Consider the following 121,384-nt stretch of genomic DNA (forward strand, 5'->3'; position numbering starts at 1 on the left):
TTTAAAATCTTTAATTGTATTAGGTATGTACATTGTATTTATTAGGATGATTCAAATAATGAGGTAATAATAAGTGTTTTCTGGTCTTTGAGGTAAGAGTGGTTGTGCGTTTTATTTTCAAATGGAGGGAGTATATATTTTCACTTTCTTTTTCTTTGTTTCTCTTCAGGGTTCTTCTGTTTTGATCTTTCGTATAGAGACTATATAGAGATGTGGACGATCGATGTTTGATGGAGAAATGGGCACTTTTTTCTTTTGCTTTTCAAGTTAGGATTTTCGTTTCAACGTTTATCTTTTTTTCATTCAATTTTTATCACCAGTAGAGAGAGCTGACAATTAAAAAAAAGCAATATGAGAAGGAAATACTCCTATTCTCATATCCCACCATGTTGGAAAACTCTGGACATTGTGTTCACCTTTTTACACTATAGAAGCTCTGGTATGATCCATTCCGACGCTACACTATATTTTGAGGCCTATGCAGTATTTTCATTAAAAATAATCAGATGAAATATACGAATACTCCCACCGTTCTTAAATAGGTCATGTTGTTAATTTTTTTGACATGATGTTTAACGATTCATTTTATTAAAAGAAAATAGGTCATGTTGTTAAATAGGCCTATGCAGTATTAGTTATATTGTTATGACTTGTTTTGTTATTAAAGTATCGTAAACCTAACCTTTTTTCATAACGCACCACTTTTACAATAATAAAAATGATAAAACGTTATATTCAAAAGTTAACGGTGTCACTATTTTCTTTAAAGAACAGAGGGAGTATGTGCTATGGATTTAATGCATGCGTCTGACTTGTCGGTGAGGAGCTGAAGTGCTGAATCTAGCGAAAATGTGATAGTTGCATTGCCTTTTGGGCTAGAGTGAGAGGGATGCATGGTTGCTCCAGAGCTTTTATATAACAGGAAAAATCTTGGTATTTGTAAGAAGCTAGAGCCAAATTATTATTGGCAAAATTTACTACAAGACACTTAAATTTTATGGCTTTTGCTATGAGACATATAAAGAACATGTATCTTCTCGTGGACACTGCAAAAATTTGATACTTAGCTGCTGGACACCGAACCTATTATTATATTATATTTGGTGCAAATGAAGAGAGAGAAACCATGAAAAGTACGAATGTGACCCTGGTCATTGTTCTTCTTCCTGCTCCAGTACGATACCGAGTAGTGAAGGGGATGGGTTTGGGGACCGGCGCTCCGGAAAAACAGCGACATCAGCGGCGGCAATAAAAGAGACAGTGGGCGAGAGAGAGGGTGCCAATAGCGGAGAGGCCGGTGAGCAGAAGAAGAAGTCCCCCTCACCCCTCCTACGATGGCTGCTGCTTGGTGCAACTACAGGCGATCACGAAAGAGGAGCATGATGACAACTAGGACGCCCCTTCCCCATGCACCTGCGGTACTTGGCGACGAAGCCGGCAAGCGGGTGCGGGATCCGATGACGCGAAAGAAGATGAGTGGAGGGCGTTGTGACAGAGGAGGTGAGGACAGGGTTGCCAGCTCCCTTCGCTCCCTCAACCATCGCCGCTCGTCGCCGCAATCCCCTCCGCCCCCATCGCTGCCCAAGGAAGAATAGGAGGAGAGAAAGAGAGGATATGTGAGATTGACAAGTAAGCCCATGGGCAAACTTGTCTTTAATCAATATTTCTTTCTCACTTTCCTCCGAAAATAATAAAATAATATGGCGGGTGTCTAGCAGCTAATTACCATATTTTTACAGTGTCCATGGGAAGATACATGTTTTTTGAGTGTCTCACAGCAAAGATCATAAAATTTAAGTGTTCTGTAGTACATTTTACCATTATTATATAGTTCGTAGGATATATCCATCTCTCCATCCCAAAGTTTTACAGAATGCCAACATAATTCGGATGATAAGACAATTATTAAGAGCAAATCGTATTGCTAAATCACCATCAATGATTGGCAAAGAGTTGTATAGATAACAACATGTGTACTACTTCCTCTGTTTCATAATGTAAGTCTTTCTAGCATTGCTCATATTCATATAGATGTTAATGAATCTATGTGTGTCTAGATTCATTAGCATCTATATGAATATGGGTAATGCTAGAAAGTCTTATATTATGAAACGGAGGGAGTACATCATTTATTTCTCTTCTTGACACTTTTGCAACAGGAGCTATAATTGAAGCCAATTTGTTCCCCGTAAAGTACCTGCATATAAGATTTAATTTATTAACATTAGAGTTATCGAAAACCATTTCATTACGACTTAACCATATAACCCATCACATTGTAGATGTCCTAACTAACAATTGTTTTTAAACTTAAAGTGATTCCAAATGAGACGACGGAGATAGGTTTCTCGATGGAAGATTCTCTATCTATAGACAATGAGTGCTAAAGTGACGGAAATTGAGAGAACTAATAGTGCTATTAAAGTGAACAGGTAACTTACAACAAAAAGATCAACATTTGATGCTATATAATCAATTTTGCTAAAAAGAATTGTTTAACACTTTTGATGCCTTGGATAAGAAAGCAGAAAGAGAGTTTGTTGTTCAGACGAAGAAACCTTAGGCAATGTTTAGATAATAGATTGATACAAATATCGAGAGAGGAAGAAATAAAAACGGTATCAAAAGACGAAGGTAAAAGAGTTATTCATGAGAGATGTCAATACTAAATATTTTCATCTAGTTGTGGAAGGAAACGTAGAGAAACCGAGATCTTTTGGTTCCAAGATGAGGACAGAATAGTAAACGGGGAAGAAACCCTAAAAAGCTCATATCACTTTGCATGTAAAGGCTGGGTTTATCTATTCCATTATTAAAATAACGTTTATCACATCTTATTAAAAAGGTCATTTTGGTTCACCCGACGGTAATCAATTCTCTTTGCTTGAATCTCAAAGAGAGCTATTATTCCTCAAGTTAGGCAACTACAAAACGTGGTATTAACTAAAATGTTTGAAAAAAAAAAGAGGCAATTTTCCAAATGCAATATACTAAAGCACCATGATCGAAAATAGGTTCCAGCTGAATTTTACTAGGCCTTCTCAGAAGTAATTTAGCCGAACTTGATGGTGTTATCTACTCTCTCCGTTTCAGGGCATAAGACGTTTTGACTTTGGTCAAAGTCATCAAGTTTGACTAATTCTGTAGAAAAATATAGAAATATTTACAACTCCAGCATAGTTTCATTAAATTTGTAATTGAATAAATTTTTATAATATATTTGTCTTGGGTTAAAAATATTACTATTTTTTCTATAAAATTAGTTAAACTTAGAGTAGTTTAACTTTGACTAAAGTCAAAACATCTTACGATCTGAAACAGTGGGAGTATTAACTATTTAATTTTCACAAAGGTACATTACCTCCTTTTAGGCTTAATTTTGGGACTATCATTTTGAGACCGAAATGCAGAGAGGCAATTAAAATCCAACAATATAGACCGATCTACCCGTTAACCATGAGTTTTAAAACTTTTACTAAAGTCGAACGAGCTGAACTCCAGCCGCCTACAGGAGTGACCCGAAAAAGTTATAAGCCCAACCTAGCCAGCTTTCTTTACCAGGATATGAATGGAGTTCTCTTGAATATATTGTGGTTGATATGCTAGCGATTCTAATCAGCCGGGCAAAGAAAAAAGACAGACAAATAATAACAGAAGTGGTTCCACATTTAGTCGACGAATGAATTGTTTGTCTTGGCTAATGGCTATATCATTACCAGCCGGTGTCGGCGCCGGTGCAGGTGTGCTCGCCGGGGAGAGTCCCAGAGCGGCGCAGTCCTTGCCGAATGCACCTAAGTAATAACACCATCAGCAGCAGGCAGCAAGGTTCAGGCATCGAAAAGAAAAAAGAAAATTCAATGCTTGCTTTCTTCGATCTGGCTAAGCTTACAATTCTTGATGCAGGGGAGCTCGGTGAGGTTGAGCATGTTGACGAATCCCGGCGAGCAGGCGCAGTGGTAGCTGAACCCTTCCTCCTTCACGCACTGCCCTCCCGGCCCGCAGTTGACCGCAACGCAAGCTGCAATATAAAAAAAAATGTTTATGCAAAACACTGCTATGTAATGGCAGTAGAAGCAATCCAGATTGTTTGTTTTTTTCTGATCCGATAAATCGTATTATTTATACTAACACATCAATTGCTGATAGTGGAATTTTTTTCTCGAGATTTGCTCTGGTCCAACAAAAAGTAACTCGAAATATCAGTACCTCACGATACCAAATCGTGAAATATCAGTACCTCACGGTACCAAATCGTTTTCGATTAATCCAACGATCGAAAACGATTTGGTACCGTGAGGTACTGATATTTCGAGGTACTTTTTGTTGGACCGGAGCGAATATCTTTTTTTTAACTGGTAGTGGAACTCATAAATCAATATTTGAGATAACAACAATAATACTTGTAGTAAAATACTTTCGGCAGAAATGGTATAGAAAAACTGAAACAATCCGTCATGTGATCATGGATCAGCTTACTTACTGTTAGTGAGCGGGATGCCGCCCTTGGGCATAGGGGCGGAGCTAGAGCGAAACAGAGGGTGGTGCCACTTGCTTAATTTACTCTACTTTAGATCGAGTTTAAGCTGATACGGATGCCTAAGTTTGTATTGAGGGGGTGCATACATGGTGAAAATAGATGAGGTATAGCTAAAAATTTTCTTGACCGGGTTCCTGGGCACCCCCCTAACATATACTACCTCCGCCCCTGCTTGGGCAGAGAGATGCTGGTGTTGAAGCACGCGCTGTCAACGGTGCCTGCAAGGTTTGTTAAATCCATCGCTCCTAAATTAAGCTTGATTAAACTTAATAAAGTTTGGATACTAAAAAAAAAGTGAAATCTAGCATTATAACTTATTAAGTTTTATTTCCACACAAGAAAACTTTATTAAGTTTTACAACATCTAAAACACTAGATTAATTTTATTAAATCTCGCATTAAATATAATTTAACAATATGTTTGTTTTTCCTATAAGTTTAAATAAACTTAAAACAAATTTATTAAAAAGAAAGTTAAAACAGCTTATAATAGTACTATGAAATTGCGGGAGTATATATATGAACTGCTGTGAAGTGAGAAGGCATATATATGGTGTAGAGTTTGGGATGGTGCACGGCGAGGCCGGGATGAGCTTCAACATGTTGGACCAGCCGGCGTCGCAGTCGCAGCGGTAGGCGTCCAGCCCCAACGGCCCCGGCTCCTCCACGCAGTGCCCCTTGCCGCACCTCGCCGTCTCGCACGCCGGACCTGCACCTGCACGTTCACGATCATCATATATGTCTCTGCAGCGACATGTGTACTTACGCCGGCGTGCAAGTTCTTCGTCGTCGTTGCACTCACCGGCGGCGACGGTGGCGACCACACCGAGCAGCAGAAGCAAGCAACCGCCGGCGGCGGCCATGGTTGGTTGGATGGATCGATCAGGGAAAGATGGGATGCGTGTAGGTGTTATTATGTACTACCCCGTTTCAGATTACTAGTTATTTTTGATTTTGGTCAAAGTCTAACTGCATCAAGTTGAACCAAATTTATAGAAAAATATAGTAATATATTTAACATAAGACAGATATATTATAAAAATATATTAAATCTATAATTTAATAAAACTAATTTGGTGTTGTAGATATTAGTATATTTATTTATAAATTTGGTTAAATTTATAGTAGTTTAACTTTAATCAAAATCAAAATGATCTATAATCTGAAACAGAGGGAGCAAGTGGCTTTGATCGGTTCAAACGAGGTTAGGGGTCTTGGGTTTCTTCACCTCAAACTGGTGATCTCCTTTGGATCTTTCAGAACCTTCTCTTTTGGACGCACTACAGGGAGAAATGGTCCAATTCAATTAGGTTCTCAAGTGATTTCAAACACATACCGCGAGAATTTGTCTGGTTACTGAAGAAATTAAACTGATTTTGTCAAAATTCTGTACGATCCCAACAGCATAATATAGGATGAGCAGTTAAAACTGAAAGTGTGGGCTCCTTCCGAATATAGGATGAGCAGTTAAAACTGAAAAAACACAATAGTACAATGCCATATGCCATTGAATTCCTACGGGCATTAAAAGCACAGTAATGTCTCAAAACTAAACACTATTGAGGAGTCAGGGCCCTCTTCCATGCAGCAGCATATTGCCCATTAGTCCAAACAACTACAGTTTTTTCTTTCTTTCAGAATTTAGACAAATCATGCTGTTCCAGCTTGCAGATCAAGGCCTTGTACACCAGTCAGTAGTCTTCGGTACCAGCATAATGTCACAGGTTACTCTTAGAATATACTCTACACTGTTTCTTGTTAACCCAACCAACAGGAATAGACTACATTTTGAACAGCTTCTTGTGAACTTTCAACACCAGCCGACACGTTAGTGAGACTCTCGTCGCAGTCCTACGGTAGACGCCACTTTGCTCAAGGCTGCAAGACTCATCTGTGTTCCCCTGCCCATCACCAGAATTTAGATGCTTGAATTCTGGGCACTGTAACATATTGGCGACCTGCCAATGAGACAAAAGTATTAGGTTTTCTATGTACGAGATTTGCTCAAATGTTTGTCAAATAAATGTACAAGTGATTTACAGAGTTTGAAACTGTGGCACCTTGTCTAGGTTTTGTAGCTCATTATCTCGTATTCCATGCAGGTAGTCTGCAAAACTCATCAAATATCAAAAAAAAAAAAGTTTTCAAATGTGCCTAGATGAGCAGAAAAGAAATGTACTCATCTAACCTGTATAAGCCTGATCTTTGAATATCAGCAGGCTGCACGGCATCAGAAGAAGTGATGAAGAAGCAGGGTCAGTTTCATTTGCACCTTCAAGATTATGGGAACCATTGCTCTCTGTTGTAGTTGCCTGCGACTCTCCAGAGTGTGCATTTTGGGGATCTGTAAAGTCCTCCCCTTTAAGCCTTTGATGAGGGGTAAAGTCAATCACAACCGGTGAAGCAAGAGAAATTATAGCAACAACAGGGAAGTAGGCAGGACCATCTTGGTGTGGCTGAAATGTGCAATGTTACTTGTAGTTCAGTGTACGGCAAAAAATAATATGATGCCAGGGGAAAAAACAATAAGGAGCTGGAAACTACAAACCATGATCCCTTGATTTGGATGATACTCATTAATTAAAACATGATTGATTGCTGAAGGAAATAAACCAGTCCATTGGCAGATTCGGTCGGTTATCTTTGTTAGCCATGAAGGTACTGCAGTATGAGATGCACATTCAGTTTAATTTCACTGATATATAGATTGATACTTCAATAATAAAATGTTGCATATTTCAAAAAGTAAAATGTGAGCATACTTGTAATCATCCAAGTATCACTGTTTTTCAAATAAGCATGGAATACCAGAAAATAATTGCAGTCCACAAAATAAGAAATATAGTCATTTAGGGAACCTTTTTGGACTAGCTTGAACTACTGCTTCAGTTTATGCATTTTTTAAAGATAAGCTAGGCCAAAGGTGAAGGTTTCTAAGGCCTTACATTTAAGCCTAAATCCTCATTGCACTAGAAGCCTCAAATAAGTTGGATCCAGTCAGAGGGGCTGTAAATTGAAGCCCTTAAGTAAGGTAATTTGGGAAATCTTGAGTTGTGCCAAACTAGCCAATAGATGTTCATGACATTGTTACTGTAAACTACTCTGCTGGCCAAGAAAGAGCTTGATGCTGTTTGAAACGGTTTTACACGGCAACCCCGGTGATTGTTAAGCTTTATTCTAGGAGTTAATTCTCAATCACCTAAGGAACTTCATTTGAGCAGATTACAGAGGGAGACCCAAATTTTAGTTCTGTTTATGCAGTGTTCAGACAAGAAACCTTGTGGCATCCAAGCCCTTAATATAGACAAGCTGTTAATGCTTACAGTTTGAACAAGAAGATCTTTTTAGATAATGAATCAAAAGGTCAATAACTTAAAAGGGGATCACTTTAAGTTATGCAATATCTTCTTGTCTAATCACATAAAACAACACCACGAAATTCATATCACTTCAATCATGCAATATCCTGTCTAATCACACTAGATAAACCACAAAGTTGAGCTAAAATTTGCAAGCTTTGATTGCTATATACTCACATGCCTGCGGCAGGAGCCCCTTCTCATGCACCACTCCTCCTGCAGAAACCAACAAATCGAATTCAGTCAAAAACTCAAAACCTTGCTCATTGCAAAGCAAAAGGAAAGGGGAAAAAAAGGGGCTCTTCCAAGCGAGGGATCAGACTTCAGAGAAGAGAGTAACACGCACCCCAGTTCTGCAGCCTCCGGTTCTTGAGCGACTTCCACTTGGGCGCTGGCGCCTGGTAAATCTGCATCCCCCCGCGAGCACCAGACGCATCAAAACCACAAGATCACAGAGACACACAAAAAAAAAAAAGCAAGCAATCCGGGGAGGAATACATGGTGGAGAAGCTGGGACTGCTCGGCGTCGGAGATGAAGCCGGGGACGTAGAGGAGGGTCGGGATGGGGCCGACGGCGTAGTCCGCGAGGCTCATCAGCGGCGGCGCCGCCGCCGCCGATGATTCTTGGGTCGTCTTGTCGTCCTCCATTGCTGCTGCTGCTGCTTGGAGAGTTTGGACTTTGGAGTCGAGGAGAGGAGACGAGAGAAGAGGAGGCAGGTTGCCGTGCTCGGATCGGATCCGTGGGCCGTGCGGTTATTACGTGGGCTGTTTAGCGTGGGCCTTCTCATTATACTTCTGTGGGCTGTATAGCGTGGGCCTTTTAATTAGGAATAAGTTCACTTTAAGTTTCTCATATTGGCGTCCAGTTTGGATTACGGCCATGTTTCTTTCAGCTTGGGATTATTATAATCCAGATTATTTGAAGTAAACTGAAAGAAACAGACAATTTATTGAAGTAGCTTATTATAATCCGGGGTCCAGCTTATTATAATCTGATAAGCTCATTTAGGTGAGCTTTTTCTAGATTATTGGGTGAAAAATTACCCACCATGCCACCCCACTCTCTCTTTAGACTTACAAACCCAATAATCTAGGCTCTGATAATCTAGGAAAGAAACAACTAACCACTTATTCTACTACAGATTATAACAATCTAGCTTATAGTAATCTGACTCAATAATCTAGATTATAATAATCCCAAGCTGAAAGAAACAGGGCCTACGTACTTGAAAACCGCAATACCAAATATTTTATTTCCTTTTTGACTTTCAGTGCCACGCCACTCAAAACCGGTCTCAATACTATCTCAAGACCTTGTGTATTTTGGTTCTGTAAGTTAATGGATAGTACATTATATCTGGTATTATGGTTTAAGGATGTGATCTAAACTTGACAAGATGAGGGAACTCAAAGTGAACTTGTTCCTTTTCATTACATTTCTGTGGGCTTTGTGCCGCTGGCAGCCAGCCCGCTCTCCCCATCGGCATGTCGCCACCGGTTCGCCACTGAGTTATTTCACATATAAAACATTTATGTGTTTTTAGCGACTTGTAAAGATAATGTTGAAAAAGAAATCATGTTGAAAGTACCATAAAATCAACTTCGAAACAAAGTATTAGAATTTAAGTTTTGGCAGTGGCCGATTTGTTGTAGAGCAACTGTAAGTGTTCCGTTTTGTTTTAGAGCGGGCGAAAATATTTTTCTTTGCACAAATATCTCTTTTTCCCACCTTGGACATTTCCCTATCTTCTTTGAGATGACTTTATAAGTAGCCTAGTGGTATAACATTTTCCGTCAAGTTTCAATCAAACTCCGGTCAAATTTTACTATTCCAAATATGAATTCTCGAAAACAATTGAAAATCTCACATTGAATCTACTTTCTCCCCACATCAAAACGAAAACATCAAGAGCATATACACATACTTGCCGATTGAAGTTACAAAAATGATTTCCCAATAGAACAATCATGCATCTGCCTGGCATTCAGGCATGGCAGCTGCATGCCCTGCCGCAGATCAGATCAGATCGACCTGTGCTGCTGTCATGCTGTGCAATGCAACAGTGTGCCGCCGGCCAATTCATAGGATCTTGTTTGGGAGCTTAAATTCTGAGAAACAGCCAACGAGAAACTAGTTAGTAAGAATTTGGAGAATCTTGAAACCCAGCTTTTAACTTTTAGTTTATCTTTTGATTCTATAATTACAGTTTCTTATAATTTGAGTAAAAATTTAGATTGTTTGGGGGCAGTTTCTAGAAAATCTTCAGGTGCCAGAATCTCCTCCAAATAGACCCATAGTCTTTTCCTGGAACCATCGTCTGCACACGTACATGTACACCATTATACCTTACCTCTGCAATAATCTGTAGCTGCTCTGCAACAGCCCAAGCTTAATTATCCTTCCTCTTCTCTCCTTATTATGCGCAAGCGCAATGCATGCACATGACACAGTGGCGCCACATGCCAGCAACAAAACCACCGGCTACTTGGCTCTGATCAGTTGGGGTAGGGCAGGTAAGCCATAGAAATTCAAAACAAAATAACCAAAATTGATCCATGAATGGAAGTGTTAATGTCTGTATTACTTTTAGGAATGTTAGAGCTGAAAATAAAAACCTGTAAATGAACTCAAGTCTTAAAGGTTCTTTTTGGAACACAGGATTTTGAAAACGCGGGAACATGAAAAACGTAAAAAATAGGATGTCATACACAGTAGAATCCTACAGAACTTCAGAACAAAAGATATCAGAAGCAATGCTTTGGTTCACAGGAAATAAAACACAAGATTTTTGAAGGAATTAGAGAGAGTGTGTATAGACATAAATGGTCTGTTTGGGGAGCTTATGCCGCTGCAGCTTCTCCCAAAATTAGAAGTCCCCACAAACAATACAGCTATTGGTCCAGATTCTGAGAAGCTGTAGTTGTAGAATCTAGAAAATGAACTAGAAGTCAAAAGCTGGGAAACCCAGTTTTTCCAGATTTTCAGAAGCAGGCTACCAACCAGCTGCTTATCAGAATCTTAAGCTCCCCAAACAGACCCAAAGAGAGTAAGTGCATTGGAGTTCTCAAAGGAAATGAAAAGACGATATTAGACCTCATGTTTGTTTTCCTATGAAATGAGGGCATAAGAAACCATACCATAGGACTTTGCTACCCTTATTTCTTTGATTCCAAGGAGCTCATAGAAAGTATTTTCCAAGGAATAAAATCCTTCATTTTTTGAAAAAAATTCCTTCAATCCAAAAAAAGCCCTCAAACTGAAGTTTCAATTGTAACTGATAAGCTAACAAATAGACCATTTAGCAGTTTGAAAAACATGCATGGGAAAAACGAGGAAGATGAGTTGGGTAAGTTGGGAAAAGAAATTTTCGCACGAAACGTACTATTTATTAGTTTAAAAAGCATGCCACAAAAATCTTAATCTTAATACAACTTTTGTTGGAGAAAAGAACGGGGCCAATTTGTGGCCAGCAGCATGGGCAGGGCGGTTCCTGCAGTTCCCTGCAGCTTTCTACACACAGCTGCCTGAATGTATGGCTGTGTTTAGATCTAAACTTTCAACTTTTTCCATCACATCAATCTGTCATACACACACAATTTTTCAGTCACATCATATCAATGTTAACCCAAACTTCCAGCTTTGGAAGGAACTAAACACACCCTATACTTAGCATGCACACGTTGAACACAACCAACTCTGCTGTGCGACCGATCGACGACGACAGTGACAAACTTATTATGCAGCTGTAGCAGCACACTGTTCATCCCTGAATTCTGCATTTCTGCTCTTTTATTAGTTAGCCTGGGGCACGTACATGATGATGGTTCATCTTCAGTTGCCGACACTCCTTGCACGTACGACTGACAGTGCCACTGGTTTCGTCCATGTCCATTGCAAAACCTGCCTACAACGACGGCACTTCAATTAATTACCACATCAATCATATCCTTTGTGGATTAATTAGCTACATTGGGTGAAATGATCATTCTATATGTCTTGCCTCTTGAACAGCAATTAGGATGTGGAATTTTAGCAATTTGGTGCTTTTTAAAAACATATTTTATAAATAGATCTTCTATCAAACTCATTCCAAACCTGGCATCTTGGATGTTGTTGGCGCCGAAACATAGCGCGGGTGGCATACAGTCCACCATGGCTAATGATATAGAGATTGTTATCACCAATATCGTTAGCGTTGACCCTCAACGCCGATGTTATCTGTGCCGACCTTCACACCCCGTATAGGCTAGATTGTATCCCCCATCTCAACCATCATCCAATAGAAATAGAAAAAGTCACATGGAAATGAAAAAAAAAGGAGGTGTATTACTTGGTCAATTTCATTTTGAAAAAAAAAAGTTTATGCCAAAATTAACTGGATTCGAAAAGAGTGGTGCAGGAGGTACGTTTGAACTGAGCTCAAACATCATGTAGTACAATGAAAAAAAATATAGGGGATGAGAAAAAGGTATATATTAATTACTTGGTCTATTTCATGCCAAATCAAATGGAGGTGGTGAGAGAGGGATGGAGGTGGAGACTTTTGTTCCTTATTGGTTATCGGAGGTCGACGCCAATAACCACGGGGTTTTAAGAGTATCGGTGTCAATTACTTTGCATTAGGCTAGAGGTTTATTTTTTGCAATAAGTTATATGAGAAATCTATATGGAAAGTAAGTCTTAAAAGACTAAGTAGATTGTAATTTGTAAGAAATCCAAAATAAGAGGTAATATTTACTAAGTATATCTTGTAACTATCTAGGGTATACGATTTTGTTTGTTATTATTCTCTCCTGTTAGTAATTGGGTTTAGTACCTGCACTAGTGTTGTTTGTCTCTGATGACCCGACACACAAGTTACACAAGGGTCACAGGAGAATAGAAACCATTATAGGAGACCAACCATGTGGTTGCCAACCAGTAATCTCAACTCCCCTGGTTACAGATCATGCATCCATACAAAAACATGCAGATATCCACAACGATTCACTTGCGAAAATAATAACATTTTTCTTCATACAAAAATGCAGTAAGGACAGGGCAATCATCTTATTATTTAACTCACGCAGACACGGTCACATGTCTCGGTTTTCGCCAGCAGATATGTTTAATTGGGAAATGTGAGGATAAAATGGTCGCCAACATGACAGGTACAAACTATGAGACAAATTTATTTCATGTTCAGGATTTTATGAGACAAATTTATTTCATGTTCAGGAAATTTCACGAGATTTACGGTTTTATTCATGGTCTCTGTCCGTCAAATACTCCTTCTATTTTATATTATAAGATGTTCTAGGTTTGATCTTTCGGTTTGACTAAATCTGTCTGTCAAATACTCCTTTTACCAGTACCTCGAGGTTTTTTTTTTTGGACCAGAGCAAATCTTATCTTTTCTATCTTTGAGGAGGTGCCATGAGATACCATGAGGTACGAGGTACCAATCTAATCTAACCGTTGGTTTAGCAGGGGTATGATCGGGCAAACAGAAAAGATGTCTCCTCTCTTGCTGGTCGTCTGTGCTGGCCAGGGACGTTTCGCATCTAGGCCGCCGCGTCGTCGTGCATCGAGCCCGCCGCCGCCGTGATGCATCCAGTCGCCGCCGTCACGCATCCCGCCGCCGCCGTTGCGCATCGACCGCCGCCGCCATCGCGCATCTAGCCCGCCACGTAGCCGTCGCGCATCTGGCTGCCCCTGCCTCTCGCGGTCTCGCTGCCCTCCCGACGATTTTTTTCCTCTCGTGAAACAGGAAATGACAGAAATACCCTCCCACCCATGGTACCGCTTCGATGAGGAGGTGCAATACCATGAGGTACGGACGATTTCTAACCGTTGGATGATGCTAGATCAACGGTCGGGATTTGGTACTGCACAACCTCAAGGACAATAAAAAACCTCTATAAGAAAACATATTAAGAATACCAAATTTTTATTTAAAACCTCCATTAAATCTCTATTTGTAATATATTTTTTCTATGTTAAAAATGTGGCTAAATTTTTGTACAAATTTAATCAGGTTTGTAGAAGTTTAACTTATGAAAAAACCCAAAACATCTTATAATATGGAATGGAGAGGTTTGTTGAAGAAAGATCAACAGCAGACAGATATATCATAGTACTATGTATGTATCTGGTTAGTGACTGATCCAAGAAAAATTCAGACCATTGCTGCCTTTTACGCTGCTACAGGCTGCACCTCACACAGATCACAATCCACAAGGACAGACAGACAGCCAATCCATCGTCTTCCTCGCGAGCATGGCCATGATTGGAAGCGAGCATGGCCCCAAGCTCAGCTGAGCACACACAGTGTCAGTACACACACTAGCTTCTCTCACCGGCTCTCCGCCATCTTCTCGTCCTGTATGTGTAGTTTAATGGCGAAAGATTCTGACAGCCAAGCTTTTAGCTCGTACTCGTAGCTCGTAGCTCGGGAATTTAGGATCCCCACCTCCACGTTCCTTCCTCCCGATCCTCCTCTCCTCGCTCACATCACATCACATGCCGGCCCGGCTCGCCATTGATCACCTCTCGTGTTGACTGAGAAGCGTTTGTACTGTGTGGTGGTTGGTGATTGGGTGTTGTGCCGGTCATCTTCTCCCTCGCCGGCGAGCGCTTATATAGTCGTCCCTGCTTCTGCTGCTGTCGTGTGAGCGAGCGATCTTGGTGAGGTTTTCTCTTGGCGATGGGGAAGGCGGGGAGGTGGCTGAGGAGCTTCTTGGCGGGGAAGAAGGATGGGGGTGGGAGGAGATCAGGGGAGAGGCAGCAGCACGGCGGCGGCGACGCGACGCCGGCGGTGGAGGTGGTGGCGGCGAGTACCAGGGAGAAGAAGCGGTGGAGCTTCCGGCGGTCGTCTGCGTCGGCGTCGGCGGCGGCGATGGGGAAGCCGGCCGCGGTCACGGCGCCGTCGACGCCGGAGCCGAGCGTGTCCGGGCTCGCGTCGGTGTCGGAGCGGGCGCGCGACGTCGCTGATCTCGAGGGGCAGAGCAAGCACGCCATGGCGGTCGCCGCCGTGGCGACCGCGGCGGAGGGTGACGACGTGTCGGCGAGCGCCGTCGAGGTGGTCGCCGCCGTCATGATCCAGGCCACCTACAGAGGCTACCTGGTGAGCTCAAAAAGCACTAATTCATTCCGCACCCATTCGATCGAAATTTGGGCGAAATTTGAGAGAATTTGTGGAATGTGCTAGGCGAGGAAGGCGCTGTGCGCGCTGAGGGGGCTCGTGAAGCTGCAAGCGCTGATCAGAGGCAACCTCGTGAGGAAGCAGGCCACCGCCACGCTCCGCCGCATGCAGGCGCTGCTCGTTGCGCAGGCCCGCCTCCGCGCACAGCGCATGCGCATGCTCGAGGAGGAAGAAGACGACGACGTCCATGGCCACGGCCACCACCACCACCGCCGGTCATCGCCGCACCACCCCCGGCACCGCCGCTCCTACGTAAGCCGCGCGCGCCTCCCCTCGCGCCGCCGTGGAAACTTTCTTATGTACGCGCTTTGCAGGAGATGGACAGGTCGGGCGAGGAGCAGGCCAAGATCGTGGAGGTGGACGTGGGTGAGCCGGCGCCGCGGCGGCGGGGGCGGAGCAGCTGCTCGGTGGCGGCGAGCGAGTCGAGGGAGCGGCGGATGGCGGAGTACGGCTACTACGCGCAGTGCTCCCCCGCGCCGTCGTCGTCGGCGTTCACGGCGGCGGCCGCGGCGAGCCCGCCGCGCGACGCGTCGTACAGCGGCCACTTCGACGACTTCTCGCCGTTCGAGCCGGCCACCGCGCGGAGCAGCCCGTACATTCCGCCATCCCCCGCCGCCGCAGGCGGCGGCGGCGGCGGCGGCGGCGAGTTCTTCCCCAACTACATGGCCAACACGCAGTCCTCCCGCGCCAAGGCGCGTTCCCAGAGCGCGCCGAGGCAGCGCACCGAGCCTCACCTCCCGCAGCCGCCGCCGCCGCCGCCGCACCTCGAGCGGCAGCCCAGCCGCCGCCGCGGCGGCGGCGTGCCGAGGAGCGTCAAGATGCAGCGTTCGTCGTCGCACGTCGGCGTTCCGGCGGCGCACGGCTACCACCACCACCACCTCTACAGCTACGGGCAGTATCCATGGTCGGTGAAGCAGCTGGACAGATCGAGCGCGTCGCTCAAGGACAGCGAGTGCGGGTCGACGACGAGCTCCGTCCTCACCGCCGCCACCACCGTCGGCTACTGCCGCTCCCTCGTCGGCTTCGACCTCCACAGGGGCCACTACTGATCGACCAAACACTTGCTCGCTCGCCGATTTCCGTCAAAGTTTGTATAAATTTCAATCAATTTCGAGTTGTTTTTTGAGCAAATTCTTGTCAAACGATTCCGTGTTCCAACTGTTGATAGAGATGTGAGCAACACAACGTGTGATCTCGATCGATGTAATGCGTGGATGATTTGTACGATAATGGGCAGTGCATGTGAGAGATTCGAACTGAATCTGTACATGATTTTTTTTTCTCTGATGAATGATGGAAGAAGGACAAATGAAAATTAACGAGATCGATAGTGCGGAATTTTGCCATCAATTGAATCGAGTAGTGGTACGGGCTACGGAGTGCTACAATTCATCGTTGATGCGCAATTAACCAGCGAACACGATCCAGTTCTTGAATGAACCACAGAATCTTCATCGATGATTTCATCTTCTGTACTCTAGGACTCTAGGTACGTACAATCTGTAGTTGCGATGAAACGCAGTGTTATATCGCTTTGGGCTTGATTAGGGCCGGCAAAATTGGGCCTCGAATGGGCCTCCCTTTAAAGCCCTTGGGTGGAGCTCTCTAAATTTTGGTGGGCCTAAACGACCCAAACACTAATTGACCATTTGACCTCGTCGTAGTGGGCCCACCACGCTCGTCGTTTTCTCCCTATGGAGAGAGGGGATCTACCAAAATTTTCACAATTAACCCTTTTAGAACAAACTTATTTTAAAAATAAACAGTGGTGCCAAATTCCCCTTACCTTGGCATCAGGCTTATTTGCGTTGAGGTTAGGAGGACAATTGGCACTGACCTCCTACCACATCGGCCCCGAATTGAGATCTAATACAGTTGTAATAACAACTGCAACTTTAGCAGTGATAGCATATTATTACCGTTGGATCGATGCAGCCAATAGCTTGGATTTGCTCTGCCACAGTGATTCGTGAACAGTGATAGTAACAGTATACGCTACAGTGATTCGTGAATAGTATTTTCTGATGATCTGAGCCGCTGGTTTTTGATCCATCAGCTACCTTGCAACTGCTAAAGTTGCAGTGATAGTAACAACTGCACTGGATCTCAATCCATCGGCCCCATAAGCTCACCCTATGAGACAAGCTGCATCGGGACAAAGCATCAGCTGCTCCATTCTTTGCAAAGTGTTAGCGCCAACGCATCTGACGTTAAGATGTTAGATCTCAATGTCATCGGGTTTGGTGTAGATCGAGTTCGCAGTTCATTTATAAAATTAATTTTTTTTATAACAATATGTTTTAAACAAGTATTTTTAGAAGATTGCAATATCCAAATTAGAGATGGTAACGGGGAATTCCCTGTCAAGGAATGCATCCCCATCCACACCCCCACGATACAAAACTTTCCTTGTCCCCGTCTTCGCGAATACAATAGGGAAAAACTTTGTCCCCATCCCCATCCCCCAAATGGGGAATAAATCCTCGAGGGGTCTTCGTCCGCACTTAAAACAATATGTATATGTCAAATTATATATACAATTAAACATATATTCCTACTTTATATTAATATATCAATATATATATCTAGTAATATTATCTACTAATTCACATGATAAAAACACAATATTATCGTTTATCAAAGATTACCAGTAATAAAATCAGGTAAAATAAGTAAAAAAAACATTAAACTTGGATCCCTGTGCAGGTCTCCACCAGTGGCGGGCATATGCATAAGCTATGAGGTTGGCTGACCCCATAGATTTTTGAAAAACACCCCTATAGACCTTGATTTTCATGTATAAATCCAGAAAAATTAGAGAAATGACTCCACTTAAATATAAACTAGTAGTAATTGACCACACAGGGTTAAATTCCTGGCTTCGCCACTGGTCTCCACTAGGAGCGAGGAATGGGAATGAAGGACCATCCCCGCCCCCGCGAAAACCGATAGGGACATGTCTACTCTTGTTTATATTCTCATGAAAAACCAACTCTAACCATTCCCACCTTCTAATGGGTGAATTCACCTCGGTGAAACGGGAAACGGGGCCATTGCCATCTATTGTCCAAATCTTGAAGAAATTAAGGGGTTGTTTAGATTGTAGTCGAAATAAATCTTATCAAATTTTGGCATTTTGGTATTATTACCAAATTTTAGCTGAATTTCTTATATATTTACTAAAGTTTGATAAAAACTAAATGAATGCACATTTATGACAACTTTACTAAAAAATCGGTATCGTTTAAAATAACATCAATCTTAACAACCATAAACTCCTAGCCCACCACACGGGGATCACGTGGGCCGGGCCGGGCTACGACGACAACGGATGCATGGCCGGCGTCCAGCTAGCTAAGCTATCCATCCCAACGGCCGCCGCTCGTTGCTTTGGGACTACGTTCAAGAGATGCTCACGCACGTCGGCGCGTGGCACCCACGAAAAAAAGCCTATGACGACGATCGCTGCTGCTACTGAAAAAAGACAGTAAACTACAGACAAGCTGCTCTATCTCGATGGCTGTCAGATCTGCTCCATGTCAAGCAGCATGGTCAAACAATATGCGGTCATATTCGATTTGAACGCAACCAACAATCACCAAACTGACGGTCGATACTCCTCGTCAAAGTTGACATGTTTTGGTCGTGCGTGCATGCGTGACAGCGTATGTATGAGCGTCCGTCCAAACTCCCCAACAGCTTCTCTCTATCTTTCTATTTATTTATTTCCTTTTCTCAAGACTCGCCCAAGCTAAGCTTACCTATGGATAGCTAAGCTAAGGCTAGTCAAGAGTGAAGATGTCGACGTACTGTGCATTGCCAACATCACCCTCATTAAGGAGCAAGCTGCTGGTTTCATCTGGGGTAGGTTGTCTACCTAGTTTTGCGCGTGTGCGCGGCGAACCTAGGCCGCGCACGCGGCGCGCCTAGCCGATTCAGGGCCAGGCGCGCACGCACGAGAAAAAAAGTCCTAGCCTCCATGTTTGTGTTGAGGATTCGTACTCCGTTTTTCTTTTCTTAAAAAAAGAAATGCTCCATGTATTTAAAACATTAACTTAACATGTGCAATGAACTTTCAATTTTGAAATCTCAAACATTCAATTCGAAAATGCCAGCACAAATTAAGCACAAGACTTTTAATCATCTTGATTTAACGAAGCTTCCGATTGAAGATAGGCAAAATTTACTACGGGTCATTCAAAAAAGTGTAATTGGTTAGTGGACAATGCAAAAATGCGTATCTACTGTAGGGCACCGTAAAAAAATCGGTAATTAGCGGTATTATTTTATTATTTACGAAGTAATTGGAGAGAGAAACAACCATTAAAGACAAGTTTGCCCTTGGTCGAACTTATTTCTACCTGATTGGGTCCGGTTCAAACCAGCCTCGAGGACTCTTGTAGTTAATTGATCCCCATCGTAAACCCTAGATTTTGGGCGGAGACGATGACTAATGGCGGCTGTGGCAGCGATCGGCGCCGACATGTCCTGGTGGCAAGTGTGGCGCGGTGGTTTCAACCTGGTAGCGACGGACTTCTTCCTCAGTGACATCATGAAGCATCTAGGCCCCCGTTGTTAATTTTGGTAATTAATGACAAGCGCTTATTGTGGACTAACCGCTCTTTTGAGTTATATATTTTGAGATAGGATCACATTATATGTGTGCATGGATAATTATCGTGGACTAAAATTGATGGCGCAAAGCAAAAGGAAAAGAAGACGTTAAACTAATGTTTTAATTTTAAATTGATCAAGGAGTTGGGCGATCAAAATTGTGCTAGTTTATTTATAGCTTTGCTGTACTATTAAGAGGGGTAATGACCTAGACAAAGAGATGATCAAATTGCCACATTAGGTCATTTGCATTTAGACTCTTTCAATTTATATACATTTGAGATTGTCTGACCAGGGCAGGTCTGATCGAGGCATATATGCCGGTTTGACCGGCGGGTAGCGGCCGGTACGACCGCCGGGTTAACCCTGGTCTGACCGTGTGGAGATTATGGGTACCCCATATCCACACGGCATGGTTATCCGACTAGTTATAGGGGATAACTTATATATATGGAATATGTAACAGATTATGACTTGGGTATTACGTTTCCTTGTATATTACGGAACGGCCTAAAGTCCTGGTTTGATAAGATTGTAAAGTAGATTTAGGAAACCGATACCGTATTGGATAAGGTTTCTATCTTGTAATCCTGCCCTCCATCCTATATAAGGTGGGCAGGAGGCCCTTTAGGGGGCATGAGACAACTAGATCGTCAGATCTATAATTCACCCGGCGGATTCAAATCCCCAAACAGGAGTAGGGTATTACCTCTCATTGAGAGGGCCTGAACCTGTCTAAATCCTTTGTCTCCGCATCCATCCACTTTTAGGTCTCGTGCGCTACCCCCTTTTATTATTGCCGAATTCATGTTTCGACAGTTGGCGTGCCAGGTAGGGGTGCGCTGAGTTTTCTATCGACAAGTGTGATGGAATATATCATCGCCACTGTTGGCGCCGTCTTCTGATCAAATCAATCTTCGACCCCACGAGTTTGTCGCTCCAATCTGCTTTTATTATTTGGTTGATTCCTAATTGCTGATTGATGTACATGTTGTTATTTCTGATTTTCATGTTCCAACGATATGGCTGGATCTCGCAATGCGAATTCGTCGAGATGCTACGGCGCGGCTGCGCATTGTGCATGCAGAGCCGCATGTTGGGACACCGTGCTACAGATCGCGTCGTGCACTCTCCCGGCAGCCCTTAAACCACGTCTGCAAATCACCTGATCTGGATCATTGGTGTTAACCATGATTTTGTTTGCATACGTACTACTCCCGGAGCTGCACAGTCCAAACATGGGACCGATCTTCATGCATACATACGTGCATCAATTAATATCCATAATCATCTACACTTTTTTATTTGTTTCTGCTACTAATCTCTATTCGATCTGTGGTTTCTTATTTTGCATGTACCTGGCTGCCCCGAGTCTGATTCTCTCCGACTTGGATTCGACCCGGACTCGGAGCTGCGATCTATGTGCAGGACCACGGATCAGTCTAACGATGTGCATGTGTGAATGCATCTAAGTGTTCATACCACAGGAGATTAATTGGCTAATTAACAATATATGCATGCGTCAATTAACAATATATGCATGCGTCATATATGCATTGGTATATGCAGACATATATCCGCAAGATTAGTTTTCTTGATTCTAATTAGAGATTTCTTCTGTCTCTTTACATGTACCGCCGGCCGCCTTCGTCGCTGCCGACTGGTTTCTTCGCCTCCACGGTCGGTGTGTTCCGCTACCATTGCTGATGGAGATAACATCTTCACCGACTGGCCTGCCTCCGTTGCTGCCGACTGGTGTCTCCGCCTATACGGTTGGTTGGTCACACCACTGTTCATGGGAGTCCACGTTTTCACCGACCGGCTGGCCTTCGCCGCTGCCGACTGGTGGTTCCGTCTGCACGGCTGGCCTATTATGCCGCCGCTGTTGGGAGTCTACGACTTCACCGCCAGCCTGCCTCCGTCGCCGCCGACTGGTGTCCTCGCCTATACGGTTGGTTGGTCACACCACCGTTCATGGGCGTCCATGGGCGTCCACGTCTTCACCGACCGGCTGGCCTTCGCCGCCGCCGACTGGTGTTTTCGCCTGCACGGCTAGCCTATTATGCTGCCGTTGTTGGGCATCTACGACTTCACCATTGGCCTGCCTTCGCCGCCGCCGACTGGTGTCTCCGCCTACACGGCTGGCCTATTATGCCGCCATTGTTGGGCATCCACGTCTTCACCGACCGGCTTGCCTTCGTCGCCGCTGACTGGTGTCTCCGCCTGTACGGCTGGCCTATTATGCCGCCGCTGTTGGGCATCTACGACTTCACCACCGGCCTGCCTTCGCCGCCACCGACTGGTGTCTCCACCTACACGGCTGGCCTATTATGCCGCCGTTGTTGGGCATCCACGTCTTCACCGACCGGCTTGCCTTCGTCGCCGCCGATTGGTGTCTCCGCCTGCACGGCTGGCCTATTATGCCGCCGCTGTTGGGAGTCTACGACTTCACCGCCGGCCTGCTTCCGTCGCCGCCGACTGGTGTCCTCGCCTATACGGTTGGTTGGTCACACCACCGTTCATGAGCGTCCACGTCTTCACCGACCGGCTGGCCTTCGCCGCCGCCGACTGGTGTTTTCGCCTGCACGGCTGGCCTATTATGCTGCCGTTGTTGGGCATCTACGACTTCACTGCCGGCCTGCCTTCGCCGCCGCCGACTGGTGTCTCCGCCTACACGGCTGGCCTATTATGCCGCCGTTGTTGGTCATCCACGTCTTCACCCACCGGCCTGCCTTCGTCGCCGCCGACTGGTGTCTCCACCTGCACGGCTGGCCTATTATGCCGCCGCTGTTGGACATCTACGACTTCACCGCCGGCCTGCCTTCGCCGCCGCCGACTGGTGTCTCCGCCTACACGGCTGGCCTATTATGCCGCCGTTGTTGGGCATCCACGTCTTCACCGACCGGCTTGCCTTCGTCGCCGCCGACTGGTGTTTCCACCTGCACGGCTGGCCTATTATGCCGCCGTTGTTGGGCGTCTACGTCTTCACCGACCGGCCGCTTCACCGACCGGCCGCCTCATCCGCCGCCGACTGGTGTCACCGCCTACACGGCTGGCCTGTTATGACGCCAACTGATGCTATCTTCTTCACGGCTGGCTACATCGCCGTCACCGCTAATAGGCGTCAGCATCTTCAACACAAGTTGCCTACGTCTGCTGCCGACTGGTTTCTTCACTTCCATGGCTGCATGATTCTGCTAGTGTTGATTGGCCTTATCGTCTTCATCGCCGGTCGTCTCGTCTGCTGCTGACTAGTGCCCTCGCCTCTACGTCTGGTTTATACAGCTACCACTACTGATGGACATCATCATCTTCCGTCGCCGACTGGTTATGCTGCGCCGACTGGTGCTTTTATCTTCACAACTGCGCGTTATCACTACCGGTTTGCTTCTGTTGCCGCCGACTCGTGTTCACTTCATCACGGCTATACAATTTTGTCACCATGGTGGAGCAACTTCATTTTTATTATCTTCGGCATCGGCAAACTCTATTGCCTCTACTTCACCAACCATGACGACTACAAGAGTTTCGACACCTCGGCATACGTCACCAAATATGATGCCGTGCTATTTTATTACAACAAGTGGTGTTCTAATCTTCAATATTTATCTTCACTCAAGCAATGACTACTTGACGATAAGAAGTTACAGTTCTCGACTCTATGTTCAGTTGTTTCCCAACTAACCAAAGAGTCGGGGGCTACACAAATACAAGACTCTCAAAATTCGACAAGCTGAAGCAATCAATTAATCAGCCAACGAGTCAATTCCAGGAGTCATTATCTTCGTCTTTGCTTTAGAGCAGAGTTATCAACCAATCAGCTCAGTTTCGACGAGTTGGACAACATCATCTACTTTCCTCCAAGTGAAGCATCTGCAACAGCTATAACACCAATTTGATGGATTATTGTCACTGACATCATCACCAGCACATCTGCTTCATCGGTCCTGACATCAACTCTGTTGCTAATGGATGACTATGTCTTCGCCGATTTATTATTTCACTTTCACGGTTGCTATCGACTGGATCACCGACATCGTTATCTTCATCAACATCCTGTCAAGCCTCTTCAACATAGCCCACTCTACTGTTATTGATGGGCAACTTCGTCATTATATTTGATCATCTATGATTGCTGCTTATCATCATTACTGTCGGTTGCGTTTGTCGTCGCCGACTATTTTCTTCATCTTCATGATTGGTGGATTTCGTCATCACCTTTGATGCGTGTCTACATCTTCACTGTCGGCTTGCTTTCGTCACCACCGACCGGTATCCTCGCCTTCATGGATGGCTTATTATGTCGCCACTAATGGGCATCTTCATCTTCTTCACCAGCTGCATCGTCTGTCACCGACTGATTATTTCGCTGCTATGGCGACACAACTTTATCGCTGGGCGCCTTCATATTCATTGCTGGCTGACCTGACTGTTGCCGACTGGTTTCTTCGCCTCCACGGCTATGCAACTTCATCACTTTTGATTGGTATCACTATCTTCACTACTACCAATATTTTTTCCACCTCTGGTGGGCAATATTATCTCTATATTGGTCGTCTTGTCTCTATGCCAACTGCGTCAGCTACCATCAATGGACAATTGTGACTACGATAGAAGGACAAGCTATATACTCAGGGGCTTACTACCTCAAACACCAGTATCATACCTTCAATTTGGATTTGTTCCGGATACGTGCAACATGAATTTGATGATCATGGGTCTATTTTCTATGCTCAAAGACTGGACTATTTATTATTCCCCGTATGGGTTATCAACCGAATACTTGTGCCAGTCGGAATTCAATTGTTATATCTATTTTGGAGTATCCCATAAAGGATAATCACTCAGATCAGAAGCTATTCATATGAGCTACACTTGGTCTATATCACCCGAAAGATTTACTACTCGGGAGCATGTTACATGCGTCATCCTTTAAAGGGTGTCGAAGGCATATTTTTTGGCCTAGGCCTAATATGTCTGCAGCCCATATTTTCAGGTGTGGCCTGTCACGTTCTTTTAGGGACTTACGCATCTTTTTGCTTAGGCAAAAGTGCACGTGATTATGTGCCCAATACCTTAAAATCCTTTTATACCGCAGTTACTCAACTTTTTAGGAGTTGGTACAATACATTTTAAAAGGTGCCAAACAGTAATGCTTTATATAGCTCCCCGCCGACTTTTTTATATAAGTCAAGGCGCTGTTTGGGTTCATAAAGCAATTGATTGGATACAATATCATTGCTTTTTGCCACATAAGTGTGCACTTTTATTGACCAATATTATGGCTTAGGCTAATTATATATTTTGGTCATTTTCCAGGCGGTTGGTAAATCCTTTATGAGTTTATTTACTCGGATTTTATACCACATATGCCATATATTTCAAGGTGTGGTGGAACCATGTGTCTTCTAGGGACTTAAGCACATCTGTTAAAACAGTGTGCGCATGGCGTATGCCCAATACTTTGGAAATTTCTTTATTCACAACATACAAGCTTCTTTATAGCTGTTTTGCTATGTGAATTTTCAATGATGTAGCCAACTTTAGGTTACATCATATTTTACAAAGCAGTCGGTATATCACTCGGATCATGTTATTCAGGGATTCACATCGCATATGCTACATATTAATATCAAGTCGCTTGGTTGACTATAATTATCGAAGCCACTCGGTTGGTTGGATTATTTATTCCTTGACTATATGCTTGGTTTGTTCAATTAACCACATAGTCGATGGCTACACCTATTAGGTGCATCTAGTCGATGCACCTGACTTTATTTTTCAGCCCTCCACAGTCTTCAGATTTGGTAAAAGTACTCGGGAGACCATGGCAAAGATGATTGAAGCACTCGGCTTTGGAGTAATCTAGTTCGAGAGAAGATTATTTTTTCGACTGTGAAGGTCTCAGGGGCTACTGTGGAGAATATGGGTACCCCATACCCACACGGCATGGTTATCCGACTAGTTATAGGGGATAACTTATATATATGGAATATGTAACAGATTATGACTTGGGTATTACGTTTCCTTGTATATTACGGAACGGCCTAAAGTCCTGGTTTGATAAGATTGTAAAGTAGATTTAGGAAACCGATACCGTATTGGATAAGGTTTCTATCTTGTAATCCTGCCCCCCATCCTATATAAGGTGGGCAGGAGGCCCTCTAGGGGGCATGAGACAACTAGATCGTCAGATCTATAATTCACCCGACGGATTCAAATCCCCAAACAGGAGTAGGGTATTACCTCTCATTGAGAGGGCCTGAACCTGTCTAAATCCTTTGTCTCCGCATCCATCCACTTTTAGGTCTCGTGCGCTACCCCCTTTTATTATTGCCGAATTCTTGTTTCGACAGACCGGCCCCCTAGTGGCTGGCGGTTGTGCTCTGGGATGGCGATCCAGAGCTGCCAGAGCCGTAGCCGGTCAAATCGAGCTGACGGTGTTCTGACCGAGTTTTGGCCGGTCGGACCGGCCGCACACCTGCGATCTGACTGGCCCCCTATGTGTCAGTGCATCTAATGCACTGCAACGGCTAGGAAATTTTCTAACCGTTGCATAGTAGTCCAGTCTGACCGGTAGTGCACTGAGTTGGGGGATTTCGACCCCCAACAGCATGTTTTGGTTGGTGGGAGTATAAATACTCCCCCACTAGCAGCAAGGGAGCTCTCTTGGCACTTGCTTCACTTGCGTACACCCCTTGCACACTCTCTCACACTCTCTAGTGTTTGTGTTCATCCATTAGGTGTGATTGAGGGTTGATTAGCCAATAGTCAAGTGCTTTTGCTTCATTGTAGAGCTAGTGTGTCACTTGATCATCTCAGAGCCGGGTCATCGCTTATTACTCTTGGAGGTTGCCGCCTCCTAAACGGCTTGTGGAGGTGTTGCCCGGTGACCTCTCCGAGAAGATAGTGGAGGAGGCTCGGCGCCGGTTGTGAGTGGTTTGGAGTTCACCACCTTCGGAGTGAAGGAAGAACTACCAAAGTGATCGAGGCTTGGGTAGTCCTCTCCGTGGGCCGGCTCCCACCTTGCCCACCCCTTAACGAAGGGGGCGTGCGGTGGCTTCGTGGTTGATCGGTGGATTTGGGCTCTCCTCAACTGGGATTAGGAAACCGGCGAGTTCCCGAACCTCGGTGAAAAATGCCCTGTATCTTGTCTCATTTTATTTGTTGCATTTACATTTGTGCAATTTACATTGTTAGAGACATATTTGAGCTCATATCACCCTAGGATTGCAAAACTTAACTTAGGTGTGTGATTTACTTTCCTAGAGATATATTTGAGCTCATATCACCCTAGGTTTGCAAAACTTAACTTAGTTGCTTAGTTAACTTTGCACCTCTCCTTGCCTAGCAACTTAGGTTAGTTTTGATAAAGTGCCATTTAGTTTTAAATTGCCTATTCACCCCCTCTAGTCGACATCTCGATCCTACACATCACCCAAGGGCCAATGTTCCAAGCATCGACTACACCACACCAGGTTCACAGCTCCATCGGTGCAACCACTGCGCAACTTCAATCTGTCATCACCCTCAACGGAACTCGCTGCTAGTCGTGGACCATGCTGTTGCAACTACTTCACGCCCTCAATTTCTAGGGTTTGAGGAGAGAGACGGGGATTTGGGAGAGTGAGAGGCCTGGGTTTGAATAAAACCAGTTAGCTGTAAACCGACTGAAGGCAGAGGCATAATCTTATTCTCACATCAATATCTCTATCCAATTCCTCTAGAAATAGTAAAATAATACCGCAAGTGTCCAACAGCTAATTACCTTTTCTTCACAATGCCCGGCATATACGCGTTCTTGCAGTGTCCACCAAGTAATTACATGTTTTTAGATGCCATATAACAAATTTGCCGATATGAGCTTTCATCTCAAAATCACTTCATCATATATAATTTTTCTCATTTCAAAAATCTGAAACTTTCATGTAATTAAATTTCTCCCTGGCAAATCAGATTACATGTTCTGTCAAATTTGATGGTATGTTCTGTCTGTGTATCTCTCGAAACAAGTAAACCATCAGCTATCAGTTTGGTCTTATGAGATAAATAGTTTGGTTTTATGAGATAAATCAAGGCTAAAAAGAGCATAAGCTAGCAAGAGGAAGATCAATTATTACTCATGTAAAATTTACTTTCAATTACATTAACAATAGCTGTGTATTGTAAACCTCATTTGTTTCATAATTTCTTTTAAAAAATTGTTTGTTTCAAAACTAATTGTGAAACGAAAACAACTACTCTAATTATTACTCATGTAAAGTTTACTTTCAATTATTGTGTAATGTAAACCTAATTGTGAAACGAAAACAGCTCCTCTAATTATTACTCATGTAAAGTTTACTTACAATTATTGTGTAATGTAAACCTCATCGTTTGTTTCAAAATTTCTTTTCAAAAATTATTTGTTTCAAAATCAATTGTGAAACGCAAACAACTCCTCTACGCAAGCAAGCATAAGCGTATGGGTCTTCTTGTTTTTCTCTTTTTATCTTTAATGAACCATTTGTACATATTCATCTCCATCTCAATGGATTTTTTATTAGTATTTGATGTATCTTAACATTTATACTTAATTTAGTTTACATCGGCTAAATACATAATCAAATCTAACAAATTATAGATAAGGTTATACACATAATTAATCGACACATAGGTATCGGAGTTATAATCTTAATCTGTCTTGATTTCTGTACATATAAAAAGAAATACAAGTATATTTAACAGATTAAATATGCGTGCTGAGCTTGTAATAGGGGTAATCACGATGATGATATGTGTTAAAGCTTTGAATATGTTGAAGATCTATTTTGAAGAATTGAGCTAAATATGTTAAATCTGTGCTTAGTTCAGGTGGATTTTTGTCACTTTCAACTAGATAGTCTTAGATTAATTCCTATATTTTCACAATACAAGTTATTTTAGATTTTAAATAGATTCGTATGGATTCATGCATGTGTTTTATATGTCTATTCAAATTGTTTTAATTAGATTCATATAGATTCATGCATGTATTTTACATGTCTATTCAAGGATGTCAAAACATCTTATAATATAAAACAAAGAGAATACTTTATAGTATTTTGCTAATTGATTTTTCTTTGATCGCATACTCATCACGTACTAGAAAAAGCTAACATATGATTGTTAGTGACATCACACTTGCTAACATGCGTATTTTGTCTAATAATAATAATTTTATTCATATAAAACTACATGTTATCGATTGAAAACATCGTTTCTCGAAAGACATGCTTCACTCGAAGATATGAAAAAGTAAATGATATTTGTGTCAATATTTTTCTTGGGGGTCCTCCATTACATACCCCTTGGGGTTTATTTATAGGCCTAACACCAGTCCAAGCAACCCTAGGATTTATATGTACAGAGAAATTTACATGATTATCCTTACGATAGAAATACTTATAGGGTAATTACAAATAATTGATCTATTTAACTAGCCTTTGGGCCCTAGGGCCCATTCCTAGGCCACCAACAGTGGCCTCCCGAGGGGCCGGCCCAATTGAGGCTTGGTTTCCTTCGCCTACTAGCAAAGGTTCTTTGCTTCGTCTCCCCTTGGCTTGGTATTTCGCCTCACGATACTATTCCAAGGCTCCCGTCTTCGCTCTAGCATGTGTTTCGCCTCTTCGATGTTTCACCCATGAGCTTCATAATATGTTTTGACATTCTCGGCTGAAGGTCCTCGTGATATGCCACCAACACTATGATTGCAAATTTGCACTTCTATACCAACTTAAAAATATCCTCACCACACAAAAAAAAAGTTGTATTACGCGACACAACCTCACCTAGAATCCCCTTATTTACCAGATTATTGTCGCATGTTATTTTCCTCAATGCTTTTAAAAAATACGTAAAATTCTTTACTGTATCGTTGGGAACGCACATGTGCGCTAAATAGCAGTACATGTATTTTGTGCTAAAATTCTTTACTGTATCGTTGCGAACGCACATGTGCGCCAAATAGCAGTACATGTATTTTGTGCTGTTAGGAATAGAGAAGTACTTGAAACTCCACAAAAAGTAAATCCATTTTTAACTTACTTGTGTATTTGTAAATGAGACATATTCATAACCGTTTCCTTAAATATTTTTATCCTGCCACCTAAAAGCTTTCCATGTACACTATTGTATAATTTGATCCGGATACCTCAGAGTACTACTAACTTCGTATAAACAGTTTGATTATGTCCGATTCACTGGCTAGGGACCTCACGAAAATTCCCGGTCAACTGACCACCGTTTCTGTATAAAGTATAACGTTTCCGACTGTATCGCTTTTGTTATTTATAAATTTTATTGTTTTCTAATTTCTTTCTGCAATCGTATTAATATCAGAATTGGGTATTTTAAATGATAATTACCATCCGATCAAACGTCATTTCTAAAAGAGATGCTACCGGTTCCGATCGTTTTCACCCGTACACCAGCCCCCAAACTACCAAAAAGTATAAATTAATAGCCACAATGGCAACAAGGATTAATTATGGTTAATCCGGTAATTAATTCTCACACACTGAATAATTTACCCATCACGCCTGATCATTCAACCACGTCACACGAATCGATCGATCGACAATCGTGCCATTGACACGCACACAAACTGTTATGGAAGTTAGTCGATATAACGGAATAACGACTAACCTTCTCTGATCGATTCAGCCATTGTTTACGTAAGACTAGGGATGGCAATCGGGCGCGATGGGCACGGGTAGTGCCTACCCATACCCATGCCCATGAGATTATTTGTGCCCGTGGGTATACCCATTACTACATGACGGGTAAGGATGGTTGCCCATGCCCATTGCCCGTGGGCGCCTTATACCTGCGGGCGTGCCCGTTTACCCGCCACAACAAAAGAAGTGGAACAAAAAGTCAACAAGCTACTAAGTTCGAATCGAACTTAAAATATCAAATATTCTCCGCGTCGGTGTCGTGTCTCTTCTCTGGCGGCGATAGAGTAAGAGGAGAGAAATAATAAGGGAAATAAAAGGGAAACCGTAGAAAACAAAGAACGTGGCTTATGTATTCTAGTGGATTTTGCTCCTAGCCTACATGTAAGTTAGATTTCGCGGGTAAACGGACAAAGCGGGCATGTGTAGTGATTACCTATACCCATGCCCATTTACCCATCGGGCATAGCTTTTGACTCAATAAGATACCCACGGGTATAAAATGGAGAACAAACCCAACCCTAATAGGGTTTTTACCTGCGGGTAAATGGGCAAACGGGCACAATTGCCATCTCTACCTAAGACACGTTAAATGACGACATAGGAACATACGATATTTATTAATGAAATTCAGCCGAAGTCTACATCTCCGGGGCTTTGATTATGAACGCTCCTCTCCAATCAATATAGCTCTTAGCCATTACGAGTCCATGGTCGCACCGCCATCATCTCCCTGCGTGTTTAGTCGCCATGGTTATATGGTGGTGCCCCCTCTATATTTAAGAGAATACTCTAACTCGACCCCTTACCACCTATTACAACTAGTTGTCGGGTTATAGAGGCCGAATCTAACTCGACCGCTTACCACCTATTACAACTCTAAATCCAACTGTAGCGCCCGTTCTGTCATGGCGCCTAGCGGGAAAACTATCTCTTAAAAGCCCTAATTGCGAAATCTGTTTCTTTGCTTGTTGTCTAGCGTCCGTGCCATCTCAGATCTCAAATCCCCGATCTATCGTCAAGTTCAATCCCGAATCCAAATCCTTCCCAAATCAATCCCTCCGCAAAAGTCTATTTCGCCTCCCTCAGGTTCGATGGGCCGAATTCCTCTCGGCCCATCTCCCCCTCCCTCCCCATCTCTCTCTCTCCCCGCTCTGCCCATGAGCCGCGCCGAGCCCTCCCTCTCCACTTTCGCTGCCGTTCCCGCCGACGCTGCCAAATCGTCGCCGCGGGCTGTTGCTTCCCGCGCGCGCGCGCCATGGTGGCCGACCGGCCAGTCGCCGCCGCCGTCAGCGCCTGCCGCGCTTGCCGTCATCGCCGTCGTCATCGCCGTCGTCATCGACCCGGCCCCGCCACCACCGCGCGCTGGCTTCCAAGGAACGGAGGCTGAGCTCCTCCTCCCTCTGCCGCGTCGCCCTCTGTCACACCCTAAAAATTTCAAATATATAAATTGTTGTTTAATTGGAATTATTAGAATTGATTTTAAAAGCCCAGAAGAGAAGATCTAATTTTAAATAATAAATTCCAATATAAAATGGGGCTAGATAAAATTTTATTAAATACTTTGCTTAATTCTATAATTCCTAGATTTTTCTGGGATTTATTTGAGCTAAGGAAGTATTTTTAATAAATGGAATTGCATTTCATGAATAATTTAAATGGAAAAAGGTTTTTAAAAGTCTCTTTTGGCTTTGGGCCGAAAGTCGGCCCAAAACCTTCTCTCTCTCCTCCTCGGCCCAAGTCAGCCCAGTCCGCAGCCGCCGTTCGCGCGCGTCCGCCCGCTGACAGGTGGGGCCCGCCTGTCAGGGTCGTCGTCTTCCTCGCGCCGCCGCCGCCCGAAACCCTAGCGCCGCGCCGCCGCCGTCTCTTTCCAAATCCGGCCGATCCTTTCCATTTCCGGTGAAATCAATAGAGGGGAAATGATCTTCTCGATCTCCTCTACCTTTTCCCTTTTGGAACTTCGGCTAAAATCGTTTGGAAAGCGGAGGATTCGATCTCGAATCGGATTCGTCTCTCTCTCCCGAACCCTAATCTTTCCTTCGCGTCGCCGGTCGCCGTGGGCCTTCGCCGCCGCCTCCTTGCCCCTTTAAAAGGATCCCCGGTGTCTCCGCTACCCGTCGCCACCCTCGCCTTCGCCTCTCGTCGCCGGTAGAGCTCTAGCACCGTGTAGCTTAGCGCCGCCGTCGCCGCCGCCGCTCCAGCCGTGCGCCGCCGTCACTCCAGTCGTCGCCGTCGCTCGGGAAGGCCGCCGTCGTGGTCGCCGTCGCGTCGCCGTCCTCGTCCGCCCCTCCGCCGTCGCTGTCGACCACCGGAACTCCGTCGCCGTCGTCAAGCCGAAGGTTGCCGCCGCTTCTTCCTCGTCGCCGACGTCGTCCGGTCATCGTCCGCCGTCGCTTGGGTCGCCGGTGAGTTCGTCGTGCCGTCCGCTACCCGTAGGTGCTCTCCGTTCGCGCCGCCGCGCCGTCGTTCGCCGGCGAGCTCGCGCGGTTCGGTCGCCGCCGGAGGTGACGTCACCGCTGACGCCATCGGTGCCGACCGCCGTGGTCTGGCTGTGGACCGATCGATCCCGGCCGTTCGTTTTGGATGGATCGATCTCGGCCGTCCGTTCTCGTGAACCGTCGCCGTGCACCCGGTCCACCGCAAACCCTAGCCGCTGACGCAATAAATCCTCTTTTCCTTTTCAAAAATAATTCATTATTGCGTCATAATTCAATTAAAATCCATATAAGTGTTTTAATCCGATTTAATCTTTAAAAATTCATAACTAATTCATCTTAGCTCGGATTTAGTTGGTTCAAGTCTCTAAATTTTTCTAAAATTGAGATCTACATGTTAAAAATATCCACATGTACTGTTCATGCTTGTTTATGTGCTGTTTTGGTGTTTTGCTCTTTTTTGTTTAGATTCCGACGTTTCCGGAGAGTCCGTTTTCGCAGGAGAAGAATTTGAAGAGTTCCAAGGCCAGCAAGGCAAGTCACACAGATCCCAAACAACCCCTTTGAGCATGTTGATCCCGTTTAAAGCTATTGTTTCTATTCAACTATTGCATTTATTTTCGAATGTCAATGGGTGGAATTAACCTATTGTTTGTTATAGCCCTTTTGTTCTTGATTACTTTATTCCTTGATACCTTGGGTTCTTATAAATTGACTAGTTGAGCTTTATATATTGGTTCAGCTAGATATTAGATGTGATTGCTTAGCCATGCTTAGAAACTTTAGCACACTATTGGGATAACTTATGACTCACTATTATTTAATGATGGCTTAATGATAACTCATGATGGTTAATCATGATTGGTTAATTAATTAATTTGCCAACTAAAACCTGTTAATGGTGGGTTGTGAGCACATGGTTTTGATGGTCGTGCTCATGACAATTAAGGACCGGTTCACGAGTTTCGGTTGTGAAACATTAACCGTGCCAACCACAAGCCAGCGTGGGCAACGGCTTTACCTTTTGTATAGCATAGTTCATTGCGGGGCACCAGACTGAGAAGTGGCGGAGATAAGCCCACGGGGGTCGCTGGGGAGTCCATGCCTTGTTTATAAGGGGGTGATTATGATCTAGGAACGGTGCGCTGTGGTGGATTGTGTTGTGCGAGGGGTACTGTCACAGCTCCTTTCTGAGGTACCGTGGTGGTATCAAGGCGCATGGTGACATGTCGTGGGGCTGTGTCTTGTGGGTACAGTGGTACACCTCTGGCCAGAGTAAAGCTATTCGAATAGCCGTGCCCGCGGTTATGGGCGGGTTTAACAATGTCTTTCGTGATTAGTCTCATACCTCTCATCATAATAGAAGATACTATGACTGGTAATAATTTGATTAGCTCCTGGTTTGGAATGGAATATTCCTGGTTTGGAGATAGAACTGTGCAGCCGGGATTGGTTGTTCAGAATGGTTGGGCCTATGCAACAGGGTATGTTGTATAGCGTTGGAATAATATTGTTTAATTATTACTCAACTGTTTTACTAAATTCTGAAATGTTTATTAAATGCTGTTTATGCAAATGAAACCCTATTATGCCATCCTTTGTTATCCTGTGCACTTGCATATTTGCTGCGTGGCTTGCTGAGTATGTCATATACTCACCTTGCAATCATTCATCAGAGGAGGAGTTCTACAGTGATGCTGATGGTGTGGAGGATTAGGTGTAGCCCTGGTCAAGCTGCCTGTGGAGTGGAATCGTCCGCGCCGTTTATCTTATTTTCCGCTGCTTAGATCTTTATTGATTGAGAGGGACTATCTACCTCTGTAATGACATTTTATTCGCTTATTAATTAGAGTAATAATTGTACTCTATTATCAATTTGTTATTGTGTGCCTCGGCTGATTCCTGGACGAGGGTTCGCGCACATGTAAGCGTTTGGAATTTTGGATAGAAATTCCGGGCGTGACAAGTTGGTATCAGAGCCTCCTTGACCCTAGGTTATGCCAAATGGTTACCCATAGAAGCCCTCTAAAAATATTGGAAAAATAGAACTATTCTCCTCTCTTTCTCTTTTAATTAAACCAAACAAATGGCACATGCAGTTTATAATTCCTTTAATTGTTCTCATTTAAAAATTTATTTATTATTAATCCTGTGCTATTAGTACCGTACATCTATTACCGTACTAATGGCTCATTTACCAGCAAAAGTTTTACAACATTGTTTTATCTTGTTACAATGAAATAAATTTAGCAGGTTGATTTTATAACTTTTCTTTTATGTTGAAACCTGTTGTTCAAAAGTGCAAAATTTGTGATCCTGTTTCCAACTGTTTCAACTTATCTTGCAAGCTTGGTTTACCTTATTTACTTATCTTTTACTTTGATTTTCTAAATTTATTCAAATTAATCCAAAAACTTGTGCTATTAATTGGACAAACGTCTTAACTCCCTCCTTTCACTTGTCTTTAGATGCCGCACTACAAGCCTGAGTACTTGTTTGGTGTTGAGGGATTTGTCCAGGAGTTGCGTACGATGTCCTTTGCCATAGGATTTGGGACTGCCCCTATGTATGCCCAGATTCCTCATGATCGGGATGAAGAGAAGTGTCGAGTCAAAGTCACCTTAAACAGTAATAGTGAAGATATCCCATCAGTGATGTTCGAAGCTGGAGGGGGAAATTATATTCATGCATGTCAGGAGGTGGCAAGGATCGCCATAGGAGAGCTCCGTGATCGCTACAGTGATCAGTTGGCCGACACTGAGTATCGCTACCATCCTCGCCAACCCCAGGGAAGTGACCGTGGCAGCTACCTTGAGACTGAGGGGATTGAGAATGATGCTACCACAAGGCATTTGGTTGAAATGCTGTGGGCTATGGATGAGACCCGCGCGGAGGTTGTGCTAGCAGCTCAAGATCGTGAAGACCGGAATCGTGGAAAGATTTGCAAGCTAGAAGACAAGGTGGATCGTTTGGAGAAAGAACTAGCCGCATTGAAGGGGGAAGCACCACCGCAGAAGGCCAGGGTTCGTCTTACCGCAAGGAAGAGAGCTCTATTCGTCCCTCGCTACCAATTGGCGCCAAAGGTCCGTGTGGTGGAGAAAGAAGTTACCCCAGCCCTAGCAGATCCTCCGGTCGTCAATATAAGTGATGATGAAGGAGAAGAATCGAAGCGCACCCATTCAAAGGTCGAGTGGGGAGCCACTCAAGATGATGAAGACGAGCCGAATGAGCCTTCAATCAACTCCGATGCCCGGAAGACCTAGAGTTCCTTGTCAAGCCGTTGTCCTAGATCGTTGTGTTAGTTTGCTTGTTTAAGTTTGGTTGTGTGTGTGGGTCCTGCATGTGGTTTACATCAGTGGTGGGATGTAAGTGCATGCGTTTGTTTGCTTTCGAGTGTTAGGTAGTTGGTGAGTTTAGTGGTGTGAGAGAGTCTTCAGTTTTGTAATAATGAAACCCAGTTAAGATCAATAAAAGTTAAGTTAGTGGAAAAATTAATTCTCTGTCCTAAGTAGTTTTTTCCCCGATTTCTCTTCCTGTGCTCTTGCCTGTGCCAGATGGTGCTCACTCGCAGCAACGGGAATGGCCCCAACAACAACAACAATAACAACAACAATGGAGAGAATCCCACACTTGCTCAAGTCCTGGCTCAACAGGCACAGCTTATGAACATGATGATGCAGCAACTCCAGAACCAGCAGAATCAGGGAAATAACCACGCACCTCCCCAGAACAAGTTAGCAGAATTTCTTCGTGTGAGGCCGCCCACTTTCTCTAGCACCACTAATCCTGTGGAAGCTGGTGATTGGTTGCACGCCATAGAGAAGAAGTTGGATTTGCTTCAGTGCACTGATCAGGAGAAGGTCTCATTTGCATCACACCAACTGCATGGCCCTGCCTCTGAGTGGTGGGATCACTTCCGCCTTAACAGGACTACTGCTGAACCTATCACTTGGCTTGAATTCACCGCTGCTTTTCGGAAGACGCATATACCATCGGGAGTGGTGTCTCTCAAGAAGAAAGAATTTAGGTCGCTCACCCAAGGGTCTCGCACGGTCACCGAGTATCTGCACGAGTTCAATCGTCTGGCTCGTTATGCTCCAGAAGATGTGCGCACTGATGAAGAGCGCCAGGAGAGGTTCTTGGAAGGACTTAATGATGAGCTTTCTTACCCACTCATGACTGGGGATTACCATGATTTCCAGAAGTTAGTGGATAAGGCTATTCGTCAGGAGGACAAGTACAACCGCATGGAGCAGAAGAAACGTCGGATTGCTCACTTCAAGGCACAACAAGGGAATAGTCAGAGGCCGCGTCTTACTTTAGGACCCCAGTCCATGCCACAAGGAGGTTCTTCGTCTGTTGTTCGTCCGCAGCGTCAGTTCTTCAACAACAATGCTGGCAACCACATCCGAAATCAAACTCCACGTCCTGTGGCAGCTCCAACCCAACAACAGCCTGCCAAGAAGGAGCAAGGCAGCAAGCCCGGAGTATGCTTCAACTGTGGTGAACCAGGACATTACTCTGACAAGTGTCCGAAGCCCCGACGCGTGAAGGTTGCCCCTACCCAGGGTAACTTTACCGCATCTACGCCAAAGGCTCGTGTCAATCATGTTGCTGCTGCAGAAGCTCAAGGTGCTCCAGATGTAATTTTGGGTACGTTCCTTGTTAACTCAGTCCCTGCAATAGTGCTTTTTGATTCTGGTGCTACACATTCATTTTTATCTATGAGTTTTGCGGGAAATCATGGGATGGAAGTAGAAGATCTTAGATGTCCTTTGATGGTTAGTACCCCGAGTAATCAAGTACTCTCTTTGCAACGTAGCCCCTCTGTCAGAATAGAAATTCAAGAAGTGCCATTTCTGGCCAACCTTATCTTGTTAGAATCCAAAGATCTTGATGTCATCCTAGGGATGGACTGGTTAGTCAGGTATAAAGGTGTGATAGACTGTGCCAACAGAAAAGTAACTCTCACCAGCAATGATGGTCGAGTTGTAACAGTTCATGCACTGTCCTCTGAGTCTTTAAGGTCAAGTCTGAACCAAATAGCTTTGGAAGAGATTCCCGTAGTACAGGAATACCCGGACGTGTTCCCGGACGATTTACCTGGTATGACGCCTAAGAGAGATATTGAATTCAGAATAGATCTGATACCCGGAACAACTCCGATCCATAAGAGACCTTACAGAATGGCAGCCAATGAGTTGGTAGAAGTCAAAAGGCAAGTCGACGATTTGCTTCAAAAGGGATACATCAGACCGAGTTCATCTCCATGGGGAGCTCCAGTTATTTTTGTGGAAAAGAAAGATCATACCCAGAGGATGTGTGTGGACTATCGTGCATTAAATGATGTGACTATCAAGAATAAGTACCCGCTGCCCAGAATTGATGACTTGTTTGATCAGCTTAAAGGTGCCACCGTTTTCTCCAAGATAGACCTTCGATCAGGGTATCACCAGTTGAGGATTAAAGAAGAGGATATACCTAAGACGGCTTTTACCACTAGGTATGGATTGTTTGAATGTACTGTTATGTCTTTTGGACTTACCAATGCCCCCGCTTTCTTCATGAACTTAATGAATAAGGTGTTTATGGAATACCTAGACAAGTTCGTGGTTGTCTTTATTGATGACATTCTTATCTACTCCCAAACAAAAGAAGAGCATGAAGAACATCTTCGTCTTGCACTAGAGAAGCTGCGAGAACATCAGTTGTATGCCAAGTTTAGCAAATGTGAATTTTGGTTGTCTGAAGTAAAGTTCCTTGGTCACGTCATCTCAGCCGGAGGAGTTGCCGTTGATCCTAGTAATGTGGAATCCGTAACCAACTGGAAACAACCGAAGACAGTTTCAGAGATTCGCAGTTTCCTGGGTCTTGCAGGTTATTACCGGAGGTTCATAGAGAATTTCTCCAAGATTGCTAAGCCCATGACACGACTGCTTCAGAAGGATGTAAAGTACAAGTGGTCAGAAGAATGTGAGCAGAGTTTTCAAGAGCTGAAGAATCGCTTAACATCAGCTCCTATTTTAATTTTACCTGATCCAAAGAAGGGTTTCCAGGTGTATTGCGATGCATCTAAGCTTGGCTTAGGTTGTGTTCTGATGCAAGATGGGAAGGTGGTTGCCTATGCATCTCGTCAGTTACGCCCGCATGAGAAGAACTACCCTACTCATGATCTTGAGTTGGCTGCAGTGGTTCATGCGTTGAAAATTTGGCGTCATTATCTTTTCGGTACTCGTACAGAGGTGTACACCGATCACAAGAGCTTAAAGTATATCTTTACTCAGCCAGATCTGAACATGAGACAACGGAGATGGTTGGAATTAATTAAGGATTATGACATGGGAATTCATTATCACCCGGGAAAGGCTAATGTTGTAGCAGATGCTCTTAGCAGGAAAGGTTATTGCAATGCTACGGAAGGACGACAGTTGCCATTGGAGTTATGCAAGGAATTTGAAAGATTAAATTTGGGAATTGTTAAGAGAGGTTTTGTTGCAGCCTTAGAAGCAAAGCCTACTCTAATTGATCAAGTTAGAGAAGCTCAAATTAATGACCCCGATATTCAAGAAATTAAGAAGAATATGAGAAGAGGAAAAGCTATCGGTTTCTTGGAAGATGAGCAAGGAACTGTATGGTTGGGCGAGAGAATCTGCGTCCCAGACAACAAAGGTTTAAAAGATGCAATCCTGAAGGAAGCTCATGATACTTTGTACTCCATTCACCCTGGTAGTACCAAGATGTACCAGGATCTCAAGGAAAGATTTTGGTGGGCAAGTATGAAGCGTGAAATCGCAGAATACGTAGCAGTATGTGATGTTTGTCAGCGAGTCAAGGCAGAACATCAGAAGCCCGCAGGTTTGCTGCAGCCTTTGAAGATTCCTGAGTGGAAGTGGGAGGAAATCGGTATGGATTTCATCACTGGTCTACCCAGAACATCATCCGGCCACGACTCTATTTGGGTGATAGTCGACAGACTTACCAAAGTGGCTCATTTCATTCCAGTAAAGACAACATATTCCGGAAGTCGGTTGGCGGAATTGTATATGGCAAGGATTGTGTGCTTGCATGGTGTCCCTAAGAAAATAGTGTCTGATCGAGGTAGTCAGTTTACTTCACAGTTTTGGAAGAAGCTTCAAGAAGAGATGGGTTCTAAGCTGAACTTTAGTACTGCTTATCATCCGCAGACAGACGGACAAACCGAAAGGGTAAATCAGATTTTGGAGGACATGTTGAGAGCTTGTGCTTTAGACTTCGGTGGAAGTTGGGATAAGAATTTACCTTATGCAGAATTCTCGTACAACAACAGTTATCAAGCTAGTCTTCAGATGGCTCCTTACGAAGCGCTGTATGGTCGGAAGTGCCGCACTCCGCTTTTGTGGGATCAAACGGGAGAACGTCAGGTTTTTGGGACTGATATCCTAAGGGAAGCAGAAGAAAAGGTAAAAATCATTCAAGAAAGATTGCGTGTGGCCCAGTCCCGTCATAAGAGTTATGCCGACAGTCGTCGTAGAGATCTAAGTTTTGATGAAGGAGATTATGTGTACCTTCGTGTCACGCCTCTTCGAGGAGTTCATCGTTTCCACACTAAAGGAAAATTGGCACCGCGTTTCGTGGGACCTTACAAGATTGTCAGTAGAAGAGGAGAGGTCGCTTATCAGTTGGAGTTACCTCAATCTCTAACAGGAATCCATAATGTGTTCCATGTGTCGCAATTGAAAAAGTGTTTAAGGGTACCAACCGAAGAAGCTAATCTTGAACAGATAGAAGTCCAAGAGGATCTGACCTATATTGAGAAACCGATCCGTATCTTGGAAACAGATGAGAGAAGAACCAGGAATCGAGTGATCCGTTTTTGTAAAGTTCAATGGAGTAATCACTCAGAAGAAGAATCAACTTGGGAACGAGAAGATGAATTGAAGTCAGCTCATCCGCATCTGTTCGCCAGTTCTTCCGAATCTCGAGGACGAGATTCTGTTTAAGGGGGGTAGGTTTGTCACACCCTAAAAATTTCAAATATATAAATTGTTGTTTAATTGGAATTATTAGAATTGATTTTAAAAGCCCAGAAGAGAAGATCTAATTTTAAATAATAAATTCCAATATAAAATGGGGCTAGATAAAATTTTATTAAATACTTTGCTTAATTCTATAATTCCTAGATTTTTCTGGGATTTATTTGAGCTAAGGAAGTATTTTTAATAAATGGAATTGCATTTCATGAATAATTTAAATGGAAAAAGGTTTTTAAAAGTCTCTTTTGGCTTTGGGCCGAAAGTCGGCCCAAAACCTTCTCTCTCTCCTCCTCGGCCCAAGTCGGCCCAGTCCGCAGCCGCCGTTCGCGCGCGTCCGCCCGCTGACAGGTGGGGCCCGCCTGTCAGGGTCGTCGTCTTCCTCGCGCCGCCGCCGCCCGAAACCCTAGCGCCGCGCCGCCGCCGTCTCTTTCCAAATCCAGCCGATCCTTTCCATTTCTGGTGAAATCAATAGAGGGGAAATGATCTTCTCGATCTCCTCTACCTTTTCCCTTTTGGAACTTCGGCTAAAATCGTTTGGAAAGCGGAGGATTCGATCTCGAATCGGATTCGTCTCTCTCTCCCGAACCCTAATCTTTCCTTCGCGTCGCCGGTCGCCGTGGGCCTTCGCCGCCGCCTCCTTGCCCCTTTAAAAGGATCCCCGGTGTCTCCGCTACCCGTCGCCACCCTCGCCTTCGCCTCTCGTCGCCGGTAGAGCTCTAGCACCGTGTAGCTTAGCGCCGCCGTCGCCGCCGCCGCTCCAGCCGTGCGCCGCCGTCGCTCCAGTCGTCGCCGTCGCTCGGGAAGGCCGCCGTCGTGGTCGCCGTCGCGTCGCCGTCCTCGTCCGCCCCTCCGCCGTCGCTGTCGACCGCCGGAACTCCGTCGCCGTCGTCAAGCCGAAGGTTGCCGCCGCTTCTTCCTCGTCGCCGACGTCGTCCGGTCATCGTCCGCCGTCGCTTGGGTCGCCGGTGAGTTCGTCGTGCCGTCCGCTACCCGTAGGTGCTCTCCGTTCGCGCCGCCGCGCCGTCGTTCGCCGGCGAGCTCGCGCGGTTCGGTCGCCGCCGGAGGTGACGTCACCGCTGACGCCATCGGTGCCGACCGCCGTGGTCTGGCTGTGGACCGATCGATCCCGGCCGTTCGTTTTGGATGGATCGATCTCGGCCGTCCGTTCTCGTGAACCGTCGCCGTGCACCCGGTCCACCGCAAACCCTAGCCGCTGACGCAATAAATCCTCTTTTCCTTTTCAAAAATAATTCATTATTGCGTCATAATTCAATTAAAATCCATATAAGTGTTTTAATCCGATTTAATCTTTAAAAATTCATAACTAATTCATCTTAGCTCGGATTTAGTTGGTTCAAGTCTCTAAATTTTTCTAAAATTGAGATCTACATGTTAAAAATATCCACATGTACTGTTCATGCTTGTTTATGTGCTGTTTTGGTGTTTTGCTCTTTTTTGTTTAGATTCCGACGTTTCCGGAGAGTCCGTTTTCGCAGGAGAAGAATTTGAAGAGTTCCAAGGCCAGCAAGGCAAGTCACACAGATCCCAAACAACCCCTTTGAGCATGTTGATCCCGTTTAAAGCTATTGTTTCTATTCAACTATTGCATTTATTTTCGAATGTCAATGGGTGGAATTAACCTATTGTTTGTTATAGCCCTTTTGTTCTTGATTACTTTATTCCTTGATACCTTGGGTTCTTATAAATTGACTAGTTGAGCTTTATATATTGGTTCAGCTAGATATTAGATGTGATTGCTTAGCCATGCTTAGAAACTTTAGCACACTATTGGGATAACTTATGACTCACTATTATTTAATGATGGCTTAATGATAACTCATGATGGTTAATCATGATTGGTTAATTAATTAATTTGCCAACTAAAACCTGTTAATGGTGGGTTGTGAGCACATGGTTTTGATGGTCGTGCTCATGACAATTAAGGACCGGTTCACGAGTTTCGGTTGTGAAACATTAACCGTGCCAACCACAAGCCAGCGTGGGCAACGGCTTTACCTTTTGTATAGCATAGTTCATTGCGGGGCACCAGACTGAGAAGTGGCGGAGATAAGCCCACGGGGGTCGCTGGGGAGTCCATGCCTTGTTTATAAGGGGGTGATTATGATCCAGGAACGGTGCGCTGTGGTGGATTGTGTTGTGCGAGGGGTACTGTCACAGCTCCTTTCTGAGGTACCGTGGTGGTATCAAGGCGCATGGTGACATGTCGTGGGGCTGTGTCTTGTGGGTACAGTGGTACACCTCTGGCCAGAGTAAAGCTATTCGAATAGCCGTGCCCGCGGTTATGGGCGGGTTTAACAATGTCTTTCGTGATTAGTCTCATACCTCTCATTATAATAGAAGATACTATGACTGGTAATAATTTGATTAGCTCCTGGTTTGGAATGGAATATTCCTGGTTTGGAGATAGAACTGTGCAGCCGGGATTGGTTGTTCAGAATGGTTGGGCCTATGCAACAGGGTATGTTGTATAGCGTTGGAATAATATTGTTTAATTATTACTCAACTGTTTTACTAAATTCTGAAATGTTTATTAAATGCTGTTTATGCAAATGAAACCCTATTATGCCATCCTTTGTTATCCTGTGCACTTGCATATTTGCTGCGTGGCTTGCTGAGTATGTCATATACTCACCTTGCAATCATTCATCAGAGGAGGAGTTCTACAGTGATGCTGATGGTGTGGAGGATTAGGTGTAGCCCTGGTCAAGCTGCCTGTGGAGTGGAATCGTCCGCGCCGTTTATCTTATTTTCCGCTGCTTAGATCTTTATTGATTGAGAGGGACTATCTACCTCTGTAATGACATTTTATTCGCTTATTAATTAGAGTAATAATTGTACTCTATTATCAATTTGTTATTGTGTGCCTCGGCTGATTCCTGGACGAGGGTTCGCGCACATGTAAGCGTTTGGAATTTTGGATAGAAACTCCGGGCGTGACACCCTCTCTCCCTCCTCATTTTCCCAAAGTGGCAAGGAGGCAAGCTCCCTTTCTCCCTTCCTTTTTCCTTTTCTCTTCCCCGCCGGCGTCATCCGCCTTTGTCGCTGTTTTGGCCGCGAGCGCCGAGCGCCAGCTCGCGCCTTGACCGCCCAAGGTCGGTTTCCAAACCGACATTGCCGCCCTATAAACCCAAGCGCCCTCCCTTCCTTTTTCCCCTCCCAATCTTCCTCGCTTTTCGCCCGCGCCATTGCCGTCCCTCTGTCTCTCTCGCCGACCGCCGCCGTCGCGTGTGCCGGAGGAGCCGCTGCGCGCTAGGACGCGGAAGGGGACTCCGGGCGCGCCCTCTTCTTCCACTTCCCCGGCCCGAGGCTGGAGAGATCACTCCCGTGCCATCGGCCCATCGTCACTACGCCCCGTCCGCACGATAGTGCATCTCCCCGTTCTCCCTCCTCGATCCATCTCTTCCCCTTAGTTTTCGGTAGTAGCATGTGTAGCCTCCCCGTAGCTAGCCGGCGCTGCCCCGACTGCTGCCGTCGCTCGCCGTGTGCTCGCCGCCGTCGCCGCCCGAGCTCGGAAGCGCCTCTCGTCGCCGGCCTCCCTCGGTGCGTTTCCCCCTAATCCGGCGCAAGGGATAGATTCCCGTAGCCGCGTAGATGCTCTCACCGCCGGGAATCGGCCCCTCGTGACCTCGTCGCTGTTTCCCCCATTTCTCGCCGCCGGTTGCCCCCGCCGCAATCCGCCGCCGACGGACTCCCTCCGGCGAATCCAAGCCGTTGGCTCGCTCCCTCTCATTCTCCCTCGTCATCCCGGTGTACGCCCTGTCGCCCCTCGTCGTCGCACGGAGTCCCGGAGAAACCGCCGCCGCCCGCCGTCCATTCGCGGTCGGCGCCTTCGTCTTCCTCCAACCGGCCCGCGTGGCTGCCACGTAGGCGCCACATCGGCGCCACCTCGGCCGCGACCGGGTCGAGCCGACCCCGGTCGGTCGCTCCCTCCGTTCCATCCTCCCCGTGCGCGCGGTCCACCGCGGGCCGTGAGGCTGCGCGTGGGCCCGCCGCACCGCGTCCTCCGCGAACCGCGTGCATACGACGCGCCTCCCCTCCCCAAACCGTAGCACGCCCCGCGTGCACCTCGCTCACGGTGAGCCGAGTCGCCGACAAGCGGGTCCCACCCAGGACCACGCGGGATGGACCCGGCCCACCGGCGCTCTCTCTCCCCTCCCCGCGCGCGCGCGCCTTGGGCCGCCTTCTTGGGCCGGCCGGCCCATTAAGCTCGGCCGAGCCGCCCCTTTCTCTCGGGCCGCGCCCTAGCCGCCCGAGGAAAGTCTAATTTCCCTCCCTCCTTCTTTTCTTTTCTTTTCTTTTTCAAAAAGGATTTAAATAAATCCTTTTTCCTATAGACCAAAAATCCAATAATCTTAGAAATTCATTTGACTCCGTTCAACTTCCAAAATTCCTTAAATCTCGAGATCTATCTAATGGCACGCTTAGAGGTCAATAATAGGGCTTTATTTTCGCCGTTTGTTGAGTTGTCCCGTTTCGCGTGTAGTTTCGGAGCCCGAAGACCCGCAGTGCGAGGATTTCGAGGATCAAGCTCAAGATCTCGAGCAAGGCAAGCCACCTTTGAACATCTTGAGCCTATATTTGAACTTAATTATGTTGCTTGAAAAATATTATGCATTGATAGGATTGCACTTAATCTGCTTGTCCCGTCTGCAAGGCAGATTGGCGGACCTACCTAACTTGTTGCATTTGACCCTTCCATTGTAATCGTTATACCATGTTCCCTTGTAACCACCTAGTTGCGCCTCGGTAATCGTGCACTCTGCACGAGTATCGACGGTCGCCTTCAAACTTAAAATCTGAGAAACATCTTGGGTAAAACTTGGGTTTTACAAAAGACTTGGAAAACCCGACACCTGGGTCGGTGCTTGCGAACCTAAATGAATTTCCAAAATCGCGGACCGGGGAACGTACCGGGGGTACGGTTTCCCGCTCTTGCACTTAAGGACCGTTTCCTTGGAATTTCATCCGAACATAAGACAAGTACGACCACATGGGTGGAATGGGACGCCCCTGGCTGAGTAATTAGCTAATCAGGGGAGCCTTGATGCTGAGAGACAAGTGGATTCGTCGGGGTGGTGTCGGGGAGGACCCCTGGGCTTCCTGGCACAGTATGGTCTGGGACCTAACCTGTTGTTGGTCTGGGACCCCTCTCGTCAGCATATGGTGAACCTGTGTTGGCTTTCGAAATGCCTTGTTTTGAAAGCCTTAAGGTCTCTAGTCGTGGCCGTTCTGCACGGGCTGGACGATCCGGGTTAGTAATGTCGTGTGGGTAAAGTGTACCCCCTCTGCAGAGGTTATTAAACTGTTCGAACAGCCGTGCCCACGGTCATGGGCGGATGTGAGGTGATTCCTAGCGTAGTTTTGTTTGACTACTGCTTTGTGAAATTTGCTGATGTGGTTTGGGATTGATGTTTGGAAAATCTGCAGCTGATGGGATCAGCCAGGCCCGGGTGGCCGTTTGGAAGCTGTTGGCCGGGTGCCAATCTTGACCAATTCAAAAGACTGATACATTGCACATACTCCGACCGGACGAGACGCACTATCTCATCCATATCGTTTGAGAAGCACTCACTTAGTTGTTTCAGAAAAGAGTTCAAATAAAATCAATTGCAAAAACAACAGCCTTTCCTTCAAGCCTGCACTAAACACTTATTTCCCATGGCTTGCTGAGTATTCCCGTACTCACCCTTGCTCTATATAAATAATTCCCCCCTCCAGTTGCTGAAGAAGATGAAGCGGATCCCGCTGACGAGGAGTTCTTCCAGGAGCAAGCCGGCTACGATGAGTTTTAGGGTTTCGGCCTAGTTCCCAAGTCGCGCCTGTGATGTTTGGTCCAAGTCTTGGCTTCCGCTTCCCTATTGTAATGCAGTTGTGAGCTCGGGATCTGTCCGCAGCCCAACATGACTGTACTCCTACTCTTTAATAAAGAGACCTCTGTTGCTATGATATTCTGTCTTTCTGTGATACCAGCACTGTTTCCTGGGATTGGTATCGATTAACAGGTTAATTTGGAGCGTCACGGGCTAGTTCCGCTCGGGACTAGTTCGGGGCGTGACAAGAGATGGTATCAGAGCACAGGCTTGGCCCTAGGGCGAAACCCGACGTTTAGGACGACCCTAAGGATACTAAGTTCAAAACTACTTGCGAAAAGCTAAGGTTTCTTTTGGTTTCCTTATTTTCAGTAGTTTGTTGCTAAAATGGTTACTGATCTTTTCTCCCTCTTTCAAAATTGTAGATGGCAGTGAACGCCAGCTTCAGTTCCCACGGTTTTGGTAAGGGTCACCACGTCGCTCAGCTTTGTGACCTCGCCCGCTTCCTTGGCTTCACGTGTCCCGAGTACACGGGGTACTCCGTGGACCGTGTTCCCCCTCGCTGTGAGCTCTCTGTGTACCTTTACCCTCGTGGAGGTATACACGGAGCTGGCCTTCGCCCACACCACTTCACTGTGGCCAGGCCCACTCTCCAGATCGCGTACCAGGACCTCTCCTGGACTGCACTTCGACGCTTGGCCCACGACTACAACCACCGTCTCGGGGGCTCTGCCTTCCGGCAGCTCCCACGCCTTCCTTCTGGTCACGCAGACGCCAGGTACCCTTCTCCGTACAGCGAGTCTCAGCCAGTGCTGACTCGCATGGTTGAGCTTTCGGAGGCTCAGGCCACTCAGCACGACCTACTCCTCGAGGCTTACCGCTCCCTTGCCCACCGCTACGCCGCTCTGGAGGCCCGTCTGGCCGAGGAGGGTGTCACCTCAGTTGACACTGTCTCTTGGGACTCAGGCCGCCTCTGCCACGCCAGCCACCTGTCCTCCCACAGCTCTCGCGGCTCTGCTCGCACTCCTAGTGACCCGCGCTCCCCCAGCTTGCGTGCGCCGTACTCACCAGTGTACTCCCCCTACCCACACCCAGTTAGTCCCTCCTACACCCCCGGACACACCCCAGTTGCTTCCTCCCGCCGTGGCCCACGCTTTATCCGCACTGCGCGGAAGCGTGTTGTTGGTTCTTCCACCGTGTTCCGCTTCGACTACCCAGCTCCCCCACCGCCAGCGGCCCGTGCTGCTGCTGGCCCTCGACAGGTTCCGCCGGTCCCTTCGCGTCAGCCGATCGACGTTTCTTCGACTGAGGAGCCGACTACAGGAGGCAGCCAGGCAGACGAGGAGTAGAGGAGGCAGTCTTCAGCAGCCGTCCGCGTGTTAGGCCCTTTTGTTCCGCCGCCAACTCTTTTGGAGTCATGGCGAGGTAGTGCGTGCGTGTGTTTGATGTGGGTGTTGTTTGGTAGTCTGGTTCTCCTAGGTGGTGTGCGTACAGTCAAGCTCAGCGTAGCTCTGTGACTTGTCCACACCCGTTTTATCAGGTGTTTTTATGATTTGAAAAATCCAGTTTATGCCTAGTGTGTGCTATCTGAGTTGTTATTTACTTTGCTCCTTGCCCTCCTAAGTGCTTATCTGATTCTTACCTCGCCCTCTTCTGGGAGTTTAGATGGCTAGCCGCCCCCGCCGTGCTGCTCGTGCACCAGCCCGCTTCGGTTTTGAGGAAGGTAGAGTGGAGCCAGAAGCAAATCATGAGTCAGCTAATGAGCAGTCTCACCACAGCAACCGTTCGCACCGTACTGCTTCCCGCAATGCAGAAGTTGAGCAACCCCACCGTAGCAATCGCTCGCATCACACAGCTTCCCGTAATGCAGAAGTGGAACAGTCTCACCGCTCTCACTGCACTGCCAGTCACAATTCTGGAGAAGAACGCATCCCTTCCCCACCTCATGTGGAAAACAACATGCAGCACTTGATGGCAGTTCAGACACAAATCTTGCAAGGATTAGCCACAACCATAGCCGGCTTTCAGCATAATGCGCATGGAAATGGCCACCCTCACATGGGCAACAGTAGATCCAAGCTGACAGACTTTCTAAGGTCTCGTCCGCCAGAGTTCTCTCAGACCGTCGAGCCCGTTGAGGCTGACGATTGGCTGAAGGATGTTGATAGAAAACTCAACTTAGTGCAGTGTACTCCTGTTGAGAAGATGCTCCACGCCTCTCACCAGCTAAGAGGACCTGCTGCGGATTGGTGGGAGAATTACTGCAATGCACACCCTGAACCCACTAACATTGCTTGGGATGAGTTTGCTACGGCTTTCCGTGCAGCTCATGTGCCTGAAAGCACCATCGATATGAAGAAAGAGGAATTTAACAGGCTTAAGCAAGGCAACAACAGTGTCAATGAGTACCTAAGTCAGTTCAACAAGTTGGCTCGGTATGCCCCTGAGGAAGTGGACATAGACAAGAAGAAGATCAGGAAGTTCTTGAAGGGAATCGCAGTTGGAATGAGACTCCAGTTGCTTGCTCATGACTTCCCCACTTTTCAACATATGATCAACAAGGCACTTCTACTTGAGGATGCCAGAAAAGAGGCTACCGAAGAATATAAGAAACGCAAGTCTAACCATCAGGGGAATTCTTCCCGAGGCGCACCTCGCCCTCGCTTTGGTCAACCTATGCAATATCACCAATCGGTTACTCAGGCTAACCGCCAGCCAGGCTATGCCCCTCGTCCTCAAATGAACCGACCGGCACCTCAGCCACAGCAGCGTGCCCCAAGTGGCAATACTACGCCAAACAGTGTTACCTCTTTCAAGTCACCGCTAGGACCGTTAGCAGTTCAGTGTTTCCGGTGCAACCAGATGGGTCACTATGCCAGACAGTGCCCTCAGAATCCTACCAACATCAACTCAGGGCATGCTAATGGCAGCACTGCCAGAACTCCTACTCCAGCGGCAGCTCAGTCTCGTCCTAGCTCTCAGGCAAGTGGACAAGGTTCTCGTGCTTCCAACAACTTTGGTCGAGGCCGGGTGAACCACATTCAAGCCGAGACCGCTCAGGATGCTCCAGACGTTGTGATGGGTATGTTCTCTGTCAACTCCGTACCCGCAATAGTTCTGTTTGATTCAGGAGCTTCCCATTCTTTCATATCACAAGCTTTTGTGAAAAGAAATGGTTGGAAAACCCAAAATTTACGTGTACCAATGATAGTACATTCCCCTAGAAGGAATATAAGGGCAACTAAAATATGCCCGGAAGTTAACCTTAGAATTAAGGAAGTTGACTTCCTAGCCAAACCAATAGTCCTAGACTCGCAAAGCTTGGACATCATCCTAGGGATGGATTGGTTGGCTAAGCACAAAGGACAGATAGATTGTGCCGAAAAGTCCATCACCTTGCAAGGACCTGGAGGAAAGCAAGTCCGCTTCACCCCTAACACCCCTACCGCAAGTCGGTCTATCCTAACCTGTTTACAAGTCACCTCCTTGGAGTCGGTGCCCATAGTCTGTGAATATCCCGACGTATTTCCAGAAGAATTAACGAGTATGCCACCAGACCGAGAGATTGAGTTCGCCATAGAACCGGCACCAGGCACCACACCAATTGCAAAACGACCCTACCGAATGGCAGCTAATGAGTTAGCAGAAGTCAAAAGACAAATCGAAGAATTGGAGAGTAAAGGTTATGTGCGACCTAGCTCATCCCCTTGGGGAGCCCTAGTGCTCCTGGTTAAGAAAAAGGATGGCTCTGAGAGAATGGTAATCGACTATAGAGCCCTGAATGAAGTAACTATAAAGAACAAGTACCCGTTGCCACGGATTGACGATTTGTTCGATCAACTTAAAGGAGCAAGAGTTTTCTCTAAAATTGACTTGAGATCAGGTTACCACCAATTGAAAATCAGATCTGAAGATATCCCGAAGACCGCTTTCTCAACGCGTTATGGTCTATATGAGTTCACAGTGATGTCCTTCGGACTCACCAATGCTCCAGCATTCTTCATGAACTTAATGAACAAGATCTTCATGGAATACCTGGACCAGTTTGTCATGGTATTCATCGATGACATCCTGATATACTCCAAGAATGAGGAAGAACATACTGAACACCTGAGGCTGATAATGGGAAAGCTCAGGGATCATCAACTATTCGCTAAATTCTCGAAATGCGAATTCTGGTTGGACCGAGTAGCATTTCTTGGACACGTGATCTCCTCCAACGGTGTCGAAGTAGACCCCAGCAAGGTTGAAGCTGTGCTTGCTTGGAATCCGCCCAAGAATGTGTCAGAGATCCGCAGTTTCCTTGGCCTAGCTGGTTATTATCGAAGATTCATTGAAGGATTCTCTAAGCTAGCCAGACCTATGACCGAGCTGTTAAAGAAGGAAAAGAAATTTGAATGGTCAGCAGCCTGTGAAGACGGCTTTCAAGAAATGAAGAAAAGGTTGACCACTGCCCCAGTTCTCACCTTGCCAGATATCCAAAAAGATTTCGAGATCTTCTGTGATGCATCAAGACAAGGCTTAGGATGTGTCCTAATGCAAGAACGAAAGGTTGTGGCCTATGCATCCAGGCAGCTCAGGCCTCATGAAGTCAACTATCCCACCCATGATCTCGAGTTGGCAGCCGTGGTTCATGCTCTTAAGATCTGGAGGCACTATTTAATCGGGAACAGATGTGAAGTATACACCGATCACAAAAGTCTTAAGTATATCTTCACACAGACCGAGTTAAATATGAGGCAGAGAAGATGGTTGGAACTAATCAAGGATTACGATCTTGGAATTCATTACCATCCCGGTAAAGCTAATGTGGTCGCTGATGCGCTAAGTCGCAAGACCTATTGCAATGTAGCTCAAATATGGCCAGACCAAGATCGCCTGAGCAGAGAATTGGAGAAGTTAAGGCTGACCGTGGTACAGTCAGGTGTCCCTGCCAGCTTGACAGTGCAGCCTACCCTAGAATCGCAAATTCGGGAAGCTCAGAAAGATGATGAAGGGATAAAAGAATTAATAAAAAGAATACAGGAGAAGAAGGACACCGATTTCTCCATAGATGATCAAGGCACAGTTTGGTGCGGTCCACGCATCTGTGTACCGGCCAAGAAGGAGTTAAGAGATCTCATTCTAAAGGAAGCTCATGAGTCCGCCTACTCCATTCATCCAGGAAGTACGAAGATGTACCAGGACATCAAGGCATACTTCTGGTGGGCTGGAATGAAGCGAGATGTCGCAGAATACGTAGCCCTGTGTGACATTTGCCAAAGAGTCAAGGCAGAGCATCAGAGGCCAGCTGGTCTGCTGCAACCCCTACCGATTAGAGTGGAAATGGGAAGAGATCGGAATGGATTTCATCACCAGTTTGCCAAGAACCCCTAGCGGGTACGACTCCATCTGGGTAATCGTGGATCGACTCACGAAATCAGCTCATTTTGTGCCAGTGAAAACCACCTTTGATGGAAAGAAACTAGCAGAACTCTACATGACCCATGTCGTATGTAGATTTGGCTGTCCCAAGAAGATTGTGTCAGACCGAGGCACTCAATTCACCTCAAGGTTCTGGAAGCAGTTGCATGAAGCTCTCGGAACCGATCTAAATTTTAGTACAGCTTACCATCCGCAGACCGATGGTCAGACAGAAAGAGTAAACCAAATCCTAGAAGACATGCTACGTGCGTGTGCCCTGGATTTTGAAGGCACTTGGGATCGTTGTTTGCCGTATGCTGAGTTCTCATATAACAACAGTTATCAGGCCAGCATTCAGATGTCGCCAAATGAGGCAATGTTCGGAAGAAAGTGCCGCACTCCCTTGTGCTGGAATGAGGTGGGCGAAGCACTGGTATTCGGTCCTGACATACTCAAGGCAGCAGAAGAACAAGTTAAGCTGATCCGAGAACGTTTAAAGACAGCTCAGAACCGTCAGAAGAATTACGCTGACAATCGGAGGCGTGACCTTGAGTTCGAAAAAGGAGACCACGTGTACCTACGGGTATCACCTCTCCGTGGTATGAGGAGGTTTGGGATGTCCGGCAAGTTAGCACCCCGCTACATCGGCCCCTACCTCATAACCGCCAGACGTGGCGAAGTGGCTTATCAGCTTGAGTTACCCGAAGGTCTCGCAGATGTGCACAACGTGTTCCATGTAACCCAGTTAAAGAAATGTCTTCGAGTTCCAGAAGAACAAGTTCCCCTGGGTAATATCGAGCTGGAAAAGAATCTGACCTACAAGGAAAGACCGATCAAGGTTCTTGAAGAGGCAGAACGTCAGACCCGAAGGAAGACCATCAAGTTCTACAAGGTCCAATGGAGCAATCATTCTGAAGATGAGGCAACCTAGGAACGAGAAGATCTTCTCCGCGCCGAGTTCCCGGAGCTGCTCCCTTAGGTGCTGAATCTCGGGGTCGAGATTCTTGTTAGGGGGGTTGGTCTGTAGCGCCCGTTCCGTCGTGGCGCCTAGCGGGAAAACTATCTCTTAAAAGCCCTAATTGTGAAATCTGTTTCTTTGCTTGTTGTCTAGTGTCCGTGCCATCTCAGATCTCAAATCCCCGATCTATCGTCAAGTTCAATCCCGAATCCAAATCCTTCCCAAATCAATCCCTCCGCAAAAGTCTATTTCGCCTCCCTCAGGTTCGATGGGCCGAATTCTTCTCGGCCAATCTCCCCCTCCCTCCCCATCTCTCTCTCTCTCTTTCTCTCTCTCTCTCCCCGCTCTGCCCGTGAGCCGCGCCGAGCCCTCCCTCTCCACTTTCGCTGCCGTTCCCGCCGACGCCGCCAAATCGTCGCCGCGCGCCGTTGCTTCCCGCGCGCGCGTGCCATGGTGGCCGACCAGCCAGTCGCCGCCGCCGTCAGCGCCTGCCGCGCCTGCCCGCGCCTGCCGCCCGTGTCACACCCTAAAAATCCCAAATATATAAATTGTTGTCTAAATTGGAATTATTAGAATGTATTTTAAAAGCCTAAAAGAGAAGATCTAGTTTTAAATAATAAATTCCAATATAAAATGGGGCCAGATAAAATTTCATTAAATACTTTGCTTAATTCTATAATTCCTAGATTTTTCTGGGATTTATTTGAGCTAAGGAAGTATTTTTAATAAATGGAATTGCATTTCATGAATAATTTAAATGGAAAAAGTTTTTTTTAAAAGTCTCTTTTGGCCTTGGGCCGAAAGTCGGCCCAAAACCTTCCCTCTCTCTCTCCTCCTCGGCCCAAGCCGGCCCAGTCCGCAGCCGAGCCGCCGCTCGCGTGCGCGCGTCCGCTCGCTGACAGGTGGGGCCCGCCTGTCAGGTCGTCGTCTACCTCCGGCCGGTCTCTCCCGAAACCCTAGCACCGCGCCGCCGCCGTCTCCTTCCAAATCCGGCCGCGCCTTTCCTTCTCCGGTGAAATCAATAGAGGGGAAATGATCTTCGGGACCTCCTCTACCTTTTCCCTTTTGGAAACTTCATCTAAATCACTTTGGAAATTCCTGGATTCGATCTCGAATCGGATTCGTCTCTCTCTCTCGAACCCTAGACCTTTCCTTCACGTCGCCGGCCGCCGTGGGCCTTCGCCGCCACCTCCTTGCCCCTATAAAAGGATCCCCAGGTCCTCTGCTACCCGTCGCCACCCTCGCCTTCGCCTCTCATCGCCGGTAGAGCCCTAGCACCGTGTAGCTTAGCACCGCCGTCGTCGCTGCTGCTCCAACCGTGCGCCGCCGCCGGTGGTCCGTCGTCATCGTCGTCTCTCGTGGTCCGGCCGTGGACCGATCGATCTCGGCCGTCCGTTTTGGATGGATCGATCTCGGCCGTCCAATCTTGTGAACCGCCGCCGTGCGCCCGGTCCACCGCAAACCCTAGCCGCTGACGCAATAATTCCCTTTTCCTTTTCAAAAATAATTCATTATTGCGTCATAATTCAATTAAAATCCATATAAGTGTTTTAAACCGATTTAATCTTTGAAAATTCATAACTAATTCATCTTAGCTCGGATTTAGTTGGTTCAAGTCTCTAAATTTTTCTAAAATTGAGATCTACATGTTAAAAATATCCACATGTACTGTTCATACTTGTTTATGTGCTGTTTTGGTGTTTTTGCTCTTTTCTGTTTAGATTCCGACGTTCCCGGAGAGTCTGAGTTTGCGGGAGAAGATTTTGAAGAGTTCCAAGGCCAGCAAGGCAAGTCACACAGATCCCAAACAACCCTTTGAGCATGTTGATCCCGTTTAAAGCTATTGTTTCTATTCAACTATTGCATTTATTTTCGAATGCCATTGGGTGGAATTAACCTATTGTTTGTTATAGCCCTTTTGTTCTTGATTACTTTATTCCTTGATACCTTGGGTTATTATAACTTGACTAGTTGGGCTTTATATATTGGTTCAGCTAGATATTAGATATGATTGCTTAGCCATACTTAGAAACTTTAGCACACTATTGGGATAACTTATAATTCACTATTATTTAATGATGGCTTAATGATTGCTCACGATGGTCAATCGTGATTGGTTAATTAATTAAATTGCCAACTAAAACTTGATAATGGTGGGTTGTGAGCACATGGTTTTGATGGTCGTGCTCATGACAATTAAGGACCGGTTCACGAGTTTCGGTTGTGAAACATTAATCGTGCCAACCACAAGCCATCGTGGGCAACGGCTTTACCTTTTGTATAACATGGTTCATTGCGGAGCACTAGACTGAGAAGTGGCGGAGATAAGCCCACGGGGGTCGCTGGGGAGTCCATGCCTTGTTTATAAGGGGGTGATTATGATCCAGGAACGGTGCGCTGTGGTGGATTGTGTTGTGCGAGGGGTACTGTCACAGCTCCTTTCCGAGGTGCCGTGGTGGTATCGAGGCGCATGGTGACATGACGTGGGGCTGTGTCTTGTGGGTACAGTGGTACACCTCTGGCCAGAGTAAAACTATTCGAATAGCCGTGCCCGCGGTTATGGGCGGGTCTAACAATGTCTTTCGTGATTAGTTTCACACTTCTCATCATAATAAAAATGCTATAACTGGTAATAATTTGATTAGCTCCTGGTTTGGAATGGTATATTCCTGGTTTGGAGATAGAACTGTGCAGCCGGGATGGTTGTTCAGAATGGTTGGGCCTATGCAACAGGGTATGTTGTATAGCGTTGGATTAATATTGTTTAATTATTACTTAACTGTTTTATTAAATTCTGAAATGTTTATTAAATGTTGTTTATGCAAATGAAACCCTACCATGCCATCCTTTGTTATCCTGTACATTTGCATATTTGCTGCGTGGCTTGCTGAGTATGTCATATACTCACCTTGCAATCATTCATCAGAGGAGGAGTTCTACAGTGATGCTGATGGTGTGGAGGATTAGGTGTAGCCCTGGTCAAGCTGCCTGTGGAGTGGAGTCATCCGCGTCGTTTATCTTATTTTCCGCTGCTTAGATCTTTATTGATTGAGAGGAACTATCTACCTCTGTAATGACATTTTATTCGCTTATTTATTAGAATAATATTTGTACTCTATTATCAATTTGTTATTGTGTGCCTCGGCTGATTCCTGGACGAGGGTTCACACACATGTAAGTGTTTGGAATTTTGGATAGAAATTCCGGGCATGACAGCCCGTGTCATCGCTCCGCTCCAAACCGCCACCGCCGTCATCGCCGTCGTCATCGACCCGGCCCCGCCACCACCGCGCGCTGGCTTCCAAGGGACGGAGGCTGAGCTCCTCCTCCCTCTGCCGCGTCGCCCTCTCTCCCTCCTCCTCTTCCCAAAGTGGCAAGGAGGCAAGCTCCCTTTCTCCCTTCCTTTTTCCTTTTCTCTTCCCCGCCGGCGTCATCCGCCTTTGTCGCCGTTTTGGCCGCAAGCGCCGAGCGCCAGCTCGCGCCTTGACCGCCCAAGGTCGGTTTCCAAACCGACATTGCCGCCCTATAAACCCAGGCGCCCTCCCTTCCTTTTTCCCCTCCCAATCTTCCCCGCTTTTCGCCCGCGCCATTGCCGTCCCTCTGTCTCTCTCGCCGACCGCCGCCGTCGCGTGTGCCGGAGGAGCCGGTGCGCGCTAGGACGCGGAAGGGGACTCCGGGCGCGCCCTCTTCTTCCTCTTCCCCGGCCCGAGGCTGGAGAGATCACTCCCGTGCCGACGTCCCATCGTCACTGCGCCCCGTCTGCACGGTAGTGCATCTCCCCGTTCTCCCTCCTCGATCCATCTCTTCCCCTTAGTTTTCGGTAGTAGCATGTGTAGCCTCCCCGTAGCTAGCCAGCGCTGCCCCGACTGCTGCCGTCGCTCGCCGTGTGCTCGCCGCCGTCGCCGCCCGAGCTCGGAAGCGCCTCTCGTCGCCGGCCTCCCTCGGTGCATTTCTCCCTAATCCGGCGCAAGGGATAGATTCCCGTAGCCGCGTAGATGCTCTCACCGCCGGGAATCGGCCCCTCGTGACCTCCTCGCCGTTTCCCCCTTTTCTCTCCGCCGGTTGCCGCCGCCGCAATCCGCTGCCGACGGACTCCCTCCGGCGAATCCAAGCCATTAGCTCGCTCCCTCTCGTTCTCCCTCGTCATCCCGGTGTACGCCCCGTCGCCCCTCGTCATCGCACGGAGTCCCGGAGAAACCGCCACCGCCCGCCGTCCATTCGCGGTCGGTGCCTTCGTCTTCCTCCAGCCGGCCTGCATGGCTGCCACGTAGGCGCCACGTCGGCCGCGACCGGGTCGAGCCGACCCCGGTCGGCCGCTCCCTCCGTTCCATCCTCCCCGTGCGCGCGGTACACCGCGGGCCGTGAGGCTGCGCGTGGGCCCGCCGCACCGCGTCCTCCGCGAACCGCGCGCATGCGCCGCGCCTCCCCTCCCCAAACCCTAGCACGCCCTGCGTGCACCTCGCTCATGGTGAGCCGAGTCGCCGACAAGCGGGTCCCACCCGGGACCACGCGGGATGGACCCGGCCCACCGGCGCTCTCTCTCCCCTCCCCGCGCGCGCGCCTTTTGCCGCCTTCTTGGGCCGGCCGGCCCATTAAGCTCGGCCGAGCCGCCCCTTTCTCTCGGGCCGCGCCCTAGCCACCCGAGGAAAGTCTATTTTCCATCCCTCCTTCTTTTCTTTTCTTTTCTTTTTCAAAAAGGATTTAAATAAATCCTTTTTCCTTTAGACCAAAAATCCAATAATCTTAGAAATTCAATATCTTCCCAACCGTAAGTCCGTTTGACTCCGTTCAACTTCCAAAATTCCTCAAATCTCGAGATCTATCTAATAGCATGCTTAGAGGTCAATAATAGGGCTTTATTTTCGCCGTTTGTTGAGTTTTCCCATTTCGCGTGTAGTTTCGGAGCCCGAAGACCCGCAGTGCGAGGATTTCGAGGATCAAGCTCAAGATCTCGAGCAAGGCAAGCCACCTTTGAACATCTTGAGCCTATATTTGAACTTAATTATGTTGCTTGAAAAATATTATGCATTGATAGGATTGCACTTAATCTGCTTGTCCCGTCTGCAAGGCAGATTGGCGGACCTACCTAACTTGTTGCATTTGACCCTTCCATTGTAATCGTTATACCATGTTCCCTTGTAACCACCTAGTTGCGCCTCGGTAATCGTGCACTCTGCACGAGTATCGACGGTCGCCTTCAAACTTAAAATCTGAGAAACATCTTGGGTAAAACTTGGGTTTTACAAAAGACTTGGAAAACCCGACACCTGGGTCGGTGCTTGTGAACCTAAATGAATTTCCTAAATCGCAGACCGGGGAACGTACCGGGGGTACGGTTTCCCGCTCTTGCACTTAAGGACCATTTCCTTGGAATTTCATCCGAACATAAGACAAGTACGACCACATGGGTGGAATGGGACACCCTGGCTGAGTAATTAGCTAATCAAGGGAGCCTTGATGCTGAGAGACAAGTGGATTCGCCGGGGTGGTGTCGGGGAGGACCCCTGGGCTTCCTGGCACAGTATGGTCTGGGACCTAACCTGTTGTTGGTCTGGGACTGTAGCGCCCGTTCCGTCTTGGCGCCTAGCGGGAAAACTAGCTCTTAAAAATCCTATTTGCGAAATCCGTTTCTTTGCTTGTTGTCTAGTGCCCGTGCCATCTCAGGTCTCAAATCCCCGATCCATCGTCGAGTTCGATCCCGAATCCAAATCCTTCCCAAATCAAATCCCTCCGCAAAAGTCTATTTTGCCTCCCTAGGGTTCGATGGGCCGAATCCCTTTCGGCCCATCTCCCCCTCCCTCCCCGGCTCGCTCTCTCTCTCTCTCTCTCTCTCTCCCTCTCCCCCGCTCTGCCCGAGCGCTGCTCGCGCGAGCGCGCGAGCCGCGCCGAGCCCTCCCTCCTGCTCCCGCTGCCATTCCCGCCGACGCCGCCCAAATAGCCGTGGCTTCCCGCGCGCGCGCGCCGTGGTGGCCGACCGCCTGGTCGCCGCCGCCGTCAGGCTCTGCCCGCGCCTGCCGCCCGTGTCGCCGCTCCGCTCCAAGCCGGTCCGCCGTCATCGCCGTCGTCACAACCCGGCCCCGCCACTCCGCGCGCTAGCCTCCAAGGGCCGGAGGCAGAGCCCTCCGCCCTCTCTGCCGCGTCGCCCTCTCTCCCTCCTCCTTTTCCCGAAATGGCAAGGAGGCAAGCCTCCTTTCCCTCTTCCTTTCTCCCTTTTCCTCCCATCGCCGGCGTCATCCTCCCCCCTCTGTCGCCGTTTTGGCTGCGAGCGCCGAGCGCCAGCTCGCGCCTTGACCGCCCAAGGTCGGTTTCCAAACCGTCATTGCCGCCCTTTAAAGCCCAGGTGCCCTCCCTCCCTTCTCTTCTCGTTTTGTCCCATCGTCTCCACTCCATTGTCGCCGCCTCCCGTGCTCTGTTCGCCGTCGCCGTTCGCCGTCGCGCGTGTCGGAGGAGCCGGCACGAGCGAGGACACGGAAGGGGACTCCGGGCGCACCCTCTCCTTCCTCTTCCCCGGCCCGAGGCCGGAGAGATCGCTCCCGTGCCGTCGGCCTCTCGTCACCGCGCCCTTCCCCGCACGGTAGTGTCGCCCTCCGTTCACCCTCCTCGTTCCATCTCCTCCCCTTAGACTCGGGTAGTAGCACGAGTAGCCTCCCCGTAGCTAGCTGGCGCCGCCCCGACCGTTGCCGCCGCCCGCCGTGTGCTCGCCGCCGTCGCCGCCCGAGCTCGGAAGCGCCGCTCGTCGCCGGCCCCGCTCGGCATAGCTCCGCCCAATCCGTCGCTAGCAACGGATTCCCGAAGCCGCGTAGATGCTCTCACCGCCGGGAATCGACCCCTCGTGACCTCATCGCCATTTCCCCCTTCTCCTGCCGCCGGTTGCCGCCGCCGCAATCCGCCGCCGTCGAGCATCCCCCGGCGAATCCGAGCCGTTGGCTCGTCTCCTCTCGTCCCGTGCAACCTCCCGGTGTGCTCGCTTTCGCCTGTATCGCCGTGGTTCGCTCCGCCGCTCGCCGCCGCCGCCCGCCGCCGCCGCCCGCCGTCCGTTTCGGCCGACGTCGTCGTCTACCTCCCGCCGGCCCGCGTGGCAGCCACGTAGGCGCCACGTCGGCGCCACCTCAGCCACGACCGGATCGGCTGACCCGGCCAGCCGCCCCCTCCGTTTCTCTCCCCGTGCGCGCGGTCCACCGCGAGCCGTGAGGCTGCGCGTGGGCCCGTCGCACCGCGTCCTCCGCGAACCGCGCGCATGCGCCGCGCCCCCCTCCCCAAACCCTAGCACGCCCGCGTGCACCCCGCTCACGGTGAGCCGAGCCGCCGACAAGCGGGTCCCACTCGGGACCACGCGGAATGGACCCGGCCCACCGGCTCTTTCTCTCCCCTCCCCGCTCGCGCGCGCCATGGGCCGCCTTCTTGGGCCGGCCGGCCCATTAAGCTCGGCCGAGCCGCCCCTTTCTCTCGGGCCGCGCCCTAGCCGCCCGAGGGAAGTCTAATTTCCCTCCCTCTTTCTTTTTCTTTTCTTTTCTTTTTCAAAAAGGGTTTAAATAAATCCTTTTCCTTCAGACCAAAAATCCAATAATCTTAGAAATTCAATATCTTCCCAACCGTAAGTCCGTTTGACTCCGTTCAACTTCCAAAATTCCTCAAATCTCGAGATCTATCTAATGGCACGCTTAGAGGTCAATAATAGGGCTTTATTTTCGCCGTTTGTTGAGTTGCCCCGTTTCGCGTGTAGTGTCGGAGCCCGAAGATCCGCAGTGCGAGGATTTCGAGGATCAAGCTCCAGATCTCGAGCAAGGCAAGCCACCTTTGAACATCTTGAGCCTATATTTGAACTTAATTAATTTGCTTGCAAAATATTATGCATTGATAGGATTGCACTTGATCTGTTTGCCCCGTCTGCAAGGCAGACCGGTGGGCCTACCCAACTTGTTGCATCTGATCCTTCCACGGTTAATTGTTATACCATGTTCCCTTGTAACCACCTAGTTGCGCCTCGTTATTCGTGCACTCTGTGCGAGTATCGACGGTCGCCTTCAAACTTAAAATCTGAGTAAGTTCTTGGCTAAAACTTGGGTTTTTACAAAAGACTTGGAAAACCCGACACCTGGGTCGGTGCTTGCGAACTAAATGAATTTCCAAAACCGCGGACCGGGGAACGTACCGGGAGTACGGTTTCCCGCTCTTGCACTTAAGGACCGTTTCCTTGGAATTTCATCCGAACATAAGACAAGTACGACCACATGGGTGGAATGGGACACCCCTGGCTGAGTAATTAGCCAATCGGGGGAGCCTTGATGCCAAGAGACATGTGGATTCGCCGGGGTGGTGTCGGGGAGGACCCCTGGGCTTCCTGGCACAGTATGGTCTGGGACCTAATCTGGTGTTGGTCTGGGACCCCTCTCGTTGGCATATGGCGAACCTGTGTCGGCTTTCGAAATGCCTTGTCATGAAAGCCCTAAGGTCTCTAGTCGTGGCCGTTCTGCACGGGCTGGATGATCCGGGTTAGTAATGTCGTGTGGGTAAAGTGTACCCCCTCTGCAGAGGTTATTAAGCTGTCCGAACAGCCGTGCCCACGGTCATGGGCGGATGTGAGGTGATTCCTAGCGTAGTTTTGTTTGACTACTGCCTTGTGAAATTTTGCTGTTGTGAAATGGGTTTGATGTTTGGAAAATCTGCGGCTGATGGGACCAGCCAGGCCCGGGTGGCCGTTTGAAAGCTATTGGTCGGGTGCCAATCTTGATCAATTCAAAAGATTGATACATTGCACAAACTCCGACCGGACGAGACGCACTTTCTCATCCGTGTCGTTTGAGAAGCACTCACTTAGTTGTTTCAGGAAAGAGTTCAAATAAAATCAATTGCAAAAACAACAGCCCTTCTTTGAAGCCTGCATTAAACACTTATTTCCCATGGCTTGCTGAGTACCCTCGTACTCACCCTTGCTCCATATAAATAATTCCCCCCCCCAGTTGCTGAAGAAGATGAAGCGGATCCCGCTGACGAGGAGTTCCTTCAGGAGCAAGCCGGCTACGATGAGTTTTAGGGTTTCGGCCTAGTTCCCAAGTCGCGCCTGTGATGTGTGGTCCAAGTCTTGGCTTCCGCGTTCCTTTTGTAATGCAGTTGTGAGCTCGGGATCTGTCCGCAGCCCAACATCACTGTACCCCTACTCTATAATAAAGAGACCTCTGTTGCTGTGATATTCTGTCTTCCTGTTATACCAGCACTGTTTCCTGGGACTGGTATCAATTAACAGGTTAATTTGGAGCGTCACGGGCTAGTTCCACTCGGGACTAGTTCGGGGCGTGACAGGGACCCCTCTCGTCAGCATATGGTGAACCTGTGTCGGCTTTCAAAATGCCTTGTCATGAAAGCCTTAAGGTCTCTAGTCGTGGCCGTTCTGCACGGGCTGGACAATCCGGGTTAGTAATGTCGTGTGGGTAAAGTGTACCCCCTCTGCAGAGGTTATTAAACTGTTCGAACAGCCGTGCCCACGGTCATGGGCGGATGTGAGGTGATTCCTAGCGTAGTTTTGTTTGACTACTGCTTTGTGAAATTTGCTGATGTGGTTTGGGATTGATGTTTGGAAAATCTGCGGCTGATGGGATCAGCCAGGCCCGGGTGGCCGTTTGGAAGCTGTTGACCGGGTGCCAATCTTGACCAATTCAAAAGACTGATACATTGCACATACTCCGACCGGACGAGACGCACTGTCTCATCCGTGTCGTTTGAGAAGCACTCACTTAGTTGTTTCATAAAAGAGTTCAAATAAAATCAATTGCAAAAACAACAGCCTTTCCTTGAAGCCTGCACTAAACACTTATTTCCCATGGCTTGCTGAGTACTCTCGTACTCACCCTTGCTCTATATAAATAATCCCCCCCCTCCAGTTGCTGAAGAAGATGAAGCGGATCCCGCTGACGAGGAGTTCTTCCAGGAGCAAGCCGGCTACGATGAGTTTTAGGGTTTCGGCCTAGTTCCCAAGTCGCGCCTGTGATGTTTGGTCCAAGTCTTGGCTTCCGGTTCCCTATTGTAATGCAGTTGTGAGCTTGGGATCTGTCCGCAGCCCAACATGACTGTACTCCTACTCTTTAATAAAGAGACCTCTGTTGCTGTGATATTCTGTCTTCCTGTGATACCAGCACTGTTTCCTAGGACTGGTATCGATTAACAGGTTAATTTGGAGCGTCACGGGCTAGTTCCGCTCGGGACTAGTTCGGGGCGTGACACCAACCATAACCAAATAATACTAGTATATATAACACATATTCTCACACGAGCTCTATAAATTGGAAAGGTGTGTAACCTGTTTTTGTGTACGCTTAATTATTCTCAGGTTCATGCATGTGTTCTATATGTCTATTTAAATTGTTTTAATTAGATTCGTATAGATTCATGCATGAGTTTTACATGTCTATTCAAGGATGTCAAAACATCTTATAATATAAAACAAAGAGAATACTTTATAGTATTTTGCTAATTGATTTTTCTTTGATCACATACTCATCACGTACTAGAAAAAGCTAACATATGATTGTTAGTGACATCACACTTGCTAACATGCATATTTTGTCTAATAATAATAATTTTATTCATATAATAAACTATGTGTTGTCGATTGGAAACATTGTTTCGCTTCACTCAAAGATATGAAAAGGTAAATGGTATTTGTGTTAATATTTTTCTTGGGATCCTCCAATACATGCACCTTGGGGTTTATTTATAGGCCTAACACCAGTCCAAGCAACCCTAGGATTTATATGTACAGAGGAATTTACATGATTATCCTTACGATAGAAACACTTACCGGAGTAATTACAGACAATTGATCCATTTAACTATCCTTTGGGCCCTAAGGCCCATTCCTAGGCCACCAACAGTGGCCTCCCCAGGGGCTGGCCCAATTGAGGCTTGGTTTCCTTTGCCTACTAGCAAAGGTTTTTTTTTTTTTTTGCTTCGTCTCCCCTTGGCTTGGTATTTCGCCTCACGACACTGTTCCAAGGCTCCCGTCTTTGCTCTAGCAGGTGTTTCGCCTATTCGATATTTCACTCATGAGCTTGACAATATGTTTTGACATTCTCAGTTGAAGGTCCTCGTGATATGCCACCGACGCTATGATTGCAAATGTGCACTTCTATACAAAAGGACATGACTACATAGAGACCGCACTCTATATTGTCTTAACCAGAGACTCATCTTAGACCTGGTTGCATACTAGTACACCAAATGATACATTTTTTTTCTACTTATAGATTTTTCTTTTAAATTATTTATCCGATTTATAATCCGATTACACCATTTGTATTCGTTGCAATTAAATCTTTACAACAAGAACATGACTATATTTTGATAAAAGAAATATATACGTTGTAAATTACTTTTATTATATATGGAAGTTACTTTTATCATATATATAAATTACTTTTCGATTTGATTAAATTACTTATTGTACAATCATAATGTTGTGAGTTGTTTATTTTATTATCTTTTTTAGTCAATTCCATAATTTATACTGATTAAATTTAATTTTTAGATAGACTCATGTTTTTACCTCCATAACGGATCTACTTTTAATGTCACGACAAAGTTACTTCCTTTTTGTCTTAAATTACTTCTATAATATATGTAAATTACTTTTAAGCTTTACTGAAATTACTTTTATATGTCTAAGAAGTAATTTATTGAAATCTAAAAGTAATTTAAATATACTATAAAAGTAGTAATTTGTAATTTTTCATCAAAATATAATCATGTGAGTGTTGTAAAGATTTAATTCTTACGAACACAACCATGTAATAGGATCATAAATCGGATGAGTAGTTTAAGAGAAAATTTTATTTGAAACATAGGTGATAGGAATATGTTTTCTACTTACAGTTAAGGCATCTAGATAGGGTCTCTCGTTAGCACTAAAACGAGAGGCCTCTTGATTTAGATTTTGCCAACTTAAAAATATCCCCACCAAAAAAAAAAGCTGTATTACGCGACACAACTTCACCTAGAATCCCCTTATTTACCAGATTATTGTCGCATGTTATTTTCCTCAATGCTTTTAAAAAATACGTAAAAATCTTTACTGTATCGTTGGGAACGCACGTGTGCGCCAAATAGCAGTACATGTATTTTGTGGAATAGAGAAGTACATGAAACTCCACAAAAAGTAAATCCATTTTTAACTCATTAGTGTGTTTGTAAATGAGACCTGTTCATAACCGTTTCCTTAAATATTCTTATCCTGCCACCTAAAAGCTTTCCATGTACACCATTGTATAATCTGATCCGGATACCTCAGAGTGTAGTACTAACTTCATATAAACAGATTGATTATGTCAGGGTTATGGGTAAGGTATACCCTCTACCCTTCGATATACGTCACATATCGATATGGTATAGTTGCGCGCATACGGACATTTTTGGCATACGTTAAGGAAATTCATCACGGAATTCACAGATGGAAGGAGTCCTACTCGGACAGAACTGGATCGTCATTGTATCGTGCCGGGTCCGATGACTCCGAGTCCTACTTGGAGACCAGTTGACCTGCGATATAAAAGGGACCCCCGGGAGGACATAAGGCATCGAATCTCATAGCCAACACATCCACCACAGTCTAATCGAACCTGTTCGATTACAATCTCGTCGGTATCATCGAGTTCCGCTATTACCTTTGTAATCTGTGGTTTCCATCATATAATCCCATATCAACTGGATTAGGGCTATTACCTATCAAGGAGCCTGAACCAGTATAATCTTTGTTTTCTGTCTGCTTGATGTCGTATTACATAGATCCTCGTACCAGTGTACCCCAGTACCCTCTATATCCGGTCTACGGGTATCCCCCGTCGACAGATTATGTCCGCAACGGATTGATTATGTCCGATTCACCAGCGTAGGGGTGAAATTGGTCACAAAAATTCCCAGTCAACTGACCGCCGTTTCTGTATAAAGTATAATGTTTCCGACTGTATCGTTTTTTTTGTTATTTATAAATTTTGTTGTTTTCTAATTTTTTTCTGCATCGTATTAATGTTGGTACGGTATTTTAAATGATAATTATCATCTGATCCAGCGTCATTTCCGAAGAGATGTTACCGGTTTTGACCGTTTTCACCCGTACACCAGCCCAGACTACGAAAAAGTATTAATTAATAGCCACAATGGCAACAAGGATTAATTATGGTTCCGGTATGGTTCCGGTAATTAATTCTCACACACTGAATAATTTCCCCATCACGCCTGATCATCCAACCACATCGCACGAATCGATCGGCAATCGTGCCATTGACACGCACACAAACTGTTACGAAAGTTAGTCGTGGAATAATGACTAACCTTCTCTGATCGATTTAGTCATTGATAAACCAAGACACATCAAATAACGACATAGGAACAGATGATATTTGTTAACGAAATTTAGCCGAAGTCTACATCTCTAGGACTCTGATTATGGACGTTTCTCCCTAATTAATATAGCTCCTAGCCGTTAGGAGTCTATAGTCACGCCGCCATCATCTTCCTGCGTGTCTACGCTATATTGTAGTCCCCATGGTTATATTGTGGTGCCCCCTCTCTATTTAAGAGAGTTATTGGGTTACAGAGGACGACTATAACTCGACCCCTTACCACTTATTACAACTCTCAGTCTAGCTGTAACCAAATAGTTCTAGTATGTTCGACATTTATTCCAACACGAGCTCTATAAATTGCAAAGATGTGTAACCTGTTTTCGCTCAATTTATTCTCAAGTTCATTGGCACGTGAGCACCAGGTATTCGACCATGGTAGGGCAGCAGCAGGTGGTCGACGCCGCGGCAGCGGCGGCGGCTGCGGCGACGATGAGGGTGCCGGTGCCGCCGCCGAAGCCGCTGCTGAGGACGATCGGGGGCAACCTGATGGAGACGTTCTTCCCCGACGACCCGTTCCGGGCGGTGGCGCGGGAGAGCGGCGGGCGGCGCGCCCTCGCCGCGCTCCGGTACGTGTTCCCGTTCCTGGAGTGGCTGCCGTCGTACTCGCTCGCCGCGCTCTGGTCCGACGTCGTCGCCGGCGTCACCATCGCCAGCCTCGCCGTGCCGCAGGGCATCAGCTACGCCAAGCTCGGGGACCTCCCTCCCATCATGGGCCTATGTAAGTCGTCGCCGCCGCCGCCGTCCAACCTTCTTCATGCGCGCCATTGTTGATGTGATGGGTGTTTGTGTGTGGGTGCAGACTCGAGCTTCGTGCCGCCGCTGGTGTACGCGGTGATGGGGAGCTCGAGGGAGCTGGCGGTGGGGACGACGGCGGTGGCGTCGCTGCTGTTCGCGGCGACGCTGGGGAAGGAGGCGCCGCCGGGGGAGAAGCCGGAGCTGTACGCGGCGCTGGCGTTCACGGCGACGTTCTTCGCCGGGGTGCTCCAGGCGGGGCTCGGCGTGCTCCGGCTGGGCTTCCTCGTGGACCTCCTGTCGCACGCCGCCATCGTCGGCTTCATGGCCGGCGCGGCGACCATCGTGTGCTTGCAGCAGCTCAAGGGGATGCTCGGCCTCGCCCACTTCACCACCTCCACCGACGTCGTCGCCGTCGTCCGCTCCGTCGTCACGCAGTCGCACCAGGTCAGCTGCCCGCCGCCACCGCCACCGCCGCCGCCGCCGCCGCGGCGACATTGTTGTCTCCGGTGTTCGATCCGTGTCTAACTTGGTTGTGTTGTGTTGTTGGGTTGGCAGTGGCGATGGCAGAGCATCGTGGTCGGGTGCTGCTTCCTGATCTTCCTCCTCTTCGCTCGCTACATCGTAAGTGCTGCCTTTTTCATCTCAGCTACTAGTATGATTGTGTTTTTTTTTAAAAAAAAAGTGGAAAGATCAAACTAATAAATGATAATGATATACTAAGAAAGAAGTCAGGTTTTGGTAAATCTTGAAGCCAAAATATAATCAAGTGTAGCTAGTAGTAACTGGCCGGATATATGCAGTGAGGGAAAATAGGTAGCGTAATCCACATATACAATGTAAACGTGAAAACTATGGTAGGATCCAGAGCTGGATGCTTGAGATTTGGGGAGAGTAGTAGGACTAGCGCGCTGTTTGGGGAGCTTAAGATCTTAAAAATCAGCTGGTGAGAATCTGAAGAAGCTGGGTCTAGTTCTTTTTTGGATTTTATAACTACATATTTCCAAAATCTTGGTAAAAATCTAGACTGTTTGGGGGAGCTTCTAGCAGCTGGAGAATCTAAGAGAATCTGCAGCTGTCAGAAGCTGTTAAAAACTCTCCAAACAGACTAAGCAGTATGGTGACTGGTCCTGATATTTTAACTTTTGAAGCCTAGAAGTTACTAGAATTTTGCAGGATTGTAGTAGTAGTAGTGGTAGGTGGTTCATTTGTCAGTACTGGTCCTGAACCTGTGCTAGTATAGGACAGAATAAGCTAGCTGCAGATCGTTATTGCTACCGGACAGTCAGTGATGGATCCAAGGAATATATACTTCCATGAGATATTTGGAGCCGTGCATCATGTCGCACTAGGACAAACGAATCGATCAGCACATGATCCAGGACAAAATCATAGACGTAATCTAGACTACTATATCCATTTGGCATTTTGCCCTGAATTCAGTTCATCTTTAATTTAGCTAGTCAAGAAAACCCAATGTTCTGAATTTCTGATGCTCTGATCGATCAAAGCTGATTTATTTATTTTTTGTAATAATCTGTTGTACATTCAGAGCAAGAGGAAGCCTAAGTGGTTCTTGCTATCAGCGATGGCGCCGTTGGCGTCGGTCATCGCCGGAAGCGTTCTGGTCTACCTCATCCACGGCGACCGCCATGGCATCCCGGTGGTGAGCACGAGCAAAACAAAAGATCTCATCACTTTAATTTCCAAGAAACATAACGCATTTGCACTGATCAGTAGTGATAAAAATGTGACTGAATCATGAACAATTAACAGATTGGGTACCTGAAGAAGGGGATAAACCCGCCGTCGGCGCGCGATCTCCTCCTGTCGTCGCCGCACACGATGGTCGCTCTCAGGACCGGGATCATCACCGGCATCATCGGCCTCGCCGTAAGCAGCCGCTTCACTCTTTCAGCTGAACTCCATTTTCGTCAGAAATGACATCGGCTATGTCAGACAACTCACCGAGCTTGTAACGTGTCTGCATAAAATTGCAGGAGGGAATCGCGATCGGAAGGAGCTTCGCAATGCTGAAGAGCTACAATGTCGACGGGAACAAGGAGATGATCGCCTTCGGGGCGATGAACATCGTCGGCTCCTGCACCTCCTGCTACCTCACAGCTGGTATACAAGAGATTTTTCTTCTTCTCTTCCGTAACAAATTAGTCACTGTTATGTTTCCGACAAAAATCTCTGTGAGCTCTTACTGATCACTGTATCGATCCGATCTCCATGGCTGGCGTGGTGCAGGCCCGTTCTCGAGGGCGGCGGTGAACCACAACGCCGGGTGCAAGACGCCGATGTCGAACGCGGTGATGGCGGTGGCCGTGATGCTGACGCTGCAGTTCCTGACGCCGCTCTTCCACTACACCCCGCTGGTGGTGCTCTCGGCGATCATCATCTCGGCGATGATCGGCATCATCGACTACAAGGCCGCCGTCCGGCTGTGGAAGGTTGACAAGATCGACTTCTGCGTCTGCGTCGGCACCTACCTCGGCGTCGTCTTCGGCGACATCCAGATCGGACTCGCCATTGCAGTGAGTAGCACATGCTCCGAAGCTTTCTCTAGTCTGAGCTGAGCTGAACAAGACTGACATCATCATCATACTTCTCTGAAGCTTGTCGTTCTGAACATTTGTGATCAAACTTGTGGTTTTGTGCGATTTTGCAGGTTGGGATATCGATTCTCCGGATCCTATTGTTCATCGCACGGCCGAAGACGACGGTCCTCGGGAAGATGCCAAACTCGACGAACTTCAGGAGGATGGACCAGTACACCGTGGCGAAGGCCGTGCCGGGATTGCTCGTGCTTCGCATCGACTCACCTATCTACTTCGCCAATTCAGGCTACCTGCGAGAGAGGTGTGTAAAAAGAGAGTAAATGCTACAGTGCATTTGCACTGTACAATATCTGACAAACATATTTTGTCTGGAGAATCTCATGTTTGACAGCAAATTTCTGGTGTTGTGTTCAGGATCATGCGGTGGATCGACAACGAGGAGGACCGGATCAAGGCCGAGGGTCTGGAGAGCTTGAAGTGTGTAGTCTTGGACATGGGTGGTAAGTTCTTCTTGTACAGCTGGACTGAAATAATACACATATCTGAACTCTGAAACACTGAACCTGAAACAACTTGTTCATTTGGGAATTTCTGCATGAGGGCTGATCAACCAATGTCTTTCCTGCAGCCGTTGCCAGCATCGACACGAGCGGCACGAAGATGTTGGAAGATCTCAAGAAGAACCTAGACAGGAGTAGCATTCAGGTAAGGAGGAGCAAACTAATAGCTGCATTAGCACCTCAAATCGCTTAAAATCTCTGGTTTCAAGGCTTATATATCACCTGAATTACTTTCTGATGTTGTGTCTGCAGATTGCGCTGGCGAACCCGGGGAGTGAAATCATGAGGAAATTGGACAAATCAAATGTTCTCGGGCTCATCGGAGAGGAGTGGATCTTCCTGACAGTGAGCGAGGCATGCTACTATGCGCAGCAAAACTGCAAGATAGGAGTAGGAATGGGTGTAGTACAATGTGTAGTAGATCCTGAACACATGGTCTGAAACTCTGTAATAGAATGTGCAGTACACCAGTATCTCCTGAAAAAAATATGGTCTGAAACTCTGAAATGGAGTAGAATGTTCAGTAGATTCCTGAATGAGTAGTCTGGAATAGGGTCTCATCTTTTATGGTGTGCTTTTTTACTACAAGGGCAATGTCAGCAAAAGAATCCGATTTTGATCAAGATACGCACGTGTAAGAATAGTTTTTTTTTTTTGATGGCCACGTGTAAGAATAGTTAGTGAAACTACCTGTGATTCCTCGACGAAGGCAGGTACAAAATCATGGCCGTCCATCTAGCGTCATCTGACGGACGAGAATACTCGGTACCTCCTGGTACCGCTCCTCGATCCCACCAGGTGCCGAGCTTGTAAAGGGCATAAAGGTATTTTCGCATGCTTGATCTGGACGGCTGGACCCAATTCGTCGAAGCACGGACGGCCCCGCTCCCCGCTCATCCTGTTCCCCTCGGCGCGCCCGTTCTACCGCTCGCGCTCCACGCTGCCAAATCCGGCCGCCGCCGCCGCCGCCGGGCGCCAAATCTGGTTGATGGAGGCAGCGGGAAGGCATCGTAGAGCTCGTGGGCAGCCTGTTGGAGGCGGCGGATCGGTTGACGGCAGCGACTTCGGGAGAACCTCCGACCGCCCTCCTTTCCCCTCCGTACGGCGCCGCCGCTTCCTCCCTCTTCCCCGTGCGCTCTCTCAGGGCTGCCTCCTCTTTCCTCTCCGATCTATTTTCTTTTCTTATGACCACCCTCCTCCCACTTACGCCATTTAGCATATGCCAGTGAAATTTTCGCAAAGTTCTACTCATTGTCGTCCAATGTTCTTGCTCATTTTTTTTAAGAAAAAAATTTGCCCCACCCTTGGGAGAAGATTCAGGCGTCTAGATTTTTCGAAGCACGCTAGTCAGCTCCAGTGGCAGCGGCAAGCATGGTGCTGTGGCTCCAATGGCGACAGCGAGGCGCTGCTTCCTTGCTCACCTTGGCTGGTGCAAACAACCTCCTATATGTGGCCAACCAGTAGAGCAAATTGATGGCTATGTGAACAATTCAACTCCGGTGGTGCCTCCTCGCTCCGATTAGGCGCTGCAGAGCTCAGCATGCACATCGAGCGGCGGCAGCGGCAGTGAATTCCACAATCTCGGACACGGCGTGGAAACACGGACCTGTTAACCGATTGAATTCCTCCGAAAAATCTAGTCATGCCACCGCCGGCGCAGGAGCCCCTGGGCCATCCTGGCCGCAATCCCCAACGTGGTGGGCCGACATCTCCGTCGGCCGCAACGACGTCCCGCGGGCCTCCGTCCTCACCGTGCCGCCCCACATCTCCCTCCCGGCGTGCCTTGGATGCTACCCCTACACGCCGCCGCCGACCGCTCCGGCCTTCTCCTCCTTCTCGGCACGCATCCTTTGTCACCTCCGCCTCCACCATGGTCTCCTACCACATCTGCGACGCGCGCACCGGCGAGGTAGTCTCCCTCCGCGAGCACGACCTAACACGGCTGTGCAAGGCGGACTCCGCGAGGACTCCTACCTGTAGAAATATCTGATACCCATCTTACCCCTTTCTAACCAACAATGGGATGTGAGTGGTACCTCGTGATACCTATTACCTCGTGGTACCTCCTAAAGGAACATAAAAAGTCTCGTATAATTAAGGCTACTTCTTGGTATTTTTAATGGCTTTCTAAAATAGAATAATAAATAAATAGTTTATTTAAAAAATTTTAATTTTAGTTTCAATTTGGTGTAGAAAGTTTCAAAATTTTGGGTAGAGTTCTTTTTATATTTTTTGAGTTACGAGTTTTACTTTGGAAATTGGGTTAAATGTTTCGAAATTTGAGTTGACAATTTCAAATTTAAGTTGTTAGATTTTTAAAATTGATTTGAAAGTTTCAATTTCCGTGTTGAAAGTTTTAAATTTTAGTTGATTTTTTAATTTCGAGTTTAAAGTTTTAATTTTTAGTAGAACAGCTCTCTTTTTCTTCAATTTCGATTGGCACTTGTTGAAAAGAAAAAAGTAAGTGCTGTAAGCTACGGAGAGATCGAACGGCAGATGCTAGATGCCAACATGTTCCAGCCAAACGGAAGAAAAACAGTCCAAACGGAAGAACAACGTGATGCATTTCGTTTCCATCCACCATCAACATCCAATTAATTAATCTATATTTTTTCACCAGCATACAAACCCAGAGCAATTCACGTATGTACACCCTTATTATTATATTCCAAGCTAGGAATTTGTACAAGTTGTAAGGAAAGTCATATAAGCACAAATTAGAGCTATAAAATCACACTGTTACATACATATATGAAGTTCACTCGTATGAGTCTGAGAAGAAGAAGTTCGTATCATCAGCAAAATAGCTAAAACACTATGTTGACAGTCACAGCAAGGATTTGGTACCACTGCACATTGAACGCTCCAGCATCGCGGAAGCTCGCCACAAGCTAATACCATTGGACAGCCGACGCCATTTCTGGGAAATCAGGGGATCAGTTCTGCCAATCTCATGAAGCATCTCAGAGTAAGAAGAACCCTCTCTGCCTCCTTGTCGGCCTTGATGGCCTTCAGTTTCAGCGCTCGAGCAACATCAAAAATACCTACTTTGCGATCAGTTGTAGCGAGTGTGCCGATGCCATGGAATCCACCAACGATCAATGCGACATCATACAAGCTAGGGAAGTAGCTCTCTCCGCTGATCAATGAAGGAATAACACCACCATTGGCTGACCTGATAAGTCTGTAGATCACATCTGATCCCTGGAATGTCACCCAGGATACATCAGGGTTGTTGGTTGCTCCACAAGATTGCATAAGTTCAGCAAGCTGTTTCAGATTCAGTACATAGCCATTGCTGTCTGACGTAAAACGACTGATGCAGAATTTCCAGGCACGCCCGTAAGCCAACATTCCTTCAGGGTTCATGAACGCGATGATCATTTCATAACCCTTCCTGCCCAATCGAGGATGGATTACTACCTGATTTACATCTACTCCAATGATGCTGAAGTTGCTGGCAACCAGCTCTCCGATTCGTCGCGCCTCTTCGTCCAAGTTTTCTGCCACCACCTCGATCACCTTGATGTTTCTAGTGTGATCGTCAATGTGGCGAGCGCACTTGATCGCCATGTTCCACTCCTCTAACCCAGCGAGTAACCCTCGCCGAGCATCCAGCTGATGCAGCTGCTGTCCTGAGAGGGATCTGAAGATCTTGAAGAAGCACGACAATGTCAGCAGCGCGTCGGAGCCGGCGTGGTGCGCGGCGCCGCCGGTACGCCGGATTCCGAGGTGCTCGGCGAGCCCGGTGAGCTTCCCGCTGAAGCCATGATCCTCCAGCATCTGCCTGATCACGCGGACGTCGTAGAACGCCGGGAAATCCTCCCGTAGCCGGCGCAGAAACACGGCTAGCTGACGCGGGAGGCCGCCGCCTCCGTGGCGGCGGCCTCCCCGTTGCAGCAGGCGGAGGAGGAAACCCAAGTCGTAGTCGCCGTGGTAGGCGACCCAGGTGACTGAGGTGTCGCCGAACGGGAGGTGACGCAGGAGCCCCTCGTAGACGCGCCGCGGCGAGACGCCCCTCCTCCGGTGCTCCCTCAGATCATGGCCATGACGGGACAGGAACGCGATCGACTTCATGTTGTACTTGCGCGCCTTGATGTTGATTTTGAAGTTGATCTCCAGTGTTATCGGCGGCGGCGAGGAGGAGGAGGATTGTTCGCCGTCGCCGACGAACACGAACGTGAGCCCCATTTGGACTATGTCACCATGATTCACAAACTCACGCAGGTGATGGTAGCAGCCGGTGGAGGTTACCGGCCTTCGGCGGATGTTGGTGGTGGCGTCGGCGGCGAACTCCATGTCGACGGCGATGTAGAGGTGGCGACGAGGTTGGTTGAGCGCGTCGACCACGAGCTTGAACTGCTCCGTGCAGTTCTCCCGCCACACGCTCTTCACGGTGACATTGGTGATGCTTGCCGGTGCTGGAGATGGTGGTGCTGGTGGGATGCCGAGCGCGTCGACATTGGCGGCCACCCTGTCTTGCTCATCGCCGGCATCCACCACATGGAGATGGAGGTCTGCATTGGCATTGGAGTAATGGACCGGCGCGACGAAGCTGAAAGCATTCACGGCGAGGGGGGTGTCGATAATGTTGGGGCACACCGTGTTCCGCTCACTGGTTGCCCCGATGTGGTGGAGGAAGTCCGCAGCAGAGTGATTGAACGGGGCGGCGAAGCTGAAAGCATTCATGGCGAGGTTGTCCGTGTTGGGGGACACCATGTTCTGCTCGCCGCCTGCACTGATTTGGTGGAATTCCTCAGCAGAGTGATTGATTGGTGTGTCGAAGCTGAAAATGTTCGCTGCATGGGTGTCCATGGTGGGGAATGCCATGTTTTGCTCACCGCTTGCAACATTGTAGTAGAATTCCTCGATGTTCTGCTCACAGCCTACACCATTGTTGTAGAATTCCACAGCAGAGTAATGGGCTGGTGTGGCAAAGCTGAAAGTGTTTGCGGTGAGGGTGTCCATGTTGGGGGACACCATGTTCTGCTCACCGCCTACACCATTGTAGTAGGATTTCACAGCAGAGTAATGAACCGGTGTGGCGAAGCTGAAAGCATTCGCAGTGAAGGTGTCTATGTTGGGGGACACCATGTTCTGCTCATCGCTTGCACCGTTGTAGTAGAATTCCTCCATGTTCTGCTCATCACCTGCACCGTTGTAGTAGAATTCTGTAGCAGAGTAATGGCCCGGTGTGGTGAAGCTGAAAGTGTTCGTGGTGAGGGTGTCCACGTTGGGGGGCACCATGTTCTGCACACCACTCACACCGTTGTAGTAGAATTCTTCAATGTTCTGCTCACCGCTTGCACCGTTGTAGTAGAATTCCGCAGCAGAGTAATGGATCGGTGTGACAAAGCTGAAAGCATTTGCTGTGAGGGTGTCCATGTTGGGGGACACTATGTTATGCTCACCACTTGCACCGTTGTAGTAGAATTCCATAGCAGAGTAATGGCCCAATGTGGCGAAGCTGAAAGCGTTCGTGGTGAGGGTGTCCATGTTGGGGGACACCATGTTCTGCACACCACTCGCACCGTTGTAGTAGAATTCCTCGTTGTTCAGCTCACCGCTTGCACCGTTGTAGTAGAATTCCTTGATGTTCTGCCCGCCACCTGCACCGTTGTAGTAGAATTCCACAGCAGAGTGCTGGTTTGGTGCGGCGAGGCTGAAAGCGTTCATGGCGAGGGCGTCGATGTTGGGGAAGAACACTGTGCTGTGGTCGCCACCTCCACCGATGTGATGGAGATCCGCCGTAGCAAAGTAAGGCATGCTGGGGAACACCATGTTGTAGTCGCCCCCCGCGCCGATGTGGTGCCAATCTTGAGCAGAGTAAGGAACCGGTGCTGCGAAGCAGTAGGAGTAGTTGATGAAGTTGGCGGCGAGCGTGTCGCCGCCGGCAAACACCGTGATCTGGTCGCCGCCCACACCGGTGTGGCCGTGCAAGCTCAAGCTATAGGAGCTGGGGCCGATGGCGTCGCCGCCGCCGTTGGTTGTCCCGGTGAACGCCGTGTTCAGCGCGCCGCCGCCCGCACCGATGTGGCGCGACAAGCTCGCCGGCGCCATGCTGTAGGGACTAGCGGCGTAGGGGTAGCAGCTTGTACCTGCAGCGACGACGATGCCGCGACGGTGGTGGTCGGCGGCGAGGCAGCGGCGGCGCCCTGGCTGATAGGTCTCCATGGATCTCCGACTCGATACGGCGGCGCTCCGATCCTGCACTGTAGCGGTGATGTTGATGTGAGCCCGGGTCTTTGGAGAGTTTGGAGATAAGAGAAGCCGCAGGAAATGCAAATGAAATGAAAAGCGTTCTTCTTGCTGGGGGATTTCGTAGCTAGAAGAATTGCCGACTTTTGCTGACGTGGCATCCCAAACAGTTAGTATATGCGGTTTTGTCTGTCCTACTGGCGAAGGGTGAGAGCGATCCTGATTGGCTGAAGTTCTTCGTTTTTTTAATTCAAACCTCCTGGGGGTGGGGCCCACCAACAGGAGCCGTGTTGAGCAGGGCTAGGGCTTTTGCGCAGAGGAGGCAGGAACGGGAGTAGTTGGGTTGGGGTTCTTAAGCAGGTGGTGGTGGTGTGTGTGTGTTGAGTTGGGTGGAATGGAATCTCACCCCCACCACCACCCGTCGTTGCTGTCCATTCGATCGATCTGCATGCCACACAATTTCGCATTTGTCTATCAATTATCATTGACTGGTTCTTGGTTGATTTGTATTAGTGTATATGGCACCAATTGTTTATTACGGTCGAGCTGATCCAGAGTAAGCTATGTGTTCGACGATATGTCTCTATGGTTGTCAAGCAGATGGAAGATGCAGCGGCGGCGGCGGCGGAGGAGGGAGGATCGGGGCGACGTGGAGGTGGGAGGAGAGAGCGCCGCCCAATCCGAGACGGTGGAGTTCGCCGGCGGCGAGGACATCATGGCGGGCGCCGCCACCGCCGCCGCCGCCAAGAGGTTCCAGGTCAGCTTCTCCAGTCTCCTCCTTCCCCTCTTCCTCCTCGGTCCTCTGATTCTTTCCGCCATGAGTTCCTGTTGTTCTACCAGCAGCAACTGTTATGTGCAAAACACAGGGCGAGGAGCAAACAAGATCCAGATACAGCGCCATCGATGGCTGTATCGGAAGAATTAATTAATCCTGGTTGGGATAAATCTTCCCAAGAAAACCTAATTAGTCTTGGTTAAATTGAGGAGATTAGCACTAGACAATCTTAATACCATTTGATGGTCTCTCCTAGGACAGCCATTCCGGATAAAAAGGAGTTTAGCAGGCAGTAGGCTAAAGAATTTGATGCAAACTCTGGTTGGGAAGGGACAATATTTGATCATTTCAATCTTCTTGAATGTACAAGGTTAAGTATTAACATTTAGCAGGGAGCATCAACTAAAACAGAACCTGAAAAATTATTGCTGGCCCATAGCATTCTTTTCATTATTGTTATGTACTCCGGCCTTATTTATGCTTCATCTTATCTGTTAGTGTGATCCGAGAAAATTAGTGTGGCCTGAGTTTGCTCTGTGTATATACACTTCTTTGACACAATGCAGGTTTCGATATACCATTTGATGAAGCTATACCAACATCAATTTTGTTCCTCTGTTCTTTCCCTGGAGTATCATTGTAGATCTAATTACAAAGCACACAGTTCATAGCTGACACTGAGACCTGATTAGTTATAGCACAACATTTAAAATCTCTCTCCTAATGGATGTTAAATTGTTATAATTTTTTCCCTGTGCATGAGGCTATTTTTTTCAATTGCAGCTAAATTTCATTTCTGATATCTTTTTGTTTCAGATATAAGCTGCACGGCAAGAAGAGCAAAGTTGACAATCAACCTCAAAATAAGGAAATCCACGATAAATGTAGGTCAGGAGAAAGTAGCAACACTCTGCGTGGTTGCTTCCATACTGAGATTTTTTTTATATGAAATAAGACCTATTTGTGTTTCTATGACAGGTGGAACAATTAATACATGTAAGACAGATACTAGACTTCATTTGGGAAGATGACAGAAGTACAAAATCTTCCTTGTGTCCGTTTTGCAACCTTTATTTTGAAGAAGTCTGATGGAACGGTGGGAGTGCCAATATTGAGATCCAAAAGGGTTCCACAATCAGAGGTATGCTTTGATTATTGATTGAATATATTGTAGAAAACCAATGTTACAAACTGAAAAAGCTCTATGACATGATATTCATTTTGATTGGCTGATAAGACTAAATGGCCAAGACAATATTTTTGAATTTCAAAACTTTTACATCCTTGATCCTAGATGTATCGAATACGCCATGCGAAGGGAGATGGTCAAATTGTGCCTAACTGCCTATGACCCCTCGCTGGTAACCTCAGTGCACTTCCAGGAATTCTACTGTACAATACAGAAAATGAAGTGAATATCTTTTGCTTAACTTATGGCATATATGGTATGGTATCTCGAAGAGTAGCTAATTTATCAATTGCAGTTTATCATTGACTTCATTGTTGACTGGAGTTATGCCTTATGTACCAGTGCTTTTTTACTGCCTAGTATTACAGAGAGCAGTGCGCATCACTGTATTTGTGACTGGTACAGGATTAACATGATTTTGTCTGGTTCTTTTTAATGTTTTTTTTCTGGTGTGGTTCTTATTGGGAAAAGAGATGAACCGCAGAGTGCCTAGTTCTCTCGCAGTACTTTGTGGCAGCTGAGAACAGTACGATTGCTGATTATTTAAGTGGATGCTGACAGCAGTTGACCTCTTGGTTTGCACTAATCTGAATGTTTTTGTTTGGCCCTTTTTGGTCAGATGATGGTCATTCGTGAGGAAGGATATCCGTAGGGGCAAGATGATGATGAGATAAAAATTACACAAAACAGGTATAGATGTTGACCATATCAATTTGGTGAGACAGTTTTAGCTTTATCTTGTAGCATCAGTAAGGTCTACAGAGTTTTTTTTTTTTTTAAAAAAAAACGATCTATAGAGTTTGTTCTTTTTTTTGAGAACTAGGTCTACAGAATTGAGGTGGTGATTTATGCTTGAACAACAAGCAGTGGTGCTTTCGCAATTTCACCTGACTTTTTTTTTCGGCCAAACTTGAACATGAATAGCAAAATTGTAAATGAATTTGCTACGAATTTACCATTTCAAGAAATCTTGGAATATTAACAGGCACAAATTGCGGAGTAGCCAACTTCCATATCTTTCCTTAGAATAAGAAACACTAGAAAATAACCGCGGTTTTGCCGTGCATTAGTATACTTAGGCCAGCTCAATTGGATGGACCCAGTGCACTGTTAATTATGAAGTCAGGTAAATAAGAATTGATAATAACTAAATCTCTATATCCAAAACAAAAAATTGGGCTACATAATCACAAAATTTTACATTTAACTTACCCGATAAATCTAGTCTTACATACCATCAAACTCAGTTGCTTTTGTTACTGACAATGAGAGATTAACTTTATTTCCCCCTTACGAAAACAATAAGAGGTTCATATAAAATATGTTTTCTTTACAAAGATATTACATTATCAATACTTAGAGATTAGCATCAATGGTGAAATAAGGAGAATTAACTATTTGTAATAAATAGAAAGTAAGACAATGTTTTCAGTGAAGGTAATAATATAACTTATCACCAAATCCATCGTCTTGTGATATCTCATTTACCACAACCTTGTTTGGCATGAGCAATTGAGCATTGCTCTCTCACTGAGTCGTACAGTGGTTAAAATCCCAGTTCTGCACCTGCATTTTTTAGTCCCAGCACTCCATGTCAACTTAAGAAAACGTAAATAAGGTCATGAACAGAAAAAAACCTGTGTTATGAAGAAACAGAACATAAGAATGTAACCCCTTGAATTTGAGCTATGGTAGACTTCAATTTAGAATTTAATATCTAAAGGATAAGGCAGTGACTCAGTTATCAGAATATAACATGAAACAAATAGTTTTGAGAGAGTATATGTGATCTAAAAGAAATGTAGCATGTTATCAAGACAAAGGTCTTTGTGACTACAGGGTAGCTCAAGCAGAAGTCATGGTTGTGATCTTCATCCATGCAGAGGTGAAAATGAAAAGCAAAGAAACTCTACTTTTAAAAGCAAAATAGAAAGGGCAATTTCTTTCTGTTCTTCTTATTGTTCTTCTTATAGGTCAAAATTGTCCCACCGAAGTGAGTATAGTAGAAACGATTTTTTGGTGAAAAATATAGTGCCATAAATATAGCTACTCCCATTTTTTAATGTAATGTTAATTTTATAGTTGTTGATAGCTTAATATGAAATAAATTATTGGTCAAAATATATCATCGAATTTATGATCTTATAATTTGAAAAAGAGGGACTAATTTGTATTACAAATCACAGTTGCAGTTTACACATATTGCTTCAAAGCTGAGGGTGTCATACTCTTATAATTACAAAAGAATAAGATTACAAGAATGACACTACAAATGCTGCGTCCTTGACGACCCAATTACAAGCTCTCCTCATGAAGTTATGGCGGCGAGGCAGCTGAGGACGGCAGGGGAGTCGGCCTCCTCCGTGAACCACCGGTGCTCCAGCGCCGCCTCCGTCGTCATCCTCTTGTGGCCGTCGAAGGCCAGCAGCCCAGCGAGCACCTCGCGCCCCGCCGGCGACAGCCACCGCAGGCCGCCGAACGCCAGCGAGTTCCTGGACCCGATGTCGTAGTCTCTCAGCTCCACCAGCTCCAGGAGGTGCTCCTTCGCCGTCTCCGACGTGAACGCTTTGCCGCCGGTGAGGAGCTCAGCCATCACGCAGCCCGCCACCCACATGTCCACGGCCTTGCCGTCGTACTGGCCGTTCAGCCCGTCCTCGGTGAGCTGCTCCGGCGAGTTGTAGTGGAGTGTGCCGACATGTACGGCTCGTACGGCGGCGGCACCGTGGTGGCCATCCCGAAGTCGCATATCTTGAGTGTAAAGCCCGGGCCGACGAGGATGTTGCCTGGCTTGATGTCGCGGTGCGCCATGCCGGCGCGGTGCATCGCCCTGATGCCGGCGAGGAGCCGCCGCATCAGCACGCGCGTCTCGCCCTCGGAGAAGGGGCAGCCGGCGATAAAGTCGCGGAGGCTATTCGTGCCGACGAACTCCATGACGATGAACACGTCCCAGTTGGAAGGGTTGGCGGCGACATCCCTGAGCTGCACGATGGACGGGTATCCGCGGCACGCGGCGAGGCAGTCACGTTCGCGGGCGAACGCGGCGAGGTCGGCCGGCTGGCCGTGGGCAAGGCCACGCCGGGGGCGCACCCACTTGACGGCGACCGTCTCGCCGGTGCAGCGGTCGTGAGCCTTGTACACGACGCCATAGCTGCCCGCCCCGAGCTTGTGGAGATACTCGTAGTTGAAGATACTGGTGAACAGCGGCCGGGGCTTCTTGCAGCACGGCGATGCCCCGGTGAGGAAGGCGTCGCCGCCATCGGGCGCCGGGCGCTTGCACGCCATGGCGACGGCAGCGGCCATGCAAGCAAAGGCGCCGAGTAGGTCTTGGCGAGAGCGGCAAGAGAGGAGGTGAATGGAAAGGGATGGCGAGGAGGCGAGGGCTTGCGACAATGGACGACGGATGGCTTTATGGCCGGCGAGCTCACGCGAATCCGAGTCGGAGTTGGAGTTGGATCGGAGTCCGCGTGGGCGCGGTAACGCGACGAGTCCGAGTCGGTGTGTTATTCAGTTTCATCAAAAAGAAGTACGAACCGGAGTCGGCGTCGTGACCGTCCGATGCGATGCGTATAAATCCACGCCTCCATCTCGTCCTCTCTTCCCCATCCATCGCATCGCTGATTCGCTCTCCTCCTCCTTGACTTTGCGATCTCCTCTGCTTCCGATTCCGAATCATGGCGGCGCCTGCACCCGCACCTGCACCTGCTCCACCGGCTTCTCGCAAGCGCGCGGCGGCGCCGGACGACGAACCGAGGTCCGCCAGCGGATCCACTCCCGGCGCCAAGAGGCCGCGCAGGTACGCGCTGGCGAGCGTGGACGACTACGAGCAGCTCGACGTCGTCGGCGAGGGCGCCTCCGGCGTCGTCATCATGGCGCGCCACCGCCGCACCGGCAACAAGGTCGCGCTCAAGCACCTCCCCCACGGCGCCCGCGACTTCGACGCCGTCAGGGTCGAGGCCGCCTGCCAGCACGCGTGCACCGGCCACCCCAACATCGTCCAGATCAAGGACGTCGTCACCGACGCCAAGTCCGGCGACGTCTTCCTCGTCATGGAGTTCGTCGGAGGCAGCCTCCGGGACGAGCTACCGAGGGCCCGGCCGGAGAAGCAAGTCCGCTTCATGATGCGGCAGCTCGTCGGCGCCGCCAAGAAGATGCACGCCTCGCACGTCATCCACCGCGACATCAAGCCGGAGAACATCCTCAACAGCTTCGGCGACCTCAAGGTCTGCGACTTCGGCTCAGCGACGTTCGAGAATCCCGCCGGGAAGTCATACGAGGAGTGCTTGGTCGGCACCTTGCCCTACACCTCGCCGGAGCAGCTCGCCGGCAACCACTGCTACGGCCCGGGCGTCGACATGTGGGCGCTCGGCTGCATCATGGGCGAGCTGCTCACCGGCGCGCCGCTGTTCGGAGGCGACATGACGGAGAAGGAGCTGCTCGCCGACCTGTCCGCCAACCTGGACGACCAGCTCAATGAGCTCTTCTATGATGTCCTGCCGGAGCTGTCGCCGGCGGCGCGCGAGGTCCTGTCCGGGCTGCTGGCGTTCGACCCAGAGAAGAGGATGACGGCGGCGGAGGCGCTGGATCACCGGTGGTTCGCCGAGGAGCCCAAGAAAGCAAACTTCGCCGGCTTCGCGCCTCTGTTTGGTTAGATTGGGAGGACTGAAGAAGGCACACAAGTCTGTAGTCAATCTGTAACTTAGCACTGATGCTGTTGATTGGTAGTCTTGTGTTAGGCCTGATCATTCATCCTTGTCAGTCATTGTTGATTGATGCAATCAATGTAATTTTATTCTCTGGTTATTCACTGTAACCATGTTTATGTAAATCCTATTCAATTTGTAGATAACAATTCAAGGCCTTGTTTGTTCAATAAAATCATCAGCTTGTTGGTTAGTGCCAAGTTTGTTTTAACTGTTACTTGATTAAAGAAAACCATTACAAACTAAATTTGCAGGCTACATTTTCAGCTGGTGTATTTTCAGGCTTCATTTACAGCAGAGAGGAGGTTCACAAATCACGAGTTAGCTGAATATAGTAGTTGGGATTCAGACTATTTTAACATATTCTGAACTTTTAGGCCTCATTTGATTCGGTTGAAATTTTTGTGCTTTAATATTTCCACTCTATACTCATCGATTGGCCGGGATTGAGAAACATACAAATGAAGTCAGGGACTCAACGTAGTAATTATGTGCTACTCTTGTAGTAAAAAAAATAATATCTTCCTTCTGAATTTGTGTGCTAGCTCTTTCAGCCATAGTAGCTCTGGTAAATAACTGATGCAGGTACTTGCAGAAAACCTTGTGAGAACTGTAAAATAACAAGAGAAAAGAAGATTAAAATTAACTCCTGGACAGTAAAAAATAACTGTGCTGACAAAAATCTTCACTTGATGACTCCCTGGTTTTTACTAATTTTCTTGACGAAGAACAACAATTTCTCTTTTTCAGATCCAAGGGTGTTTTTCCATAGTTATTTCTTTTTTTTTTTGAACGAATCAACGAGCGCCAATTTCATTGAATAGAGAAGGAGAACTTTACAAAGCGAAAGGAAAAAAAGAAAGGACCTAGGACCTTTGGTCCGAGCTAACTAAAAGAAAGCCAGCTATTAAGACTTCTCGCTCCTGCTAAGGCCCAAGTTTTGGCCTCTTTCTTGATCTTGGCTAAAAGAGAGGTAGCTAAAAGCTCCTTCTGTTGGAAGGTTCTGCGATTCCTTTCGTTTCATATCTCCCAGGCGACCAACAACATCAAAGTGCGGAGTGCCTTCTTAGGTGTCTCTTGTATGTTTGCGGTAGCCTCCCACCAATCTAGCACCGTTGAAGTTTGCCGCCATTGGCTAGGATTTAGTTGCTCGCACATCGCCCACTCCATAGTTATTTCTTAGATGCGCTTGATTTTAGTCAGCCTCATGACATGCAAAGAAGTATAATTTTTGTGTCTTCTGCTCTTCTGTCATGTTGTATTGCAAGAACTTCTGAATAAAAAGGCCTGCTTTTATGCATAGCAGTACAACTAATTGACCTAAGAGAGAGCTCTTCATCCTGAGCCTTTTGAAATTATTGCAACCTTTTGTCCCTCTGTGTCACTGAAATAGAGGTATGTATCCCTACAAATATGAATGACTGTACAAAAAAATGAAAATAAGCAGAGGCCTGAAACTGGACAGTTCCCAACTGAAGACCAGGCTTAATTGATTCTTTGAAAAACTCATTTTTGTTTAATGTAATCTAAGGGAAACCGTTTATGTATGGTTAGTTGAATATATCGTATCAAGCAATAAATTCAATTGCTTTGTCAGGGAAAAAGGCTTTCGTTTGGAGAGGTGTGCCTAGAAGGAAAGATCATCTAATTAATTGGCGAGGTGATATGCGTCCCTGAAAATCATGGTTATTTAGGAGTTCAATATTTTTGAAACTTGTAGTTCTATTGTGAGAAAGGGTTATATCAAGAAGTTATCAAGTCTTAGAGCAGGTACAATAGCAGGCTATTAGCCAGCTATAAACATATTTTAATGAGATAAACGATGAGAGAGAAGAGCAGCAGGCTACAGATCTGCAGCCAGCTGCAGCACAGACTCCAAAACACACTGTGTGTATAACAGGTGGGATCATATATTAATAGTATAGTAAGCAACTATTGTATGAATTGGCTATTAGATTGGCTATCGATGAATTGGAGCTAGTAGTGGGTTGTACTATTAGACTTGCTCTTAGGGAGAATCTTTTATTGAAGTGAAGCACAAACCAAGCAGCTACAAGACTGAATTCATCAGTTCCTTCAGAGTTGTTTTTAAATTTTTTTTGAGACTTCAGATTATTTGGAGTGATGCGCTATGAAAAAGAATATGAACGCCCACCTTCAATGTAAGTGTACCGTCTCCATTTAAGTTTATTAAATATTTTTTACCACATTGTTCCTGAAGTTTTAGATGTCAGGATATTCAAGAATCAAGATGCTGCAAACGGAAAGCAGTAGAGTTTCTGTTTCATGCGACAGTACGTGCAGGGGTCTGAATAAAACTAAAGCATGCGATTCGTGTTTTTCATGACTCTGACTTCTTTTCCAACCACAAAAAATTAACAAACAATCATCCATTTTTTTTAAAAAAAAGAACGATTAAACAGACGTACGTGCAGGAGAGCCAGCCATGACTGAATCTGAATTGAAAAATCATGAACTGCTGTCTTACTTAGTCTGTTCTGCATAATGTATATAAATATAAACCCTCTTGAGGATCACAAACCATCAACCACACTACCAAGTAGCCAGCAGCAAACTACTCAGCTTCATCATCATCTCCTGTATACACATGGCATCTTCAGGCGCGCATGCCTTGGTGCTTTTCTTGTTCATGTTTGCCGCCGTTCTCTCGCCGGCGGCGCGTAGGGAGGCGGCGGCGGAGGCGATGCACGCGGCGAACGCTCGCCGACGGCGGAGCTCCGGCCGGCCGGACGGCAAGACGATTGACCAGGGGATTGGATACATCTTGATGGCTCTTGCACTTGTTCTGACCTATGTTCTTCACTGACAGCGACTCAAAAAATTTTTTTTTCATGCCTATCCCCTCATCTTGGTGTTATCACTGCTTACTGGAGATTTATTGTGCTCACTCTGGAAAGGATGAACAACGTGTTGTGTATGGCCAATACATGAGAGAAACCATCTCAAATATGAAGTGTTAATATATAGGTGGTTAATTAGAAAACTTGGCGCGGCTTTGCCGCGCCCTTAAATGGATTAGTTCTTTGCAAAATAGTCTTAAACCAGGAAATTATATGTATACACGGTTGCACGGGTGATTCATTTCGTTTTGAAAATACTCACCAATATCAGGTGTTCGTTAAAATGTTCCAAAATGGTAAGTACACTGCCAAAATGGTAAGTACACTTCCATTTTAAGAAGCTGATAACAAAGGACAACAAATATAACTACATAAACGAACATTCAGGCACAAAGAAGAATCACATCGTTTTCATAGAAGTTGTCTATCAACATATCCTGCCATACCAACTCGGTGAAACCATCCTCATTATCATTCATCGGATCCATCTCAGCAATCCTAGCGTCCATTTTGGGATCAAAATAAATCTAACACGTCATATTGACATAGCAATCGTATGCATTGATAAAGATTTCAGGGTTGATGCTATGTTCCCATCGAACCATTTCATTACAGCATCTGTGATACGGCTCAGCGGATGCACAATATTTTTTGATCAGAAGACAGTGGGGGAGTCCCCCACGGTTAAATTTTGTAAAATTAAAAAGGAAATAGTTTATGTACAAAGGGAAGAATAACAAAAAAACATAAAAACTTAAGACTGTTACAGATGATCAATCCATGATTGAACCATTGGTCTTAAATTCTCCTTGAGCCTAATTAAATGTAGGCTCATATCAGACTTCAAATTCTTTAGCCAATTTGCAACAGAAGGCTGAATTCCTTGGAAGATAAGTCCATTTCTTTCTTTTCAAATATTCCAGGTTGCTAAGAGGAAATTCTCCATGGAACACTTATGCGCGAAAGCCGAACGCTGAGAGTAGGGATGGCAATTGTGCCCGTTTGCCCGTTTACCCGTGGGTAAAAACTCTACTAGGGTTAGGTTTGTTCTCCATTTTATACTCATGGGTATCTTATTGGGTCAAAAGCTATGCCCGATGGGTAAATGGGTATGGGTATGGGTAATCACTACCCATGCCCACTTTGCCCGTTTACCCGCGAAGTCTAACTTACATGTAGGCTAGGAGCAAAATCCACTAGAATACATAAGCCACGTTCTTTGTTTTCTACGGTTTTCCTTTTATTTCCCTTATTATTTCTCTCCCCCTTACTCTATCGCCGCCAGAGGAGAGACACCACACCGAGGCGGAGAATATTTGATGTTTTAAGTTCAATTCGAACTTAGAAGCTTGTAGACTTTTTGTTCCACTGCTTTTTGTTGTGGCGGGTAAACAGGCACGCCCGCGGGCACAAGGCGCCCGCGGGCAATGGGCATGGGCAACCATCCTTACCCATCATGTAGTAATGGGTATACCCACGGGCACAAATAATCTCACGGGCACGGGTATGGGTAGGCACTACCCGTGCCCGTCGCGCCCGATTGCCATCCCTAGCTGAGACTGAATCATTTGATGAAACTCCAATGAAGTGTCCCAGACCCAACCAATTCTGATCCAACATGCCTTACTGAAATCACAATGAAAGAAAAGATGTTCCCTTGTTTCTCTTGCATCAATCAAACATGTTGAACAAAAGACCGAAGTATTTGGAGGAGCACAGTGCTTCCTGTCCAGTAGATCTCTAGTGTTTACTCGATCCAAGAGCAGAAGCCATCCAAAGACCTTAATCTTCATATTAACTTTACATTGCCAGATCCATTGGAGTGTCGGTGGGGAGTGTCAGTGACCAAAAGCCAATCTTATAGAGGGGTTGCGAAGTATACTTTTTGCAGACCCCCAAATATATGTCCAGCCATCATTTACATCTAAAAGGGAAGTAGTTTGAACATCAGCCAAGAGAACATTGTATTCATCAAAAGCCTGTTGAGACAATGGCAAGAAGAATTGATCTTGAGGTTCTCTCGCCAAGTGCTGAGAAATAGAGTCATCCTTGTGTCTTGCAAACGAGAACAACCTTGGGAATTTGACAGATCTTACCATACCATTCCATAGATCATCTCAGAAAAGGATATCCCTTCCAGAACCCAAGATTGGTTTAGCAATTCCTTTGAACAAAATATCAAACTGGAACACATCCTTCCACCTAGGGATGGCAATTTTACCCACGGGTCTGGGTATCCGCGAATACCTTACCTGATGGGCACAGGCATGGGTATAAATTTTTGTCCATGGGCACGCCCGCCCGAAACCCGAAAGTTTAGTGGGCAAGAATTGGGTAGCAAATTTTACCCGTGGATAATCCATGCCCAACCCGATATAAGTATTAGTACTGATTTTTGGGCCATCTCTTTATTTTCTTTCTCCTTCATATTGGCCCATTTGGCCAATTACATATATATAACCAACTAACAACCAAACCCTAACCTAATATCCCCATTCTCAGATCCCCTTCAACTTCAAGGCAGCTGCGGCTGGCAGCTGGGCGATGACGGAAGCAGGCGGCAGCGACTTCGGGCGGCTGCGACTCAAGGCGACGGCGGTGGCTCTAAGGGCGACAGCGGCGGCTCTAAGGGCGACGTGGCAACTCAAGGCGTCGGCGGCAGCTCTAAGGACTCCACGTCGTCTCCCGGAGGCCGCCGTCGAGCTCCGCCTCCTCCCTTCCTCCGCTTCCTCGTCGCCGCCGGCCTCCTCCACCATCGCTCCGCCTCCTTGCTTCCTCTACTTCACGGGCGGCGCGGGCGGTGGCCATCGGCGTGGCGGTGCGGACGATGGCCAGCGGCGCAGGCGGCGGCCAACGACGCAGCCGCACATGGGCGGCGGCCGGCGGCGCGGCAATGGTTGGCGACGCGGCGGGCGCAAGCCCAGTGGGTACCCATCGGGCATGCCCGTGCCCGACGGGCATGGGCACGGGCATGGGATTTTGCCCGATAGGTTTTACGGGCGTGGGTCGGGCACGGGCACATGGATCTCGGGCCGGGCATGGTTTCACTCTGCCCGTGCCTGACCTGACCCATTGCCATCCCTACTTCCACCAACAAGACCCACAGCTTCTAGCTGTTTTAGGAACCGAGTTGGGATAATAAGTTGTCCAAATTAAATATACCCATGGGACCTGAGCTCTATTATAAACTTTGTGCAAGTGCTTCATCAGAAGAGCTCTATTTTCAATTTTGAGATCAATAACTCCAAGGCCTCCTTTATCTTTTGGTCTGCATACTTTAGTCCAGGCAGCTAAAGATTTTTTTGGTGGAATTAAGATCATTTCCTCTCCATAGACAATGTCTTCTGGCTCTATCAATTGATTCAATCACTGAGACCGGCAGTGATAAAGAGCACATATAGTAGGTTGGCAGAGAAGATAACACTGAATTAACCAGTGTAAGTCTATCACCATATGAAAGGAAAGCTGAGCTTGCTGTTAACCTTCTCTCAATCCTGTCAGTGAGAGGGGAAAAATCCACCACCTTTGGCTTAGTCGTTCCAAGAGGCAGACCCAGATAAGTGAACGGTAAAGAGCCCAATTTGCAGCCAAAAGTAGAGGCAAGATGATTGGCCTTTTCTTCAGTCAAATTCAGAGGGATCATACATGACTTGGAGTAATTTACCTTAAGCCCTGAGGAGAGTGTAAACGAATTAAGCATGGCTTTCAGGGCAAAAAGTTGGGGAGCAGAAGCTTCCAAGAAGATAAGAGTGTCATCAACATACTGAATTATTGGAAAGTTCTTATCACCAATTACAGGTATAGGCAACTTCAGGATTCCCCTAATATGTGCTTTATTAATCGAAGATTGAAGTAGATCTGCTCCCAGGGCAAATAAAAGAGGGGATAAGGGGTCACCCTGTCTTACTCCTCTCTTGCATTTGAAAAACTTTCCTGGTACTCCATTCAATAGTACAGCAGTAGAAGCCGAAGAAAAGATTTTAGTCATCCACTCATTCCATTGAGAAGGGAACCCCATAGCAGTCATCACCTTTAAAATTGCGTCATGCTCAATTGTATCAAATGCTTTCTCAAAATCTAATTTCAAGAGAACTATTTCCCTCTTTGAATGTTTGCACTGATGAATGTACTCAAAAGCCCAAGCCAAGCAATCTTGAATTGATTTCCCCTTAATAAACCCACACTGATTTTGGTGCACAAACTTGGTCATCAAAATTTGGAGTCTGTCAGCAAAAATTTTACAAAGAATCTTCACAGACAAGTTCATCAAAGAAATAGGCCTGAAGTCATTAGCGGTTTGAGGACTAGTCTTCTTTGGGACAAGGGTAATATAAGAGTAATTAATTGCAGAGATATCAGCCGAATTGCCCCAAAAATCTGCACATAGCCTATAAAAGTCCTGAGCAATGATACCCCAACAGGATTTAAAAAAACAACCATTAAAGCCATCTGGACCTGGAGCCTTGTCAACAGGCATTTTCTTAATTACTTCATCAATTTCTCTGGTTGTTATCTGCTTGCAAAGAGAAGTCAGGTCTCCTTTATCTTCTATTAATTCAGAAAGTTGAAACACCATTTTTGGCTCATCAGTCACCCCCATTCTCTTTCTAAAGACATCCCATAGGATGACAGCTTTTCCTTCATGATCAACCACTTGATTACCAGTTGAATCATGCAAGGAGGCAATTGCATTATTTCTGTATCTCTCAGTGGCCATAGCATGAAAGAATTTTGTATTCTTTCCTCCCAAAAGAACCAGCTTCTGCTTAAAACGTTGCTTCCAGTATTTCTCCTGCCATTTTAGAAGATTAGCCACCTGGGCTTTTACAATTAATCTGAAGCAGAGTTCTGAGACATTTAAAAGTTTGTGCTCTTCCAGTTTGTCCAAAAAAAGAATCAGTTTGTTACAATTTGCTATTGTCAACGATAACTTGGAAATGGAGGAACTCCATTTTTTCAGGGAGTTGCGAAGGCTTTTAAATTTTGCTGAAATTATCTTGGCCTGATCCCAAAGGGAACCATTATCCACCCAAGCATTTGCAACCTGCTCTGGGAAACTTGATTGGTGGATCCAATAGTTTTCAAAACGAAAGACATTTGACTTCGGGATAGATGTGGCAATTTGGACCTTTATGGGGGCATGGTCAGAGGTATTTCTAGCCATCACTAAAGCTTGAGTGTTAGGAAAAGGACTAATCCAGTTGGAAGAAGTGAACACCCAATCAAGTTGCTCCAACAGTGGATCAGATTGCATATTACTCCATGTGTAGGACCTCCCACTTAACGGAATCTCAAGCAGACCCAGCGAGCTTATGATGTCATTAAAAATGAAAATATCATTCATATTTCCCCCAGATTTATTCCTGTTATCCACTGATCTGTAAAAATTGAAGTCACCTAGAATCATGAAGTAGTCACTCCCAATGTCAAGATCATGAAGCCACTGCACAAAACTATATCTTTCAGGACCATGAGAAGGGCCATACACATTGACCAACACCCAGTTGAAACCATTCAACTTAGAAGTGAAACTGGTTACCAGAGCATGCTGAGTTTGTTCCAGTAACACAGCCGAAAACATGGAGCTACACCAACAGGTCAGGACTCCACCTGAGGCTCCAACCGAAGGAGAAAAAAAGAAGTTATCTAATCTCTTGGGAGCAAGGGTTTTAATAAATCTATGGTCAATATGGTCTTTCTTCGTTTCTTGCAGACAAAAAATCGAGCATGCACTCTCATCAACTTTCTGTTTAACTGCTTGCCAGCGAGCAGCAGAATTCAGCCCCCTCACATTCCAGCAGAGAACATTCCAGGTTCTATTTGGTAAATTCATTGCACCAATTCACGGCAGGGAAAATAATTCTATGAATAACATAGAACCAGGAGACACCAAGTCTGACATAATTATTACAAACAGGAGTAATAAAAGTACCGAAAACAAAGATAACTGAAGTCACCAAACAATAATTCCAGTTCTTATCCATCAACTCAGACCAACATAAACAAAATAAGTTCCAATCCATAAAGCTAAGAAGATGAAGTAGCACTACTCCCAGCTCCAGTCTGGGCAGTAAGGATCTCAGCTGACACCTCCTCCTTGGTCAGCCCACAAAGTTCAGTTCCAAGCTGCTGAAGTAACTGGATGGAGCAATCAGAAGGTGGGGCATCATTATCATCATCATGAGAAGAATCAGCAAAATCCATGGGTAGAGGGTTAGAGAAAATAAGATACCACTCTCTTCAGCCAGCATTTTAAGCTTTTTAGAGCTTTTTGCCTTTGTCTTTCCTCTGGGCTTTCCCACTCCCTGATTTGGGTCTGGAGACATGTACCCACCAGTTATCTTGTTAATTCTAGCACTCCTCCTTTCAGAATCCACCAACACCACCTTTGTAGATTTCCTGTTCCTGGAAGGCCTAGGGGGAAGCTGTGGAGAAACAACTTGAAGAAAGGGATCAGAGGGGAGTTCGAAATCAACATCTTCATGAGGACTAATAGCTCTGATGGGCTGAACTGAGATAACTTGCTGAGAGGCCCAGTTTTCTTTGGCCCAAATAAGAGCACCTGCCAGGAGAGCAAACTGAATAATCTGATGGGCAGGCAGCTGGAAAGGTGTCAATGCATTTGAGACAGGAGGCCCCGAACTCGAGCTTGGCCGTTGCCCATCCAAAATCAGTTTACAAATATTGATAAGCTTCCAAAATTGAGGGAAAACCATAAAAGAAGGCATGACAGTTGGGAGCTCTTGTGTCAGACATACAACTGAACCTTCAGAAACCGAGAAGGCTGAGATCAATGGGGCAGTTGACTGAAAATGTGGGATTATTTGCCAGTCCCCTGGCTCTTGCTGAGAGATAGCACTGGCATCACGTGAGTGATCCTCCTGAACCTCTTCCTCCTCATTGTTATTTTCTCCCATTTCTTCATCCACATTTTCCCATACAACATTCTGTTGAACAACTGGAGGGGGGTCTGGAATAGGAATATGATTGACTGGGGGTAAATCTTCGTCAATAGGTTGAACGTCTGCAAAGTCGCCATTTAGAACAAAAACTAAAATAGTCCAAGAACGCCCAACACCTCCAAAACTAGTGTACTTCTTGATCACAATTTTGGATGGAACTTCCTCCACCATAGAAAGAATGGCCTTAGCCAGCACCCGCCCTCTAAATCTAGGCCCATTTGACCAATGCAGCAGACGACCAAAAGTCCCCACTGCCTTGTCCACAATGCTATCAGTTTGCAAATCAAGAGGGAAATCTAGAAACATAACCCAGCTTTCCCTAACAGGAGGCGAATTTTGGCAAGTTGAAGTGTTATCATGATTCACAAACCTTAAAACAAACTGCTCATTAACAACATATGGTCCTCCCAGAACAAGAGCATCCCTCAAAACCGGAGAAGCAATATGCACATAAGCAAATTCTGACGCATGTCTGCTAGTGTCCAGGACATGAAACCCCAAAGTGTTCTGAACATATTCTACCACTATGTGAAGAAAGTGCTCGTATTGCTTAGGCGGCGGAGGAGGTTCAAGAACAGCAACTGCAATACCTTCATGTCTTTTGGGGGGATCATCAGTAATGATCAAGTCATCTCTAGGAAGACGATGAAGCCATGCCGCGTTGATGCCCATCGCAGGCGGCACAAAAGGAGTCGGGTCCACATTGACATTCGCCATTGAAGCTTGATGAACAGTGCAGATTGGATTGAGAGAGAGGGCAGGAGAAGATGAAGAGGCTGAGGGAAACTGCCTATTATCAAGGCAGGTAAGCGGAACACTGCCAATTAAAAGATTGTCTCTCCCCTGCGCTGCTTTTGGAATGATCGAGACCGTCTTAGCGAACATGGGCTGAGAGGACTTTTGGGCCACCGGCACCAAAGCAGTAGAAGGCCCACTACTAGACTTGCTTTTCTGAACCCAAACTTTCTTTTTAGACTTACTCCAGCAGACAGCAGCCCGATGATCCAATTTAGAACAGGCCGCACAACGAACTCTGTTTGTGCATTCAGCCTCCAAATGACCCAATTGCAAGCATCTAGGGCAGCACAAATGTTCACTAGGGGAAGGCTTAAACAAGGAAGGACCGGCATTATTGGCAGATTTAAATTTTGAAACCTCAGAAGACCCGGCCAAAATAACGCCCTTCTTCTCTGTCACCGGAATTTTGCCTTTATTGTTACCGGCGATCGCCGGAAGAGAAGAAGAAAGACGAGCAAAAACCAATTTGACAGGAACCATAGAATTAGACTTCCCCGGCTTTGGATTATTGGAACCAGCAATTCTATCCGGAGCTTTCCTTGGAGGATTAGAGGAGATTTTATGCTTTTTTTCTAAGAACCACTGTCCATTCAGCCTCTAGGGCAGCTGACCAAATATCAAATTCCCGACGCCAATTAGGACCACCATCACGCCAAAGGAAGAAGCGAGCAACATAATCCTTACAAGAGAAAGATCGGAGATTGTATATCCAAAGACCAACTTGCTTGGAACACAGGAGAAAACTATAACATCTTCCGGAAAGATGAGAAACATGAAGATCGCCCGGAGATCCACCAATGCATGCCCGCAAAGCTAAGGCAGCCGAAGAACAGCAAAGAAGAAAAGAAGAACGCAGAAAATCAACCACCAAGGTGAAAGGGCGACGAGAGAAAAACCTCGAGAAGTGAACTAGAGAATGGAACTTGGAGAAAGCTTCATCACGAATGCGATCGCCCGGAGAAAAGTCACATCCTCCCGGCGGCCCTGGGGTCACCATTGTCGACGATCGAAGAGATCACCATGATCGCCTCAGAATCACCCTCTCACCACTCCGCAAAACCCGGATCGCCATCGCCTTGGCTCTTTTTATTAACTTCCGGATGCACAATATTTATGCCTTGATACTTACAGTGAATGAACAAATTTCCCTAGAAAAAAAATAGGTAAAGCAGTTATAAGTTAACTTGATATATTGTTATGTTCACAGAGAAAGCAAGAGGAAAAATAAAAGAGTAAAACGGTAGGACTTGATATACCATTACACTCATAGTGAAATGAAAGAGTCAGACTTGATGCGCCGCCACTGAGATCCTCGCCCCATCTAGCGACGAGAAGGAGGGGAAGGCGAACAGGACGGCGCACCGGCGCATGGGAGATGAGAGAGTAGGAGGATGTGCGGCAGTGTTGCGGTGGATGGGGATTGAGCGTTTTTTTTCTAAAATGACCCTCAAACTTTGCATATTACAACTAGGTCCACCGCAGCGATCTCTAACCGTTTATCCATGATCCGACGGCTGTGGGAGAGGGACGAAAGCTGGAAGCGCACGGAGCCACGTGGAGTGGCTATTTGCACACGAATCCGCATAGAATTCGGTATTAGAGATACGAGTAAACAACTAACGATGATTCTTTTTTGCTTTCATGTGGTAACAGCAACAACGACATATATGTTTTTTTTTAACAGCTTCTTTCAGGGTGTTCGACCAGGAATGACATTTGCAAGACTGAAGTCACCATCAGGATCATATACACACGTCAGTTTCACAATCTCAAAGATGCAAAAGCAACAAACAGGTCATGAAAGAGGACTAAGATTACAAACACAATTACAGAAAGGCCCTTTGCTGTGCCTCTATTTGCACATGTTGTACTCAGTCAACACGTGCCACGTGAGCTTGGAACGAACAAAAGCGTGCATAGAAGGGGCGCCACACGAGCTTCATCGCATACTTGCTGCTCCCTTTCCCTTAGGAAGGTCAGGAAAGAAGGGTTTTCACTTTTAGAAATAAACAGAAAACAGTTTAGACCAACAAATTCCCTGTTTCCATTTACATAATTCTCAAATATATATATATATATATATATATATATATATATATATATATATATATATATATATATAAAAGTCTTGTAACTTGTATGAAAGTGTTTGCAACGAAACACTTGTATATTGTTTTCATGAACCACCCCCCCCCCCCCCCCCACCTTTTCTAAAAAATAACTATGGCAATAGGTTGACCACATACACTTATCTTTGGAAAAAAAGAACTTTGTTTGCTCGAGGACGTACAAATTATATGGAGTACCAGTTAACGGTTTCACTGATGATTTCAAATTAAGAACAGCGACATATGAAAGAGACGAGGTTATCCCCTAGGTTGGCCAAGTAATGTGTCCAACCGACTACGAAAATGACCTGAAGCCTCGAAAATCAATAGATTTCGTGTCGTCATGGTGATTGGACTGTCAGCTGTAGATTGCAACCAATCGACCGCGCATTTCCTGGAAAATCTTGCTCGGTAGAGCCAGTAGAGGCTACCTAGGACTTTTGTAAAATTGAAGTTCTAATTTCTGAAGCTAGAAGAATTTTACTTCCAAAGATCGATTTCTTGTCCTTTTTTATGTTCGATTTGTTGTTGTTGTTGCCTGAACTGGTCAGCTTGCAACCAATCATATATCCTTTCTGAAGTGAAGTGCATCTCTTTAATTAATTCGTCGTGTACTCGTGTGGGCAGTGGGCCAGCCAGCCGCCCGCCACTCTCACCTGTACTTCGTACCAAAATAAAACAATCAATCTAGTAGTACTAATTTAAGATATGGAGTACAATCAAATACTTCATCCGTCCCAAAATAGATGAGACACTTTCTAGCGTAACAAATCTGAATAGTCTCTTTGATCAGATTCACTATACTAGAAGTGTCTATTAACGACCAAATTTGGTAAATCATATATTGGATTTGGAGCCTAAGCCGAAGCGGATTTGGAAGGAGTTCGTTATTCTTGGGGAACAAAGTGTGCATCGGCTACTGTCTGCATCAGTGAATTGGATAAGAGGAAGCCAATGTAGCCGATTTCGGCAAGATAATAATAGAATCATTGTCAAAATCGACTGAAGTACTGTACAACTATTGCTAAATACAGATTGAGTCTGAAGAAGGCAATTGTATCTATTAATTAGGATATTCTAGTAGTTTCTTTATAGATATTTTCGGTAAGAGTTCGCCTAAGGGACTTGTTCGTGTTTTAAAGTTGTAATAGATAATAGAAGTAGAGTCGTGTCCGACAAGGACATATTATGTATTTTGGGTATAAATATGACCCGATACCTTATAAATAATTAACATCAGTTCAATAACACTTTCAGAGCATCGCCACCCTTTTCTATTTTTATTGTTTCGACGAGTTCTTGCTTTCGAGTTGGGCTACATCGGTTGCGATCTCCGACAAAAAAGTAAAACTTGTTATGGCGGATTGCGTTCTCGGGATTAGTGCTTACATCTTTATGATACTCTAATCTTGTTTATGTAAATCGCCAAGTTATCATATATGCTATATAATCTAGATCGATAATTTTATATAGTTCTATCGGCTAGTCTCTATTATCGAAACCAGCCAATAAGATTAGGTAACTTTGTTGAGTTAGATTATATAGTATATCTACCATCTCGAAAAAGTTCTCATGGGCTTGTTTATTAGATATTATGTTTCTCTTTATGCTTAATGTTGCATTGGTTAAGTTTGAACTATTAAGTAATATCTAGAATCATAATCTCTAGCTTGCTTCATGATTACCGATAGAGATAGCATCGGAGTTTCAGCCGGTCTTACCTGGTTTAGCTATCTTGTTCTTGATTTATCTACTCGATATGTTAAATCTGCCCTTTATATCAAGATCTCATTAAGAAAATATATATTAAGTTAGATATCAATCTACTTAGATTAAACTAATAATAGATTGATTCTTGTTCAATATATTTAATCTATAATGATATCTTAGTATAAAGAAGTATCAGAGCAATAGCCGATATAAACTAGATTTGCCTATCGGCTATGATATGAGCTTATATAATCTTTTACTTTCAAATACTTTTAGACTTGAGTGATTTATACTGCCTCGGCAGCCATCCGATCTATCCAATCACTTGGTTTAAACATATTTAGAAGAATAGATTATATTGTGTTGATATTTACAGCCGATAAAGTGAATTTAGTCCCCTTTTCACTATATACGTTACTGTCGATCCAAATTATATTGCATCGGTTCGATTTAGACAATATGTCATCGGCAATTTAGTTGATCGGTTATTGTTTATGGATTTAACTTTTAATTCTTTGTTTCTTGTTGGTTGCAGGATCAAACCAACTGGCACGCTCTAAACCCGAAAGCAAATCTTTGGACCTGCACTAGAGTAAAACAAATCTCTCAAGTAAAACAAATCTCTCAGGCCAGTGTGTGTTTTTTTGCATCAACAATATCTCATCCATCCAAAATCTCTTATATTTTGGGACAAAGGAGTAGTATAAGATGTGACGTATTCACGTCTATTCAGATTTATACTACTAGAATGTCACATTTCGTATTAGGTTTGTTTACTCATATTTTGTATTCCGTATTAGGTTTGTTTTTTTAATTTTGGTAGTCACATTTTGTATTAACTTTGTTTATTTTACTATACTAGAAAAATGCACGTGCGTTGCAACGGGTGAGGCCGTGAGGGTTATTTTAATCTTATTATTGTTATACGGGTAAATTAAGGTGAAATTCACTGTGAGAATTTGCTTGAATATATATATTTTTTACAAAATCATAAGCTGCAATTAGGAGTCCGATCATCCCAAGTTAGCATGCGAGTTTTTTAAAGAGATTTCTTATACGACTCCTTCTCTATTTCCAAAAGTTAACGAACTTAAAAACTGACTCAAATACGGATATGTATTTCCAAAAGCGAACGAAGTTAAAAACCGACTCATATACGGATGACGTACCAAAGTTCCGGCAAAAGCATTTTCAATTTTTATAATAGTAGACTAGAAAAAATGCACACAACGGGTAAAAGCGTTTTTTCTGGTATAATAGCTATTAGGAGCTAAGCAATAATTGAAACATTAAGATCGCTAAATACATTATAATGAAAATCCTTCATTGGTTTTGGGCTAAAAGCCTATAGCTTATTCCTTTCTTTTTAGCCCCTCCGCTACCTCCCTCCTCAGCTTGCCTTTCTTTAGCCTGTCACACCCCAATCTGGCACCGCCGTACAACGGCACCTGACAGGAGCGTGTCGTAGGAAAAACGGCGCGAACCGCTTCCTACGAAACCGCGATCTCAGTACCAGTCCCAGGACATAGCGCTGGTACCCACGGTGACAACTATGAATCATTGCAATCCTTAAAATAAATAGACGACTTATTTACCTTAACTTAGGTTGCAGCTTAGAACAGCCCGAGAATGCAACCGACGATGCGGACGAGGAAACACCAACAACAGCAGCAGCAGCAGCGGAACCAACGGTCTAACACCCAACACCACAGGCGACGGCTGGGAACCAGGACGAAACCCTAATCTTCACTTCACTACTTTCGTACTCAGCAAGTCACGGGAATTTAGGTGTTTAATGCAAGCTTGGAAGAGAGGCAAGGTTGTTTTGCAAATCCTTTGTTTGAAACCACTTTTGAAATCACTAAGAGATTTATTTCTTTTTAAGTTTGGGTCGAAAAGAGACTTGCGTCTCAAATCGACTTACGAGATGCTTTTCAACAACTCAAATGGTAATGTACCGACCTCCCGGGTCAGATCATTACTTATCGGCTCCCAGAGACATTTCACTTGATTAGGCGGCTCCCAGAGCCTTTTTCATTTTCTCGGACTCCCAGAGTCCAGCTGCCCAGCAGCACAACAATCCGCTTCCACTCGGGAAGCCAAGTCTATGATGCCCGTAGACATCCCGAATCACACAGATTCGTTTCTGACCACTCAGGTCATCCATCTGCCACATAGGCTGATTCTGGTTACGATTCCCAAACCACAACAACTTTTCACAAAGCACAGGAAAACAAATCTACGCAACGGGAACCACCTCACATCCGCCCATGACCATGGGCACGGCTGTTCGAACAGTTAGTTAACCTCTGCAGAGGGGTACACTTTACCCACAAGACACGAACTTACTCCAGACACTGGCCGGTATCAGAGGCTCGCGACAAAGCCTTTCCCAAGCCGACCCAGGGTTACCTCATGCCACATAGGAGGATCAAATCCTCACGTAAGTATAGGCCATTTTAGGCATTCACAAATCAACTCCAACCACCTTGATTGGTAAGTGAGCAAGTTTCTCGTCCTTGCCTTACCAGGAACCCGGTTTGTCCGACCCCGCCCCGGCGTTCCCAACTATTGGCATGCGAGGTTTCCCTGAACCGACTAGTTACTTAGCCAGGGTATCCCATTCCACCTTGTGGTTGCACTTTGATTATGTTCGATGAGTTTCCCACAGGAATCGGTCCTTATATGCGAATACGGGACAGTGCCACATAGGCACAACTCCCGCATCGCGAGTTTTCGCAATTCATTTTATTTTCAAACACACCGACACCACATGTCGGGTTTTCAAGGCTTCACAAACCCATTTCCCAAGTTTTCGACAATCAACGGTATATGTGGGATATTTGGTACACGCGCTCAGAAAGCACGGATACCGAAGTACCACAAGGGTGGAGCGACAAGGAATCAGGGTAGTACAACCTACAGGAATTAGTGCGACTATTGGGTAGGTCCGTCGGTTTGGCACGCAAACCGAGGCCAAGCAAATTAAGTGTGTGATCCTAATAATGCAAGTTGCAAACAAAATAATAATGATTTTCCAATTATAGGAGCAATTGATCAAAGGGTGACTTGCCTTGCTCAAGGTCTTCACGAGGCTTCGCGAATCTTCGAGAAAACCCGCGATCGACGAAAATCCAGTAACCGCAACTATACGCAAACAATCAAAACCTAAACAAAAGACCAAAAGAAAGATCCTATTTAGGCTAATTTAATAGTGCCATTAAATAGATCTCAATTTTACGGAATTATTGGAAGTGGAACGGAGTCAATCGGATGAGCGGTTGAGAAGATATGAATTTCGGAAGCTCTGCAATAGGAGAAATGGTTTATGGAATTTTTGGAATAAAGAAATGATCTATTGAATTTATGGATAAGAATATTCCCAAGAATATTCTTTAATTACTCATTGATATGTGGGGCCAACAAGGGGGAAAGATGGACTTTTGTGTATGAGAATTGATTTGGTGGAGGGAGGAAATATAGACTTTTTAGACCCAGCGTGAGGCGCGGCCCAAAGGAGATTGGCCCATTAGGGCTCGGGTGGGGAGAGGGAGGAGGTCTGGTGGACCGGATCCACCGCGTGGGGATCCCGGGACGGAGGACCACATGGCGGCGGCTTGGTTCACGGTGGGGGAGGCGCACGCGGGTAGCGGCGCTAGGGTTGGTTCGGGGTTGGTGCACCGTGTGGATAGGGAGGAGGCGGGTCCACGTGCAGCCCAACGGCTTGCCGTGGAACGCGCGCACGGTGGGGGAGCGAGGCTGGCGGGTTGACTCGGTCTAGCCGACGTGGCGGCCGCGTCGGATGGCGAGAGGAGGAAGACGAGGCCGACCGGGATGGACGGCGGACGGCGGCGCGCATCGGCGGGGCGGCGCGAGGCACTGAGGGAGGAGGGGAGACCACCGAAAGGGAGGGAAGGAGGCACGAATTCCATTCCTCGGCTCGGATGCGGCCGGGGCTGGATGGAGGCGGTGGATTGCGGCGGCGCACGTCAGTGGGGAGAAGGGGAAATCGCGCCAGGAGGGAATGGGGTCAATTCGCGGCGACGGGAGAATCTCCGGGACCAAGGGAACTCGCCATGGTGGTCGGATGGAGCGGGGAAACTCTGGGGAGGGCCGGCGACGGCGAGGCGCGGTGCGGGTTCAAGCGGCGGCAGAGGCGGGCTTATGGCGGCGTCGGCGGCGCCAGGGAGCGGTTTGGGGAGGTCCTAGGGAGCTCAAGGACGGCGTTGGCGAGGGTGGTCGACGAGCCGGGGTCCGACGACGGCGCGCGACTGCACGCGGCGGCGGAAAACAGAGCAACGGCGAGCGCGCGGCGCATTGTGCGGCAGGAAGAGGAATATGGTGGGGAGCTCACCGGCGAGGGAGGAGCGGCGAGGTGGTCGCGATGGCGGGGCGGCGCGGCACCGAGAGGGTGCGGCCGGGGAGAGGAGGGAGGCAGCGACGCCGAAAGGATGATGTGTGCGTGCACACGCTCTTGTCCACGGCAGTGCGACGCCGGGGTTAACGAGGCCGATGCCGAGGCTCACACGACCATGGGCACAGCGCGGCAGCGCGGAGGTAGTCGCGGCGAGGCGGGGGCGAGCAGCTGGCTGCCAACGACAATGGCGCGGGTGGTTCGAACGAGGCGAAGACGAATCGAGAGGGGAGGGCGCGGGTTTTATAGGCGAGGAGGAGAGGTCGGTTTGGAGGGGGAAAACCGACCTTGGCGGTCGAGCGCTCGGCTGGCGGTCACGAGCGGGAGCGGCACTTTCGTGGGCGACGCGAAACGTGGCGACGGCGAGGATGCAAAGGGGCGGTGGAGGCAGTGGATCGTGCGGCAGAAATTGAACCACGGGAGCCAGAGGAGTAGCGCGGGCTGGCGCGGGGCGAGCTGGCGCTCGGTCAAGGTGGGAGCGGCGAGCTGACGGTTGTCGTCAGCGGCTCTGCCTCCGAGCGCAAGCGGACAAGGGCGAGAGAGCGAGCGGTCGAGCCCGAGGGGGAAAAAGGCGAAGAGGGCGGTGGAAAGGGGAACTCGTCCCTTCCGTTTTGGGCGGCGGGCAGGCGAGGCGCGTGGGAGCGGCGTCCTTGCCAGTCGGCCATGCGCGAGCGCGCGGGAAACGGCGACACTTCCGGAATTTTGGGGTGGCGTCGGCGGGAAGTGACGCCGAGAGAGAGAAAGGAGACGGCGCTGTCTCACGCTCCCGAACACGTGCGATGCACGCGCGAGAGAGAGGCGGGCCAAGAGGGAGAGATGGGCCGGGAAGAGGAAAACCGGTCCACAAAAAGGAAGGGGAGGATATTTAAACTTTTTCCGAAGGGATGATTTGGAGAAGATTTAGGTTTTGGATTCGAATTCAAATTTGATATTCGAACTCGATGGTTTAGGGAGGTATCAAGGGAGACTCGAGGAGAAATCAAGGAAGAGATTCAAAACGGAAACTTGGATATTTGTTCTTCGGGAGTATTGGGTGGAGTCAAGGAAAAGATTTGAGGGGAGTTGATACTTTCGGGAGTGGGGACAATTATTTGGAGAGGATTCAAAGGAAGGGATTGACTTTTGGAATTTGATTTCGGAGACTTGAATTGGAAGAGGAAATTTGAGGCAGAGGATTTTGATTTCGATGAGAGGGAACAACGAGATTTAAAATGAGATCTTGGCACGACTTAGACTCGCACAGAAAGAACGAAATTTTCGCAACTAGGATTTTCTCAAACTAGTTTTTAACGTCCCACGAAAAGCGGAGCGTTACATTGCCCAACCCACAAGTGAAGCTGCAAGCCCAGCTAGCACAACGTCTTCAACCTCCGGAAGACGAGATATTTAACTATTTGCCACTCTTACAAGTTGCAATTAAGGATATGCTACTGGACCCACACGTTATAGATATATGAGGGCTCACATGGTAGCAAATTCTTAATTGCCACATTTTAAAAGGGGTTAATTGGATCCATGCCATTATAAAATTGTAGGTTTGGAAAAATACCATTACTATTTATGAAATTAGAAACATGCCATTACTATTCAACATGTCTTTGAGACGTACCACTGCTTATCCCTTCACCGTGATTTCTAAACTTTTCTGATCAAATTACCCCCGTCTTGTTCCTCCTTTTCTTCTTCCTCCCACCTATTTCTCTCTCTCCTCTCACCCCTACTCTCTCTTCTGACCAAAAATTAGAAAGCAGCTTTGGTAGCATATAGGAGAGGAGAGGAGCGTGATGGAGAAGAAGACAAGAGAAAGGGGAACAAGAGGATGGAGGAAGAAGATAAGAGCAATTTGGTAAACAAAAATTAGAAATTTCAGCAAAGTGGTAAGCAATGGTATATTTCAAAGATATGTTAAATTATAATGGCATGCTTTCAATTTTATGAATAGTAATGGTATTTTTCCAAACCCGCAAATTTATAATGGCATGGATCCAATTAACCCTTTTAAAAGTGGCAAAAATAAAAAGTTAAATGTCACAGGTACGGGGCATTTCAGTATCCAAAAGACAGTCCCGTCTTGTGCCCTGTGATGCTAGAGCCAATCTTCCCCACCAAATCAGATTGAATAAGCCGATCTTCCCCACCAAATCAGATTGAATCTTTCTCGATCTACCAAAATTGGTTGAGGGTTTTTATCCACTCGATTTTCTCTCTCCGTTTTTTCTCAAAATTGGAGCGAGTCCACAAAATTTGGGATAAAAACAGCCGGGGGAAACTCGCCGGCTTGACATCATTGAAATCAATTAAATCTGGCAAACTCGACCCGAATTGAGAGAGAAAATCATGGGAAATTTGATAAGGGAGGTGTGGGGAATCGATTATCACCTCATCATCATCAACTTGCCCGTGGTTATCCAAAATCTGAGTTTGCTTCGAGTGTATCAGGCACCATCCCTTTGGATGAACAACAAAAATGAATTAAAAAGGCTCCACGAAGGAATTGACTCTAATCCCTTCCTAGAAAGTCCTAAAGTGGAATACTTTCACCTTACACTTTAATATGAAATATTTTATCCATTTTGTCCCTTTTTTAAATTGTGAACCTGGAACCTTTTCTCTACCCTATTTAGGTCAACAAGACCCCCGTATCTTAACAGGCATCTGTGATGTCCAACTGTATACCCTCAGGCAAAAGCAAAAAGAGATAGGAAAGCTATAGGTTGCAGTTACAAATATAGTGACGCGGCAGACTGATGATACACATACAAAGAAAGTTCTTACAAAATTTTACAAACGCTGATGTGGCAGACAGTGGTTGAATCATGATTTTGCATAACTAATAACTGAGCAAAACTTAATCATCTACTTTAGCAGTGTATTTGCTCCATCTAGGGTCAAGGGTTTAAATGGTTTGAGAATTCAAAACATTGTCTCAACCATTTAGTCTTGTCAGATAGTGTATTATGCCATAGTGCTTTTTAGTTTCTGTTATTTGTTATCCAAAGAATAATTCAATCAATAATCAACACATACCTCTGATTGTGGAGCCCTTCTGGATCTTAATATCTCGTTGCACTGTTCCATCAGGCTTCTCGTTCCAAATGGTCTGGAAGACTTTGTTGGTCCTGTAAAGCATTCTAAAACAGATCTAATGAAGATTTTGTACATTCCACCGTTTTTGGTTAGAGACTTTGGATGGTATGTATAACAGACCTTGGTATATGCAGTTCTTTACCATAAGTTCAGTATCTGTCTCATGTTAATCATTGATCCACCTGTCATAGAATTACAAAGAGGTCTTATTTCATTTCTAAAATCCTCAGTATGGAAGTAACTGGAGAGGCATATTGCAACTTTCTCTCAACTTACATATATCACTGGTTTCCTTCGAGGCAAATTGTCAACTTTGCTCTTCTTACTGTGCAGCTTATACCTGAAATACAAAGAAACGTACCAGATACTATGAATTGAGCTGTAATAAAAAAAAGATCATGTGTACAGTGAAAAGATTATGACAATTTATTAGTCATGAGTTACAAAGACTATCAGTAATCAAGACTCAGTTTCAGCTATGAACTGTAATTAGATATACAATATATACACCAGAAGAACTACTGGGCAATCAAGTGATGCTGCTATAAGCTTCATCAAATGATATATTAAAACACATACTATGTCAAAGAAGCGCGTACACAGAGCAAACTCACGTCAGACCCTAATTTTCTCTTATCATACACAGATGAGATGAGGAATAAATAAGGCTGGAGCATATGACAATTGATATGAAAAGAATTCTTCGGATTCTGTTTTAGCTTATGTTCCCTCTGATCCATCGGATGCAATTTGGCGCACATGTGTAATCGCAAACAAACATGGTTGTATTTTCTCTCTGAATTTTATCTCCCTCTCCTTATCCTATTGAATTTACTTTTACTCGCTCGCACTTCTCATGGGGTCCCAATCTCCTATGCCGTTCACCTCAGGTTAATGTATCTTATTAGCTTAGCCCAGTTACCCATTAAGTCTGTATGTTGCTGTTCCCACAGCAGAGCAAAAAAGATTCATCATGCAAATAGTAACTAGAAATTTCCTAATGCTGGAGTACTTTAGTTAAATCATTGTTCCTCATGAGTTTCTTATTCAAGGAATGACATGGAATTGTTCTATATTTGTACCCATTAATATTGGAGGATTACTCGAATTGGTAAATCCCTAACAAGATCATTTACAGTTGTTAAACATGTTCAGGTTGACCGGCTCTCACTGTAAGCTGGCATTTGTTGACACATCTGTTTTTGAACATGTGAAACTGTGAAAGTACCACCTGCTTGATGGTCAAACACTCAAACAAATCAATACCTCAACTCTGAATAGTAGACTGATGCTACAAAGATATAGCTGAAACTATCTCATCAAATTCTTATGGTCAGCACTAGTGCTAACTTTGTGTAATTATTGTCTCATCATCATCTTGTCCCTGGCTATCCAAAATCATAGTGACTGCTTGGGGTCACACAATCCCTTTCGATGAATAGAAAAATGAATTAAAAGCTCATCCCAAGGGATTGGCTCTAATACCTGCCTGTAGAAAGTCCTAAACTGGACTACATTCGCCTTACATTTAAGTAATAAATAATTTTATCCATCTGTTAAATTAAGAACCTAGACCCTTTCTCTACCTTATATCAGGAATTATATGATTAAGAGTAGGAACACATGTAGTTATAGACCACTTTTCAATGATGTCCAAATGCATCCACCAGCAAAACATCTAAAGAATGCCACAGTTTAGCAAAAAGGAATAGGAAGTTATAGGTTCCACTTACAAATATTGATGCGCACTGCTCTCTGTATTAGGCAGTAAAAAAACTGGTACATAAAGCATATCTCCAGTTCACAATGAAGTCAATGATAAATTGCAATCAATAAACTATCTACACCTAGAGATTCCATTTGTGCCTGAATTTAGAAAATGTAATTCACTTCATTTGCTATATTTTAAGGTAAAATTCCTGGTGGTGCAGAGGTTACCATGAGGGGTGATAAGCACAACCTGATCGTCTACTTTCGCATGGTGTATTTACATTTATCATGAGTTTCCTTCAAGGTAAGTTGTCAACTTTGCTCTTCTTACTGTGCAGCTTATACCTGAAGGAAAAACATACCACTATGAATTTGAGCTGCACTTAGAAAAAAAAAATAAATCATGTGTGCAGGGAAAAGATTAACAATTCAATGGCCATGAGATAGAAAGATTTTTAAACCATGTGCAATTAGTAATCAAGTCCCATTTTCAGCTATGATGTGCCCAATTATTAGATCAACAATCAAAAGAAGAACTAGGCAACATGATGTTTTGTACAGCTTCATCAAATGATACATTATAACAGATTATGCCATGGAGCAAACTCAAGTCATACAATAATTTTCTTGGATCATACTAACAAATGAGATGAAGAGTAAATAAGACTGGAGTGCATCACAAGTAATACGAAAATGGACCAAAAGAATTTAGGTGATGCTTCGTCGTAACTGTTAAATTTTCACTTCATTAAGCTTAAGGATATTCAAGTTGAATCTTTTTCATATACTTTTTTTCTGGATAAAGGGCAGGGCCCTTGCTTTTAAGAGCAAGTTTGGGATATAGAAGTTTCAGTGCTGGGGACAACAGCTAAACATGAAGGAAGCATCAACATGGCCTAACAGGGGAACAGTATGGAGAACACAAAAAACACCGATTGAATCGCCGTTTTGTTTCAGGTTCGCTAAAGACCCAAACAGAAGACAATCCACACCCTAAAGAAAGTAAGTATTCTCTATTGTTCGCAGATCAGTCGCAAGCAATCTCTCAAAGAACAGGGCCCAGAAAAATTTAGCCTGATGTTATGCAAATGGAGAACACAAATTACACTGTATATAGAGATGTTCAATATTATAGCAGCATGAACATTATTACATCAGCTACATCAAACTGCAATCTTATATCCTAACACCACAGTTACCATTGAATTAAAAGTAGTCGTCTAACATCACTAACATCATTCTATGAAAAGAAGAAAAAGAAGAAGAAGAAGAAGGAGGAGGATATCCAGCCTTGTTCCAACACAGCCATCGACGGCCTAGCCTCAGATCTTGCTGCTCACCATGAATTGATGAACAAGAGCTGCTGGTAGAACAGAAACGTCGCCTCCAGACTTCCCCCGCCTTGCGGGCATAACCATGGGACGGGACAGAGGAGAAAGGGGAAAGAGCCAAAAGAGAGGGGGAAGGAGAAGCTGACCACCCATGGCCGCGCTGCGTCGGCGGCGGCGCCTCCATCCATCCTCACCGCCGGCAATCCCCATCGCCCCGATCCTCCCTCCCTCCGCGCTCCGCTCTGTGTCTGCCGATCCTGATCTGCTCCGTCCTCCCTCCACAAACATTGACATAACTACTAGTACTAGTCTGCATCAGCCACATGGTAATACTAATAAACAAGGCATATGTGGTGATTGAATATCAATGGGCGACTCAATAAGAAATGTTTGGATTGGCACGTATTGCAAACACAGAGATTCTTTTTTGCAGGACATTCAACACGACTACGGAGAACACAAATCAACTAACTCTCCTAAATAAATCAACTATACTGTAGTACCGAATACTTCTCCTCTAGTACTCCTCGCTCGTCCAGCTCAGCGGCTTGGCACTTGAAGAAGTCTGGAACCGAATGTCCCTGGCTGGTTGGTGGGGCCATCAAGTTTCGATAGCACTCCTATTTTTTTTAAAAGAAAAGCCACTTGGCCGCCGGATTGGCAGCCCGGCGCGCGTGACGCATTGAGACTTTAAGCCACTGACATTTAGGCCCCACATGTTAGTGGCCCAATTTCCCGGTGGTGGAGGATCTTAGACGATTAATCCACGCGTGACACGGCGGCGAGTACAGCACAGCTTATATAACCACCCCCAATTCTTCTTCACGAAATCACAATTCACAAAGCCTCGCATCTGCATTTCGCAAGCAGCGGTTCACGCACCCTCACGCGCCAGCAGCTTCACCGTCCGCACCCTCCAGTAGCCTAGCCCTCCGCAGCGCCAAGCTACTCGTCCCACACCATGGGCGTCCACCCTTTCGCCAAGGCAGCCAACGGCTTCGTCATGCAAGCCGATGCCCCGGACGCCAAGCTCGCCGACGTCCAAGCCGTCGCGGACGCAATACACGGTAACACCAAGCTCGCCAACATCCAGGCCGTCGCGGACGTCATCCACGGGAACGCCAAGCTCGCCGACGTCCAGGCCGTCCCGGACGCCATCCACGGGAACACCAAGATCGCCGACATCCAGGCCGTCGCCGATGCCATCCACGGAAACACCATGCTCGCCGACATCCAGGCCGTCGCGGACGCCAAGCCCGACATCCAGTTCGTCCCGGACGCCATCCACGGGAACACCAAGGTCGCTGACATCCAGGCCGTCGCGGACGCCAAGCCCGACGTCCAGACCGTCCCGGACGCCATCCACGGGAACATCAAGTTCGCCGACATCCAAGCCGTCGCGGACGCCATCCGCGGGAACACCAAGCTCGCCGACATCCAGGCCGTCGCGGACGCCAAGCCCGACGTCCAGGGCGTCCCGGGCGCCATCCACGGGAACACCAAGGTCGCTGACATCCAGGCCGTCGCGGACGCCAAGCCCGACGTCCAGGCCGTCCCGGGCGCCATCCACGGGAACACCAAGGTCGCCGACAACTCGGTCGTCGCGGATGCCATCCAGGGGAACACCAAGCTCACCGACGTCCATCCCTTCATGGAAGGCGACTGCTCCATCAAACTCGCCGACGCTCAAGTGCGCAACAAGGCCGTCGATGGCTTCGACGCCACGAACATGAGCCCTTTGGTCGCGCGGTGTCTCGCGCACCACCTTGCCAAGGTGTCCGTGCAGAGGGTGTGGCAGGGGAACTACCCGGAGATGTTCAAGCCCGTGCTGGACGCGTTCGGTCAGCCTCATCGCCGCATCTACATCGCCTTCGACTTCGAGTTCGCCGCGGACGCCTTCACCAACATGCACTGCTGGCCAGGATGTACCAAAACCAACTACGAATACTTGCGCCGGTACGTGAACGAGTTAATGTCGTTTAGTTTGGCCTCGCATCTCTAATTATCCATTCAAGAATGTTGTCGAAGAAGCTGCAATTAACCTTCCTTCACAAAGATATTAATTTCGACTTACAACAAAAAAAAAAAAAACTTGTGCAGCTACGTGAATGGAGGCGATGTAGTTCAGATGGGTCTCGCATTTGTATTTGAGGATGAAGTCGACGAAGAACCGACATTCACGGCGATGGCACTGGAGATCAATTTCGACTTCACCGTAGAGCTGCATAAGTACAATGGCGAGGCCATAAGCTTCCTGTCTGAACAAGGCCATGATCTCACGGAGCACAGGGACAGAGGCGTCGTGCCACACTTTGTTTATACGGGGCTCTTGAGCCACCTCCCATTCGGCAACAGCTCCGTCACCTGGATTGCCTACCATGGAGATTACGACTTTGGTTTCTTCCTCCGCCTGCTGCAAGGGGGATGCCGTGGCAGCAGCCATCTTCCACTTGAGCTGCCCACATTTCTGCACCAATTGCGGCTCAACTTCCCCAGATTGTACGACGTCCGTGTTCTTGGGCAGCTGGTGCAGCATGGCTTCCGCGGGAGCCTCACCGCGATCGCCGATCTCCTTGGGGTCAACCGTTTCGGCAGAGGGCACCACGCCGGCGTCGACGCACTGCTTACACTGTCATGTTTCTTCCAGATTGTCAGCTGTCTTTCAGCCTCAGGAGACCACCAGCTGCATCGGCTCGATTCTCGCCAGGGTTTACTCGCCGGAATAGCCCAGGTGAACAAGGCTATCAAAGATGCTCGCCACATTGGCGACCGTACCAGCAACATCGATGTCATCAAGGTGCAAGCAGGAAACTTGGACGAAGAGGCACAACGAATTCAAGAGCTGGTGCCAAGCAACTTCAACATCATCGGAGTAGAAGTAATGCACCCTCAATTGGGCAACCGCTCATATGCAATCGGCGCCCAACAAAATTATGAATCGATGAAGACCTATCTGAAGGATGCCGACTCATTCGAAATTGTCATTGCATTCATGAACTCTGAAGGAATGTTGGCATATGATTGTGTGTGGAAATTCTGCATCAGCTCCACACCACGTAGTGGCTATCTGCATCCCCGACAGTTTACCCGGCTTATGGCGTCTTGTGGAGCAACGAGTAATCCTAATGTATCCTGGGTGACATTCCACGGAGCACACGGGATCGCCAGCCTGATCAGCTCATTCTCTGCACCTCAAGACCTTCCAAGCGACTGGCCTTCCTACGTCGAGCAACGGAGAGCATATTTCCCTGGTATGTATGATGTCGCATTGATTGTGCATAGATACCCTGACATTGGCATACTTCCCACAACGGGGTGCAAAGGAGGCTTGTTTGATGTTGCCCGAGCTCTGGACCTGAACTTCATCAAGGACGACAATCCGGTAACCAGGGTTCTTCTTACTCTGAGATGCTACATGAGATTGGCAGATCGTGGTGATTTCCCAGACAAGCAGTCAGCTGTCCAAGGGCAGCTTATGGAACACTGCTGCTGGAGCTGCCCAGCAAAACGGATGGAGCATGCATGATCACTCAGGGTGGTACCGGAATCCTTGTGGTGGCTGTCCATGTTGTCAGTTCAGTTTAGTGGTAGCTTTTGTTCTCGCACGAAATTTTCCTGTTTGAGACTCAGACGAGTGAATTTCCTATGTTGTAACAGTGTAATTTTGTTGCCTTTTGTTCTCACACGACTCCTCTTTGTTGTAAGACTCACATTTATAGTTTGTAATATAAAAATAAGAGTGTTTTCCTTTTGTGAATCGGCTTGTATATATGCAGATGAATGAGTAGAGAAGTAGGATGTGGATGGCGGGTGCGAACAAAATACATCAATTGTCCACTACAGATGAGCGAATGACCAATTGCGAATGCAGACTGTTAGAGGTGAATGTTGTTTGGACTTGATGGTCCTTTCCTGACTACAAATGAGAAGTGATGGTAGCTGCTATTAGTATGTGTTACTAGCCAACAGGTTGTGATGATTGCGTTTGGTCATGCAGTCTGAAATAAAACGTTACTAGTTGTTTTCTTTTGCATCAGACTAAAACAAATCCCCCCAAAATTCCAGGCACCTGATGCAAATGTCTCAGTTCAAGGGGGAAAAACAAAAGACATAAACCTTGAGAGATGTTGTTGTATCGTTTTATCCTCCTCCTAAAATGAAATTAGCAGAGCTCCTGCCCTTTCTCCTCAAAGAAAATTTGTACGCCATTAGTATTAGTGACATTGTCTTATGTGAATTAGTTTTGAGGTTAATACTAATTGCAAGAAGTAAGTGCAGAGCAGGGGAAACAGAGCACAAGAAAAGCAGAGGAGGTCGATGGGGAGAGAGAAACAGATATCTGGTGTGTCTGCGCGCGCGCGCCCAAGCTGCTGATAGTGATTGTTGGCCGTGGACGCTTTCAACGGGTGAGAGTGCGACGGACTTGGGCACGTTTTTGTTTTTCGGGTGGCACCACATCCACAATCGTGGATTGGAATCCTCTGCCGTTATGCCGTTAGCACGTAGTAACACGGCAAGAGAGCTATATTATACGGGAACAGTGTATCATTGGATGCGTGATGGATGGTTTAGATGAACTGCTAGACTTATCTAAAAATAAATGGTGCCGTCCTATAACCACGGTGAAAAGTTACTCATTCCATAAAAGAAAATTAGGATGAAATGTGACACATTATAGTATTATAAATCTGAGTCTATTTTGTATTACTAAAATACTATATTACATCATATTCTATGATTGTTTTTAAGAGATAAAAGGAAGTATATCTATCACTGTTCTACTCACGTCAACAGTTACCCTCTACCTTACTACTCCCTCCGTTTCAGGTTATAAGACATTTTGACATTGGTCAAAGTCAAACTATTTTAAGTTTAATCAAGTTTGTAGAAAAAAATAATAACATTTTCAACCCAAGACAAACTTGTTATGAAAATATATTCGATTATTGATTTGATCAAACTAACTTAGTATTATAAATATTACTATATTTGTTTATAAACTTAGTCAAACTTAAAATAGTTTGATTTTAACCAAAGTCAAAACGTCTTGTAACCTGAAACGGAGCAACGTAGGGAGTAGTAGTCTAAGAGCAGGTACAATAGCAGGCTATTAGCCAACTACAAACATATTTTAATGAGATAAAAGATGAGAGAGAAGACCAGCAGGTTACAGATCTGTAGCCAGCTGCAGCATAGACTCCAAGACGCAATGTGTGTATGACAGGTGGGACCATATACTAATAGTATAGTTAGCAATTATTATATGAATTGGTTATTAGATTAGCTATAAATGAATTGGAGCTTAGTAATGGGCTGTACTGTTAAACTTGCTATAAGAGGAACCAGGTTGGTGGTGGCGCGGCGTTTAATCGCGCGATGAAGAAAAAGGAGAGGATTTCTAGGGGGCCCACCAGGCCACCACCCTGTCCGCCAGAATATCCTACTCACTCAGAAAAAGGGATAATATTCTAGGAGTACGCGAATTCGCCTGCTACGTTTTCTAGAAGCCAATCCGATGTTCATTCGCTTGACTTGACTTGACACTTGGAACTGAAAAATTGGATTGAACACCAGATTAAGATATGCCCGGCTTCATTATTTCACTCATGTTATGCGTATCTTTATAAGTTAGAATTTAAATTTTAAAACTTAATTAAAGTTAATTTACAATATTTGCTTTTTATCGCTAAGGATACATGTATATAAATTTTATCTAAAAAATTAATTTTTATTTGCTAATAAATGGTTAATGAAGCATTACGTAAGCGAACTAATATGGCCGGCTTTCACAAAGCGCCAGTACTGCACAGTGCACACCAGACAGTTCAGTTTAGCATGGCCAGACTCATGTTTGAATAAGTATTTGTTTGGCTGCAAGGTGCAAGCTGACCAACGCAGGGATATTAACTTCCTATCCCATTTGCTAAATTGTGGCATTCTTTGGATGTTCTGCTTGCGGGATGCAGTTTGCATGATACTTAGGGTTCTATAGCTGCATGTGTAACGTGTTCCTCCTCTAAGGCACATAATTCCTGATATGAGGTAGAGAAAAAGGGTTCTCGGTTCATAATTTAAAACATGGGTAAAAATATTTAACAATAAATTGATTTCCAATGCTTCTCATTTACTCCATCCGTTTTAAAATGTTTGACACCGTTGATTTTTTAGCACATGTTTGACCGTTCGTCTTATTAAAAAAATTTGTGAAATATGTAAAACTATATGTGTACATGAAAGTATATTTAACAATGAATCAAATGATATGAAAAGAATAAATAATTACTTAAATTTTTTGAATAAGACGAATGGTCAAACACGTACTAAAAAGTCAACGGTACCAAACATTTTGGAACGGAGGGAGTATCTCATAAGGCTATCTCTTTTCTTCTACCGTGGAGAGATTTGGCGCCAATGAAGGAGAGGAGTGCCATGGACGTTTTAAGGGGCTTACTGCTTGCCAGTACCCGAAGGACCTGATGCTGCGTGATTGAGTTAGCAACAACCTCTTTCAGCCCTGCTTGGGAATAGTAGTAGTCTTGCTTTGCTCCTGGCTTGTCTAAGAGCTGTGCCAGCAGCTATGATGCTTCCTTTGGTGAACTGGAGTCCCCAGTCTTTATGTTTTCTTTTACTCTGTTTGTAAGAACTATTATGGCTTTTTAATGAAAGCTGGGCATTAGCCTCTTTTCCCAAAAATGTTGGATAAATACATAAGCAACTAGCTTTACTGTTATTTTGTATTGAGAAAAGGATAACAAATTCCAACTTGTGTTTTTCGAAGCACAGAAATCACGCCAAGGCCACTCGCGAACAAAATCATGGATGTACTAAAAATGTAGGAAATGGGAGCGAAGGGAGTGGTGTGAGTAATTACGAGAGAATAGTACTATTGCTTTTTCATTTTCTCCTCGTAGGCGTGAAGCGCTTGGCCGCCATGCTATGCTGCTACCTTTCCTCCTTAAATTTTTGTACTGTTTCTACTCTTCTATAATATAAAATCAGCGTGCTTGGTTCTTTTAAAAATAAATTAATTAACAGCTGATCCAGATGCCCCAAATATTCCTGCTACCTTGTGCAAATATTTCGGTACGAAAATGAGATTGGCAAACATTAGGATAAGTGGCATCACCTTGTGTTAAAAAAGGATTAATCACCGCACCATGCTGGATTAATTTTTAGGTTAATGCTAGGTGAATAACATTAAGAAGGGGCAGAGCAGGGGAAAGCAGAGGAGAGTGAAAAACAGGGTGGGCGCGGCGTGTATTGTGTTCGGAATTTGGACGTGTGCAGGCTTGAAATGTTTTCGGGTGGGCCCGACCTGTGTGGGGTTGTTGGCGGCGCAGCTGACCAAAATATCCTCCTACTAGGCTGCTGACCAATGCGCCAGATTCGCTTTCCAGTAAAAGCTCACTCGGAACATCAATCCTGCATTTTTTTTTTAGAAAAAAAAGAAGTGTACTTTAAATCTTGAACTTTTTAATCATTTATTTTTTTAGGCTAAAGTTACACAAGATTTGTGATTGTGTGTGAGAGAGAGGTCACGAGTCACGACTGTCTGATTGAGGAATACTAGTGCTGATTTCTCTCTTTGGAACGGCGAGGAAGAAGCAGGTCACTTGGAATTAAAGGTTCTTTTTTGGGCCACTTGGCTTCACCAGATTAGGAGATGCTTTTTGGAAAGCGCCTGAACTGCACAACAGTTCAGTTTAGCACGTATGGTCAGATCACATGTGATTATTAGTCCCTCAGTTCCAAGATGACTGAGAATCAGTCATTTTCCTCGTTGTGTGGACAGATTTAGGGCTGTCAACGAGCCGAGCTCGAGCGAGCTCGTCTGTCCAAGCTCGAGCCGAGCTTGTTGCACCTTCGGGCTTTTAGTCGAGCTCGTTCGAGCTCGAGCTCGGCCATAAGTAGTATAATATATATTTTAATAATAATCTCTTGATAAGTATAATTATTTTCTAGTTAAACACACTAATAAAATAGTAGAAAATGATTAAAATAAATATATTGTGCTAACACATGCTAATTTATTGTGTAAATAGATACTAATATATATATATATTTATCTATTAGTTTATTATATTAATAAGGTGAACATGTAATATAAACTATACACAGTCAAGCTCGGCCAGGCTCGGTAAAGCTCGTGAGCTTTTGCTCAGGCTTGAGTTCGGCTCGTTTGGAGCTCGAGCCGAGCTCGAATTGAGCCTAGGACGAGCCAAGCTACAACTGTTGAACCAAACGAGTTTTTTTAAAAGCCACGGCCCATATCCCACAGCTGCTTTTTAAAAAGCCACAGCCCACAGCTACTTTTTCAAACGCCATAGCTTAACCAAACACACCCTTATACTTGATCATTGTGTCAAGATGAAATATGACTATCAAAAGTAAATGGAGAGAGTATTATGTAACTTTTTTGAAAAAAAAACATATTTCTTTTACATATATTGTTGATCAAAATAACATATTAAAAGACTGTGTCAAAATTAAAAAATACTTATATTTTGAGACGGATGGAGTATTTGGAAAAGTATACTTAGGCTGTATTTAGATCCAAAGTTTGGATCCAAACTTCGGTCCTTTTCCATCACATTAACCTGTCATACACACACAACTTTTCAGTCACATCATCTTTAATTTCAATTAAAATCTAAACTTTGCGCTGAACTAAACAATAAACACAGCCTTAGTGTGGTGTGCAGTACAACCTTTCCATGTCAGTCAAGTCAATCGAATGATACATTGGATTTAGGCGGAATCGTAGCAGGCGATTTCGCGTAGTACAATATTATCTTCTTTTTTTTTTTCTGATTGATGAGTAGGATATTCTGGCGGACAGGTTGGTGGGGCCATGGGCCCGCCTAGAAATCCTCTCCTTTTTCTTCTTTCTCGCGACGGTTTACGTACGTGCGCGTGGCCGCGTGGGCGCTCGTGTTCGCAGTCGCGTCGCGCCGCCACCAAACCCCAGGGACGGTGGTGGAGGCGTGGAGCCACCTGGAGAACGTTGGCCAAGACCGCCTCACTCAGTCACTCTCACCCGTTCAGAGCGTCGAAGGGACTCTGTTTCTCGCTCCCCATCTACTATACCTCCTCTGCATTTCTTCTGCTCTGTTTCCCCTGCTTTGCAGGAGTAGTAGTTCTTAGTGTTCTCCTTGCAATTAGTATTAACCTGAAATTTAATTCCTCTGGCTAATCCTTTTCTTTAACATGAGAAAATGTCACTAATACTAATGGCGTACTAATCGAGTGAGCCATGTGTGTCTCTTTCTTTCCTTTTTCTTTTTTTCTTTCTTGAATCGCTATATTTGCATCCGCCATCAGGTGCCTGGAATTTTGGGCGAATTTGCTTCAGGCTCAGTCTGATGCAAAAGAAAACAACTACTCCTACTAAGTAACGTTTTGTTTCAGACTGCATTACCAAACGCAATCATCACAACCTGTTGGCTAGTAACACATGCTAGTAGCACCTAGCATCACTGCTTATTTGTAGTCAGGAAAGGATCATTCACCTCTCACTCACAGTCTGCATTTACAATTGGTCATTCATTCATCTGCATTCGACAACTGATGCGTTTTTGGTTGGCACCCGCCATTCACATCCAACTGCTCTACTCATTCATCTGCATACAACCCAGTGCAATTTACAAAAACAAAACACTTCTATTTGTATATTACAAACTATAAATGTGAGTCTTAAAACAAAGAAGAGTTTTGATTTTGTAATGCTTTCCAGTCCCTGTCCCCTGCTGCTCTTTCTTTAAATGTAAATAACTTTTATTTCTCTTAATAGAAAAAATTCGCCTCTGGCGTATTCCCGAAAAAAAAAACAAAGAAGAGTGGTCTGAGCAAAAGAGCAACTGAACTTACACCGTTACAACATAAGAAACTCAGTCGTGTGAGTCTTAAAAGGAAAAATTCTGTATGAGCACAAAAGATACAAAACTACACGGACAAGTGACAAAATGGCATTGACAACCACAACAAGGATTCGGTTACCACACCGAGTGATCATGCATCCTCCATCCATCAGCAATTTGCTGGGCATTTCCAACAGCAACTCTCCTTAAGCAGCCCTTGGACAGCCATCTTTGTGCCTGGGAAATCAGGGCGTTCTGCCAGTCTCATATAGCATCTCAGAGTAAGAAGAACCCTGGCTGCCTCCATGTCAGCCTCAATTTCCTTCAGGTTCAGTGCTTGAGCAACATCGAACAGGCCTCCTTTGCACTCAATCCAAGGAATTGTGACGATGTCAGAGGATCTACGCACAAGCAATGCAACATCGTATATAGCAGGAAAGAATGCTCTCCGGTGTCCAATGTAAGAACACCATTGGCTTGGAAGGTCTTGGGGAGAAAGGAATGACCTGATCATCCTGGCGATCCCATGTGCTCCGTGAAATGTCACCCAAGATATGTGGGGGTCACCCAATGCCCCACAAGATGCCATAAACTTAGCAAACTGTTGAGGATGCACACAGGCATTGTCTGCCCTGGAACTGATGCAGAATTTCCAGGCACGACTGTAAGCCAACATTCCTTCAGCGTTCATAAATGTGAGATGATTTCGTACGAGTCAGAATCCTTAAGAAATGTCTTCATGAGTTCATAATTTTTTTGGGCTTCAACTGCGTAGGAGCGCTTACCCAATTGAGCATGGATTACCTCTACTCCAACGATGTTGAAGTTGCTGGCCACCAGCTCTTCAATTCGTCTTGCCTCTTCATCCAACTTATGTGGTAGCATCTTGACAACGTAGATGCTTCCAGTATGGTCGTCAATATGGCGTGCACATTTGATAGCCATGTTCCACTCCTCCAACCCAGCAAGCAATCCCCGCCGAGCATCCATGCGGTGCATCTGGTGACCTGAAAGGCTGACGATCTTGAAGAAACAGGACAATGTAAGCAGCGCGTCGGAGCCGGCGTGGTGTTCGTCGCCGTTACGCGGAATTCCAAGGTATTCAGCTAGTGCGGTGAGGCTCCCATTGAAGCCATCCTTCACCAGCTTCCCAAGGACGCGCACGTCGTAGAAGACTGGGAACTTCTCCCGCACTAGAAGTTGCCGGACGGACGATTCATCGTGATGGTAGTTGTTGCCGAGGTGGTCGCTGGACTGATAATGGTTCACTTTGCCTGTCGACGGTGGAGCTTGTTGTGCTGCTGGCATGCCAAGTGCACCAATGTTGTCGAACACCTTGTTCTGGTCACCGCCAGCACCAACGTGATCATTGACCATGCTATCCTTGCCGTCCGCGCCGGTGTGGTTTATGGTTGCGGTGTGGTCAATAACAACGTCGTACGCCTTGTTTTTCTCGTGGCCTGCTCCGATGTGGTGCAGAACCACTGCGAGGGTGCCGTTGTCGTGGTAGAGCTCGTCGTCCGAGCCCGCACCCGGCTTGGCGATGACAGCATCGTAGAGCATGCTCTCATCAGAGCTCACTCCGCTGCCCGCGCCGATGTGGCTCAAGGTCCCCGTCTGGGGGATGGAGCTGTTCTTCTTGCAGCTCGCTCCGCCGTGGTGCAAGACCACTGCGAGGGTGCCGTTGTCGCCGTAGAGCTTGTCGCCGGCGCCGATGTGGTTCAAGGTGTCCATGCTGCCTGCCGCCGGTGGAGCTTAGTGACGCCTTTGCGACGTCAGGAACCCGAGGGTCGACAGTGAGAGAGAGAGACACCTCTACGAAATGTGCTTTTGTCTAATGTGGTAGTATGATTTTGAGGCGAATCCCCTGTCCTCTCGCGCTTAGATAGAATTGTTGTTTTAGCTTAGGACAAATGTGCCCCTAAACTCTAATGATCTGCAGTGGCAGCTGCTAACGTGGCATGCCAACACTGGAGGTCGCGGCTGATTCCGGATTGGCTGTAATAATACCGTCAAGTTTTTATAAATTTAAACCAATACGGCCCCACCAACCCAAGAGTTCGAGGCTTTGAGCCGGTATACTAGTGCGCAGGATTCTCCACAGTGGTAGTTAATCGCTGGAAGCGAACGTGTTCAAACCGCGGTCCGATGGAGCAACGAGCAGGTTCGAGTTCGGTGGAATTTCTCTCACATCGTTTGTGTCCAATTTGCGTGTTTTTCATTGACTTGTTCTTCATCTATAGTCAATTGTTTATTATAAGTTACTAATATGATTTAGACTATCGGTGCGACTATAAGTCAATAATTGCGAAGCAGATGCGCAGCGCAGTGGGAAGATTGGGGACGAGGAGCGACGGGGGATGGATGGGCTGGAGAGCGCGGCGCCGCTACGCGGGGGGGGGGGGGGGGGGGGGGGGGGAGGACGCCGGCGGTGAGATGATGCAGCGGGGAGGTCGTCGGCGCGTAGAGAGCATGGCGGGATGGATGGAGACTCCAATCCCATGGTTATGCCCGCAAGGAAGGCGGGGGAAGTCTGGAGGCAACGTTTCTGTTCTACCAGCAGCTCTTCTTCATCAATTCATGGTGAGCAGCAAGAACTAGGGCTGGAAACTGTCAATCAATTTTTCTTTAATGATATGATATCCTCCTCCTCCTTTTTTTTTTCTTTTCATACAATTATGCTAGTGGTGTTAGACGACTACTTTTAATTCAATGGTAACCGTGATGTTAGGACATAAGATTGCAGTTTGATGTAGCTGATGTAATAATGTTCATGCTGCTACACTACTGAACATCTCTATATACAGTATGAGCAATTTTATAGTTCTCGAGGAGGTACCATGAGGTACCATTTTTTCTATTGTAAATTTGGTATCTCTTGGTACCTAGGTACTATGAGGTACCAAATTTTACACTACAATTTTGGTACCTCACGGTACCTCCTAAAAGACCATAGAATTGCTCATTCAGTATAGTTTCTGTTCTCCATTTGCATAACACCAGGCTAAATTTTTCTGGGCCCTGTTTTTTGAGAGACTATTTGCGACTGATCTGCGAACAATAGAAAAGACTTACTTTCTTTAGGGTGTGGATTGTCTTCTGTTTGGGGTCTTTGGCAAACCAGAAACAAAATGGCGATTGAATCAGTGTTTTTGTTCCCCTGTTAGTCCCTGTTGATGTTTCCTTCGTTTGCAAAACTTAGATATGTTAGTCTTTTGTTTCCTTCATGTTTAGCTGTTGTCCCCAGCCCTCAAACTTCTATATCCCAAACTCGCTCTCAATAAAATCAAGGGCCCTGCCCTTTATCCAAAAAAAAAAAAGTTATATATGAAAACGATTCAACTTGAATATCCTTAGGTTTAATGAAGTGAAAATTTAACAGTTAGGACGAAGCATCACCTAAATTC

The 121,384-nt window shown here is 46.3% G+C and overlaps 8 protein-coding genes and 1 long non-coding RNA gene across 17 annotated transcripts; 5 read left to right on the plus strand and 4 right to left on the minus strand.

The window, feature by feature from the left end:
• Positions 1 to 2,162: 2,162 nt before the first annotated feature.
• LOC127785716 (uncharacterized) lies at positions 2,163 to 4,777 on the minus strand. Its single transcript, XM_052313115.1, has 5 exons — positions 4,706 to 4,777; positions 4,477 to 4,507; positions 3,890 to 4,018; positions 3,717 to 3,791; positions 2,163 to 2,197 (listed from the first exon to the last, which is right to left on the minus strand). Exons 1-5 carry the CDS (start codon positions 4,775 to 4,777, stop codon positions 2,163 to 2,165), a joined length of 342 nt encoding a protein of 113 aa, XP_052169075.1.
• A 1,145-nt stretch (positions 4,778 to 5,922) lies between these two features.
• Positions 5,923 to 8,573, minus strand: LOC127786068 (uncharacterized). Its single transcript, XM_052313393.1, has 7 exons — positions 8,395 to 8,573; positions 8,243 to 8,303; positions 8,074 to 8,112; positions 7,086 to 7,198; positions 6,726 to 6,993; positions 6,598 to 6,644; positions 5,923 to 6,495 (listed from the first exon to the last, which is right to left on the minus strand). The coding sequence occupies exons 1-7, from the start codon at positions 8,542 to 8,544 to the stop codon at positions 6,319 to 6,321; spliced, it is 855 nt and encodes a 284-aa protein (XP_052169353.1). The 5' UTR covers positions 8,545 to 8,573; the 3' UTR covers positions 5,923 to 6,318.
• Positions 8,574 to 14,024: 5,451 nt separating this feature from the next.
• LOC127786111 (protein IQ-DOMAIN 19-like) lies at positions 14,025 to 16,418 on the plus strand. Its single transcript, XM_052313439.1, has 3 exons — positions 14,025 to 15,002; positions 15,087 to 15,332; positions 15,395 to 16,418. Exons 1-3 carry the CDS (start codon positions 14,583 to 14,585, stop codon positions 16,127 to 16,129), a joined length of 1,401 nt encoding a protein of 466 aa, XP_052169399.1. The 5' UTR covers positions 14,025 to 14,582; the 3' UTR covers positions 16,130 to 16,418.
• A 50,355-nt stretch (positions 16,419 to 66,773) lies between these two features.
• On the plus strand, positions 66,774 to 70,885 carry LOC127752837 (sulfate transporter 3.1-like). Its single transcript, XM_052278273.1, has 11 exons — positions 66,774 to 67,139; positions 67,221 to 67,600; positions 67,712 to 67,777; positions 68,706 to 68,819; positions 68,930 to 69,046; positions 69,154 to 69,280; positions 69,407 to 69,693; positions 69,828 to 70,018; positions 70,132 to 70,217; positions 70,346 to 70,422; positions 70,530 to 70,885. The coding sequence occupies exons 1-11, from the start codon at positions 66,794 to 66,796 to the stop codon at positions 70,716 to 70,718; spliced, it is 1,980 nt and encodes a 659-aa protein (XP_052134233.1). The 5' UTR covers positions 66,774 to 66,793; the 3' UTR covers positions 70,719 to 70,885.
• Positions 70,886 to 76,876: 5,991 nt separating this feature from the next.
• LOC127752968 (uncharacterized) lies at positions 76,877 to 79,646 on the plus strand. The gene is made up of 4 exons (XR_008012453.1): positions 76,877 to 77,232; positions 78,067 to 78,134; positions 78,229 to 78,391; positions 79,059 to 79,646. It is a non-coding gene; the product is annotated as an uncharacterized LOC127752968 (long non-coding RNA).
• Positions 79,647 to 81,070: 1,424 nt separating this feature from the next.
• Positions 81,071 to 81,739, minus strand: LOC127752967 (putative cyclin-dependent kinase F-2). The gene has a single exon (XM_052278418.1). It carries the CDS (start codon positions 81,737 to 81,739, stop codon positions 81,083 to 81,085), a length of 657 nt encoding a protein of 218 aa, XP_052134378.1. The 3' UTR covers positions 81,071 to 81,082.
• Positions 81,740 to 82,099: 360 nt separating this feature from the next.
• Positions 82,100 to 83,288, plus strand: LOC127752966 (putative cyclin-dependent kinase F-2). Its single transcript, XM_052278417.1, has one exon. It carries the CDS (start codon positions 82,111 to 82,113, stop codon positions 83,086 to 83,088), a length of 978 nt encoding a protein of 325 aa, XP_052134377.1. The 5' UTR covers positions 82,100 to 82,110; the 3' UTR covers positions 83,089 to 83,288.
• An 8,553-nt stretch (positions 83,289 to 91,841) lies between these two features.
• On the minus strand, positions 91,842 to 108,684 carry LOC127752454 (uncharacterized). 9 transcript variants are annotated; one of them, XM_052277826.1, is made up of 7 exons: positions 108,267 to 108,612; positions 107,018 to 107,134; positions 105,356 to 105,419; positions 105,200 to 105,261; positions 105,020 to 105,123; positions 104,372 to 104,440; positions 91,842 to 94,908 (listed from the first exon to the last, which is right to left on the minus strand). In XM_052277826.1, exon 7 carries the CDS (start codon positions 94,238 to 94,240, stop codon positions 92,102 to 92,104), a length of 2,139 nt encoding a protein of 712 aa, XP_052133786.1. In that variant the 5' UTR covers positions 94,241 to 94,908; positions 104,372 to 104,440; positions 105,020 to 105,123; positions 105,200 to 105,261; positions 105,356 to 105,419; positions 107,018 to 107,134; positions 108,267 to 108,612; the 3' UTR covers positions 91,842 to 92,101. The 9 variants fall into 9 exon arrangements, with proteins under 9 accessions (XP_052133786.1, XP_052133792.1, XP_052133789.1 ...); XM_052277832.1 differs by having other exon boundaries at positions 91,842 to 92,138; positions 92,233 to 94,908; positions 104,372 to 105,123; XM_052277829.1 differs by lacking the exon at positions 108,267 to 108,612 and adding an exon at positions 108,624 to 108,684 and having other exon boundaries at positions 104,372 to 105,123.
• Positions 108,685 to 109,081: 397 nt separating this feature from the next.
• On the plus strand, positions 109,082 to 111,646 carry LOC127785638 (uncharacterized). Its single transcript, XM_052313039.1, has 3 exons — positions 109,082 to 109,309; positions 109,640 to 110,076; positions 110,221 to 111,646. The coding sequence occupies exons 1-3, from the start codon at positions 109,082 to 109,084 to the stop codon at positions 111,644 to 111,646; spliced, it is 2,091 nt and encodes a 696-aa protein (XP_052168999.1).
• The last annotated feature ends 9,738 nt before the right edge of the window (positions 111,647 to 121,384 follow it).

Source organism: Oryza glaberrima, chromosome 10 (genome assembly GCF_000147395.1).
Source record: "Oryza glaberrima chromosome 10, OglaRS2, whole genome shotgun sequence".
Classification (NCBI taxonomy): domain Eukaryota; kingdom Viridiplantae; phylum Streptophyta; class Magnoliopsida; order Poales; family Poaceae; genus Oryza; species Oryza glaberrima.

Bases quoted from the DNA above. Each gene is read 5' to 3' on its own strand.
- LOC127786068 (XM_052313393.1), bottom strand. From the start codon at position 8,544: ATGGAGGACGACAAGACGACCCAAGAATCATCGGCGGCGGCGGCGCCG. The intron at 8,304-8,394 runs GTATTCCTCCCC...GGGGGGATGCAG, and splicing joins AGTCCCAGCTTCTCCACCAT to ATTTACCAGGCGCCAGCGCC. The intron at 6,994-7,085 runs GTTTGTAGTTTC...TGCACATTTCAG, and splicing joins ATCCAAATCAAGGGATCATG to CCACACCAAGATGGTCCTGC.
- LOC127785638 (XM_052313039.1), top strand. From the start codon at position 109,082: ATGGGCGTCCACCCTTTCGCCAAGGCAGCCAACGGCTTCGTCATGCAA. The intron at 109,310-109,639 runs GCCGTCGCCGAT...GCTGACATCCAG, and splicing joins CCAAGATCGCCGACATCCAG to GCCGTCGCGGACGCCAAGCC. The intron at 110,077-110,220 runs GTACGTGAACGA...AAACTTGTGCAG, and splicing joins AACTACGAATACTTGCGCCG to CTACGTGAATGGAGGCGATG.
- LOC127752837 (XM_052278273.1), top strand. From the start codon at position 66,794: ATGGTAGGGCAGCAGCAGGTGGTCGACGCCGCGGCAGCGGCGGCGGCT. The intron at 69,047-69,153 runs GTAAGCAGCCGC...ATAAAATTGCAG, and splicing joins CCGGCATCATCGGCCTCGCC to GAGGGAATCGCGATCGGAAG. The intron at 70,019-70,131 runs GTGTGTAAAAAG...TGTTGTGTTCAG, and splicing joins TCAGGCTACCTGCGAGAGAG to GATCATGCGGTGGATCGACA.
- LOC127752454 (XM_052277829.1), bottom strand. From the start codon at position 94,240: ATGGTTCCTGTCAAATTGGTTTTTGCTCGTCTTTCTTCTTCTCTTCCG.
- LOC127752967 (XM_052278418.1), bottom strand. From the start codon at position 81,739: ATGGCCGCTGCCGTCGCCATGGCGTGCAAGCGCCCGGCGCCCGATGGC.
- LOC127752966 (XM_052278417.1), top strand. From the start codon at position 82,111: ATGGCGGCGCCTGCACCCGCACCTGCACCTGCTCCACCGGCTTCTCGC.
- LOC127785716 (XM_052313115.1), bottom strand. From the start codon at position 4,777: ATGGATTTAACAAACCTTGCAGGCACCGTTGACAGCGCGTGCTTCAAC. The intron at 3,792-3,889 runs GTAAGCTTAGCC...GTTATTACTTAG, and splicing joins GCTCCCCTGCATCAAGAATT to GTGCATTCGGCAAGGACTGC. The intron at 2,198-3,716 runs GTAATGATATAG...TCTTATATGCAG, and splicing joins ACCGGCGCCGACACCGGCTG to GTACTTTACGGGGAACAAAT.
- LOC127786111 (XM_052313439.1), top strand. From the start codon at position 14,583: ATGGGGAAGGCGGGGAGGTGGCTGAGGAGCTTCTTGGCGGGGAAGAAG. The intron at 15,003-15,086 runs GTGAGCTCAAAA...GGAATGTGCTAG, and splicing joins CCACCTACAGAGGCTACCTG to GCGAGGAAGGCGCTGTGCGC. The intron at 15,333-15,394 runs GTAAGCCGCGCG...CGCGCTTTGCAG, and splicing joins CCCGGCACCGCCGCTCCTAC to GAGATGGACAGGTCGGGCGA.